General features: G+C 43.3%; 3 protein-coding genes across 5 annotated transcripts; 2 read left to right on the forward strand and 1 right to left on the reverse strand.

Annotated features, from left to right (window-relative positions):
* The first annotated feature begins 3,075 nt into the window (after window positions 1-3,075).
* On the forward strand, window positions 3,076-5,009 carry pgap4 (post-GPI attachment to proteins GalNAc transferase 4). Of its 3 annotated transcripts, none has more exons than XM_033037660.1 (2): window positions 3,076-4,301; window positions 4,367-5,009. In XM_033037660.1, exon 1 carries the CDS (start codon window positions 3,123-3,125, stop codon window positions 4,299-4,301), a length of 1,179 nt encoding a protein of 392 aa, XP_032893551.1. In that variant the 5' UTR covers window positions 3,076-3,122; the 3' UTR covers window positions 4,367-5,009. The 3 variants fall into 3 exon arrangements, 2 of the variants coding, with proteins under 2 accessions (XP_032893551.1, XP_032893550.1); XR_004414820.1 differs by having other exon boundaries at window positions 3,077-4,355; window positions 4,427-5,009; XM_033037659.1 differs by having other exon boundaries at window positions 3,077-4,325; window positions 4,385-5,009.
* A 13,896-nt stretch (window positions 5,010-18,905) lies between these two features.
* Window positions 18,906-64,580, forward strand: cdhr3 (cadherin related family member 3). The gene is made up of 19 exons (XM_033038373.1): window positions 18,906-18,972; window positions 20,051-20,247; window positions 25,968-26,133; window positions 29,327-29,421; window positions 31,961-32,058; window positions 33,103-33,207; window positions 34,739-34,887; window positions 36,699-36,888; window positions 39,388-39,553; window positions 40,648-40,750; window positions 42,318-42,416; window positions 54,254-54,492; window positions 56,890-57,061; window positions 57,932-58,179; window positions 60,462-60,640; window positions 60,901-60,914; window positions 61,015-61,049; window positions 63,315-63,363; window positions 64,147-64,580. Exons 1-19 carry the CDS (start codon window positions 18,906-18,908, stop codon window positions 64,458-64,460), a joined length of 2,685 nt encoding a protein of 894 aa, XP_032894264.1. The 3' UTR covers window positions 64,461-64,580.
* A 14,172-nt stretch (window positions 64,581-78,752) lies between these two features.
* On the reverse strand, window positions 78,753-111,664 carry sypl1 (synaptophysin like 1). Its single transcript, XM_033037661.1, has 5 exons — window positions 111,399-111,664; window positions 96,375-96,496; window positions 95,629-95,824; window positions 84,864-85,052; window positions 78,753-80,437 (listed from the first exon to the last, which is right to left on the reverse strand). Exons 1-5 carry the CDS (start codon window positions 111,465-111,467, stop codon window positions 80,306-80,308), a joined length of 708 nt encoding a protein of 235 aa, XP_032893552.1. The 5' UTR covers window positions 111,468-111,664; the 3' UTR covers window positions 78,753-80,305.
* Window positions 111,665-119,276: the final 7,612 nt, after the last annotated feature.

Genomic DNA, 119,276 nt, shown 5'->3' on the forward strand with positions numbered 1-119,276 from the left:
GGTGCGGGTCTCCGAGATCGTTCAGAGCTCGACTGGGATTGGTCCGGAACGCGGGGTCCGGATGTCGTTGGGGGGGGGGATCCCGAGGGAATCCCCGTACGTTGCGGCGACTCGATACATTGGCGGAGTTCCAAAGGAGCTGAGCCCGGGACTGGTCTCTCCCCAACCCTCTCTCTCCCCTCATTCCCCCTACCCCAGCATCTACCCGCCCCTCTCTCTCCCTCCCGGCCCCCCTCCTCCCCAACCTGCCTCTTCCTTCTCTCTCCACCACCACCCCCCCCCCCCCCCTCCTCTCCCAACCTCGCTGCCAACACCCCTCTCTCGCCGCCGCCTCCCTCCTCCCTCACCAAAGGTAGACAAAAAGCTAGAGTAATTCGGAGGGCCAGGCAGTCTCTCTGGAGTAAAGGAATAGGTGATATTTCGGAGCGAGACCCTTCCTCAGACTTCAGTTTCTTCCGATATGAAGGGAAGTCAGGCGAATGTTGGATGTACACGGGAAGGGGTATTAAAGCGTGCGGCGGTGGCGGGGGCGGCGAATGGGATGAGACAGGGTGGGGGTACTAAAGCGTGCGGACAATGAGGTCTTCATTTATTATTGCCACGTGCACCGACATACACGAAAAGCTTTGTTTGCGAGCTCCTACATCAAAACACTTCAGCACAAAAGTGATTGCAGCGTTAGAGCGCCACAGTTGACAGGGAATGTAGATTTAAAAAGTGCAGCGTGATGAATCGGGATTATCCCCTCGTTTATAAGAGCCCCGAAGATAGACACAACAAAAGCTGGAGGAACTCAGCGGGACAGGCAGCATCTCTGGAGAGAATGAATGGGTGACGTTTCGGGTCGAGACCCTTCTTCTTCAGCGTTTGGTTGGCTGATGACAGTGGAAAGGAGTTGTTACTGAATCTGGTAGTAAATGCTGTCAAACATTTGTACCTGCACAGTGGCGCAGCATTGGAGCTACTTGTGGAGTTTGTACATTTACCCTGTGACCACATAGGTTTCCTCTGGGTGCTCTTGTTTATCTGTTCCGATTACCTTTTGTAATTTGCTTCAAGTGTGTAGTGAGTGGGTGCAACAGCGGGATAACAGAACCAGTCTGAATGGGTGATCGAGGGTCGGCGTGGACTCGACGGGCCGAATGGCCTGTTTATGTGCTGCATATCTAAACTAAACTAATCCGAGTAGAATTAGTGTGTCGGAAAGAACTGCAGATGCTGCTTTAAATCGAAGATAGACACAAAATGCTGGAGTAACAGGCAGCATCTCTGCAGAGAAGGAATGGGTGACGAAACGTCACCCATTCCTTCTCTCCAGAGATGCTGCCTGTCCCGCTGAGTTACTCCAGCATTTCGTGTCCATCTGAGTAGAATTAGGATGGCTGTGGTTTTAAAGAGTATGGGGAAAGTGGGACTGTACCGAGGTATTAAACGGTACGAGAGTATGGGCAGAAGGGATCTGGGAATGAAAGGGGGGGGGGGGGGGGGTGCAGGGAAGGATTAGTCAGGATGGGGTATTATAGTGGAATTCTCTGACACAGAAGACAGTGGAGGCCAATTCACTGGATGCTTTCAAGCGAGAGTTAGATTTGGCTTTTAGGGCTAAAGGAATTAAGGGATATGAGAAAAAAAACAGGAAAGGGGTACTGGTTTTAGATGATCAGCCATGATCCTATTGAATAGCGATGCTGGCTCGAAGGGCCGAATAACCTACTCCTGCAACTATTTTCCCGTTTCTTTCTATGTTTCTGTTAAAGGAGAGGGGGTGGGGGTGGGAGAGAGTTGGATAAGACAAGGTTCAATTCATTTTAATTTATTGTCACGTGTACAGAGGTGAATATATTATTGTGTGTGGGGTAGGGTTTGTATCAAGGGTTGTAGAATCACTTGTACCTTTCTTGCCCCACAGATACCTCTTAAATTGGTTTCGAGGAGTAATTCTCTCTCCACACCAATTCACCGGCACCCAGTGGTCACTTACAGACGTGTAGGGTGGTATCTGGCCACTCGGGGCAATCCCAGCTACATCCCATCAGAGGAGCGGACGAGACACGTTGGGTGGGACTGCCAGCGACACGGGTGCTCCCGGGTTTCCCCGGGTTATCCCACCACCGCCTCTCTCTCTCGCGCTACTCACCTTGTGTGCACTACCTTGTGTGGCCGACCTGCTGTTCGCGAGCCCTGGTCATCCCCGCTGATCAGCGAGACGATTATTTATCATCATTCTGGTCACCCTAAGGCTCGCTGTAATCTCCCTCACCAGAGTATGTCAATATCCTTGTTTCGCCACTCATTGTACCTTTCACAGGGTGTTGTTTAAGGTGGGCGTTGGGTGTCAGGGTGTTTTTTTGTGAGACACGGTGTCGGGGCGGGGAAGGAAGGGGGGTTGGGATGGTGAGAGTGGTGGAGAGGGAGTGGGGAGGCAAGAGAAGGATCGTGGGTTGGAGCGTGTGAGTTTGGGGTGAGGGTGCGAGGAGGTGGGGAGTGGGTAGGCAGAGGAGGAGAGAGTGCGGCGAGGACTTGCGGGGGGGGGGGAGGTGGAGGGTGAGTAGCGGGGAGAGAGTGTGGTAAGGGTGGGGGGACAGTGAGATAAGGAGGGGGAGAGAGGTAAGGTGGGGGAGAGTGAGAAGAGAGGGAGGGGGGGTGAAGGGGAGAGTGAGGAGAGGAGAGTGAGGGGAGGGGGAGTGAGGAGAGCGGAGGGGAGGGGGAGTGAGGAGAGCGGAGGGGAGGGGGAGTGAGGAGAGCGGAGCGGAGGGGGAGTGAGGAGAGGGGAGGGTGAAGAGAGGAGAGGGGAGGGGGTAGTGAGGAGGTGGAGAGTAAAGAGAGGAGAGGGGGTAGGGTGAGGAGAGGAGAGGGGTGGGTGAAGAGAGGAGAGCGGACGGGGGGTGGGAGTGAGGAGAGGAGAGGGGGAGGGTGAAGAGAGGAGAGGGGAGTAGTGAGGAGGTGGAGAGAGTAAAGAGGAGAGGGGAGGGTGAAGAGAGGAGAGGTGAAGAGAGCGGAGGGGAGTGGGGAGAGTGAGGAAAGGGGGGAGGGGAGGGGGAGAGTGAGGAGAGGGGAGGGGGTGGGTGAGGAGAGGAGAGGGGAAGGGCGGAGAGAGGAGAGGGGAAGGGAAGGGCGGAGAGATGACAGGCCTGATGTTCCTGCTCCGCCGAGCTCTGCGGCCGCCCTGGATGCAGCTGCTGCTGCTGTACGTGCTGGTGCTGGCGGTGCTGCTGCCGCTGATCGGACAAGGCAAGCGGCACTCGTACTACTTCCGCGCCTCGGCCCACCTGGCCGGGCAGACGGAGCAGGCCCTGGCCGACAGCCTGGAGCGGGCCGAGGAAGCCGAGAGCTACTTCCGTGAGGCTGCGGATGGAGGGGAGGAGGGCGAGGACGGGGAGAAGCCGCACATGGCGGTGGTGATAGTCACCACGGTGCGGTCTCAGGGAGCCGAGTACCGCTACTACCTACAGGTAGCCGCCGCCCTGCACCGCCTGCTCCGCCGCTGCCCCTGGTGCCGGCACTACCGCCTGATGGGCTGCAACGTCCACCCGCGGCCGGCCGAGCACTGGCAGGCGGAGGGGGCGGCGTCCAGGCTGGTGCCCGTGGTCCGGCGCTTCGCAGACGGCGGGGCCGGGCAGCCGCAGCCGGAGTCGGAGCCCTTCGAGAAGGAGAAGGCGGACTACCTCTTCTGCCTGTCCCGCGGCCTGGCCCTGCAACCCCGCTACGTGTTGGTGCTGGAGGACGATGCCTTGCCTTCCCCCGACCTCTTCCCCGTGTTGCGGGACGTGTTGGAGCGGCGCCTGGCCGCCCGCGACCCGCTCTACGTCAAGCTCTACCACCCGGAGAGGCTGCAGGGTTTCCTCCATCCCGAGCCGGCCCGGATCGTGGAGTGGGCCGGTCTAGGAGCGCTGGGAGGCGGTCTGCTCTTCTACCTGCACCGCCGGCTGACGGGCGGCTGGGCCTCCTCCTTGTCGTCGCCCCGGGCTTTCTGCGCCCTGGCCGCTCTGTGCATGTTGGCGGCCGAGGGCTACGGCCGGGTCTACCTGCTGGAGGCTCGCCGGGCCAGCCCGCAACTCTACGCCATGTCGCCCGCGTCTCACTGCTGTACTCCCGCCATGGCCTTCACTGCCCGCGGCGCCGCCAGGGCCCTGCGTTACCTCCGCGCCCGCCGCTGCCGCCCCGGCTTCGCCAAGGACTCGGCGCTGTACGAGGCGCTGAGGGACGAGGGGGACACGGCGTACGTGGTGGAGCCCAACCTGGTCTCACACATCGGCCTCTACTCCACGCTGCGGGGGGTGATCGGGCAGCCCAGTCTGTAGGCGGGGGACTCGCCCCGGCCCCGGGTGTATGTGGCGGGGGCAGGGGAGAGGGAGATACCCTGTAGGCGGGGGACTCGCCCCGACCCCGGCCCCGGGTGTATGTGGCGGGGGCAGGGGAGAGGGAGATACCCCTGTGCCTGACTTTAGGAGTGTGTGATGGGGCAGGAACCAGGGGAATTGACTCTGTCTGATGCCGGGAGTGTGTGATTGGGGGGGGGGGAGAGAGATTCTCGTTATTCCCGGCCATGTGTTCGTGTGTGTGTGTGTGTGACGTTACATGGAAGAGGGGGCTTCGCTTTGTTTCTGACCCCAGGAGGGCGCGATGGGGCAGAGGGAGATTTCCCCCTGTGCCACCCCGGGAGTGTGTGGCGGGCACGGGGTAGAGAGAGATTCGTTCTGTGAGTGACCCTGGGAATACTTGGCCGGACGGTGTCGAGGGAGCGACCCTCCGTGTCTGACCCCCGGGAGTTTGCGACTAGCAGGAGCTTCGCCCTGTGCCTGGCCTTTGAGTGAGAAAGCTGCAATTTAAATGTTAATATAACATTACATAAATCAAAGATGGATTTATTTGCGAACTTGAACGTGAAACACTGTCACTGCCTTAACTTAGGAGAACATGTAGTAGTACTGTTAAATGCCTTAATTTATAAGAATACTTAATTATGTATAAATAACTGCCTTTATTAAAAGACACGCCTGAAACCTGAACCAACTTGTTATTCTCGGCTGAGTCCGCGACTAATACCCAGCCGACCCAAAACTGACTCTAAAGTCTGTGTGTGTGAGTGAGTGGGTGAGAGAGAGAGGGCGCCAGAGGGTGTATGTGTGTGTGTGTAAGAGAGAGAGAGGTGGGAGGGATATGTTGGAACGGGGCAGAGGAATGTATGAGAGAGGGTGAGATCGGGTGCGTGGGAATGAGGGTGATGAGAATGAGGCACGGGGAACCTGCACAAGAGAGGGAGAAGCTTACATGAGAGTAAGGAGGGGTGTGTGGGAGAGAGAGAGTGTATATGACTGAGGGGAGAAAGGGGGTGTGTGGGAGGGGACAGAGGGGGAGGGACGGTGCAAGAAGGAACTGCAGATGCTGGTTTAAACCGAAGATATATAGACACAAAATGCTGGAGTAACTCAGCGGGTCAGGCAGCATCTCTGGAGAGAAGGAGTGGGTGATGTTTCGGGTCGAGACCCTTCTTGAGGGTGTGTGTGAGGGGGGGGGGGGGGGCGGGGACGAGTTAACGTTGAGAACAGAGGGGGGGGGGGGGGTTATGTGATCTAGAGTAGGAGAGGGGTAGGAAATAACTGCAGATGCTGGTTTCAACCGAAGGTAGACTGTGTTGGAGTAACTCAGCGGAACAGGCAGCATCCCTGGAGAGAAGGAGTGGGTGACGTTTCGGGTCTGAAGAAGGGTCTCTCCAGAGATGCTGTCTGTCCCGCTGAGTTACTCCAGAATTTTGTGTCTACCGCAGGAGGGGGGGGGGGGGGGGGGGGATGCGTGTGAGAGGGTGGATGTGTGGGGAGAGGGTCCCTCTCTCATCCCTCGCACACACGGCAAGGAGAGAGGGGACCATTTTTTTTTAAATCCACAGATTCCCGACGATACTAATTTAACAGATGGCATTTACTGTCCAATGTTTTGGAGTTTTGTATTATATCTGAGGGAGGACAGTGACCCGTGAGCAGGAAAGGGTGAATTCCAAGAGAGAAATTGTACCATCATGATTGCACATCAGAGAAAGGTACATGCATAAAATGAAGAAGGGTCTCGACCTGAAACGTTACCCATTCCTTCTCTTCATAGAAACATAGAAAATAGGTGCAGGAGTAGGCCATTCGGCCCTTCGAGCCTGCACCGCGATTCAATATGATCATGGCTGATCATCCAACTCAGTATCCTGTACCTGCCTTCTCTCCATACCCCCTGATCCCCCTAGCCACAAGGGCCACATCTAACTCCCTCTTAAATATAGCCAATGAACTGGCCTCAACTACCTTCTGCGGGAGAGAATTCCAGAGATTCACCACTCTCTGTGTGAAAAAAGTTTTCCTCATCTCGGTCCTAAAAGATTTCCCCTTTATCCTTAAACTGTGACCCCTTGTTCTGGACTTCCCCAACATCGGGAACAATCTTCCTGCATCTAGCCTGTCCAACCCCTTAAGAATTTTGTAAGTTTCTATAAGATCCCCCCTCAATCTTCTAAATTCTAGCGAGTACAAACCGAGTCTATTCAGTCTTTCTTCATATGAAAGTCCTGACATCCCAGGAATCAGTCTGGTGAACCTTCTCTGTACTCCCTCTATGGCAAGAATGTCTTTCCTCAGATTAGGAGACCAAAACTGAATGCAATACTCCAGGTGTGGTCTCACCAAGACCCTATACAACTGCAGTAGAACCTCCCTGCTCCTATACTCAAATCCTTTTGCTATGAATGCTAACATACCATTCGCCTTCTTCACTGCCTGCTGCACCTGCATGCCTACTTTTAATGACTGGTGTACCATGACACCCAGGTCTCGTTGAATCTCCCCCTTTCCCAATCGGCCACCATTCAGATAATAATCTACTTTCCTGTTTTTGCCACCAAAGTGGATAACCTCACATGTATCCACATTATACTGCATCTGCCATGCATTTGCCCACTCACCCAGCCTATCCAAGTCACCTTGCAGCCTCCTAGCATCCTCCTCACAGCTAACACTGCCCCCCAGCTTCGTGTCATCCGCAAACTTGGAGATGTTGCATTCAATTCCCTTGTCCAAATCATTAATATATATCGTAAATAGCTGGGGTCCCAGAACTGAGCCTTGCGGTACCCCACTAGTCACTGCCTGCCATTGTGAAAAGGACCCGTTTACTCCTACTCTTTGCTTCCTGTCTGCCAGCCAGTTCTCTATCCACATCAATACTGAACCCACAATACCGTGTGCTTTAAGTTTGTATACTAATCTCTTATGTGGGACCTTGTCGAAAGCCTTCTGAAAGTCCAGATATAACACATCCACTGGTTCGCCCTTATCCACTCTACTAGTTACATCCTCGAAAAATTCTATAAGATTCGTCAGACATGATTTACCCTTCATAAATCCATGCTGACTTTGTCCAATGATTTCACCACTTTCCAAATGTGCTGCTATCCCATCTTTAATAACTGATTCTAGCAGTTTTCCCACTACCGACGTTAGACTAACTGGTCTGTAATTCCCCGTTTTCTCTCCCTCCCTTTTTAAAAAGTGGTGTTACATTAGCTACCCTCCAATCCTCAGGAACTACTCCAGAATCTAAAGAGTTTTGAAAAATTATCACTAATGCATCCACTATTTCTGGGGTTACTTCCTTAAGTACTCTGGGATGCAGCCTATCTGGCCCTGGGGATTTATCGGCCTTTAATCCATTCAATTTACTTAACACCACTTCTCGGCTAACCTGGATTTCACTCAGTTCCTCCATCTCATTTGACCCCCGGTCCCCTGCTATTTCCGGCAGATTATTTATGTCTTCCTTAGTGAAGACAGAACCAAAGTAGTTATTCAATTGGTCTGCCATGTTCTTGTTCCCCATGATCAATTCACCCGTTTCTGACTGCAAGGGACCTACATTTGTTTTAACTAATCTTTTTCTCTTCACATATCTATAAAAACTTTTGCAGTCAGTTTTTATGTTCCCTGCCAGTTTTCTTTCATAATCTATTTTCCCTTTCCTAATTAAGCCCTTTGTCCTCCTCTGCTGGTGTCTGAATTTCTCCCAGTCCTCTGGTAGGCTGCTTTTTCTGGCTAATTTGTACGCTTCATCTTTTGTTTTGATACTATCCCTGATTTCCCTTGTTATCCACAGATGCACTACCTTCCCTGATTTTTTTTTTGCCAAACTGGGATGAACAATTGTAGTTCATCCATGCAGTCTTTAAATGCCTTCCATTGCATATCCACCATCAACCCATTAAGAATCAATCGCCAGTCTATAATGGCCAATTCACGTCTCATACCCTCAAAGTTACCTTTCTTTAAGTTCAGGACCCTTGTTTCTGAATTAACGATGTCACTCTCCATCCTAATGAAGAACTCAACCATATTATGGTCACTCTTGCCCAAGGGGCCACGCACAACAAGACTGCTAACTAACCCTTCCTCATTACTCAATACCCAGTCTAGAATAGCCTGCTCTCTCGTTGGTTCCTCTACATGTTGGTTTAGAAAACTATCCCGCATACATTCCAAGAAATCCTCTTCCTCAGCACCCTTGCCAATTTGATTCACCCAATCTATATGTAGATTGAAGTCACCCATTATAACTGTTTTACCTTTGTTGCACGCATTTCTAATTTCCTGTTTGATGCCATCCCCAACTCCACTACTACTGTTAGGTGGCCTGTACACAACTCCCACTAGCGTTTTCTGACCCTTAGTGTTTCGCAGCTCTACCCATATCGATTCCACATCCTCCAAGCTAATGTCCTTCCTTTCTATTGCGTTAATCTGCTCTCTAACCAGCAACGCTACCCCACCTCCTTTCCCTTTCTGTCTATCCCTCCTGAATATTGAATATCCCTGGATGTTCAGCTCCCAGCCTTGGTCACCCTGGAGCCATGTCTCCGTGATCCCAACTATATCATAGTCATTAATAGCTATCTGCACATTCAACTCATCCACCTTATTACGAATGCTCCTTGCATTGAGACACAAAGCCTTCAGGCTTGTTTTTACAACACTCCTACCCCTTATACTATTATGCTGAAAAGTGGCCCTTTTTGATTTTTGCCCTGGATTTGCCGGCCTGCCACTTTTACTTTTCGCCTTGCTACCTATTGCTTCTACCCTCATTTTGCACCCCTCTGTCTCTACGCTCACACATTTAAGAAACCCGTTCCCTTTAACTCCATCCTCCACTATCCCATTCGACACCCCACCCCCCTTATTCAGTTTAAAACCACCCGTGTAGCAGTGGCAAACCTGCCTGCCAGAATGCTGGTCCCACACCTGTTAAGATGCAATCCGTCCCTTTTGTACAGTTCCCCCTTACCCCAAAACAGATCCCAGTGATCTAAGAATCCCTGCCCTGTGCACCAGTTCCTCAGCCACACGTTCAGGTCCCGTATCTCCCTGTTCCTGCTCTCGCCAGCACGAGGAACTGGAAGCAAACCGGAGATAACAACCCTGGAGGTCCTGCTTTTCAGCATTTTTCCGAGCTCTCTAAAGTCACGCTGCAGAATATTCATCCCCTTCTTTCCGACATCGTTTGTGCCGACATGCACTACCACTTCCGGATGTTCACCTTCGCCCTTGAGGATTTTCTGCACTCTGTCCGTGACATCCTGGATCCTGGCACCAGGAAGGCAGCACACCATCCTCGCATCCCGTCTGTTGCCGCAGAAACCCCTGTCCGTACCTCTCACAATGGAGTCTCCCACTACAATGGCGTTGCCTGCCTTAGGCCTTTTTGGTTTTGGCTCAACAGCCCTATTCGCATCGCAAGCCAGTCCGCCGCCCAGTGTAAACACTGAGTCAGAGATGCTGCCTGTCCCGCTGAGTTACTCCAGCATTTTGTGTCTATCTTTGATTTAAACCAACATCTGCAGCTCTTTCCAATGCATAAAATGACTATCGTTTCTACAACTGATTGGTGAGAACCGAAAATCTGCTTGTGACCTCAACATTTTGAAACCTCACCATATTGGACAGGGCATGGAGATTTTCAGAGCAGGAAAAAAACAAGTTCCTATTCAACGATGCAACTAAGCGCAACAATGTCTCCCAATCTGTCATTGTTAAATACTGTATCAGCTTTAGAGAAACGACAAAAATGTTTAAATGTAAAAATGAATCTTCAAATCATTTTGCACTTTTTAGCCACTCTTTCATTACTGGATCCTAACGATGAACATTGTTGAACGGGGATGAAGAACATGCGTAAAAAGACACAAAGTGCTGGAGTAATTCAGCGGGTCAGGCAGTTTCTCTGGAGAACATGGATAGGGGACGTTTCGGGTCGGGAACATTCTTCAGTGAAGAAGGTTCGCGACCCAAATGTCGCTTATCCACAGATGCTGCCTGACCCGCTGAGTTATCCCGGAACTTTGTGCATTGCTCTGTAAACCATCATGTGCGGTTCCTTGTGTCCACATGAACATACATAACATCAGAAGATAATTCATTCCATGCTAAATCCGATCACAAGATAAATAACACATTTAAAATTTTAATTATTAGGTAAATCCCACTACCAGTATCTGCGTTTAATTCTGCATGAGAACCCTTTCAGCATTATCAATTAATCATTGTCCTCTCCATTATAACAGATCAGTAATTGTACTTTATATATAAAAGAAATAAATAATTTGATCGAGACTATTTAACATTTGATACGTTTGTAAGACAAATACTTTCCACCTATTTATTTCTACAACCTGATTATCGCTGGCAAAACCACCATTGTGTAGGAAGGAACTGCAGATGCTGGTTTAAACCGAACATGGACACAAAAAAGCTCGAGTAACTCAGCGGGACGGACAGCATCTCTGGAGAGAAGGAATGGGTGATGTTTCGGGTCGAGACCCGTTTCGGGCACCTCACTACTGCTACCTGGAGAGAAGGAATTGTAGTGGCCATTTGGCCTGTTTTGCATGCCATTGATGATGGCATGTGCCTTTAAATTTTAGACTGCCCGTTATATTGTGGGTGGGATTTATGATGTGTTTTGGGGCGTGTTTGGAGCTTAGATGCTTGGGCAGAAGTTTAGTTTTTGATTAGTTTGGAGAGATGGGGAAGGTTAACTCTTCTACCATTAGATTAGATTAGATTTACTTTATTAATCCCCTTATTCAGGGGAAATTCAGATGTCCTTGCAGCACACTAATAAAAATACAACATAGCATTCAAGAAGTTCAACACCAAAACACAAAAACATCCCCCCACAGTGGTTCCCACTGTGGGGGAAGGCACAAAGTCCAGTCCCCATCCTCTTGTCCACCCAGAGTCGGGCCTATTGAGGTCTCCACAGTCGCCGCCACGGCGCCCGATGTTCTCGCCGGGTGATGGTGCTCTGGCGTCGGGAGAACCCTCAGCGGCTTGGGGTGCCAGGAACGGCCGCCTTCTTAACCGGAGACCGCGGCTTCCAAGCCAACAGACCGCGTTTGACGGAGCTCCACACACTGGCGATCTCGGCGAGAGATCCCAGGCTCCGGGATGTAAAGTTCAGCGCTGCAGCTTGCCGCTCCACAGAACCGCGGCTCCACAATGTTTTCATCGGCGGTCCCAGCATACTGGAGTTCCAGCGCGGCGACCCAGGAAAGGCATCGCCCGCTCCGCAATAGCGCTCCAGCGCTGCGCCACCGCCAAAGCCGAGGTTCTGGCCAGGTCCCCTCAGGAAACGTCGCTCCAGGACCCGCTGGTAGGCCGCGAGGACAGGTCGAAGGTGCTGCTCGGAGGAAGGCAGCCTCTCCGACCAGGTAGGGACTTGAAAAAGCAGTTTCCCCCTTCCCCCCCACCACCCCCCACACATAAAAAGATTAGACCCCCCAACTACACACTTTAACGTACTAAAAATAATAAAAAAGAAGTGAAAAAAACGGACAGCTGCAGGACAGGCAGCCGTACAGGACAGCGCCTCCTCCATGCGGGCCATGCGGGCCATATGCCAGATCTTGACAGTGTTACGGAGACCCAAGGAGTTTTCTAATGTCTAAAGTAATAAGCTGGAGTTCGAAGAAGATTGTGGTAACGAGTCGGAATAAGTTTGGATTTATTTTACCACTTTCTATCAACAATAAAGCATTTATTCAACAAAAGACTGTGTTTTGAAGCCATATCTGATAAGAAGCTCTGAAGGTCTCTGTGAGTGAGCTTGCATGCGTTTAGAAGACACCCTCTTCAACCATTCTCATCCAAATAGCGGCTAGGGTGCTAATTACCTGAAAGATATGAAAATCTGCCGCTACAGGTATTCCTGACCAGATCTGATTGAATAGCATGCAAAACAAAGCTGTTCACATTACCTCAGTACATGTAACAATAATATACCTAACCCTAAACCTGAAGAAAGATCCACAACATTAGAAAGGTGTAACATGTTTAGGGACAGCACGGTGGTGCAGCAGGTAGAGTTGCTGCCTAATGCCCCTGTCCCACTTAGGAAACCTGAATGGAAACCTCTGGAGACTTTGCGCCCCACCCAAGGTTTCCGTGCGGTTCCCGGAGGTTGCAGGTGGTTGCCGGAGGTAGCAGGTAGGGAGACGGACAAAAACCTCCGGGAACCGCTCGGAAACCTTGGGTGGGGCGCAAAGTCTCCAGAGGTTTCCGTTCAGGTTTCCTAAGTGGGACAGGGGCATTAAGTAACGAGTCTGAAGAAGTTTGGATGTATTTTACCGCTTTCTATCAACAATAAAGAATTTATTCATCAAAAGACTGTGTTCTGAAGCCATATCTGAGAAGAAGCTCTGAAGGTCTCTGTGAGTGAGCTTGCATGCGTTGAGAAGACACCCCCTTCAACCATTCTCATCCAAATAGCGGCTAGGGTGCTAATTACCTGAAAGATATGAAAATCTGCCGCTACAGGAATTCCTGACCTGATCTGATTGAATAGCATGCAAAACAAAGCTGTTCACACCCAGCGCCAGAGACCCCGGGTTCGCTCCCGCCTACGGGTGCTGTCTGTGCAGAACATGTACGTTCTCCCCGTTTCCGCGCGAGTTTTCTCCAGGTGCTCTTGGTTTCCTCCCACATTGGGTTTGTAGGTTAATTGGCCTCTGTAAAATTACTCCCAGTGTGTCGAGCAGAGTCAGTGGGCTGAAGGGCCTGTTTCCACGCTGTATCTCTAAACTAAACTAAACCCTGGCGAGGAAAGGAAGATGTGAAATGTGGCTGCAGGTGTTCAGAAGAATGAGAGTGTAAGACTTGGCAGGATATCTTGATTCAGCTGCCATGCTGGTCATTAAAAATGAATTCCACTGAGCTGTAGCTGCAGCTTAACTTGTCGCTGTAGCTTACCTTCCGATACAGAAAATATCTGGGTCGTAATGTTACCTCAAGGCCAGAAATTATTTTCCATCAGGCAGATCTCAGTAATAGCTGGCAGGTCTGGGAAATCAAATCAAATTCCAGAGGGATTGCTAAAAGCTGAGCAGAATATAGAGTCATCATGGAGACATCGGGGACATAGAAAAGTATTGTACCCCCTTCGAATGTACAGCTCTCCATTCAATAGACAATAGACAATAGGTGCAGGAGTAGGTCATTCAGCCCTTCGAGCCAGCACTGCCATTCAATGTGATCATGGCTGATCATCCCCAATCAGTACCCCGTTCCTGCCTTCTCCCCATATCCCCTGACTCCGCTATCTTTAAGAGCCCTATCAAGTTCTCTCTTGAAAGTATCCAGAGAACCGGCCTCCACCGCCCTCTGAGGCAGAGAATTCCACAGACTCACAACTCTCTGTGAGAAAAAGTGTTTCCTCGTCTCCGTTCTAAATGGCTTACCCCTTATTCTTAAACTGTGGCCCCTGGTTCTGGACTACCCCAACATCTGGAACATGTTTCCTGTCCAAACCTTAACAATCTTATATGTTTCAACATTCACTTTGCAACAGTCCCGAGAAGTCTGAAGAAGGGTCCTGACCTGAAACCCCAGCCATCCTTTTTTCTGCATTGTATCTGCTGCCATCTCCACCCCCTGATCTGACCCTTCCCGCGATGCTGGTGGAAGCAGATCGTGCTTCCTGATTAGTGCCAGGACCTGCCAGGGTTAGAACCTTAGGCAATGATATGGGAAGGAACTGCAGATGCTGGTTTACACCGAACATAGACACAAAATGCTGGAGTAACTCAGCGGGACAGGCAGCATCTCTGGATAGAAGGAATGGGTGACGTTTCGGGTCTGAAGAAGGGTCTCGACCCGAAGCGTCACCCATTCCTTCTCTCCAGTGATGCTGCCAGTCCCGCTGAGTTACTCCGGCATTGTGTGTCAAACTTCAGTGATACGGTTGTCATTTGTGTTCCCCGCCGAATGTCTCTGGAACTCAGCGCAACAGTGTAGGAGCAGCTCCATCGCTGTCCAGGGGCACAGCGGTACAGTTGCTGCCTCGCAGCGCCAGAGACACAGGTTCGATCCTGACTACAGGTGCTGCCAATGTGGAGTTTGTACATTCTCCCTAATACCGCGTGGGCTTTCTCGGTGTGCTCCGGTTTCCTCTCACATCCCAAAGACGTGCAGGTTTGTAGGTTAGTTGGATCCTGTGAAGTGTAAATTGCCCGTAGAGTGTAGGATAGAACTAGTGAAAGGGTGGTTGCTGGTCGACACGAATTCGGTGGGCCGAAAAATCTGTTTCCACGCTGTATCGCTTAACTAAACTTAACAAGGAGATCATGTGTCTCCACTGTCCAGTCAGCTAGTAACACGAGAAGTTGGTAAATTATGGCCATCATCATTGTAACTTTCACGACCCAGGGTTCTGAGAATGTACTAAAGAGCAAAACTGATTTTAATCCTCTCCTATTTTTTTTATTACCATTGAAATGAATATAGTGAGTTTTACAAGCTGCCAACTCACTACCCTTCAGATACCCGCTTGTTCAAGAATGATGTCTATATTCCTGATTGGGCTCACCAAACATTAGCACAGCACATAGAAACCTTGCCGTTTAAAGATCAAAGAATAAAGGATTGCAATCAATCTTTCAGATACGTCCATAGACAATGCACACAGGTCGCTGACTCTAACTGGAACTTTACGTGGCACAGTGACTATGAAGCCAAAACGTGCAGGGACAGGTCTGTGGTCGTTGCTGAACTAGTATTTACACAACACTGCCCTATTACATTATTCATTGAATGAGTATATTGTGTTCATTGCATGAAAGATAAAATAGCTTGATATGTATTGTGGATGTGTAGGTGATTTTGAATAGAGGCAGATAGAGATATAGTGTTTGACAAAATGACAAAGTCAATTTATAAAAATGTGTGTGTGTGTGTGTATATATATTTTTTTTCACGTTACATAGAAAATAGGTGCAGGAGGAGGCCATTCGGCCCTTCGAGCCAGCACCGCCATTCATTGTGATCATGGCTGATCGTCCTCAATCAATAACCCGTGCCTGCCTTCTCCCCATATCCCTTGACTCCACTAGACCCTAGAGCTCTATCTAACTCTCTCTTAAATCCATCCAGTGACTTGGCCTCCACTGCCCTCTGTGGCACGGGATTCCATAAATTCACAAGTCTCTGGGTAAAAAAGATTTTTCTCACCTCGGTCTTAAATGACCTCCACTTTATTCTAAGACTGTGGGCCCATTTCTCTCCCTCCATATGTATATATATATATATATATATATATAACCTGTACTAATCAAGAATCTATCTCTGCCTTATAAATATCCACCAACTTAGCCTCTACAGCCTTCTGTGGCAAAGTCTGACCCTCCTCCTCTGATGTGAGGAAACACGTTCAGAAATCATTGTTGAATGATCCAACACAAATTTGGCATTAGGTATTAGTCTGAAGAAGGGTCTCATCCTGAAAAGTCACCCATTCCTGTTCTCCGGAGATGCTGTCTGACCCGTTGAGTTACTCCAGCTTTTTGTGCCTATCTTCGGTTTAAACTGGCATCAGGAGTTCCTTCCTACACATATTAGGTTAATGTCCCTTGTTCATGACATTCTTGGCAGAGGAAATATAGTTTGTGTTCCTACATTGTCAACTCCCTTAATTACCTTACGCATGAATTAGACGGTTCATTCATCTTTTATATTCAGATAAGTTTAAATAGAATGTGCTAATTATATTGTACCTGTAAGCACAATATTAATCCAGTGAATGTGACCTGCATCCACTCCAATGCCAATACAGTTTACATTGTTCTCCTTAGAAAATTAATTGTATACCCCTGTCCAGCTTTGAATGCAATGGTCAAGATAGGTTTAATTAATTTTGCATTCTACACCTCACCCCCAAGACTAACATTCAATTAGCGTTTAAAATTATGTTTTGGATCTGACTATTAGCTTATAAAGATCCACAAATCTTCATGCTCACCTACAGCTTCTCACTGTTTCAGAAATATAACATATTCCATATTTCTTTACCTAAATATTCCTCTGCTAAGTCAGATTTGGATGACTGGATATTTATTATACTATTTTCTTGACGCCTCAATATTTCATAAAATACCAATGAAGCAGATGCTTGGTACATACCATTTGTCATGGCCGTGGGTTGTATTCAAGAAGGAACTGCAGATGCTGGAGAATCGAAGGTAGACAAAATTGCTGGAGAAACTCAGTGGATGCGGCAGCATCTATGGAACGAAGGAAATAGGCAATGTTTCGGGCCGAAACCCTTCTTCAGACGCGAAACCCTTCTTCAGAACCTTGGGTTGTATGTTGCTGCATGGACTGCTGGCATATTTGGCATACCATCTCTAAACTAAACTTAAACATATCCCCCTCTCATAATTTTGTAAACCTCAACCAGATTCACCCACGCCTTCTTATCTCTGAGAAAAATTAACTCAGCCTACCTAGTCTCACCTCATATCTGAAATGATAAACTAATCTAAACTACAGTAATGTGCTGAAGTAACACAGCGGGACAGGCAGCATCTCTGGACAGAAGGAATGGGTGACGTTTCGCGTCGAGACCCTTCTTCAGACTGAGCGGGATGCTGCCTGTCCTGCTGAGTTACTCCAGCATTTTGTGTCTATCTTCGATGGAAACCAGCATCTGCAGTTCATTCTCGTTGCTTACTAATGTTGACACTAGTAAGTGAGCTATGCTGGTGATAGCGTAAAAGAATATTGGTAGAGCTCTTTGGTTTAGAGAAGCTGGCAGAGAGAACCAATTTAGATTCAATCAGGAACGATTCTTGTGAAATTCATTCCCCTCTCTCTCTCTCTCTCTCTGAGCTTCTATATGGAGACAACTGGAGGAGGAATCATACTGAAGATCTGATTGCATTTGGTGTTGAGATCCTAACCACATTGCCAAAATCACCATCATGATCTATGAATGTGAGAAAATATACTAGCAGTACTAAACGCAGTGGAAAAATGCAGAAAACAGTGGTAGAATACAGAGCACCAAATATGCAGTGGAAATTTACACAAATTCAACTTATTCAGGGCCGTATCTGAACTATCAGCAGGGAGTCGTTTGTTTCTCAGCACATGGCCTTTGGGTGTAGCCTGCTATCATTGCAATAACAAGATGCAGCTTGTAACTCCCTCCTTGTGATTGAGGCAGTGCAGCGTAGGTTCACAAGATTGATCCCTGGGATGACGGGACTGTCATATGAGGAAAGATTGAAAAGACTAGGCTTGTATTCACTGGAGTTTAGAAGGATGAGGGGGATCTTATAGAAACATATAAAATTATAAAAGAACTGGACAAGCTAGATGCAGGAAAAATTGTTCCCAATGGCGAGTCGAGAACCAGGAGCCACAATCTTAGAATAAAGAGGAAGTCATTTAAGACTGAGGTGTGAACAAAACTTTTTCACCCAGAGAGTTGTGAATTTGTGGAATTCCCTGCCTCAGAGGGCAGTGGAGGCCAAGTCACTGGATGGATTTAAGAGAGAGTTAGATGGAGCTCTAGGGGCTGGTGGAATCATGGGATATGGGGAGAAGGCAGGCACGGGTTATTGATTGGGGACGATCAGCCATGATCACAATGAATGGCGGTGCTGGCTCAAAGGGCCGAATGGCCTCCTCCTGCACCTATTTTCTATGTTTCTATGTAACTGCAGCGGATTAGGGCAAAAACATTTCACGTTAGTACGTGATATTCCTGGATAATGATGAGACAACTGAAGGGGGGGGGGCGAATTGTGAACATTTATATGCTTGGATTTTGTATTAAATATCACTTACTCTGGGTAACACTTTGGACTCCTTGGGAGTTAGAGGCTGTGGACCAGAGTGAGTCCCCTGGGGTGAGAATTGAATAAACTTGTTGGGTCAAGACCGATGTATTCGTTTTGGTATATTTACTAAACCAGATCGAGGGTAAAAGAATCCAGTTTGTCAAATGCTCCAGGTTCTATTCTTCATAAGTTCATATGTTGTTCACATGTGATAGGAACAGAATTAGGCCATTCAGCCCATCGTCTTCCCCGCCATTCAATAAATGGCTGATCTATCCCTTCCTCTCAACCCCATTCTCCTGCCTTGTCCCCATAACCCCAGCCACATTGTGAAACACACAGCAGACGGACAATGAAGTGTACAGCTTCTAAAATATTTTGTTTATCCAGTAATACTTTGCAGGGAGTGACTTTATGATAACCACCTATACCTTAGCTATGCAGTTATTCTATTTTGTTGAATGTAATCTCGAATGTGCAATATTTAAAGAGCGGGTTTAGTAACAATGGATGAATAATGTGTGATTGACGAGGTGAAGCTAACACAAAGAACTTGAGAAGTGGCCAGAGTCAATGGGAACTGACTCCCTGATGACGTGATGTGTTTCGCTAGGCTTGCCCGTTAGTTAATCTAGACCAAGTAAACTGGCCAAGGCGCCAACACAGCCCAGAGACAACTGGGCTTACTTAAGTCAGGAGCTACAGAGCAACTTTCTCCGACACAAGGCAGACGAGGTCGAGAGATCTGAGGACATTAACAATGGTCACAGTTGCAGATTCCCTTAAATTATTCCTCATTGTTAACTGCTACACGGGAGAAATACCAGGTATGTTCCTTACTGAGCTCCACAAATGCTTATTTGAACTGCCTAAATATCTTGCCCAAAAGTTTACTTCCCCATTCATTCACCAAATGTTAAATATATTATCAAATTGGAATCATATTCAATAATACTATATCTCTCTTCAGACAATTACTATGCTTTGCTTTCAAAATGTTGTAGAAACTGTCTTTGCTTTACAGACACTTGTACAAAGTTAGAAGATTATTGATAAGTTAAAAAGGCACGAATATAAATATAATTTAAAGATGTAAAGACTGCTTCATGCATTAATTATTACTAATTGGAGTGCACTCACACTTAAATAGTTATATCATGCTATTAATGTCACTAAATGTAATGACAGGGTAGTATGTAAAATCATTATGTGCTGACTGCACTTTCGAACAACTGAACAAGGCTGTACCTCATTTTTCGCTTGGGCAGCTTACGAGCCACCGGTACCAATATTGATTTCTCTAACTTCAAGTAACCCGTGCAACCCTCTCTCTCCGTCCCTCCCCACCCAAGTTGTTGTACTAGCTTCAAAATCGTCTTGTTCAGTCTCATTGTATGTAACTCATCTAGGCCACAGCTACCAATGGCCTGTCTCCTTTATCATCGTTACTTATTTGCATTTCCTATCCTGCTGAGTTATTCCAGCATTTTGTGTCTACCTTCTTTCATTCACATGTTCTATATCTCTCTGTATCACCATCTGTATCTCTTGTTTCCCTTTCCCCTGACTCTCAGTCTGAAGAAGGGTCTCGACTCGAAACGTCACCTATTCCTTTCCTAGTGGGTGCCCCGGCTTCCTCCCACATCCCAAGGTTTATGGGTTAATTGGCCTCTGTAAATTGCCTCTAGTGTGTAGAGAGGAACTGCAGATGCTGGTTTAAACCGAAGATAGACACAAAAAGCTGAAGTAACTCAACGGGTCAGGTAGCATCTCTGGAGAAAAAGGATAGGTGGCTTTTCAGATTGGAACCCTTCTTCAGACTAAATTACAAATAATTTAGATTAATTTTAGTGGTACTTGGCCCACCTTTCAAAATAACAACGTATTTTTCTCATTTTCTGTGAGGTGTCCGTGGATTTATCAAAATACTACATCTACCTGCGACTGTAAAAATCAAAGAAGATACTCCTGCAGGAACTACTATCTTTAACTTTTCTGTGAATTCAACAATCGATGGGGTAGGACTGACTGCTAAAATAGCCAATAGCAATCCAGTCGACAACTTCTTTGCTGTTTCCGTGGTGGTTGGTCTGCGCTTGGCGGTAAGAACGTTTTTTAAAAAAAGCACCTTTACAAAAGTAAATAGCACATATTAAGTTTAGGGACACAGTACAGAAACGGGCCGTTTGGCCCACCGAGTCCGTGCTAACCAGCGATTCCCACACACTTATGCCATCCTACACACACACACAAGGGACAATTTACAATTTTACCGAAGCCAATTAATGTACAAACCTTGTACGTCTTGGAGTGTGGGAGGAAACCGGAGCACCCGGGGAAACCCCATGCAGGTGATGGGGAGAAGGTACAAACTCCGTACAGACAGCACCCATAGTCAGGATCAAATCCGGGTCTCTGGCGCTGTAAGGCAGCAATTCTACCGCTGTGCCACCGTGTCACCCATGTGTATTGATAGTGAGGTGTAAAACAAGTTTAAAAAAATAATCTTCCTGAAACTGTAGTGCTTCCCCGAATAAAATGGCTGGCTAGTTCTTGAGCCATTGTTTGTTACTATGGAGCAAGGGAAGTGAGTACAATTTGTCCAGTGCTCAGGCATTGAGAAGGAGCAACTATCAGACTGTGGGCAAAACGCCAGCAAATGGTGTTTAATCGTGACAAGTGCTCGGTTATATATGAGGGTGATTTTACACTGTTTACCTGCACTTGACATTAAGTAGAACTGAGAGCAAAACGATTTGGAAGGAACTCAATCCCTCTCCCTGACAACTATCAGGCCGTGATCTTCACCAGTCACAACACTGGTTACGGTGTTCATTCCAAAGGTGACGTTCAGCCCACATAGTCATGCTATACTAAGAAACCCTACTCCACCTCCTTAATATTGACTTCCTCTCCTCAGCACGTCTGCTGTTGACATCCTATCAATGGTACAATGGTACTTTATTTGTCAGATGTACTGAGGTGCAATAAAATTCATTTTTGTATGCAGTTCACTACAAGAATCACTCTACAGCTATCTTACCTTGAGACTCGGCGATCGTTTTGCACTGCAGGCCAGCACCCTCATTTTACCCTCTATGAACGTGAGGTTATTCAAAACACTGCTACCCATGTCCCAGCTTGCATCCAGTCAGATTCACCAGTTACTGGTTGCGGACTATTAGTTTACTTTCGACTTTTGAAATACAGTACGGAAACAGGCCCTTCGGCCCACCGAGTCCGCGCTAACCAGCAATCCCCGTACACAAACACTATCCCTCACACTCATCAGGTCATAAGTGATAGGAGCAGAATTAGGCCATTCAGCCCATTCAATCATGGCTGATCTATCTCTCCCTCCTAACCCCATTCTCCTGTCTTCCCCCTATAACCCCTGACACTCGTGCTAATCAAGAATCTATCTATCTCTGTCTTAAAAATATCTAATAAGTTGGTCTCCACAGCCTTCTAGGAATAGGTGACATTTCGGGTCGAAATCCTTCTTCAGACTGAGTCAGGGAGAGGGAAACTAGAGGTATGAAAAGTTTGAAAACTTTTCTCATGAAAAGTATGATTTGTTGGTGTCAAGTTGGGAAAAGGGGAAGTACAACGGGATCTGGGGGTCCTTGTACATCAGTCTATGAAAGTAAGCATGCAGGTACAGCAGGCAGTGAAGAAAGCGAATGGCATGTTGGCCTTTATAACAAGAGGAATCGAATATAGGAGCAAAGAGGTCCTTCTGCAGTTGTACAGGGCCCGAGTGAGACCACTCCTGGAGTATTGCGTGCAGTTTTGGTCCCCTAATTTGAGGAAGGACATTCATGCTATTGAGGGAGTGCAGCGTAGGTTTACAAGGTTAATTCCCGAGATGGCAGGACTGTCATATGCTGAGAGAATGGAGCAGCTGGGCTTGTACACTCTGGAGTTTAGAAGGATGAGAGGAGTTCTCATTGAAACATATCAGATTGTTAAGGGCTTGGACACACTAGAGGCAGGAAACATGTTCCCGATGTTGGGGTAGTCTAGAACCAGGGGCCACAGTTTAAGAATAAGGAGTAAGCCATTTAGAACGGAGACGAGGAAACACTTTTTCTCAGAGAGTGGTGAGTCTGTGGAATTCTCTGCCTCAGAGGGCGGTGGAGGCAGGTTCTCTGAATGCTTTCAAGAGAGAGCTGTATAGGGCTCTTAAAAATAACGGAGTCAGGGGATATGGGGAGAAGGCAGGAACGTGGTACTGACTGTGGATGATCAGCCATGATCACATTGAATGGCGGTGCGGGCTCGAAGGGCCAAATGGCCTACTCCTGCACCTATTGTCTATTGTATATTGTTCTGAACCCTTTCATACCTCTCGTTTCTATCTCCCCTGACTCTCAGTCTGAAGAAGGGGTTCGACCTGAAACATCACCTATTCCTTTTTCTCCAGAGATGTCGCCTGACCCATTGAGTTATTCCAACTTTTTGTGTCTCTCTTCCCTGTAAACTATAATTGTGACCGAGGTTCTGGCCGTTTACCTTCCGAGCTTTCTCTGTCACTCAGTGCCACATTGTGTTTCCCAAAGGCCTGCTGACTCCTTTGGAATGTTTTGCCATATTAAAAGCTCAATGCAAATGCAAATCGACATTATTATGAATAATTCAGTAAGATTTCAGCGCCATAACTGAGAAGTCACTGACAAATACGTTTTTTATTTGGTTGTATTAAGAAAAATCATTATAAAGGTTTGATATTTAAAACATGGGTCTGAATTTTCCAGATAAATTCAGAAGTTGTGCAGTTTACCGCCAGTATTTCAATGTCCGTAAGAGATAGGAGCAGAATTCATCGAGCCCATTGAGTCTGCTCCGCCATGGCTGATCTATTTCTCCCTCTCAACCCCATGCTCCTGCCTTCTTCCCATAACCTTTGACACCCTTACTAAACTAGAACCTGTCAATCTCCGCCTTAAAATGATCTATTGACTTGACCTCCACTGCTGTCTGTAGCAATGAAATTCCACAGATTCACCAGCCTCTGACTAAAGAAATTCCTCCTCATCTCCATTCTAAATGTATGTCCTTTTATTCTGAGGCTGTGTTCTCTGGTCCTAGACTCTCCCACTACTGGAAATATCCTCTCCACACCCACTCAATCCAGGCCTTTCATTATTTCAATTATTCAACACCAGAAAAACCAAGGAACTGATTGTGGACTTCGGAAGGGGTAGGATGGGGACCTACAGTCCCGTTTATATCAACGGGTCGATGGTGGAAAGGGATAAGAACTTCAAATTCCTGGGCGTGCATATTTCCGAAGATCTCTCCTGGTCCCAGAACACTGATGCAATCATAAAGAAAGCACATCAGTGCCTCTACTTCCTGAGAAGATTAAGGAGAGTCGGTATGTCAAGGAGGACTCTCTCGAACCTCTAAAGGTGCACAGTAGAGAGCATGCTGACCGGTTGCATCGTGGCTTGGTACGGCAACCTGACCATCCAGGAGCGGAAAAGGCTGCAAAAAGTTGTAAACACTGCCCAGTCCATCATTGGCTCTGACCTCCCTACCATCGTGGGGATCTATTGCAGTCACTGCCTCAAAATCGCTGCCAGCATCATCAAGGACCCACACCATCCTGACCACTCACTCATCTCTCCGCTGCCATCAGGTAGAGGGTACAGGAGCCTGAAATCTGCAACATCCAGGTTCAGGAATAGCCACTTCCCCACAGCCATCAGGCTATTAAACTCAACTTCAAACAAACTCTGAACTATAACAGCCTATTGCACTTTATCTGTTTATTTATGTGTGTGTATATATATACCTGTATATATATATTCTATGGTATATGGACACACTGATCTGATCTGTATTTATGCCTACAATATTCTGTTGTGCTGCAGCAAGCAAGAATTTCATTGTCCTATCGGGGACACATGACAATAAACTCTCTTGACTCTTGACTTGACTCTTTGTTAGGTTTAAATGCGATCCCCCTCATCCTTCTATAAACTCCAGCGAGTCGAGACCCAGAACCTCCAAACACCCCTCAAATGTTAACCCAATTCTCCAAAGGACCATTCTCCTTTCCTCACACCTAACAGGAAATCCCACTGGGAAATTATCTCACCGAATAATTTGTTCATAAGTTATAGGAGCAGAATTAGGCCATTCGGCCCATTATTTCAACAGTGTAGTGTAGGGGAAAGAAAAGTTTGAAGTAATTTTCCTTTCCATAAATTAATTGATAAATATTTAGTAGCTTTAGGGATTCTAATGTTTAAATATTTTTGAAATGTTTCAAAATAATAAGCTTAATTCTAATTATTTATTATAATATTTGTATAATATTACTCTAAAAAAATAAATTAAATATGCCCAAATCTGCTGTCAAAATCATTAAACAGCTTGAATATTTGTGAATGCTGTTATAACGAATATTATCTTATATTAAATTAGTAAAATGGATGATTTTATAATAAACCAATACTTTTTATAATTTAATGTTAGACCTTGCAGGCATTCACAAACATTCAGGCTGCTAAACAGAGGCACTAGATAATGGAATCTTGAGCAAGACACAAAGGGCTGGAGTAACTCTGCGGGGCAGGCAGCATCTGTGGAGGCAATGGACAGGTGACTTTCCAGGTCGACACCCTTTTTCTTCAAAGGGACCCTGAACCTCAAAAAGCATGCCATCGCTTGTACATCCTCAGGAGAGGGAAGACATTTGGTTGGTCTTCAACGGCTTTTGCAAACTTCTACATGTGCACCAATGAAAGCAGACCGTCGGGTTGTATCACTGCTTGGTTTGGGAAAAGCCGCATGACATTTGGGAAAAGCCCAAGACCGCGAGAAATTGTAGAAAATTGAGGATGTAATCCAGTCCATCACACCGACCAGAACCCCATATTAACTCCATCTACGCTTCACGCTGCCTCAGGAAAGCAGCCAACATAATCAAGACCTTACCCACCCCAGTCAATTCTTCTTCTCCCTGCCCCCTGTTCCCATCGGGCAGAAGATACAGGAGCTTGAAAGAATGCACCACCAGGCTCGAGAACAGCTGCATCCCCTCTGTTGTCTGATTTCTGAATGGTCCTTCCATAATCCAGGATATAGTGCCGATTCTCCAACCTACCCCATAGGAATTTTCTCTGGAACTTGCACTACAATGCTGAGAAACTATATTTTGCACTCTGTATCTCTCTCTTTGCTCTACCTTTTGTACTTCTGTTTAGCTTGATTATGTTCATGTCTAGCATTATCTGATTTGATTGGAAAGCATGCAAACAAAAGCTTTACACTGTACCTCAGTACACGTGACAATGAGAAACCTAATCATACATGAAAACGGTGAAGTCAGACTGAAGAAGGGTCTTGACCCAAAATGTCATCTATTCATGTTCTCCAGAGATGCTGCCTGACTTGTTGAGTTACTCCAGCACTGTGTATTAACCAGCATCTGCAGGTCTTTGTTTCTGCATACCTGTATTTCTCAGGGTTGTGAATTTGTGGAATTCATTGCCACAGATGGCTGTGGAGGCCAAGTTAATGGATATTTTTACAGTGGAGATTGAGTGATTCTTGATTAGTTAGGTTGTCAGGGGTTATGGGGAGAAGGCTTGAGAATGGGTTTGAGAGGGAAAGATAGATCATCCATGATTGAATGGTGAAGTAGACTTGATGTCCTAATTCTGCTCCTAGAACCTATGAACATGGAAAATGGCCTTGAAATAATAGATGAACGACATTCACAGGGTAAACTCTGTAAAAGTTCATTTAATGCCACTCACTCTGAATGAGTTACACGTGATGGGAAAAAATACCTTGCCTCTTTTTTCAGGTGACAGTCGTACAAGACCCAGGATTGGACTATGAAACTCAATCTAATTACGTCTTATTGATCTACGTTGAAGATGACAAGGGCAACACAGACTTTCAAACACTTACAGTTTTACTGGATGATGTCAATGAGCCCCCAAGATTCCTTGATAATCTGGCAAACGGAGGTAGGTTGAACAAAGTGCGTAAAGAGCGTATCGCGAGTTCACAGGTGGCATCAAAGTTTCACCCGCTTTAACAAGCACGTTTTTAGAATGCAGCATGAAAGATCTAAGGGAATATTTTGAGTTGCAAAAATTGAACAGGATGCATTTATATAGCACCTTAAACTAACCCCAGGACATCCCAAAGTGTTTCAGAGCTGAAGAGGTTATGCCAGTGCTGTAATGTTGGAAAATGTGGTGGCCAATTTGCATGTGACCAACTCCGCATACCAGCGATCAGCGCTGTGATAAATATTGACCAGGGCCCCCAGAGGAACTTTCACTACCATTTTGGATAGCTGACTAGTTAGTAAGTAAGTAAGTAAGTAAGTAAGTAAGTAAGTAAGTAAGTAAGTAAGTAAGTAAGTAAGTAAGTAAGTAAGTAAGTAAGTAAGTTTATTGGCCAAGTATTCACATACAAGGAATTTGCCTTGGTGCTCCGCCCACAAGTAACAACATGACAAACAGTGACAGTTACGAATGACTCAGAAAACACTAAACATTAATAATAATAAAACATTAATGATAAAAACACCATTGATCAAGCATGTGAACCAACAAAATACCAGATCAAAGGGAGACTACAGATTTTTGGCTGTTGAATAGAGCAACTACTCGTGGATAAAAACTGTTTTCATGTCTGGCTGTGGCAGCTTTGACAGTCCGGAGTCGCCTTCCAGAGGGAAGTGATTCAAAGAGTTTGTGGCCAGGGTGAAAAGAGTCAGAGATCTGCACTTCCTTCCTACAGAAAGACCCCAATTGAACCTTGCCTTACCCCTTTATGCTGGCCGTCTCCCCTCTACCCTGCGAGTCCTGAATCAGGGTCCTGACCCGTAACATCCACTATCCCCCTAGATACCGCATGACCCGCTGAATTCCTCCAGCTGCCGTGTGCAATCAGTCGGTGGAAAGCATCCTGCAAGGATTCTGGCTTCACATTGAAGAATTTACTTGTATGCGTGTTTTGTTGGAGTTACAACTTAAATTCAATGGAACAGGACTTGCAGAGGCCAATGTTTGTTTGTACCACACTTTATTTCCAAGGTATCTCACTCTCCTCCCCAGTTCTAATCTGGTTTTCCATCTAAATTGGTTCCTATGCTGGTCTTTCAATTGTGCAGGCAATCAGTGGATATTTTTAAGGCAGAGATGGACAAGTTCTTGATTAGAACAGGTGGCAAGGGTTATGGGGAGAACGCAGGAAAATGGGATTAGGAGGCTGTGATCAGCCATGATTGAATGGCGGAGTAGACTCGAAGGGCCGAATGGCCTAATTCTACTCCTATAACTTGTGAATTTGTGAACATGTTTGACAGATGTGAAGATTTGTTTAGTTTAGTTAATTATTGTCACATGTACGAAGGTACAGTGAAAACCTTTTGCGTGCTATCCAGTCAAAGAAAAGACTATACATACACAATTAAGCCGTCCGTCGTGTATGGATAAATAATAACGGGTATAATATTTCAAAGGTTCAAAGGTATTTTATTGTCACGTGTACCATTTAAGGTACAGTGAAACTCGATTTACCATACAGTCATACCAGAAAAAAGCAACAAGACACACAACTACATAAAAGTTAACATAAACATCCACCACAGCGGATTCCCCACATTCCTCACTGTGATGGAAGGCAATAAAGTCTAATCTTCTTCAGTCTTTAGTGCAAGACATAACAATGAAGTCTGATTAAAAATAGGTCAAAGGTTTCCAATGGGGGAGATGAGAGATCAGGACCACACTCTGGTAGATGAGAATCTGTTTCTGTTGCCTGATAACAGCTGGGATGAAACTGCCCCTGAATCTGGAGGTGAGCGTTTTCAAACTTCTGTCCCTCCTGCCTGATGGGAGAGGGGAGAAGAGGGAGAGCAACGATACAACCGACAATGACATCTAAGTAACAGCTATTGACTGCCCTCTTGCAACATTACATCCACCCTGCCAACATGCATGACTTGCACAAAATATTTCTGATAACAGAGATATCTGAGAACAGATTTTAATAGGTTCATGAAGGAAAATATTCATCCCATCTGGAGCACACCTCTATTCAACCTGCGTTCCAGAGGCGATTACCAGGAACGGCAATACGCAAGTCACTGTGTTCCTGACTTTGATGCTTGCTAAAAATAGCGTTGAAATCAGGAATGCAACGGAGCTCAAATGCCAACAGATGTGACCTTCTGCGGGACTCAGTTCTGATTCCAGGGGGTAACTTAAATGTTCTGAGAAAAAGTCTTTGAATCGATCTGAACTGAAAATGGCAGATAAATGTTTTTTTTAAAATATCAAGTGTTTTTGAAATGTTTTAGTTAATATAGTCATGGTCACTTTAATTTAATTAATATTAATGTTTATAATTAATCTATATTAATTTAAGAAGTTTCAAATAATAGTCATTTAAAAAAAAAAGCTTAAATGGCTTATAGGTCAGTACTTGCTCAGTGGTATGAATATTGATTTCTCTAACCAAGTAACCCCGGCATTCCCTCTCTCTCTATCCCTCCCCCACCCAAGTTGCACCAGCTTCTCCTTTTCACCCAACAAACATCTAACAATGGCCTGCTTCCTTTATCATCGTTACTTTTTTTGCATATCTTTCATTCATTGTTCTTTATCTCTCCACATCATCTTCTATGTTTCCCTTTCTCGTGAATTCAGTCTGAAGAAGGGTCTCGACCCAAAACGTCACCCATTCCTTTTCTCCAGAGATGCTGCCTGTCCCGCTGAGTTATGGGCCTGTCCCACTTTCACGACCTAATTCACGACCTGTCGAGTTTGCCCTTGACTCATACTCGCAGCATGGTCGTCATGAGATGGTAGGAGGTCGTAGGTAGGTCGCAGCAGGCCTTGATGCTAGTCGTAGGTACTCGTGGCATCAAGTAGGTCGGGGCGTTTTTCTAGCCTGATGAAAAATGTCCACGAGTAAAAAAGGTTGTGAATTAGGCCTTCTCCCCATAACCCTTTACTCCAGCTTTTTGTGTCTAGCCACAGTAGTGAAGCTTGGAGCTGAATTTACCCCTGTGGCCCAGCAAAAAGTTACATCAGCGGTTGAGGCCCCTTAGGGAGTGCTGGGGAAAGCAAGACGCAGGTGAATCAAGCGCTACCTGGCCTGAAGGCAAATCAGCACGTTCATTTAACCTGTGTTACCTTGCAGTCGTATACGTTGACTTCCTGGAGAATTTAGCCGTCGGTGCCTTGATCTATGAAGTTAAAGCGACTGATCCCGACAAAGGTGACGACGTTCTCTCAGTAAGTCCTTTCCGAAATAGGCAGATGCAAATTCCAAATGCAGAAACTTGCTTTCTCTCCCCCTGTCTTTTTATTTTACACAGACTTTGAAGGTGACACGTTGGAATGTAGATTAATTACCAGCACAGAAAGGATCATTTAGGGCAGCAAGGTGGTGCAGCTGTAGCGCTGCTCTCTTACAGTTTCAGAGACCCAGGTTCAATTCTGACTCCAGGTGCTGTCTGCGCGGAATTTGCACATTTACACTGACCACGTAGGTTTCCTCTAGTGCTCTGGTTTCCTCCCACACAGACGTACAGCTTCAGTAAAAATTGTAAATTGTTCAGAGTGTGTAGGATAGTGCTAATGTAATGGGAAGATCGCTGTTCAGCGTGGACTAAGTGGACCGAATGGCCTGTTTCCCCATAGAATCTCTAAAGTCTAAAGCCAGTAAATCTGCCACCATTTTCAGCTCAGAACATTGTAACCCATTGTAACCCTTCCCACTCTCCACACTGCCACATTACTGGGTGGTGAATCTGTGGGATTCTTTGCCACAGAAGGCTGTGGATATATTTAAGGCAGAGATCGATAGATTCTTCATTAGTGCGGGTGTCTGAGTTTATGGGGAGAAGGCAGGAGAATGGGATTAGATGGGAGAGATAGATCAGCCATGATTGAATGGCGGAGTAGACATGATGGGCCGAATGGCCTAATTCTGTTCCTATCACTTATGATCTTATGATTATCAGTGAATTACACTATTTATATGCATGCATAACTTCTACGTGCAGAAACTGGATGGAATAGTTTCCAATCCTTTGCAAACTGAATCCCCATTTCAATGTGCCAAGGCCAGCCACAAAGTGACTCATAGTAACTCATCGGAGTCTAATACAATACAATACAATACAATTTATTGTCATTTGAGCCTCAGTGAGGCTCTAACGAAATTCTGTTTCCACAGCCATACAAACAAAGACAATTCCTAGACATACACACAATTTAGTTCACACAAACATCCATCACAGTGAACCCACTGTGATGGAAGGCAAAGTCTTTTCTCTCCCCTGTTCTCCATGTCTCTCCCGATGTCGAAGCCCCAGGCGGGCGATGATAAGTCCCACGGCCATTTTAGGCCGTGCCGGGCGATTTACGGCCCTGCTCCCGGTCTAAAAGTCTCGAAGTTGGAGCCCCCGGCGGGCGCTGGAATGTCCCACGGCCATGAAGCCGTGCCGGGCGATGTATGACCCCGCTCCAGGTCGTTCCAACCCCGCGACACGGGCTGGAGAAGTCGCGTTGCGGGAGCTCCGGGAAGCGGTCTCTCTCTCCCCCCGGACCCGCGAGCTCCCGATGTCCCAGTCCACCGGACCTGCGGCTGCGTTGCTGGAGCCTCCGAGCCCCAGGAGTCGAGTCACAGCAGCGAGTCACCACCGCTCCCCACGCACCGACGCCGGCCAGCCCCACGATGGTGAGTAATCCGCAGCTCCGCAGTCTCCGCAGTCTCCCGAGCCCCCGGGTCGTTCAGGTTGGAGGCCGCTCCACGGTGCTAGGCCCCAACGACAACGGAGACCCGACAGGGAAAAGGTCGGGTCTCCCAGACAGGGAAGAGATTTTAAACGGTTTCCCCCTGCTCCCCCCCCCCCCCCCCCCCCCCCGCCCCCCACATATACACATTTAAAACCAGTGTTAAAAAACACCAAACACTACATTTAACTAGACAAAAAATTAAAAAAAGACAGACAGGCTGTAGGGGCCGCTGCAACGGGTGAGTCGCGCCGCCAAAGCAGCATGGATCCAGGGCGTGCCCTGTACTGGGTCAAACGGACACACATATTAATTGCACAATGTAGTCCCAGCTTCTGTTTTCCAGAGCTATGGACTTTAGTGGCCTCTCCTCACCCTCCAATTTTATATTTTTGCAAAACTTATGAAATGGCTTGTGTTCAATCCATGAAATAACTGAATGTAAAAAACAAAATGCTGGATTAACTCAACGGGCCAGGCAGCATGACCCACTGGGTTACTCCAGCACTTAGAAACATAGAAACATAGAAAATAGGTGCAGGAGTAGGCCATTCGGCCCTTCGAGCCTGCACCGCCATTCAATATGATCATGGCTGATCATCCAACTCAGTATCCTGTACCTGCCTTCTCTCCATACCCCCTGATCCCTCTAGCCACAAGGGCCACATCTAACTCCCTCTTAAATATAGCCAATGAACTGGCCTCAACTACCTTTGAGGCCACAACTACCTGTGGCAAAGAATTCCACAGATTCACCACTCTCTGTGGAAAAAATGATTTTCTCCTCTCGGTCCTAAAAAACTTCCCGCTTATCCTTAAACTGTGACCCCTAGTTCTGGACTTCCCCAACATCGGGAATAATCTTCCTGCATCTAGCCTGTCCAACCCCTTAAAAATGTTGGAAGTTTCTATAAGATCCCCCCTCAATCTTCCAAATTCTAGCGAGTACACTTTGTGCTTCACCCCTCCCTGTTAACCAGCGTCTGCAGTTCCTTGTGCCTCCATATAAATATATGTTTTGGTTTCGTTTCAGTATTCAGTCAACTCCTCGCTGGTTATCATTAATCCTAGTGGGAAAAATGGGGCAATTCTCGCGGCAAAATCATTTGATTATGAGAAAGATTTGCACAGGTAAACGTTCCTTCTCTTTCCCGTTTTGTGTTTTGCGTTAATTCAGTTGTATTGGACAGGCTAGATGCAGGAAAAATGTTCCCGATGTTGGGGGAGTTCAGAGCCAGGGGTCACAGTTTAAGAATAAGGGGTAGGCCATTTAGGACTAAGATGAGGAAAAAACATTTTCACCCAGAGAGTTGTGAATCTGTGGAATTCTCTGCCACAGAAGGCAGTGGAGGCCAATTCGCTGGATGTATCCAAGAGAGAGTTAGATTTAGCTCTTAGGGCTAACGGAATCAAGGGATATGGGGAGAAAGCAGGAACGGGGTATTGATTTTGGATGAACAGCCATGATCATATTGAATGGTGGTGCTGGCTCGTAGGGTCGAATGGCCTACTCCTGCACCTATTTTCTATGTTTCTACACAGAAATAATCCCAGAATAAATGCCAGATGAACTTCCCAGTCACGTGTAGGGTGGACACCTTGTCTGCCTCTATCCGCTTCTTCCTGCAGAGCTGCCTGGCTGAAACTAGCAGGGCTCTGTAAGACTTTGCTTATCACATCATAGCATTCATATTTCATTATTTCATTGAGGACGACACAGTGGCACAGTGGCCTTACAGCGCCAGAGACCACTGTTCGATCCTGACTATGGGTGCTGTCTGTACGAAGTTTGTACCTTCTCCCTGTGACCGCGTGGGTTGTCTCCGGGTGCTCCTGTTTCCTCCCACACTCCGAAGACGGACAGGTTTATAAGTTAATAAGTGGCTTCAGTAACATCGTAAATTGTCCCTAGTGTGTGGGACAGCGCTAGTGTACAGGTGATTGGGGGTCGGCATGGACTCGGTGGGCCGAAGGGCCTGTTTTCATGCTGTATCTCTAAAGTCTAAAGGCTTCCATAACTAAGCTTTTTGTCATCTTGCCTTCAGTGCTTTATCAAAACCTGTTTGATGACCCACTTGTGAAACTCCAGGGATGCTTTGCTATGTTAGAGGCACAACGTAACTCCAGGTTTGCTGTGTTGTTGACTATCAGCGTTGTTGCTCTGTATTGTTACAGCTTCAGTGTGATCGTGACAGTGAAGGATGTTCTGGGTCATAGCATCACAGGGATTATTGTGGTCAATTTAATTAACGCAAACGACAACTGGCCAGTTTTCAAACAGTGAGTACTCAATTCTTTTTCCTTTAATTTACTGATTGCTAATATTTAACCAAAGCCCATGTCTGAGCAAATAGAGTCATACAGTGTGGAAACAGGCTCTTCTGCCCAACTTGCCCACACCGGTCAACATGTCCCAGCTACACTAGTCCCACCTGCCTGCGTTTGGTCCATATCCCTCTAAACCCGTCCAATCCATGTACCTGTCTAATTGTTTCTTAAACATTGCCATAGTCCCTGCCTCAACTACCTCCTCCGGCAGCTCGTTCCATGCACCCACTGCCCTTTGTGTAAAAATGTTACCCCTCAGGTTCCTATTAAATCTTTCCCCCCTCACCTTAAACCAACGTCTTCAGGTTCTTGATTCCCCTACTCTGGGTAAGAGACTCTGTTATGGGAAAAGAAACTGTGAAACCAAAAGATCAAACGATAAATAATGAAACAAGGTCAGTGTTCACAGTTCATTGTATGTTTAAAAATGAACAATACTAACTAACTCTGAAGGATGAGTTCTACTTAAAACATTCACCTTATTTCTAACGGTGTTATTTAGTGAATGCATCAAATTTTCCCAGTTGCTGTTTTTTATTTTATTTTCCATTATTCAAAAGTGATTATCTTAAGATGTAGGCTGTGCAGGTGTGCTTAGCGTTTAATGCTCATTTATAATCATCCAGAAGCTGTAGTAGCTTATCTTCTTGAATATGTTTTGATATGACCAAGTGGCTGACTATACTGAGGAGAATTAAGTCAGCCACACTGCTGTGACCAACCATGCTTCACCAAAGTCAGACTCGAATCAGTCTTAAAACGTGATTCGACCTGATATGTCACCTGTCCATTCCCTCCACAGATACTGCCTGACCCGCTGTGTTCCTCCAGCACTTTGTGTTTTCCTTCCCGAAAGGATGTTATTGAATCACGTTACATTTTATACCAGCCTGACAACGAGATAGCCGCGTTTCCTTTCCAATAAAAAAAAATACATTTCAGCGACGTGTTTGAAATCATCAGTTTGCCATGATGGGATTTGATCTCCATATCTCATATCGAACCTGGCTTTTATGTTTTGCACATGGAAACACTGCAGATTATGTGTATGAGCTAATGTTTTTATTTTGTGGATAGACACAAGGTGCTGGAGTAACTCAGTGGGTCAGGCAGCATCTCTGGAGAAAAAGAATGGGTGGCGTTTCGGGTCAGGACCCTTCTTCGGATTCCGACCCAAGACATCACCCATCCTTTATGTCCAGAGATGCTGCCTGACCCGCTGAGCACTTTGTGTCTATCTTTGGAATAAACCAGCATTTGAAGTTCCTTTTTATTACATTATACCAGATTAATCTAGATAGGTTTTAGTTTTAGTCTAAATGAGTTACTTTATTATTGTCACGTGGAATTGTAAAGTAGCCAAGACCTTCCTACATACAATATTTTTATTGTGATTTGGATACATCGATACAACGTCAGCTAATAAGTGCATTGGTTTTATGGGCTTGTGTATGCCAGTTGTTCTGTATTTCTGTTGCTCCAGAAATGAAACAAGATTTAATATTTTGGAAGAAATGCAACCAAATTCAGTAATTGGAAAGGTCACTGCCTACGATCTAGATGACGATAAAACATCCAGCCGCTTGATTTATTTTATGAGCTCTCCAAACCAATATTTCACCATTAACTCAGGTACGGAAATGTCCATGCTGCATCTTGCAATTAATCAATGTGAATCACAGAAAATGTAGCACACAAGAGGAATCATTCTGCATCAGTGTCAGAGCAACGCAACCTAAGCTCACCTCCCAGCCCCCCTCTGCATTTCTTTGAGGACGAGAGTTCTAAAGACTTACTTCATAAATTACCAGTGAGATTTGCTATCTTTATATTACATTGAAGAATCTATAATGATGACATCAAAGTGCATCAAATCAGTTTAGAGATACAGTGTGGAAACAGGCCCTTCGGCCCATCGAGTCACCGCTGACCAGCGATCTGCGTTACACAAGTACACACACTAGGGACAATTTACAACTTTTACCAAAGTCAATTAAGCTACAAACGTGTACGTCTTTGGAGTGAGGGAGGAAACCGAGCCACCTGGAGAAACCTATGCGGTCACGGGGAGAGTGTACAAACTTGTACATACAGCACCCCAAGTCAGGATGGAACATGCGTCTATGGTGCTGTAAGGCAGCAACTCTACCACTGTGCCACTCATAGATTAACACATAGATTTTAACAATCCTTTACCATGCAGGTTTTGTGTGACTCAGAAATGGCTGTCAACTTCAAAAGCAAAGTAGCAGAGTATAAGAAAACTTGAATAATTCCTCACTCATTTGGAGGTCATTAATTGACAGAACTGCTTCCAAAGAGGTCACATCATTCCAAGTGCAGCATCAAGACAATAGCTTAGCCCAAAAAATGAATCATGGTCAAAGCGCAACGAATATTCAGCAAAGAAAGAGGCCAATTGCAACACCTTTTCTTTAACAGTGCTGGGTTTATACTCTACAGAACATTTCATTTGTCTCATCTCAATCTTTGAGCGTATCTTTCTATCCTTTTTCATCTGCCTAGTTTCCTATTATTTGAGAACATCACAGCTCTGAGCGGCACGGTGGCGCAGAGGTAGGGTTGCTGCTTTACAGCGCCAGAGACCCAGGTTCGATCCTGACTACGGGTGCTTGTCTGTATGGAGTTTGTACATTCTCCCCGTGACCACGTGGGTTTTTTCCCGAGATCTTCGGTTTCCTCCCACACTCCAAAGACGTACAAGTTTGTAGGTTAATTGGCTTGGTATAAAATGTATAAATGTAAAAATAGGGTTGTGTAAATGTGCGGGGATCGCTGGGCGGTGCGGACCCAGTGGGTCGGAGGGCCTGTTTCCGCTCTGTATTTCTAAACTAAACTAAACCAAATCTCAAGCATTTCCACTGTGACATTTCTAACTACAGTCTGAGCGCACTAGACATTATATTATGCCCCAGGTGGTTTTATTGCAATCTATGACATTTTGCATTAGATTCCCCACATTCATCCTCTCTAATTCATTTCACATTTGAAAGATCACAATCCAATAACGTTTAAATCCTTTCCCTAAAGAGAATACTCCCAACCTGTTTAAACTTAGTTAAATGCTTCGCATTTCAGATTCCATCCTCAGATTGCTTTTCTTAAATTAAGTCCATTCATTCTCTTTATTCACCAAATGAAAGACATTTCTCCCTTTCATTTCCACTTTCTTAAATGGATCGATGCCTCGCTGGAATAAGGTCTCATTGGGAAAAGAAAGTCTTCATTGTCCTTTGAAATTGTGGGATTGGCCCTGGGATGAGGGAGAAGGGAACACACTCCACAAAGAATCCTTTCCCTTTCCTGCTACTGCAATGCTTTATGTTTCTTATTCCTTTTTTCAATGGTCCACTCCCAAAAATAGTTACAATTTATAAAGCAAGATGTTACTTTAAGTGTGGTTTGGTGCTTTTCTATTGCAGTTACAGGTGAGCTGATTGTATCAGCAATAATTGACCGTGATAATGGACCTTTCAGAGATGTTCCAATCCAAGAGTTTGAGGTTGGTGCCAAAGACCATCCTTCCCAAGGGCATGTAGCTTTGATGACCATCATAGTCAACATAAGAGATGTTAACGACAACCAACCCTTCTGTTTCCCACTTACTTACAGGTACCTTGCGCATTCATTCTTCTTAGCTTGAGTTTTAGTTTTCGAGATACAGCGTGGAAACGCACCCTTCAGCCCCCCCAAGTCCACGCAGACCAATGATCACCCAAACACTGCAGATGCTGGTTTACACTGAAGATAGACACAAAATGCTGGAATAACTCACTGGGTCAGGCAACATCTCTGGAGAAAAGGAACAGCATTTTGTGTCTATTACCCGTACACTAGTTCTATCCTGCACTCTCGGGACAATTTTACAGAAGCCAATTAATTTACAAACCTGCACGTCTTTGGGACGAGGGAGGAAGCTGGGGCACCTGGAGAAAACCCACACGGTCACAGGGAGAACGTACAAACTCTGTACAGACAGCAACCCGTAGTCAGGATCAAACTTGGGTGTCGGGCGCAGTAATGCTCCTGTCCCACTTAGGAAACCTGAACGGAAACCTCTGGAGTGGACTTTGCACCCCACTCAAGGTTTCCGTGCGGTTCCCGGAGGTTCCAGGTGGTTGCCGGAGGTTGCAGGTAGTGGAAGCAGGTAGGGAGACTGACAAAAACCTCCGGCAACCTCCGGGAACCATACGGAAACCTTGGAGACTTTGCACCCCACTCAAGGTTTCCGTGCGGTTCCCGGAGGTTCCAGGTGGTTGCCGGAGGTTGCAGGTAGTGGAAGCAGGTAGGGAGACTGACAAAAACCTCCGGCAACCTCCGGGAACCATACGGAAACCTTGGGTGGGGCGCAAAGTCTCCAGAGGTTTCCGTTCAGGTTTCCTGAGTGGGACAGGGGCATTAGGTAGCAACTCTACCAATGCGCCACTGTGCCACTCCTTGTTACTGCAAGCACTGGAAAAGTTCCACAAGATAAAAATCGATTTCATTACATGATAGGAGCTGGTCATTAATAGGGAAGACTTGCTCTGTGTGCTGCGTGTGGAAAACAAGAGTGAATTTTTAGCTGAAGCATCTTTTGCGATAAGCGTCCATCTTTTTTTCCACTGAGGTTATTGAATGGAATGAGCAGATGGAGCAAGGCACAACAGAATTGTGTTGAAAGCCAGTCTGCCAGGCATAGTATGCGTGACACACACACACAAATATTGAAGGCCACACAAGTCAGCCTGTAACTCCCAGCAATGCAGTCACTTTATATATTATTGCTACTGCATTGCTCTGGTCACCTGCAGGCCCACTGTGCATTCCCAATAGTGAAGAGGTAGAATATGACGGAAAGGAAAATGACACACAGTGTATATGGAATGAGGTGCCAGAGGAGGTCGTTGAGGAAGGGACAAAAACAGACATTTAAAAGACATTTGGACAGGTACATGGTTTAGAGGGATATGGGCCAAACGTGGGCAGGTGGGACTGACAGAGATGGGACATGTTGGTCAGCATGGAGCAGAAAGGATTTAAACAGGTGTGCCATATTCCATTCCCAGACTGCATGTGGTACACCTGTATAAACCAATCTGCCCCTTTAAATCTAGGGTAAAGAAAAATTGTAAATGATGAATCTTTCAGTTAAAACAAAAAATGTGGGAAATGCAAAGTAAATCTTCCAGCACTGTGTCTATTTTGGTAAACCAGCATCAGCAGTTTCTTGTGTCTACATTGTGTGTACAGTCTTGTATAATATAATCTTGTACAGTGTAATCGTGCAGAGTCTTTTCGCTGACTGGATAGGACTTGATAACAAGCTTTTCACTGTACCTGTGACAATAATAAACAAAACTAAATATTGGTACAGGTAGTTCCGTCCCCAAGACATCTTTCACCCAAGTTTTCAATTGATTGCTTTAGATTAACCTACCCTTGTGAGCCTGAAATTCATCATGCAATGGGAAATCCCACAGACCTTGTTCACCACACCTCAGTAATTTCTGCCCATAATTCTCTTATTACCGACTGCAGAATATAGTTTCAGTGACAACTATTATATTCCTGAAATAGCTCATCAAAGTGAGCAATACCCAGGTTGAACTTAAATCATGGAAAGTCATAGGGATGGTAGCACTAGTTTAGTTTAGTTTAGTTTTGTTTTGTTTATTGTCACATGTACCGAGGTACAGCGAAAAACCTTTTTGTTGCGTGCTATCTAGGCAACAGAAAAAGTTTAATTTAGTTTATGTGTTTGTCAACACGTAGATAGCTTATTGTTGAATATAAAGTTAGTTATTGTCCAATGGCATAAGTATGTATATGTAGCTTGGCATTGGGTTTGGTTTTCTTGGTTGAACGCCTCTCTTGGTGTTATAAGGGTCTCGACCCGAAACGTTGCCTATTTTCTTCGCTCCATAGATGCTGCCTCACCCGCTGAGTTTCTCCAGCATTTTTGTCTGCCTGGTGTTATAACACGTACTTTGTGTTTTAACCATAATTCAACATAGTTTTGTTTAGTTTCATTTATTGTCACGTGCACTGAGGTACAGTGGAAAGCTTATTTGTTGCGTGTCAGCAGAAAGACTACATGATTACAATCAAGCCACTTTGAACCTTGTTTAGTATTCAGGTACCAGAAACTACTGAAAAGGATACAACAATCGTAACTATATCCTGCAAAGATAATGACGTTGATCTTGCAAACAGGCAGTTCACAACTTCGCTTCAACCTGGTCTTGGGACTGGCGGGAAATTTGCTTTGAATGGGAAGAACAGCACTACGATTGTGGTAAGTGAGTTTCCCTTTACAGTGTGTCCACTGGATAAAAATCAGGTCAACCTCCCTCTCTGGAGGAAACGCGTTTAAATGAAAAACGAATATTCTGGACACAGGAAAAGCACTTCCATTTTTTTGAAGCAATCTTGCAGCTTGTCGGAAGGTTCACAGCTGAAGGCATCTCCCTGTGTGGTGCTGACACGGTCCAGAGGAAAGATCTTTGTCCAAGAGAGTTCACAGGATCAAGGGTGGCTCAGGAATAAGGTCTTCTTCTTTCGTTTGAGGCAGCAGAAGTCTGCAGCAGGGTGATGCCATCCGGTACGACATCCGTAGGTGCCCGCTCTAAAGAGGGCGCATGCTCCGGGTTGGCGACAAGCTGCGGCGCTGCTGCTGTCTCTGTTTGTTGTCGTTCGCCTGACTGAGGTCAGTTGACAGGGATCACCATGGGGAGGTCGACAACATGAGCCCCAGGAATGATAGTGTAGTGGCGGCCTCATAACTCGGGCAACCCAGGTTCCATCCTGACCTCAGCTTGGAGACATCTGAAGAAGGGTTTAGTTCAGTTAAGTTTAGAGATGCAGCACTGAAACAGGCCCTTTGGCCCACCGTCCGCACCTGTCTGCAAATGTCACCTACAAACCTGTATGTCTTTGGAGTGTGGGAGGAATCTGAAGATCTCGGAGAAAACCCATGCAGGTCACAGGGAGAACATATAAACTCCATACAGACAGCAGCCGTAGTCTGGATCCAACTCGGTCCTCTGGCGCTGTAAGGCAGTGGCTCTTCTGCTGCACCACTGTCTCAACACGTAACGTTCTTTTTGCCAAAGATGCTGCCTGACCCACTGAGTTACTCCAGCATATTGTGTTTACCTTCCATATAATTTGGTGTTTAAATTAATCACCATTAACTGCTTCCACTGCCTACCTAAGGACTACAACTCAGTGAAATATTAAGGAAGATGTTAAGTCCTCATTTAGGCCCTCATTTTGGATTCATATATGCACATGAATTTTAGGCACAATTCCGAGCGCACTTTTATTTAATTGTTAAAATATTTCACGGCTCCCCATTACAACCACTGCTCTCCAATCTTGCTTTGGAAGGTTACTGGGGACCTGGACTTTGAAGCTGTTACCAATCTTGAAGATGACAATGTTTACATGATGTTGGTAGTTGTCACAGACATTGCCCCACCTCATTACCAAGGTAAGAGACTAACTCAGGAGATCACAACATTTAAAAAACATTTGGACTAGTACAAAGGTTTGGAGGAATATGGGCCAAATGCAAGCAGATGGAACTAGTGTGGATGGGGCTTGTTGGTCGGTGTGTGGGCAATTTGGGCTAAAGGGCCTGTTTCCACCTTGTATGACTATGATTAGTCTGGGTGTCAGGGGTTCTGGGGAGAAGGCAGGAGAATGGGGTTAGGAGCGAGAGATAGATCAGCCATGATGAATGGCGGAGTAGACTTGATGGGCCGAATGGCCTAATTCTGCTCCTAACACATGACCTTATGACCTATGACTATCAGAACAATTATTCCATTTTAGATTATTTACACGGAGGGTGGTGGGTGGAAGCAGATATGATAGTGACGTTTATGAAACTTTTTGATAGGGCACATTGATATGGAGGGAATGGAAGGGTATGAATCATGTGCAGGGAGATGAGAATAATTTATCTTCTGGGCCAAGGACCTGGTCTTGTGCTGTAGTGTTCTATGTTATATGGTCTATGAATTCAAAAGGCCGGTTTCTTAGACATCTTTAAATATGGGCACTTAACCTCCAAGTTTAGGCAGGATATTCCCTGGTTAGTTTATTGATTTTCAGATACTCTCTGTATATATATTCAATCTCTTCTGCAATCATTCATAATTTTTCATGGAGGTTTATATTTATTTATGCCGAGGGCCTAGAGACATTGGGATCATTCTCAGTAGAAAAGACTGATAGAAGGTTTCATTGAATTGCTTAACATTTTGAGGGGCTTTAATATAAAGAGGGTAAAATGGGTTCAAAGGTTCAGAAAGTTCAAAGGTCTTTTATTGTCACGTGTACCAATTAAGGTATAATAATAAATAATAATAATTTTATTTATAGAGCACTTTAAAAACAATCATAGTTGCAACAAAGTGCTGTACATCACTAATCATTGACAAAAAAGTTAATACACACCAATAATAACAATTAAAAGATGGAGTAAGTAAAGATATTCAAAATATAGAAATATTAAAAACACTAAAAACAGGAGCAAAGTCTTATGCATGGTCAAAAGCCAGGGAGCTATAAATGTGTTTTAACACTGGCTTTGAAGATGGACAGTGAGGGGGCCTGTCTGACGTGCAACGGCAGAGCGTTCCAGAGTGCCGGAGCAGCAACAGAGAAGGCTCTATCCCCTCTGAGCTTCCGCTTAGACCTCGGTACCTCCAGGAGCAGCTGATCAGCTGACCTGAGGGACCGGGCAGGAGCGTATGGGTGGAGCAGCTCAGAGAGGTAAGGCGGGGCGAGCCCATTCAGAGATTTAAAAACAAATAACAGTATAGTGATGTTCAAATCGGTTCTACTGAATGAAGTCGATATAGCCAACATGGGGTACACTATTCCAAAGCGACAACGATTTTGAGTATGATTAGTGCTGAAAAGTCCGCGAAGAAGTTTAATGTTCAATTGCATCTTCACATCGTGCACTGACAAGTCATAGGTTGAATGCAAAATGTTGCTTAAGAAATTTCTAACACAAATGTTCTAAAGATGTGACTTTTCTCACCCAGATACAGTGACCATCTACATCACAGTCACACCAGTAAACGAGTTTCCTCCAACCTTTGGCCAGGCATCGTATACTTTCAACATTTCCGAATTCAGTGGAAGTAAGTAAAAACATAGAGAAACCACGCATAAAAATGTTCAATTCTTCCGATTCTGTCAGGTGAAGGTGCAGGTGAAGATACTAAATGTCTGAGGATAAAAACTGGCATTAGATAAAAGCAGAATAGAAGGACAAACCAAATTTGAGAAAGGAGCACAAAATAGTCCCGACACAAAATGTCACCAATCCATGTTCTCCAGAGATGCTGCCAGACCTGGTGAGTTACTCCAGCACTTTGTGTCCTTTTGTATAAACCGGCATTTGCAGTTCCTTGTTTCCACAAAATAATCTTCCCTAAGCCCCTTGTTATTTTACTGGTGTTAAGACATTTCATTCTTATGCTATGAATGCCATGGCTGGCCGTTATTATCCTGGCCTTGATGTTGGTATAGAGCTGCCTTCTTGGCTGTGAGAGTTTGTTTCTTAGAACTGTGATCCAGCAATGCAGGAGGGTTGACGTTCTGAGCCCAGGTCAAGATGGTGATACTGTAGATAAGTTCAAGTCTAAGAGATGGGTTGCTTTGTGCATTGCCTCTTCTAGATGATGGGCAGGGGCTGGAGAAATAGCAGTGGTAGATCACACCTTGTAGATGATGCACTCTGTAGCTCCACCAGTCAATGTTGAAGGAAGTGAAGATAGACGCGAAGTAGAAACAAAGCATTGTAGATGCTGGTTCGTACCAAAGATAGACACAAAGTGCTGGAGTAACCCAGCGGGTCAGGCAACAGCTCTGGAGAAAAAGGACGGGTGACGTTTCGGGTTGGGATCCTTCTTCACACTGAAAGTATGGGGTGGGAGGGGGGAGGTGAGAGGTGAGAGAAGACCAGGATCAATCAAGGTCAGCGACAAATGACCTCAGGCAGGGCCGTGCCTGGTTGGCTCGGGAAAGTGTGAGGGAGTAAAACAATATGGAGAACTGTGGAACTGGTAAAACAACTAGGAAGGAGTGAGGGGGAGGATGAAAATGATCCTTAATATGCAGAAGCATTCAAAATATTGATAGCAAAAAATATTTCATAAAATACAAATGAACATTTTATATACATTGAACATTTAATGTAAGGTTAAATAATTTAAAATGTAACACATCGGAAATTTTATAACGTCCTATTCAAGTGAACTATTCAAGTCTATTCAGAGGCAAATCCAACTCACTGACCCTTTTCTGAGCTGGTTCCTCAGTGTAAAAGTATTGACATCCACAAGTGCATATTCCACAGCTGTACTCTGTGCAGAGGTCAACAGTAATGAATAGTGAAGGATTCACCAGCAGTAATCTGTCTGCAAGTTTGGGAATTAAATGTCTTGGAAATGCAATGCGTGGAAGGTGTAACTTGGTGCCACTTACCCAGTTGCCTACAAAATTAGAATTAAAGGAAGGTACACAAAAATGCTGGAGAAATTCAGCGGGTGCAGCAGCATCTATGGAGCGAAGGAAATAGTCAACGTTTTGTGCCGAAACCCTTCTTCAGACTGAATTAAAGGACGTTCTTTGAGGAAGGAGATGAGGAGAAATTTCTTTAGTCAGAGGGTGGTGAATCTGTGGAATTCTTTGGCATAGAAGGCTGTGGAGGCCAAGTCAGTGGATATTTTATTTATTTATTTTTTTATTTTTTTATTAGAAGTACAGTAAATTACAGTAATACACATCACATATATCTTATTACATTTGTTGTACCACTTCGTTTTTCGAGCTTTAAAAAAGGTAGAAATAAAAGAAGTAAGGAAAGTGAGCAAGAATCTTGAAGGTGCAGGAAAGTGTTGGGAGAAGAAAGCCTCTTAGGGAAGAAGTTAGAGAAGGAAGTAAAGAAAGGAAATAAGACCCTAGAAAGAAAAGAAAAAAAGGAAAAACAATCGCTCTATTGTAACACAAAACTCCGCAAAAAAGGATATACTAACCGTGTTTTAAAATTTTTTTATTTTGTACTCCCCGTTACCAGATCCTGGTACCATTTATATTTTAAATTACTATTGCACCTTATGCTTGTAATAGTTCCGTAAATGCAGACCACGTCTTTTGGAAGTGGTCTGCTTTGCCTGCTAGGAGGAGTCTCATCTCTTCCAAGTGTAGTGTTTCGAACATGTTTGAAATCCACATTTTTATTGTTGGTATTGGAGCATTTTTCCAAAATTTGAGTATAAGTTTTTTCCTATTATTAGCCCGTAATTAAGTAAGTTCTTTTGAAACACATTTAATTCGGGGTTACCTTCCGATATTCCAAAAATGATCCATTCTGCTTTTGGTACAAGTTTTATTTTAAATAATTTTGTGAAGATTTCAAATATTTCGTTCCAGAATTTTTGAATTTTTATACAAAAAACAAAAGAGTGCGCTATGGTAGCTTCTTGTGACTGACATTTATCACAAATGGGTGAGACATTGGGGAAAAGTTTAGTTATTTTAGTTTTTGAATAATATAGTCTATGTAATGTTTTATATTGAATTAGAGTATGTCGTACGTTGATCGAGCATTTATGCACATATAGTAAGTGTTTATCCCAGCTCTCTTTTGAAATTTTTATAGCTAGTTCTTGTTCACAGTCTCTTCTAATACCATCGGTTGTAGGTATTTCTATATTTAAAATAATGTTGTATAAGTATGATACTAGATTTGCTAATTCAGCCTTTGTCTTCATGGCTTCATCCAATAAGTCTGGGGACATGTTATGATAGTCTTTTGTGTATTTTTTCAGATAGTCACGGATTTGAAGATATTTAAAATATTGATTATTTTTCAAATTATACTTCAGTTGTAATTGTTGAAATGATAATAATTTTCCTAATTCATACAAGTCTCCGAGCGTTTTGATTCCCATTCTTTCCCATTGTGTAAATGATTTATCTATAATTGAGGGTTTAAACGATGGGTTATTGACTATTGGCATTAAAAGAGATAGATTTCTTAATTTTAGATTCTGTTTTATTTGTTTCCAAGTTCTAATTGTGCTATGTATCATTGGATTTTAATTATAATTTTTGTTATTCAGATTCATTGGTGAGAGGAGAGTCGCTCCTGTATTACACGGAGAGCAGTCCTCTCTCTCCATTACAATCCAGTCCACCTGCTGGGCAGAGTTGTCCAGCAGGTGAATCATATTTTTAATATTTACTGCCCAATTATAGTACATAAAGTTAGGGAGCGCTAGACCACCCATCTCTTTTGGTTTACTAAGGTGTGCTCTTTGTATTCTGTGGGATTTATAATCCCATATAAAATTTGTAATGTCTGAGTCTAATTTTTTGAAAAACTTTTTTGGAAGATATATTGGAATTGATTGAAATAAATATAGGATTTGTGGTAAAAAGATCATTTTTATAGCATTTATTCGACCTATTAAAGACATCGGGAGCGTTTTCCAGAATTTGATTAGATTATTTAGTTTCTTAAGTAAGGGGCTATAATTTCTAGTGATGTCAATTCCTAAATATTTAAATTTTTCTGTGGCTATTTTAAAGGGGAATTTCAAGAGATGTGTTGAGTCTTTCGGTTATATCAACATAATTTCACTTTTGTTCCAGTTTATTCTGTATCCTGAGAAAGATCCAAAGTCCTCAATTAGATTTAATATGTTTGGTATACTGATTTGGGGTTTTGTGATATACAGTAATACATCGTCTGCATATAAGGATATTTTGTTATTTGAATATTTTGTATTATAACCGTAAATATCCGGGTGTGTTCTAATTTCTTCAGCTAAAGGTTCAATTACCAGAGCGAATAACAGCGATGATAATGAACATCCTTGTCTATTGCCCCTTGTTAATTGGAATTTCGTAGATAGTATATTATTAGTTAATATTCTAGCCGTGGGTTTGTTATATAATAATTTTATCCATGCAATGAAGTTCTCTCCCATTTGAAATTTTTGCAATACTTTAATCATATAATCCCATTCTACTTGATCAAGCGCTTTTTCTGCGTCCAATGAAATGATAGATAACTCTTGTTCTTGAGGTTTGTGAGAGTGCATTATGTTAAGCAGACGTCTCAGGTTATTAAATGAATGTCTCTTAGGTATAAATCCCGTTTGATCCTCATTTATTAATTTACTAACATATTGACTTAGTCTTCTAGCTAGTGTTTTCGCTAATATTTTTTGATCCGTATTTAACAAAGCAATACGGATATATGAGCCTGGTTCTTCTATATCTTTATCTTTTTTAAGTATTAATGTGATCGTTGATTCTGCTAGTGTTTCAGGTAAGATTAGTTCTTTAAAAGCGTATGTATACATTTTCTGTAGAGGTGGTGTAACTATGTCGTAAAAACATATATAAAATTCATTACTGAATCCGTCTGGTCCTGGTGTTTTTCAATTCTTAAGTGTGTTTATTGTGTCTTCTATTTCCTTAGATGTAATTTGTGCTCCCAGTTCCTCTTGTTCCTTCAATTCTAGTTTTGGAAGGTTACAATTGTCCAAAAATTCTGAAACTTTATTATTGTCTGTTAGCGTTTTCGATGTGTATAAATTCTTGTAAAATTAAACAAATCTTTTATTGATATCATTAGGTAGTGTTAATAATTCCCCTCTATCTGATTTAATCTTTAAAATTGCATGATCTTTTTCCCGTTTTTTCAGTTGGCGTGCCAAAAGTTTATGGGGTTTATCCCCAAATTCGAAATGTTCTTGTTTTGTAATTTGGAATAATCTTATAATCTTCTCTGATAATAATTTATTTAGCTTAAATTTCAGTATTAAAATTTTATTATGTTTATCCATAGTTGGGTCTTTAGCATTATCTATATCTAGTTGTCTGATTTGTTCTTCTAATTGTCTTTGTTTATTCTTATTCTTTTTGTTTTGAAAAGCTTGATACGAGATAATGACTCCTCTAATAAATGCTTTGAAGGATTCCCATAATAAAGTGGGCAATATATCTGGTGTATCGTTGTTTCAAAAAATAGGTCCATTTGTTTTTTTAGATATATACTCCCTTGTGGGTCTTTCAGAATTTGCGAGTTAAACCTCCAGAACGATTTGTTTGTAGACATTCCTTCTAATTTTAAAACTAAAGTTAGCGGGGAGTGATCTGAAATCGTATTGGTGTGATATTTAGGGTTCATAGTATAAGGGATTAGTTTTGTATCAACTAGGAAGTAGTCTATACGTGAGTATGTTTTGTGTACCATTGAATAAAACGAGTATTCCCTTCCAGTCGGATTCGCGATCCTCCAGACGTCTGCTATATTTGTATTTTTTATATATGTATTTAAGAGTTCACTAGTTTTAGATTTCATATTACCTCTTTGTTTTTGCATCGATTTATCTAAGTACGGATCTAAAACACAGTTGAAGTCTCCTCCAATTATAACATTTTGGTAGTTAAATTCTGCGATTGTATTCAGGATTTTATTAAAAAATTGAGGATTATCAAAATTGGGCGCATATATGTTTACCAAAGTGATTTGCGTAGCATGGATCTCTCCTGTAACTATAAGATATCTCCCTTCCTTATCTGATATAATGTTCTTTGATTTGAATGGTATTCCTTTGCGAATAATAATTGCGGTGCCTCTGTATTTCGAAGTATATGAGGAGTGAAATGTTTGGCCTATCCAATTCGCCCTCAATCTCATCTGATCTTGATGTTTAAGGTGCGTTTCTTGTAGAAAAGTAATGTCCGTGTTATATGATTTCAACTGAGCTAGTATTTTGCCCCTTTTAATTGGTTCATTAATACCCCTTATATTCCAGCTACACAGTGTGATTTCTCCCATTTTCTTTTGTTTATCATCTTGCATTTTCTCGGATTTTAATACCCTTATTTATTACGGTGCATCCATACCTCAGGACTCTGGATATTTGGGGGGCGTTTATATTATTAACTTCCTTGGAAGATCCCTTTTGCGATTTTCCTTGAAAAAAAAACACATAGTAGTGACACATTGCGATAAAAAAAAAAATTGAACAAGTAAAATTACAGTGTCTGAAGTATTCCTGTGGGATTCGACATCTATTCGACTTCCGAAGTTGATGTTGTACAATTAGCTCCGCTCCTTTTATTACTCTAAACCTAGGAAGACGGTGCCATTTCAAAATCAATTATATTTCACCCAATTACACTATATATATATATATATATATATATATATATATATATTTCATTCAGACTTATCAGATCTGTGTTCAGCTACCGTGAAATTTATTTATCTAACACTTTCATCAACTTAAGTTATACCTTTAGTAATAGTAAGCTGTTAGCTGTAAAGGTTAACCAGAAACAGGCTCCTGGAATTATGCCAGGTGCCTGAGTCTCCTCCCTTCTCCACACGAACTACATAACACTTAACCTTTCAGTATTATCTACTTTAATTCTAAAATTTGTTATCTCTATATATGCGCTAGTCAGTCTTATTAGCACATTATTACATTTTGCCCATTATATAGTTCAGGTTAGTTTCCATTTATATTTCTATATTAGTATTGTTAATTATTGTTAATTCTCTATATTTTGTAAAGCTGTTTTAAGATCTTAAACCGCCATTTGTCCTTGTAGTGTTTTCCACATTCGGCTCTGCTGTTCATCTCTGCGTTGCTTATCAGTCTTTCCTTCATTTTGAACAAAGAATGCCCTTGAGTTGAATTCCAAAGCATCCAAAGGAGATAAGGTGTCTAGACCAGCGCACATGGAAATGCTCTTCCATTTTAAACTTTTAGAGAATGGTGTTTCTTCCCTTATCTTCAGGTGTTCTCTGTGAAGTAATAAAAGGAAAGAAATTGTCCATATCGTCCCGCTGCCTTGATTAATCTTCTGTTTCTGCCACAATCTCTTGGGCAGATTTATAAGATGCGTCCGAATTAGTGAAAGTTTTCTCTTTTCCCTTGAAAGTAATGCGCATCCTGGCCGGATAAAAAACGCCACATCTGACATCTTTAACTCCATGGAGAATCTGTCTTGTCTGTGAGAATTTTCTTCTCTTTTGCACGATCTCATTGGGATAATCCCGGAGGAGTTTGGTAGAGTCATTTCCAAAGGTCATCTTCACTCCGAATTTGATTTTTTTCATCAGCTCTTCAAGTGCTGAAATGTCCCGAAGTTTGACTATGATCTGTCGTGGGTGGGCTGGATCTGCTTGTGATCTTGGCTTAAATCTAGGTATTCAATGTGCCACTTCAATTTCCGGTTCCACAGGTAAATTGAGTACATGTTTGATTAAGTTGGCAGTGAACTCACGGGCGTTGTTCCCGACTGCCCCTTCTGTTACTCCCAGTATTCGTAAATGTTGGCGTCGTGAGCGAGCTTCGAGATCAAGACATTTATCTGAGACTTTCGCCAGTTGACTCTTGAGGCTGTCTAGTTCTAGCTTCATTCCCTGCATATCTTCAGCCATTTGATCAACAATTGTTTCCATGTCTTTCATTTCAGTTACATGTGAAGAAACAATTACATGCACAGCCTCAAACTTCTTCTTAGATTCTTCTTCCCCTTTATTAATTCTCCCCATTAGCTCTTCATGCACATCCTCAATTTGTTTTTGTATAATGCCAATGCAGTCAATAACTTTTTGATTACCAGCATTGATGTTCGACATATTTTCCATCAATTTAACATTAATATTTTCCATCATTTTTGAGTTTCCAGCCTCAATATCCTTTCTCAGTTCTCTTACCGAGTTCTTTATCTCCTCCATTTCATTTTTCTCCTTAGTAGCCATCTCAGTCTTGGCCCTTGTAGCCATTCCAGAATCCACTTCAAAGGTCTGTTCTTCAGTTTTCTGTGTTTTCAGCAGTTTTGAGATTGTTCTCTGAGGGCTCTGAGCTGGAGAGTTTTTTCATTTAAAATCCTTTATCCTCCGTTTTAAATCACAGCACTTACTGATGACATCATCAGCGCGACGTCCCGGGGCTCCGGTGAGTTTTTGAATTGGTCCCGACCTCCAGACCCGATTTTAACGCGAAAAATCGTGATTTTACAGCAGCTGAGCTAAAAGCTGCGACTGCTAGTCCAGCATGGCACCACCGGAAATGGATATTTTCAAGGCAGAGATAGACAGATTCTTGATTAGTAAGGGTGTCAGAGGTTATGGGGAGAAGGCAGGAGAATGGGGTTAGGAGGGAGCGATAGATCAGCCATGATTGAGTGGCAGAGTAGACTTGATGGGCCGAATGGCCTAATTCTACTCCTATTCCTTAGGACCACATGACTTTATAAAACAGCCAGTAAACCAGGGAGGTAATCTACAAACTAACGTGTGTTCTCCAGAGTTAAAACATTATTTGTAATTTGTTCTCATATTTAACCTCTTCTAAGTCTTGTAGCTCTCCAGCAGTCACTACTATTTTTCAGTGTGTAGGAAGGAACTGCAGATGCTGGTTTAAACTGAAGACAAGCACAAAAAGCTGGAATAACTCAGTGGGACAGGCAGCATCTCTGGAGAAAAGGAATGTGACGTTTCGGGTCGAGACCGTTCTTCAGTTTTTTCAGTTCCGTTCTACACATTTGCGTGTTGTTTCTTTCTGCACTTTTTTCCACCGTTTCTTTCTATACATTTTGTCTGCCGTATACCAGCATCCGCAGTTCCTTTCTACACATTATTTTTCAGTGCTTTTATAATGGAGGAATGGGGGCCTAGAACTATGTATGAATTTCTGAGTGCTATGCCATTTTTATTTTTATATTCCTGTCCATAAATTGTGGAAACACAGTTGTCCTCAGAATTCAAGCATGAAATTCCTGGCATCTTGGATGTACCCGGAGCGATGGCATTAGTTGTGCAAAGCTCTTCTGGAATATTAGTAGGTGACATTGGATCACTCCAGGCAGTCGTACCAGGCCCATGTCATGGATATCACTTTGCTTTGCACTCCTGATTAATGGGTGTCGGGGGAAGGGTGGGGCGGCACTCACATACCTCTCAAGAGAAACGGACTTCATAACTAAAGAATAGCCTGCAATACTTCTCTTCCCACTATTGTACCATTAACTCAATGCCCCGTAGCCTCCTGTTTGGCATTGTGTCAAATGCTACTTTTTAATGTTCCTTTGAAGAGTCAAAAGTCAAGAGTGTTTTATTGTCAAATGTCCCAAAACGGAATAATGAAATTCATTACTTGATCCAGCACAACAGATGTGTAAACACAGTACTCTGCATAAACCCGTAGTAAACAACAAAAAAAATTTGTTTATATATAAATGCTGGAGTAACTCAGCGGAACAGGCAACATTTCAGGAGAGAAGGAATGGGTGACATTTTGGGTCGAGACCCTTCTTCAGACTGAATGGATATATCTACCTATCTACCACATTGTTTTCTCGAAATATACATATAGATAAAAAAGTGGTTGGTAGATGGATAGATGGATAGATGGATAGATAGATAGATAGATAGATAGATAGATAGATAGATAGATAGATAGATAGATAGATAGATAGATAGATAGATAGATAGATAGATAGATAGATAGATAGATAGATAGATAGATAGATAGATAGATAGATAGATAGATAGATTGATTGATTGATCTCCCTTGGGACATTTTATCTTATTATTTGGAAAAAAAATATCTGGAGCAGAGGATGGGTGGGTGTTAACTGATAGATGTATATCAAATTATGAGAGATATAGATATGCTAGACAATCAGAACCTTTTTTCAAGGGTTGAAATATACAAGACCAGAGAGACACAGCTTTAAGGTGAGGGGGGGAAGTTTAAAGGAGATGTGCGGGATAATTTTTTTTACACAGAAAGTGGTGGGTGTCTGGAGTGAGCTACCAGGGATGATGATAGACGCAGATTCAATTCAATTCAATTCAATTCAATTCAACTTTAATGTCATTGCACAAATACTGAGTATGGGTACAACGAAATGCAGTTTTGCGTCAGTCCGTAGTAGTAGTGCACATAGAAATTTAAAAAAAAGAAGATACAGAATAATCAGAAATACAGAATAATTAAACAATGGGGACGGAGGGACCGGAGAAATCTATCGGCGGGACTCCGAGTTCAGCAATGTGATGGTATAATTGTAGAAGCTGTTCCTCATCCTACTGGTACGAGACCTGAGGCTCCTGTACCGCCTCCCTGATGGGAGGAGGGCAAACAGTCCATGGTTGGGGTGGGAGGGGTCTTTAATGATCTTCCCAGCCCGTCTCAGACACCGTTTTCGGTGGAGGGCATCCATGGCAGGGAGCGGGGCACCGATGATGTGCTGCGCGGTTTTCACCACCCGTTGTAGTGCCTTCCTGTCCGCAACAGTGCAACTGCTGTACCATACCGTGAAGCAGGTGGTCAGGATGCTCTCGATGGTACAGCGGTAGAAGTTGGTCAGGATCTGGGGGGACAGGTGGGCTTTCTTGAGCCTCCTCAGGAAGTAAAGGCGCTGCTGTGCCTTTTTGATCAGCTTGGAGGTGTTGAGGGACCAGGACAAATCCTCCGAGATATGTACCCCGAGGAATTTGTAGCTGGAGACGCGCTCCACCTCAGTCCCGTTTATATGTGGGTGGGGTAAGGGGGAAACCGTTTTGGCCGCCTCTTCCATGGAGAGGCGATTTTTTCAGGTCGCCTCCCCCGTGGCCTAACAGCAAGGATCGGCGCGGACTTTCCCGGAGACGCGCCCGGAGCTTCAGCGGCGGGCGCAGCGTGGATTCTCGGCGCGGAGTGGGTGAGACCTCGCTGGAGGGGAGCGTTCCGTTACGCTGGCCCGCGGCAGCCGGCAGCCTGAAGCCGCGGTCTGCAGAACTCCAGCTGGTGCGGCATCTACAGCCCGGGATCCCTCGTGGAGGACCCGGGGGGAAGAAGAAGCTTCCACCGTCGGCCCGCGGCCAACTTCTACCGCGGGTGCAGCATGGACTTACCATCTCCCCTGGAGGGGAGCTTCGACCGCCGGCCCTGCAGACTGCGGTGCTTCCGGCTGCGGCACGGCAGGTACTTTAAAACTTTGACCGCCGGCCTGCGGCCTTCACCAGCCTGAAGCCGCGGTCTCTGGTTGGGAAGAGCCGATCCTGGACTCACCTTGACTTTGACTTTGTCCCTTACCATCTGGACGCCCGCAGCAACGGCTGTGGAGGGTGGTGGTCCCGACCACGGGGGGAAATGGAAAATGGAGGAGGACTGGCCAAGCTCTGTGCCTTCCACCACAGTGATGAATGCTGTGGTGGATGTTTGTGTAAATTTTTTATTGTGGTTGTGTTCTTTATTATTGTATCGCTGCTGGCAACCCAAATACCACCGACCTTGGTTGTGTGGCAATTAAATTATATCAATCAATCAATCAATCAATGGATGGGGGTATGACTGCCTCCTCTGACCTTCCTGAAGTCGACAATAATTTCCTTCGTCTTCTTGGAGTTGAGGACGAGGTTATTGTTGGCACACCAGGTTGTCAGGTGCTGGACCTCCTCTCTGTAGGCTGACTCATCGTTGTCACTGATCAGTCCTACCACCGTGGTGTCGTCAGCAAACTTAATGATGGCGTTGGATCCGTACTTAGTAGTGGCGTTTAAGAGGTTTTTAGACAGACACATGGATATGGATAAAATATGGATATGGATCACGTGCGGGCAGAGGAGATTAATTTAACCTGGCAACATATTCGGCATAGACATTGTGGGGCAAAGGGCCTGTACTATTGTACTATTGTACTATGTGTTGTACTATGTGTTGTACTATGTGTTGTACTATGTGTTGTACTATGTGTTGTACTATGTGTTGTACTATGTGTTGTACTATGTGTTGTACTATTCTATGTTCGATATGTTCCCACAAACATACAATTAAAACAAAACACCTAGTAATAAGTTATCTACTGTTAACAAGTACAGTTAACAGTATTTATCTGGTTAAATACTGGATAGATAAATTATTATCTAGTAACTGACTCTCCCCTTTTCCAGCAGGGACAATAGTTGGACAAGTGTTTGCAGATGACAAAGATTTTCCACGGCTGAAACTCATTTACTCGCTTGTCGGAGGGGGAAGCACACTGGGCTACAATCAGATGTTTTGGATCAATCCAACATCAGGGGATTTGCATCTTGTGGCTCGACCTAACTATGAGGCAACTGCTCAGTATTTGCTGACGGTGCAGGCTGTTGATACAGATCCCAAGGATCAAAAAGCTGCTACAACCACTGTAAGTGCTTTCTGACGCTAAAGGTTAGTCATGTTCATTGGTCACAGGAGCAGAATTAGGCCATTCGGCCCATCGAGTCTGCTCCGCCATTCAATCATGGCTGATCTCTCTTTCCCTCTCAATCCCATTCTCCTACCTTCTCCCCATAACCTTTGACGCCCTTACTAATCAAGAATCTGTCCACCTCCGCTTTAAAAATACCCAATTATTTGTCCTCCACAGGCATCTGTGGCAATTAATTCCACAGGTTCACCACCCTCTGGCTAAAGAAATTCCTCTTCATCTCTTTTGTAAAGGAATGTCATTTTATTCTGCTGTGCCATCTGGTTCTAGACTCTCTCAATAGTGGAAACATCCTCTCCATGTTCACTCTATGAAGGCCTTTCATTGTATGGTGAGTTTCTATAAGATCCACCCCCCCCTCATAGTTCTAAACTCCAGCGAGTATAGGCCCAGTGCCATCAAACACTGTCATATGTTGTCCCAATTATTCCTGACATCATTCTCATACTCTAGATCCTCTAGATTCTCTCCAATGCCAGCACATCCCTCTCGCATTTGGCGGCCAAAACTGCTCACAATACTCCAGAGCCTGAAGAAACATCACTTATTCCTTCTCTCCAGTGATGCTGCCTGATCTGCTGAGTTACTCCAGCTTTTTGTGTGTATCTTCACAATACTCCAAATACTGTATGGTCTAACCAGTGCCTTATAAAGCCTCAGCGTTACATCCCTGCTTTTACATTCCAATCCACTCGAAAATGAATGCTAACATTGCCTCTGCCATCTAAATGTTGAAATGATTATCAAATGGATATTGTACTCAACCACTTTGATTGAACCAGAAGGCTCGAATGTTAAACATGCTTAACAAAATAATTCAGTTTCAAAAATAAATTAAGTTTCTACCCAGTAGACTGAGTTGGCTTCGAAAATTGAAAGGCTAAATAATTCACTTGTTGACACTGACTGACTCGGTGGAGGTAATAATTAAAGAAGTTTAATGTAACAGGGGAATTTGCTTGGCATATTTACAACAGCCATTCTTGACTCGTGGCCAGACAGCTGAAATGGTGCAGGACCAAAATAGGGCACTTAGCTAAAACATCCCCCACAAACTCGACTCCAATTAATCTTGAGAAGAATGACATTGGCAAGTCATTTTTCACCTCTCCCTGATCTTTCCGCATTTTTTAAAAATAAATATAATTTGCCACTTTTCCCTCACTACTGTGCTTTGCTCAATTTTATTTTTGTGGGAGAAAAATATTCCCATACAATAACGGATGCGTTTAAAATATATTTCTTCAGCTTGAAAGCTCTTTGGAACATCGTGACATTGTTCAAGGACTATTAAATGCAAGTCCCTTCATTTTTGCATAATTGCCTGAATAAACTTAATTATATTAAGTTTAGATATAAACTTAATAAAACCTAACTGAAAAACCCCATGCAATAGGTTCACTCAGAGTTACTACACGACTTAGCAAGCTGCACTAGGTCTGTTGTATCAAAAATCACAACACATTATGACCATGTTGACTGCAGCAGTTCAAGACGCTCCATGTCACCCCCATCTCAAGGGCGTTTAGCAACGAGCAATAAATGCCAGACATGCCAGTGATGCAAATATTCTGTAATTGTACAGGTATTTTAAAAAGTCCAAGCCAAGGCACGCCGGCAAGTGACGCCCCACTGTCCGAAATGTTAACATCTCTGTGAAAAAATTCTCAACCAACATTCAAGTTAACTTAATGACAGGAGGGTAAAATTATCCCATTGTGCAAACTGCTACCAGTGTGTCGCAAGGTTTATCAAGAACCAGCGGACACAAGTTTAAGGTGAGAGGGGAAAGATTTAATAGGAAACTGAGGGGTGACTTTTTAAACAGAGAATTTGGAGGGTACATGGAATGAGCTGCCGGAGTTGAGGTAAATATGACAACAACATTTAAAAGACATTTGGACTGGTACATCGATAGGTAAGGTTTAGAGGGATATGGGCCGAACACGGGAGGTGGGACTAGTGTAGATGGGGCATCTTGGTTGGCGTCGGCATGGAAAAGCAGGAAGGAGGCCATTTCCCCCTCCTTCCCCTTCCTGGGTCTTGAGATCCTAGCTGATTGGTGCCTGTCACCCTGCCTGTTTAGTAGCAGAGCCTCTTTCCATTAGTGGAAGGACGAGAGAGAGAGAGAGAGAGAGAGAGGGAGAGAGAGAGAGAGATGTGAAGAGGATTCTGAGCCTCAGTAAACCCAGAAGCCCTTGGAACCCTGGCAATTTCCTTCAATTATCTAAACTTCTGACCACATCCTGCTCAGTGTATAAGGAATGTGAATTACATTGTTGAACTGGGTAATCCACCGAGCTGTCTCAGTAATCAGAGATTGGTGTGTTCTAGGTCACAGTGAATATTCTACCAACCAACGACGAACCGCCCGACTGTCAGCCAAAATATTACTCTCTGGCAATTCTTGGCGACACGCCCGTGGGAACGAACGTTCAAGGCTTCCAGTTATCCTGCACAGACCTTGACTCGCCCCCTCAGTCTTTCCGTTACTTCATAACTTCAGGTACATCAACAAACAGCCTGATGTTGATCCTGTTTCATTGCCATGATTTGGACACCCATCTTCACCATGTTGTTTCTTGCTTAAATAAATCCTTGTTATTTTCTTTGAAGTTCGACACAAAATGCTGGAGTAACTCAGCGGGACAGGCAGCATCTCTGGAGAGAAGGAATGGGTGACGGAACGTCACCCATTCCTTCTCTCCAGAGATACTGCCTGTCCCGCTGAGTTACTCCAGCATTTTGTGTCTATCTTCGATTTAAAGCAGCATCTGCATTTCGGGTCGAGACCCTTCGTCAGACTAGTCAGGGGAAAGGGAAACGAGAGATATGGAACAAATGAATGAAAGATATCTTAAAAAGTAACAATGATAAAGGAGACAGGCCATTGTTAGCTGTAGGTAGGTGAGAACACAAGCTGGGTGAGGGAGGGATGGAGGTAGAGGGAATGCAGGGGTTACTTGAAGTTAGAGCAATCAATATTCATACAACTGGGCTGTAAGTTTCCCAAGCGAAATATGAGATGCTGTTCCTCCAATTTGCATTCAGCCTCACTCTGACAATGGAGGAGGCCCAGGACAGAAAGGTCAGGGTGGGAATGGGAAGGGGAACTAAAGTGTTTAGCTACAGGAACGTCACCCGTTCGTTCTCTCCAGAGATGCTGCCTGTCCTGCTGAGTTACTCCAGGATTTTGTGTCTATCCTTGGTTTAAACCAGCATCTGCAGTTTCTTCCTACACTTTCCATATTACAAAGCTACCATTTAAAACAATGTGTTAAATGACCTTGAGATGCACAAACTCCTATAGCAATATCATACAGTAACTATTATTTGACTGTGAATTGCAATGACAAGGTAACTTTTTTTGTACCAGGTAACATCAACAACCAGTTTAGACTATCTCCGAACGTTGGATCCAACATCACCAAGCTAATACTTGCTCTTCCATTTGATTATACACACGGTGTTGATAAAGTCACTGAATATAATCTCGTCGTTCAAATAACTGATGACAACCTTTTTGCTGGAAGTGCAGACCGCAAAGTCGTGCAGACGGGAAGTGTAATGATCAATGTCAGAATTATTATACCGACACCCAGTACTCCAGAAACAACCACCACCGTAAGTCGATCTGAGTGGGCTGAACTAACTTTTGAGTCGCATCATGTTTTGTTGGCTTTAGTTGTGAATCACGTTCCTACTATTTATCCCCTCCCTTACTCGTCATCACCTTCCCCACAGCCACCAATGGACCATTGTGGGCTCCACCTTTCCTTGATCATCGTTGCCGGCTTTGATCTTTCTTTTTACATATCTTTCATTCATTTGTTCTACGTATCTTTTCATATCCCCCGGTTCCCTCTCCCCTGACGCTCAGTCTGAACAAGGATCTTGACCTGAAACGTCACCTCCTATTCCTTTTCTCCGGAGATGCTGCCTGACCCGCTGAGTTACTCCAGGTCTTGTCTATCGTCTGAATTCAAATGCTTCAACTAAGAGCAAGAACTGAGGTCAAGATAAGCCAGTCTTCAAAATTCAGCATATTTTATTACTTGCACCATGCATCTGTTTTAATTATGGTTAAAGTTAATTTTCAAGCACTTACCCCCAAAGATTTGAATCCAACCAGTTGAAGAAAACATCCACTAAGTTTATAAATGTTGTTCATAATTTTATAAGTTATAGGAGCAGAATTAGGCCATTCGGCCCATCAACTCTACTCTGCCATTCAATCATGGCTGATCTATCTCTCCCTCTCAACCCCAATCTCCTGCCTTCTCCCCATGACCCGACACCCGTACTAATCAAGAATCTATCAACCTCCGCCTTAAAAACACCCATTGACTTGGCCTCCGCAGCATTCTGAGGCAATGAATTCCACAGATTCACCACCCTCTGACTAAGGCAATTCCTCCTCATCTCCTTTCTAAAGGTACGTCCTTTTGTTGTGAGGCTATGGTTTCTGGTCCTAGACTCTCCCACGAGTGGAAAAATCCTCTCCACATCCACTCTATCCAGACCTTTCACTATTTGATGTTGTATTTACAAATTAACATACAATGTGTGATCTTTTATTTTATGACTGGAAATGAAAAAGTAAAATACATAGCTGACCGATCCTAACACTCTAAAACCATCTGAAAGTTAAAACCTTCAACATAATAATCGTGTTCATTCTTTCAAATTGATGCAGTCAATGTTACAAGTAAATTATAACTTTCCCTGTTATTAAGATGCTATTTGGGAATCTTTAGTGCTATCCGGTGACCAGCATTTATTTTGGGCAGCACAGTGGCGCAGCTGGTAGAGCCGCTGCCACACAGCGCCGGAGACAAGGGTTCAATCCCGACCTCGGGTGCTGTCTGTGTGGTGCTTGCATGTTCAGCCTGTGGGTTTCCTCCGGGTGCTCTGGTTTCCTCCCATATCCCAAAGATATGTAATTTGGTGGGTAATAGGCCTCTGTGAACCGCCGCTAATGTGTAGCGAGTTGATGAGAAAGTGTGATAACATTGAACTATTGTGAACAGTGGTTGAAGGTCGGTGTGGACTCAGTGGGCCGAAGGGTCTGTTTTCAACCTGTGTTTCTAAACTAATCTACATTCATGTTGGACTTGAAAGATCCAGAAGACTTTGGCAAGTTATTTGAAAGGCCTGGATAGAGTGGATGTGGAGGGGATGTCTCCACTAGTGGGAGAGTCTAGGACCAAGGGTCATAGCCTCAGAATTAAAAGACGTTCCTTGAGGAAGGAGATGAGGAGGAATTTCTTTAGTCAGAGGGTGGTGAATCTGTGGAATTCATTGCCACAGAAGGCTGTGGAGGCCAAGTCAATGGATATTTTAAAGGCAGAGATAGATTCTTGATTAGCATGGGTGTCAGGGATTATGGGGAGAAGGCAGGAGAATGGGGTTAGGAGGGAAAGATAGGTCAGCCATGATTGAATGGCGGAGCAGACGATGGGCCGAATGGCGTAATTCTGCTCCTATCGTGTGAACTCATAAATTTAATAACTTATTTATTTCTGTCATTTAAGTCAAGTCAAGTCAAGTTTATTTGTCACGTACACATACAAGATGTGCAGTGAAATGAAAGTGCCAATGCCTGCGGATTGTGCAAAAACAACAACAGAACAGAATAGAACAGAATCAGTATTTACATATTAGAAAAAAACAGCAATTTTAAAAAGACACAACACAACAGTAAATTAGCCCCTGGTGAGATAAGAGTTTACAGTCCTGATGGCCTGTGGGAAGAAACTCCGTCTCATCCTCTCTGTTTTCACAGCATGACAGCGGAGGCGTTTGCCTGACCGTAGCAGCTGGAACAGTCCGTTGCTGGGGTGGTAGAGGTCCCCCATAATGTTGCTGGCTCTGAATTTTCTAGTTTCTGTTCCATTTGTTCACAGCCAAATATAACCTACATCAGACTATCTCAAAACACCTACGATGCAGATGCTTGGTACATACCGTTTGTCATCACCTTGGGTTGTATCTTGCTGCTTGGACTGCTGACATATTTGGCCTACCATTTGGTTCAGTATGTCCGCTCCTTACCGAAGTCATCAAAGATCATGAAAAAGCCTCTGTAAGTTCCATTTATCATTCTGTTCATTCCAATCACGCAAGTACCTATCAGTGCATTCTTTCATTATTAGTTAAAAAACTTATTATGTGAATGTCATTTATTTATTTAACTTTGGGTTTAACTTCCTCTGGCAGTAACCTGGTTAAACAGTTGCTGAATTATAGCACCACTTATGAAGGCTGAATGCATGGGGAAAAAGAAGCATGCCATTAATTAATTTTAGGAGTTAATTTTAATCTTCTTTTCCCTTCTTGTTCCAGGGTGGATGAACAAGGTGGGTCCTTAAGCGTTTTCAATCTTTTTCAATTTTAATAGAACTAATAGTTTTCTCTCAATACAATGGCGCGATTGACCATATCCTTTGTTCAATGTAGAATCCAAGATGAAGAATCAGCACAGTGTGATTGTGGTAAGTATTTTTTATTTGAAGAGTTTGGCAAGTGGATGGTCAAAAATTGCCGCTTTGAATTTTCTTTTACAGCCATTTTTCTGCGAGGGACTTGCCTACTTTACAATTCCACATGACAATAATAAACCAGACTAAACCAGACTAAAACCAAAGCCTATCTGGATTAAACTGGTATAATGTAATAAAAAGAAACGGCGGATGCTGGTTTATATATCAAAGAAAGACACAAAATGCAAGAGTAACTCAATGGGTCAGGCAGTCTAAAGAGGGGAGACACAAAATGCTGGAGTAACTCAGCGGGACAGGCAGCATCTCTGGAGAGAAGGAATGGGTGACGTTTCGGATCGAGACCCTTCTTCAGACGTCTTGACCTGAAACGTCACCTATCCATTTTCACCAGAGATGCTACCTGATCCGCTGAGTTACTCCAGCAATTTGTATCTATCATTAAAACAGCAGCCAATTTGTGAATGGCAGGGGCCTACAAACAACAATGATAGATACTTTACTTTTTACTATTGTTTGAACTTGTTGAAGAATAGACATTTGGAAAGGCCTACTTTTAAACATGGTTGCTTCATTGCCAGAGTATCTGCCAATGGAGGAATCATGTTACAAATAGAAGGTAGACACAAAATAGAAGATAGTAACTTAGCGGGACAGGCAGCATCTCTGGAGAAAAAGGAATATATGTTGTTTTGGGTCAAGACCCTTCTTTAGACGTGAAACGTCATCTATCCATTAAACCATAATTCTCCAGAGATGCCACCTGATCCGCTGAGTTACTCCAACAATTTGTGTTTATCTTTAAAACAGCAGACAATTTGTGACTGGCAGGTGTCTACGAACTACAATGACTAGATACTTTATTTTTACTATTTTAATTCAATGATAAATATTACATATGAGAAGAGAGAGAGAGCCTTGCTCTCACTTGAATAATACAGGGGATTCTCTTAAGTTCACAAGAGCATGGAAATAAGGTCATAAGGAATAGGAGTAGAATTAAGCCATTCGGCCCATCAAGTCTACTCTGTCATTCAATGACTGACCTACCCCTCCCTCCTAACCCCATTCTCCTGCCTTCTCCCCATAACCACTGACATCTGTACTAATCAAGAATCTATCTATCTCTGCCTTAAAAATAGGAAGCCTTCTAGTAGAGTCGGGCTGACCTGAGTCCAGGCACCAGCTCTCGTACACTTCCTCATACTTACCCCATACTTACCCCTGGACCTTGACCCCACAGACGGGCACCAAGCCATTATCTCCCAGACCATCTCTGATGTTATCACTTCCGGCTGTCTGCCCTCCACAGTGAAGTTTCGGGTCAAAAAGCCCTTCTTCAAACTGAGTCTGGGAAAAGGGAAACTAGAGGTATGAAAAGTTTGAAAACTTTTCACATGAAAAGTATGATTTATTCCAAACCTTTTCATACCTCTAGTTTCTCTCTCCCCTGACTCTCAGTCTGAAGCAGGGGTTCGACCTGAAACATCACCTGTTCCTTTTCTCCAGAGATACCACCTGAACCGTTGAGTTACTCCAACATTTTGTGTCTATCTTTGGTATAAACCAACATCTGCAGTTCCTTCCTAAACATGTTAAAATAGAGCTTTTAAAATGTTTAGCACATCTATGCATATTTATGAATTAAATGATTAATTAGAATTATACATTTGAACATTGCCCATAGCCCTTGCTGCGAATATACTTCCTAAAATGTATCTACGGAAAATATAATTTCCCATAATTTGAATCTAAAGGTCATTTTCATGACCTCCATGTTTCTGCACGATCTGTATCATCACTCAGTCACAAGCTGAGACACAAGAGATCAACAAACAAAGTATGAAACAGAGTTATACAGCATGGTAACAGGCCCTTCAGCCCAACTTACCCGCGCCAACCAACCCGCCCCATCAACACTAGTCCCACCTGCCTGCGCTAGGCCCATGTCTAAATCTATCCTATCCATGTACATATCCAAATATTTTTAAAATGTTGATATAGTACCTGTCTCGACTACCTCCTCCATCAGCTCGATCCATATATCTACCTTCCTTAGTGTGAAAAAGTTGCCGCTCAGGTTTCTATGAAATCTTTCCCTTCCTCACCTTAAACCCGTGTCCTCTGTTTCTTGATTCCCCTACTCTGGGTAAAAGACTGTGAATTTCTCCTATCTATTCCTCTCATGATCTATACACCTCTATAAGATCACCCCTCATCGCCCCAGAGCCCTGTGACTCTGAATATTCTGCATTTCAGGAAATGATCAAGCGCAATGCAATCTTTAATGGAGAAGCAGTTGATCCAGGTAATAAAACACCTTTAATGCCTCTTCAATGGTTACAAAGGTAAGCGGCCGTTGTATTTGAGCGGGGCCGTGTGTTTTGTGAATCACGCAGGAAAGTGGCCAAAGTTCAGATCAGCTACAATCTTCAAGTCAGCCGTGATCTTCAGCAGGCTGGAGGGACCAAATGACCACTCGTGATCCTCTCTCTTCCATTCAACGACTGGATTATCCCATTTTAAACTTATCCCTGACCTCCAAAGCTGTACGGCTTCGGGAATTTTTTTGCTGAAAAATAATGGAAAATCCTGCAGGAAAAAATAACTTTGTAATCACGAGGTTTAAAACTTTTAGTTTGGTTTTAATATAGTTCAGTTTAGTTTGAGATACAGCGTGGAAACAGGCCCTTTGGACCACCAAGTCCACACCAACCACCGATCACCCTTACACTAGTTCTACCACACACACTACCAACCGCCACGTCTTTGGGGTGTGGGAGGAAACCCGAGCACCCGGAAAAAAACCCACGCGGTCACGGGGGAGAACGTACAAACTCCGTACAGACAGCACCCGTAGTCAGGATCGAACCTGGGTCTCTGGCGATGTAAAGCCACAACTCTACCGCTGCGCCACTGCGCCCCTTCCCCGCTATTCTATTGACATGACTGTTTTTTGTAACTGCAATTTTCTTTAAAGCCGAGGCTTCTTATCATATTATTGTAACAGCTGCCAGTACAACCTCAAAATTAGCGAATTCACGACCTCTTAGAAATCTGCTGCTGCTTAATGTTCACCTCAATGTTTCAGTCACAGGTAACGTGTATCAATATAACACAAACTCTGGTGCCAGACGTTGGAAGGATACAAAGCTGCCAATGCAGAATTACGGGAATGCTGGAGATGAAACCCTTATTGTTAAGTCCAACGTCATCAAGACCAACGAGACGACTTATACACCACAGGGCAACGTGAAGGAGGGGCATGAAGGCAAGAATACGCTGCCGAACATGCCGAGTGACCAACCTTCTGCCAAACCCCCTCCTAAACTCGGGAAACAGGTCAAAGTTGCACCACAAATACCAGCACCATCTCAAACTCAAAATTCTTTGGCTCATATTTAGGTTCAATGAGTTTAGAGTTTTGAGTTTAGAGATACAGAGTGGAGAAAGGCCTTTCGGCCCACCGAGTCCGGGCCGACCAACGATTCCCACACACTAACGTTATCCCACACAATTTACTATTTTACTTCGTACAGACAGCACCCGTAGTCAGGTTCGAACCCGGATCTCTGGCGCTGTTAGGCAGCAACTCTGGCGCTGAGCCACTGTCTTCAAATAAAGAACATTCTATTGACATCTCTACCTCCTGGCAATTGCTAATGCAAAGGCAACTCAGAGGGAACCACAGAAAGTAGAAATTCTTTCAAAAAATCAGCTGGAAACATTTTCAGTATTTGTTTCATTTGGGCTCGGAATTGAGCAAGTAGAGCAATTGTCTTCCAAATTTTACAAGTGGGGAAGCTGTGAGTTTTGTTTTTAATAGGGCAGTTTCCTAGCATGTGATCAGATTGACTGAGAGCGCCCAGTCAGAATTTTCAATAGATAGGACTTCATCAGAAAATTCACTTCAAAACGTGTGCAAAGCAATTTTTAAGCGGCAGTTTTGCCCGTGAAACAAGCTTAAATAGGTCCAACACCGTGGACATTAACCTATAGAGTAAAGAATGCTCATTTATAAACCATTATGTGGTCAATTATAGGATTTTTTTTCTTACATTTTTCCTGATAATAAAAACACACACACACAAAAAATATATATATAAACTGTTATTTTAGGGAAAACCACTGAGGGGTGCAGGAGTGCCAGATATTTAAATAGGCAGCACAGAACATCGCCTTTGATCCAATTTGTATTTGTCCTCACTCTGACAATGGAGGAGGCCCAGGCCAGAAAGGACATAATGGGAATCACCTGAGCTCAGCCGCCTTGGCTTCTATCGTCTCCCGGTTGCCAAACACTTTAACTCCCCCTCTCATTCCCACACTGACCTTTCTGCCCTGGGCCTCCTCCACTGTCAGAATGAGGCCAAAATCAATTTGGAGGGACATCACATTGTATTTTGCTTGGGCAGCTCACAACTCAACGGTATGATTATTGATTTCTCTAACTTCAAGTAACCCCTGCATCTCTCCTCTTTCCGTCCCTCCCCAACCCTAGTCATCGTACTAGTTTCACTGTTGTCCTGCTGAGTTTTACTGTTTGTATCACTCGTTATTACCTTTCCCACAGCCAACAATGGACCATTGTGGGCTCCACCTTTCCTTGATCATTGTTGCTTTATGCATATCTTACATTCATTTGTTCTACCTTTTATATCTCTCGTTTCCCTCTGCCCTGACTCTGTCTGAAGAAGGGCCCCGAGCCAAAATGTCACCTGTTCCTTTTCTCCAGAACTGCTGCCTGACCCATTGAGTTACTCCAGCATTTTATGTCGACCTCTTTCTTGTTGTTATCTTGTGCATCAGCTTCAATTTAATTTGGAAATTACTGCATTTTGTAACCTGTCACCTGGTGACGTACATGCGGTTTAGAATGTGCTTCACACTGTGCTCATCTGCTTCAGTACTAAGTTGTCATTACATTGGAAAGGGTGCAGAGGAGATTAACAAGGATGTTACCTGGACTTGTGGGTTTGGGTTATAAGGAATGTGTAGGAAGGAACTGCAGATACTGGTTTAAACTGAAGATAGACACAAAGTGCTGGAGTAACTCAGAAGAAGAGAGGGAATGGGTGACGTTTCGGGTCGAGACCCTTCTTCACAGTCTGAAGAAGGGCCTCGACCCAAAACGTCACCCAATTCCTTCTCTCCAGAGATGCTGCCTGTCCCGCTGAGTTACTCCAGCTTTTTGTGTCTATTTTGAGTCATGAGCTTTGATTTTCAGACATTTGGTTGGATAAGCTTTGACTTTCAGACATTTGGGCAGGTATTTGGACAGGCAGGGCTTAGAGAGATATGGGCCAAATGCAGGTAAATGGGACTAGCCTAGAATGACAACATGGTCCAACTGGACAAGTTCGACCAAAAGGGCCCGTTTCATGCTCTATGACTCTATGACGTGGGCTGCCTTCTGTGGGTGTCTGCTGTGATTATTTCCCTTTGACAGGATAGCTCGCAAAAAAAGCTTTTCACTGTACTTTGGTTCACATGACAATAAACTAAACTAAACTAAACATGGCTGCCATGAATCTGAGTTAATGTTTCTCTTTAGACTGAGAGATCATAATTATTGCTCTTGTGTCCTGAACTTAGTGCATCCTATTGCCATTCATTTTGCCCCAGACTGGCAGCTTTATGCTGACTGATTCCAATCAACATGGTGACCACTGCTCCTAACAGACTCACATTTCACTCCCATGTTGCTCGTGTATCTTGGGTTTGCGCTGTTTTTCCTACACGCTTGTACATTTATACCCACGTCCTGTGCCAGCTGAAAACCTTTGGTATTTCCCGCAGCCGATTTCAAAGATGTAACCGAAGGTAGACACAAAAAGCTGGAGTAACTCAGTGAGTCAGACAGCATCTCTGGAGAAAAGGAATAGGTCATGTTTTGGGTCGAGACCCTTCTTCAGACTGTAACTATCTTTGTGCCTGTCCTAATGTTGGGATCTTGTGTGAACAATCAGTTAGATGGGGTGCGGCCCCTGTTAGTTTACACACTAAACTTATCTCACAGCATGTGACCCAGGAGAGCTTGAAGTTTCAATGCCGTGATAAATTCTTCAGAATAATTACGTAAACATTGATCATTTCTCCTGATGTTCAAGAAGGAACTGCAGATGCTGGAAAATCGAAGGTACACAAAAATGCTGGAGAAACTCAGCGGGTGCAGCAGCATCTATGGAGCGAAGGAAATAGGTAACGTTTCGGGCCGAAACCCTTCTTCAGCTTTTGTAATTTCTCCTGATGTTAGGCTTACATTTTCAAGGCCTTGAACTTAGCACAATCTTCAACAACTCTGGTCGATTTTTTTGTTTTCTGCTGCGTGGGTCCAACTCACTGCTCTTGACTGTTCCTTCAGCCAGTCTTAAATAAATATCTGGCTCTCTTTGGTCGATAACTCATAACAATTTTTATATTATGGAGACACAAGGAAGTACAGATGTTGGAATGATCAGCAAAACACGATGTGATGGAGGAACTTACTGGGTCAGGTAACATCTGCAGAGAAACTGGATAGGCGAAGTTTTGGGTCAGCACCCTTCTTCAGACTGATCAAAAACTCATTTATCCATTCCCTCCACAATGTTGCTTGGCCCACTGAGGTACTCCGGCACTTTGTGTTTTGTTTAGTTTTAATATTATATAATTGTAAGTTGTAATGATCCCAACAAAAAAATTGTTGATATGACTGTACTGAAAATTAATATGAATTTCAGCTGCATATCTGCATTGTCATTCTTGCCACTGTTTTAGTTGTATGAACCACAATTCTGTCGAAGCAAAATGTTTCCATGAACATGCTCTTATCAGCAGTACACGAGAGTGAAGTATTTCTCAATAACATCTTGGATTTATAAACAACATCTCATTCTTTGAGCTGACGACTTCTAACAACTGAACAATTAATCGCACTCTAACAGAGTAACACTTTGTCTACTCTACTGCGAAATCTCCTCGTGGTATGCCTACTTTGAAGAAGTTCTACTCCTCCTTCGCTCCATAGATGCTGCTGCACCCGCTGAGTTTCTCCAGCATCAGCATTTTTGTGTACCTTCGATTTTCCAGCATCTGCAGTTCCTTCTTAAACAATTAATCGCATTCTTCTGCTCTTTACTTTACCCTGCTCTTTAGAGTAATTGAGTCCACAGGCCCTTCGGCCCAACTCGTCCATAGTGATCAAGATGCCTCATCTAGGCCAGTCCCATTTACCTGCGTTCGGCCCATATCTCTCCAAACCTTTCCTCTCCATGTACCTATCCAAGTCTTTCCTTCTTGCATGCTTACCAATTACTTACAGATATTTACAAGCTTCTTACACCTTTACAAGGAATGGAATCCAGAACAGAACAATTCACCGCATTGAGTAATCCCTCCACTTTTTTTTCTTTTATCAAATAAATATTACTTAAAGATACAATACCATTCCTTTTATCAACGCACGTGCTCCCACTAACATAGATTTCTATGTGCACAAATGCCGATCATATGGACTTTATAATGAAAATACCAAATGATTAAACTGCATTGGTTTTGTATAATCGGTTCTCATCTATACTTTAATTGGTTTTACCCAAAAGCAGCAAGTAATCCAGACTCTGAGTGCAAGGTTATTGAACTGTGACCAGTAACGAAAGATACAGCTATAGACTGGAGATGTATCTAGCCTTGTACGCCAGCCATCGCAAAAGACTAAATTGAAGTGATCGGGAGATTGAAAGATACAGCATGGAAACAGGGCCTCCTGTACCCCACTCCAAGCATCGATCACTCATTCACGCTAGTTCTATGTTGTCCCACTTTCACATCTACCTACACACTAGGCCCAATTTACAGAGGCACATTAACCCACAAAGCTGCACATCTTTGGGATGTGGGTGGAAAGCAGAGCACACGGAGAAAATCCATATGGTTGCAGGGAGAACGTGTAAACTCCACACAAACAGCACCCAACGCCAGGTTCGATCCCGGGTCTCTGGCACTGGAAGGCAGCAGTTCTGTGTCGCTGAGGAATTACTTGTTTCAGAAAGAGTCTGTAATTACTCCCGTCATGTTGCTGGTAATGCCACCCCAGACTGGATGCCAATATTGTACCTGTTCCAAAGCCATACATCACCACGATTTATGGATTATTGAGGCAGGCATATGCCTGGGCTATCAGAAGAAGGAAAGATCGAAGCAAAATGCTGGAGTAACTCAGCGGGACAGGCAGCATCAGCATGATAGATGGAATGGGTGACGTTGCGGGTCGAGACCCTTCTTCAGACTGAGAGTCAGGGGAGAGGGAGACCAGTGATATGGAAGGGTAAGGTGTGAAAATGACAAATCAAAGCAGACGATGATCAAGGAAACGTAGAATGGTTCATTGTTAGCTGAGGGGAAGGTGACAAGAAGGAAAGAATGGGAATGACAGACTGCAGACCTGTGGAGGAAATAGGACAATTTTCATAGCATTATGTACTGTATTTCAAGTGGAGACTGAGAAAACTAATGGAGATATCCAGATTATAATTACGGGATATAGATTTGCCAAAACCATCTTGAGTAAACTCAACAAGGCTTCGCTGTTCATCTGCTGAAGTCCTGCCTCCCCGTTCTCTGCCCCTACCTCACTAACCTCTTCAACTCCTCATTGTCCCAAGGAATTGTCCCCTCCGCTTTCAAAACTGCTGCTGTCACACCTATCTTAAAGAAACCTGGTCTTGATCCCTCCTCTCTCATTAACTACCGCCCAATCTCAAACCTCCCCTTTCTTTCAAAAACCCTGGAGCGTATCGTTGCGTCGCAACTTCATTCCCACCTCCTTGCGTATAACCTATTTGAACCCCTCCAATCTAGCTTTCCCGTGTCCCTCCATAGCACAGAAACTGTTCTCCTCAAAGTCCTCAACGACCTCCTCACCTCTGCTGACACTGGTTCCCTCAACATCCTCATCCTCCTCGACCTGAGTGCAGCCTTCGATACAGTGAACCATAACATCCTGCTTACCAGACTTGGGGACCTTGGCATTGAAGGTTCTGCACTCAGCTGGCTCTGTTCCTACCTTTCCAACAGATCCCACTTCATCTCTCTCCATAACCACACCTCTGCTACAGCCACAGTCACTCAAGGCGTTCCCCAAGGCTCCGTACTCGGCCCCCTCCTCTTCATCATCTACATCCTCCCCCTTGGTCAGATACTCCGCCACTTCAACCTGGACTTCCACTGTTACGCCGATGACACCCAGATCTACCTCGGCACCAAATCCCCCCACAACCCCCCCCCCCTCTCCCATATCAACTCCTGTTTGTCAGCTATAAAAACCTGGATGCAACATAACTTCCTCAAACTCAACAGCGATAAAACCTCACCTACAAAGCCCTCCACCATCTGGCCTCCTCTCCCCCTACCAACCCTCATGGTCCCTCAGATCCACATCAGCCGGTCTCCTCTCCATCCACAAGTCCAACCTCCGCAGTTTTGGGGACAGAGCCTTCTCCAGGGCAGCTCCCAGGCTCTGGAACTCCCTCCCCCAACTGATCCGCAATTCCGTGTCCCTCACCATCTTCCAGTCCCGCCTCAAGACCCATCTCTTCACCTCTGCCTGTCCTTAGCCCCACGTCCCCCTCCCTTTTCATCTGTGCTTGAATTGCCTCATATTGTGTTTTGAATTGAATTCTGTCTTTAATTTGTGTACTAGTCATGTCTCTACTATTTATTTCATTCCGCTTACATGTTTTTCCTCTACTTGCTAAATTTTTGTAAGGTGTCCTTGAGACTCTTGAAAGGCGCCAATAAATAAAATTTATTATTATTATTATTATCACCTTGTAGAATTCTCATTTCAGAGATAGTGACTATTTTCCCTTCCACAGATGTTACCTGACCTGCTGTGTTTTTTCAGCATTTGTTGTTTCTGTTTTAATGCCAAGTAATGCCTCAGCACTTCTACAACAAAGGCTATTGTGTTTGTGCAGGTAGATTTTGACCTTGACTGCACAGCTGTCGATGATATACTGTTGAAAGGCAAATAGGCTTTACAAAACATTGCTAGAAAAGCAAGATAAAACCTACAGACAGCGTCATAACGCTGACAATCAGGGTGCAGACATAGGAGACTGCAGGTGCTGGAATATTGAGCAAAGAAACTGCTGGAGGGACTTATCGGGTCAGGCAGCATTTAGACTTTCGAGATAGTGCAGAAGCAGGCCCTTCGGCCCACCAAGTCCGTGCCCACCAGCGATCACCCCATACACTATCCTGCACACTAGGGACAATTTACAAATTTAACAAAGCTAATTAACCTACAAGTCTTTGGTGTGCGGGAGGAAACAGGAGCACCCAGAGAAAACCTATGTGGTCACAGGGAGAGCGTGCAAACACCATACAGACAGCACCCGTGGTCAGGATGAAACTCAGTCTCTGGTGCTGTAAGACAGCAACATTGCCGCTGGGCCACTGTGCCACCCTAATTTGTGGCACTTTGTGTCCATTTGTGGAGGAAAATGGACAAAATGATGCAAGAGTGCTTCTCCTAAAGACCAATAGCCGCTTAATTGTAAGCATTAGTACATTTTAATTATTACTAATACTGTAATCTTACGTTATAAGCAGTAGATTTTAATTTCCTTTCTGGTGTTTTAATGTTAGATGGAAGGTTTGCATACTATCCTGACAACGTGTTAGTCTGTACGGAGTTTGTACGTTCTCCCCGTGACCTACGTGGGTTTTCTCCGTGATCTTCAGTTTCCTCCCACACTCCAAAGACGTACAGGTTTGGAGGTCAATTGGCTTGGCATAAATGTAAAATTATTTTCCGTGGATTGTCTCCTTGTGTGGACCCGAGATCCTGAGAGCGATGCCGTCTGGAGCTATGCTCCTGGTGTGGCCACCCATGGCGGTAAGGTCGAGGGTGAGGTCTCTAGCAAAGAGCAATCCAACCAAGACCTCAACAGTGGAGTCAGCGGAGGACGATGGCTGACCTTAGTGGAGCGACACAACGGCTGGGAAGGCGGTTGAAGGCTGTAGCAGAAAAGAGTCTCCGGTCGTCTTGGACCCCATGCCACTGGATCCTGACCCAGATCTGTCTGTGCACCAGTCTCCCCACGTTAAACAAAGTCACGCACAGGCGTCCTCCATAAAGGGAATAGCACCCATGGTCAGCCATGACCGAAGTGGGCCTAAGAAGAAGAAATGTAAAATTGCCCCTAGTGTATGTAGTGTTAATGTGCGGGGATGGCTGGTCGGTGGGGACGTGTTTGGCTGAAGAGCCTGTCTCTGAGCTGTGTCTCTAAACTAAACAGCAGTGGGTCTTACAATAATTTTATTTATCGAGGACATGGATAGATGGGGGCTCGGTCAGACCACTCCTTCCCAGTTGATGTTCCACATTTATGGCAATGGAAAAAGATGATCACCCTAGCCAGCCAGGCTATCTTCTAAATTAGCTAGTTAACAATGGGAAACCTATTTTCTCTCTCAAGATATTTTAGTTTGAGTTTTAGAGTTACAGAGTGGAAACATGCCTTTGGAACCATCGTGTCCACGCTGATCATCGATCACCCGTACGCTAGTTCTGTTCTCCTGCACACTAGGGGATATTTACAGCAGGGGGTCAACCTACAAACAAGCACATCTTTGGAGTGTGGGAGGAAACCGGAGCACACAGAGAAAACCCAGGCAGTCACAGGGAGAATGTACAAACTCTACACAGACAGCACCCATAGTTAGGATCTAACCCACGCCTCTGGTGCTGTGAGGCAACAGCTCTACCACTGCGTCCCCCTCACTGGTAGTAGGGGGAGATGACTTTGCAAGTGAAGGCAACAATAGACAGCTTTGGGGCTTTACTGCATGGCAGTGTAGTAAAAAGGCCAGGAAATCTATAATGATCAAAGAGTTAATTGCGAGAGAAGAGATCTCAAACCAGACTCCAGAATAGTGTGTGCCTCCCTGGTTCTGGAGGTTTTGGTATATTTTTGTCACAGGTACTGAGGTACAATGAAAAGCGAAGTATCCTATTCAGATTAGATATACCACACATATAGATAAAGTTCAACTGCAATTACCTAGAGTCCTAGTGAAACCATATCTGGAAGATTGTATTCACTCTCCCGTTAGGGAAACATGTATTCTCCATCACCGATGTGCAAAAATCCGTTGATTTTTGGGATGCATGTATTGTGCCACAAGGACAGATTAAGCAGGCCTATACTTGTTTGGTCTTATAAACATATACAATTCTTAAAGGATTGGACAGGCTATTTGCAGGAAAATGTTTCCCATGTTGGGGGAGTCCAGAACCAGGGGTCCCGGTTTAAGAATAAGGGATAGGCCATTTTGGACCGAGATGAGGAGAAAATTTTGTCACCAAGAGTTGTAAATCTGTGGAATTCTCTGCCACAGAAGTCAGTGGAGGCCAACTCTCTGGATGGTTTCAAGAGAGAATTAGATTTAGCTCTTTGGGCTAAAGGAATCAAGGGATATGGGGGAAATGTAGGAATGGGCACTGATTTTGGATGATCAGCCATAATCATATTGAATGGCAGTGCTGGCTCAAAGGGCCGAATGGCCTACGCCTGCACCAATTTTCTATGTTTCTAAGAATGGGATATGTTCTAATTGAAACTGGAGCAATGTTTCTGCAGGTGATGATGTCTAATACCACGAGTCAGTCTCATAAATAAGAGGTCAGCCACTGAGGATGGAGATGAGATGGAATGTCTTCACCTGGAGGGTTGTGATTCTTTTGAATTTACTTTAATCTTTACTTTAGGATACAGCATGGAAACCGACCCTTTAGCCCACCAAGTGCACGACGACCAGCATACACTAGCACTATCCTACACACTAAGGACTATTTATAATTTTTACTAAAGCCAATTAACCTACAAACCTGCACGTCTTTGGTGTGTTTGAGGAAACTGGAGCACCCAGAGAAAACCCACGCAGTCACAGGGAGATCATGCAAACTCCATACAGACAGTACCCGTAGTCAGGGTTGAACCGGGGTCTCTGGTGCAACTGCTCTACCACCTTACAGTTTGTTTTTATGCTACACTGCTGAAGTATCTTAGGAATGCTGAGCAGGTTATGCAGGCCCAGCCAGCCAGTGAGTGTATTCAAGGAAAAAGTGGATAGATTTTGGGGTATTTCGAGAATAGTAGTTCGAGGTTAGCTGGAGGAAAGTTGTGCGAAGGTAAAAGATTGTTGAATAGCATGAGAGGCTGATTGATTTTTTTTCTCCGTCATGTTTCAGTCATGCAATTAGCTATGACAGTACACAAAATTCATGGACAGATGCTGGAAGGATAGGCTGCCAGAACAGCTTAATGGAATTCTGAAACACCTTAACTTCCGCCCAGCAATAAAACTACAAATGTCAGGAATATACAATGCAAAGATCAAAGACATTTAGATAATAAGAATGTAATCCAGGCAGAATGTGAGGCTGGTCACGATTCGATAGAGCTATATTTATCCCGGGAGGGAAATTGATCCGCCAACGGTCATAAAAACACAAAATATATGAAACATTAAATTAAAGTGACGAGTGGAAAGGATTGGGGATGTGCAGATTGAGGGGGGGATGTCCAGTCTTAATCAGGCAGGGTGACCAGGTATAAATCGTGGAACCAGTAATGTTAACATCGGCCAAAAGCCTCTCAAATCCCATAATCAAAATGATTTAATGTAACCATGCCATTAACAGTTAATATAAATATGCCCCATGATTGACAAAACTATTTTTCCTCACTGGATTGTTGACAACAGAAAAGGGTGTTCAATTTTCCATAGACCCTAGCTTGTAAAAACCTCTCAAGAAGCTTCAAAACATCTCAAAGTGAGAAGAAAATTCAGATTGTAATTAATGCAGGGATCACAGTGATTCTTGGGAACAGCCTCCCCTTATTATGCATAGACATTTCACTGTTCAATTAAACCAAGTATTTTGCTGAATCAAGACCTAGGACAAACTTCCAGTGACTCTCTGACACTTCTGCGGTCTGGCACAAACTCAAACTGTAAGGTAGACCATACTCTGTTGTTTGAAATAATATGGCATCTAACACCAATGCAACAGTGGTAGAGCTAATAGGACTTGATGTTTCAATCCCTGTAATAAGTCGGCACTTGCTATTTGCACTGGGATTGGAGTGGTGAAAGGTAGGGTAGGTACGTCATTGGGGTCATCAGGTGGGCACCCTCCTTCTTTGACGTTTCATTGATAAGTCCACAACATCTCCAGAGGGCTCAACGGTGATACCTGGCGTCCCAGTTACACCCCCCTCAATTCCATACCCTCCTGTCTTCATCTTGCAGCCCAATTGTTATCTCTCCTGTTGATCCAAATCCAATTGCTGCTTTTTTCTGCTTCATTGTCACAGTTACGACTCTACAGATGTTAGTTTACAAAAAAAGGACACAGTGCTGGAGTAACTCAGTGGGTCAGGCAGCACTCTAATGTTTCACACCCAATGACATAAAAAAAATGGCCACGAGCACTGGCTACACTGAAGGTCATTGACCAAAGTCCTGGCAATTACTTAAGATTTGTGCTCCTGAACTAGGAAAGTTATTTCAGTACATAATAAAGATGGTTGCCTTCTAGACTTGTTTGCTCAGGTTGGCCAGAACCCAACTAAAAGAAATCAAGGCTCATGGAGCAGCAGAAATCCTTTTAAATGTGTATCACGACGTAGATGTCAGATAGTCAAGAGGAGCACTAGAAATAATATAATTTGTCACAATAATGTATAGAAGATATGACAAATATTACAAATTACTTATTATATTCCAAAATGGTCTTTGCGCTCCACGTTGCTCTAACACGTAATTGCATATATGACTTGCATTCACATGTAGTTCGAACATAATTTACTCCAGTGATTGTTTAAGGAGCTCATCCCATGTGTAAATGCAATCATACTTGTTCAGTTCCTTTGAGCCACATTTAAACATGGCTTGCCCTTCAGCAATCCCCTCACATTAACACTAGATCCTCACTACGGCCAACTTACAATTTTACCGAAGCTATACAAACCTGTACATCGTTGCAGTGTGGGAGGAAACCGGAGATCCCGTGCTCTTTAACTTGAAATTACTTTGAATATGACGCACACAGGCAGGCGTTGAGGAATGTTCCCATGTGTACCACTGTCAGCATCTGCAAGCTGCCAAATTTTGTGCAACTTTGCAATGCAAAAGAATCACACCTGTGATAATTCAATCAATGTAACCAACCACGCCTTTGATTGAACCACCTTCATAATTTTGCTTGCTTCAAAACATTAAGCTGTTCAATGTCAAAGTGTTTGATGGCAGATCATTCATGCATGATAAAAGGAATTGATGAGGAATGTCATACACATTGGCATTTTGAAAAGTAGGTGAATGGGTTTTAATCAACTAAAGAGTCTGGCGTTTATCGCTTTAACATGTTGCTGGGGGCAGAACCAGGAGAGCCAACAACATCCTTGATACTGTGTGTTGGTTTGTAAATCCTCATTGACAACTATACCGAGGGGGTTTGAGAAATCTATTTTGTGTCATTTGGTTAGTGTTTCAGGATTGCCCCGAGCTCCTTTGGTTCTTCTCATCAAAATGGGGGAAATGTTTTAGTGAATTTATGGATCATTTTGATTTGCCACGAGTTTAAAAACACACTCCCTAAAAACTGACGACATGAACAAAGGCAAGGAACAGCGCAAAGGAGAAGTGCACTAGCAGCAATTTCTGACCTCTCTGTATCCTTCCAGGGTATATACCCAAACAGCCTCATGATCTAGGTCTGCAAGTTGTAGGTACATAGTCCATCAGTAATTTTCTTATGATCTGGGACAGTGCACAAGAGGATGTGCTCAAACATTATTCCAATTTGCCTTCAGCAGCTAGAATGCAAGGAGTTCATTAGATAAACATTGCATGCAGCAAGAACCACTCATTCTGCATCCCTGTTGACAGCCTTGGAGCAGTAGAGGTCCAATCCTGCACAGGAGGCCATTTGATCCACCCCAATTGTGTAAGGTCAATTCCACCGCCATGCAATGCCACTAAAAATATTAGACCAGATCCAGGCCAATGTGGTTTGACTCTTGGAAAAAGTCTTGCAAGTGTTAAGTTAAAAGACTTTCTTAAATCGTGACTTGGCAACATGGTTTCTGAGGAAGCCCTGGCAGACTTTGCAGGCTGTAAAATTAAAGCTTAATTGCATAAACAGAACTTGGAATAAAATGGTTATGGAATGATCTCTCATGGGCTCAAAATTTACACCAGTGCCTCACTAGATTTAAATAGCACTTATTAGACATCGACTTGTATTTGAAGAATAAAATTCAACAATTTGAAGCCTCTAAATCTCAGGACAGATTAAACACAGCACTATGGTTACATGTGTCTTACATAAAGCTTATTAATGTACCTCTGTGCATGGGATAATAAACTAAGCGGTAAAACTGTAAACATTCTTAAAATGTATAGATTTTTATTCTTAAAGGAAATGGCTTTTGAATCAATTTGCTAGCCAATTTGCAGATGCTCTGAATTCAGCAATTGTTTGCCTCTGCTGCACTCTTTCAGAACAGCAGCACCTAATCTAAACAATGCAAAAGACTATAATTCATTTTATCCGTTAAGAGTTTATTTTAGAGAGTCAGCCTGGAAACAGGCCCTTCGGCCCACCGAGTCTGCGCCGACCAGTGATCCCCCCAAACACTAGCACCAGCCTACACAATAGAGACAACTTACAATTTAACCAAAGCCAAATAACCTACAACCATGTACGTCTTTGAAGTGTGGGTGGAAACCGGAGCACCCGGAGAAAACCCACACGGTCACAGGGAGAATGTCCAAACTCTGTACAGACAGTACCCGTAGCCAGGATCGAACCCGGGTCTCTGGCGCTGTCAAGCAGCAACTCTACCACTGCGCCACTGTACTGCCCCTTCAACTTTCACACATTGCACCACCTCCCCGCAACAAAAGCTTTTCACTGTACCTCTGTGTATGTGACAATAAACCAAACTGAAACAGAAACCCCCTTGTTCCATTAAAATAAAGCTTAGAATGTAACAGGAAAATAAAACATTTAAACAGCCGTGCATCAAAAATTAAATTTACATTGAGATATTGTGTTGGTATACGATCACATGCCTTGCCTAGAGATAACAGCAACAAAGACAATCATCTGTTGCACGACATTGAATTGATTGTGCCATTTTTCTGCCCACGATACCCTTTAGAAATGGTCAACATGTTGTAAATTGGCTCATGAGACACTTAAAAATCTGCCAAGTTTTGTTACAAATAACAGACCACAGTAACAATGGAAAGTATTTGTTCGGAGATCTAAAAGAACAATGAGCATTTGTTTCTGTTTCTCAGTGCCATTTTATACATGCTGAGAATTTGCCACCCGATCATCCTCCATACAGGCACTGGTACGCGTTGACTTTAGTTGACCTTTGTGTTCGAAAAAAAGTGCTCACTTCTGATAATTAACAAAAGATTTACAGGCTTGTGCAGTGTAAAATAACAAACTCGTGTGTGTGCGTTAAAACCAGAAGCCGCTTAAAAGATGCGCGAGAACCCAAAATATATTTTCATATGGTCCACCACATTCAAAGTTCCAGCGATTCAACATTTAAAAAACCCCACAAAAAATGATTTCCACAAGTGTGGGGATGATTAAAAATAATACAAAAAAGTACAAATAACAATTGTACAACTCACTTTAATAAAAGTTAAAAAAAAAAAAAAATGATACAATTAAGTTTGACTGTGTGCTATTAACCAGTTTGCTTCAGCAACATATTAAAAAAAAAACACAAAAGGGTCTTTGTCACCAGAACCTCTTATTTATTTTTCAAAAATTCTTAAATAGTGACTTTTTTTTAAATACGGCAGACGATTTCAAGAGGGTCAAAATGTTTACCAAGGATTGGCAAAAGACCTGGTGCAGCTTTGAGTGGTATTGCATGATTCAGCAGTGCCAAATAAATCTACAATAAAGATTGTTCTAAGGATTTCATTTCAAAGTGCAAGCCAGTATCTGCTGACGATAGCTCAGCAAATGCGTGGAATTTTTGTTACATTGACAAACAGATGAAAGGGATCTGCGGCAAGTCAGTGTTTTAATCTCTTTTTCACGATGCTCCTTCCTCCACACGCTCCTAGCTAGGCAGTGGATTAACACACAAAAGCATAGTTCCAAATATAAAAAATACAGAAGCAATGTATGTAAGAAATAAAAAAAAGCTGAAATACATTTGGTATTCTGCTGGCAATTCTTTGTCAATGATAGCACCAGTCAGAAGCAAAAGCATTTTAAGATTGTGAGATGATAAGCAAGCTGGGCTGTGGATGCATACATATTTTCAAGTTGAACTAAACCTTCATTTTGCCATTTACACTGAATGTGAGCAATAAGGACAATTACATTTGCCATTTTCCTCAATTAGAAAATATTTTACCGACCTAGGGTAGAACTAAGTGAAATTTGAAAATGTGACGTTTATCATGAAGCAAAGAAAGTGATGACTCAGCACCTGTGAAAATACCCCAAAGCATCAATTCAATTTAATTTCTGTAGAAAACAGAACAAAATGAGACATCTGGAGAAATGTGGTAAAAATTCTCTTCAATACAATGTTTTAAATTTTGCTGCAGAGCACAGCCCATTAAAGAGAAATACTCTTGTATGCAAAAACATTTACTTTCAGTACAATGTGGATTGTATGCATTCAATTGTTCACTACTGATCAAATTGTACATCATAATCAGAAATGGGGGGGCTTTGAATATCCCATAATGGCTTGATACATACAATTTTTCTTTCAAACTTGCCATCACATTGAGATAGGAGAACCGTACATTTGGCAACTATTCACCTAGTGTTCCTTTCATGCATACATGATAAAATACTCTGCAGGGAACAGCAACGCGAAGAAAATAGCTCCACATTAGCCCCATTCTGAAAGGGCTGCACAGTATTATGTACTTGCAGTGTAATGAGATCACAAATGGTTTTGTTAACAATATCTCCAAACATCCTTTCATTGGAAACTTTTAACACTTAAATTTATCTACACACATTCTTTTTCACTTCTCTCCCTCGCCCAAACCCCGGAAAGGCACATGATACAGCAGCACAAACAGCAAATACAACAGGTATAATAGAATTTCCCAAATGGTTTCTGCAGTGTTATAAGCAATACGAAGTGTATCGTAGAGGTTGTAAACACCTGCCTCAACAATCTTTCAAATGCTGCCTATGGAATTTGTGCTGGTGGAGCCACATTTCCTGGATCCTGCTGTTGCTCTGGTTCAGCATGCCAGTTAGTTTCTTTGTACACAAACCAGGCATTTCCACACCATAGAATCAGATTGAGGAAACCAAACACCTGAAAGAAGAGATACAACACAAATGGTGATCAATGTATGAAATGATGCAGCAGAAGCCATCACTTTAATATAAACTGTAAGGCTGCTTAAAAGTATTTTTTAAAGAGGATGTTGCACAGACCACCATGAGATTCCTGGCAAGAACAAGTCGGAATCTTGATTATATGGGCTTCTGAGGTAAAGGGAAATTCATGAGACTATGTTGTTGGCAGATCTTGGTGCTCAACAAACAAAATAATAATGATAATAATAATAAATTTTATTTGTGGGCACCTTTCAAAAGTCTCAAGGACACCTTACAGAATTTAACAAGAGTAAAAAACATATAATCGGAGTAAAATAAATAATAAAGACATCACCAATACACAAATTAAAGACAGAATTCGATCCAAAGACATAAAAATCAAAAACACAATGTGAAGAGAGAGCAGCGGCAGCTAAACCGCGCCAGCGTACACTCTCCCTTCCGACAGGAGTCTGGTGTACCCACAACACTGAAAAACATTATTTCCCAGCCTGTTTGAGGACTTAATCTTGAATCGAGCACAGCCCATTAAATAGAAAGAAAACATTTGCTTTCATAGAAACACAGAAGATAGGTGCAGGAGTAGGCCATTCAGCCCTTTGAGCCTGCACCGCCATTCAATATGATCATGGCTGATCATCCAACTCAGTATCCTGTACCTGCCTTCTCTCCATACCCCCTGATCCCTTTAGCCACAAGGGCCACATCTAACTCCCTCTTAAATATAGCCAGTGAACTGGCCTCAACTACCTTCTGTGGCAGAGAATTCCAGAGATTCACCTCTCTGTGTGAAAAATATTTTTCTCATCTCGGTCCTAAAAGATTTCCCCCTCATCCTTAAACTGTGACCCCTTTCAATACAATGTGAATTGTATGCATTCAGTTCTTCACTATTCATCAAATGGTACATCATAATCAGCATGGCAGTTTTCTCTATTCCATAATGGCTTGATCATACAATGTTTCTTTCAAACTTGCCAACAAGTGAGGCTAGTTTCCTCCTTGCAACAGGAAGCACTGGCTAGAAACTGCTGAACCAGACCATGAACTACTGATCCCAAGTACTACTGACCCTCCCCTGACGCCAAGCCTGCAGAGAGAGGTGATGGTGCCGAGGTAGGAGGCAAAAGGACACTGGTTGGCAACTTCCTGCTCGCAGGTTCGTGTAAATAAAGGGTTCAGTCATCAAGGAGAAACTGAAGAGTCCTTTTCAGGCCCAATATTAAAAGTGAATTCGCAATAGCATTGATTGGCATTAACTCTTCCTCAGTATGTGCCAACCAGTGCATGTTGGTATGGGATACAAGTAATGCCAGCTGCAACCAGCATACATGTATTTTTCTACTTTCTGCTTAAGTTCTTTCCCGTTTCCTTTCTATTTTTCAAAGGCCTTGATGATTGTAGTTTCCTAAATCATATATGTGCTTCCTTATTAGGACATTGTGCCCTGCACACGCAAGTCATTAATATGAATTAGAAAAGCAGGGTCCAAGCTCTCAATGTTGGAGATCTTCTGTACCCATCCCTCCAGTGCAAAGATAAACCTTTCACTACTCTCCACTCACTTGCGATATTGATGGCTATTCAGTGAACTATGGCTTTATTTTCCCCATCCTTATTCCTCATGGCGATGCACCAAGATTGGAGCTGAAATATCTCCACCCAAACAGCCTCCTATTGTTCAATCACAGCTCCGCATGCCAAGCTTCGACTCCAATTTACTTATTCTCTTGCCACTGAAATTGGCCCTCCCTCAACTGAATATTCTTGCCCTTCCAGTGACCTTTATCTTTTTCCAAAGCAGTTCTAAACCGTATGATGGTGTGATCATTGCTTACGAGATGATTCCCTTCACTTGATGTGGCTCGTTTTCTAGAAGCACGTCCAATTTATTTTGCTTTCATAGTCTGGACCAGTCTAAATTTTTGTCTTTGAATTTTTTTTACAGCTTTTCTCTTTTCAGCACTACCTTCAGTCCCCATTCCTCTGCCAAATCAGTTTATATTTCATCTCACGGCACAAGCAAACTCTCAGGTCACCGGCCCTAGCCACGATGTGGTGCAAACTGCCTAGTATACACAGGTCTGCATTCACCAGAACTGGTGAAGCACGAACGCAAAACCTAAACGCCTAAACCATCACTTCAACTGGACATTTATTTGCACTGTCCTTCCATTTACATACTTGCTGCTGTGATATGCTGGGAATAATCCTAAAATTACCACCTTCCAAGTCCTGCACTTGAATCTCGTCCCTAACATTTCAAATACTGCCAGCAGGGCCTCATACACTTTTCCACCTAGGTTATTGATATTAACATGAATCATCTTTTCTGGCTGCTCGCCCTACCCCTCTAGAGTTTTCTGCAGCTGCTTAGCGATATCCTTAATCCTAGTATTACTACATTCAATATAATTTTACTTAGAACAATACAGCACAAGAACAGGCCCCTTTGGCACACAGTGTCTGTGCCAAACATGATGCCAAATTAAACTAATTACCTCCAATACCCTCTAATCTAGGCAGCATTGTGGTAAACCTCTTCTGAACCCTCTCCATAGCCTCCACCCCCTTCCTATAGAAGGACAACTAAATCCACACACAATGTTCTAAATGCGGCCTAACCAAAGTTTTCTGAGGCTGCAACATGACTTTGTGACTCATGTATTCAAAGGCAAGCACACCATACACCACCTTTAACACTCTATCCACCTGTGTTGCTATTTTCAGAGAGCTGTGGAGATGAGAAAAACATTTTTCACACAGAGAGGGGTGAATCTCTGGAACTCTCTGCCACAGAGGGTAGTTGAGGCCAGTTCATTGGCTATATTTAAGAGGGAGTTAGATGTGGCCCTTGTGGCTAAAGGGATCAGGGGGTATGGAGAGAAGGCAGGTACGGGATAATGAGTTGGATGATCAGCCATGATCAGATTGAATGGCGGTGCAGGCTCGAAGGGCCGAATGGCCTACTCCTGCACCTATTTTCTATGTATCTATGAATCCCAAGATCCCCTTGTACATCAATGCTGTAAAGGAATTTGCCATTAACTGCATACTTTCCACTTACATTCGATCTGCCAAAGTACAACACCTCGCACTCGCTCAGATTAAACCCCATCTGCCATTGCCTTGCCCATATCTGTAACAGATCTGTATCCTTTCACCTCCACCCCACACACTCCAGCTCCTCAGCCTCACATGGTACTCTTAATGTCCCATTCCTCCTACACCATTGTACTAAATGTGTTGGTTCCGCAATGCTTCCAGAAACTGAAGCAAGCATTGTGGTGGAAACCACACTTCATTTGGTCTCCAAACGATGACATGCATGATGAGTTGATGGCACCCAATGAAGGCAACAGAAAGAACAGAATGTCACAGTCCAGCAGGCACTCAACATCTGTTAGATCTAAAAGGATTTGAAAATGGTGTCTTTGAAGTTTTCATGAAGGAATGTCATGTCTGGGAACTTTTTATATACATAACTCAAACATCACCTTGTGACTCTTGTATAATGTGTAAAGGGAGATAATTCAAAAAATAATTTGGTGATTTTCAACAATTTCTCTCGGGGGGCAATAACCTTATAGAACATAGAACAGTATAGCTCAGCAGCCCATAATATCTGTGCTGGACATGCCTAGCTAAATTGATCCCACCTGCCTGATCGATATCCCTCTATTCCTTGCACTTCCATGTGCCTATCTAAAAGCTTCTCAAACACCACTATTGTATCTGCCTCCACCATCACCCTTGGCAATGCGTTCTGGACCCCGACGATGTGTTAAAAAAAACAAAAAAGCCCCAACTTGTCCTGTACATCTCCATGAAACTTTACCCCTTTCACCTCATAGACGCATCACCGGTTCCTCACTCCCCTCCATTGAGTCTGTCCAAAGCAAGCGTTGTCTGCGAAGGTCGCTCAGCATCGCCAAGGACTGCTCTCACCCCAACCATAGACTGTTTACCCTCTTACCATCCGGGAGGCGCTACAGGTCTCTCCGTTGCCGGACCAGCAGGTCCAGGAACAGCTTCTTCCCTGCGGCTGTCACACTACTCAATAATGTACCTCGGTGACTGCCAATCACCCTCACCCAACCCCCCCCCCCCCCGGACACTCCTCCCACCAGGAAAACACTATGACTGTATGCATGTAAATAGATGTATTTATTGCTCATATTCTATGTCGCTCTTCCAGGGAGATGCTAACTGCATTTTGTTGTCTCTGTACTGTACACTGACAATGACAATTAAAGTTGAATCTGAATCTGAGATATGACGTCTAATGTTGGACGCTTCACAAGGACATTTAATGAGCGGGAATCCAACAAAGTAACATGGGGGGTAAACAATGATGGAAAGTGAGAGAATTTTTTTAAATGTCATGTGCGCGTACGTACCACAGACACGTTCAAACTTCCCATGCCAGACACGCCTGCAGAAGCACACACCGCTAGATTTTTGCAGAGGCTAATGCTGTCCTTGATGGTATCTGGATTGGTAGCATATTTGAGATCAGTGAGGCCTTTACCCCAAGCAGAGGAGCTGACCAACCACAAGAAGGCAAAAATCACTGTCACAATGAAGTCCTGAAATAGAATTAAAATAAAGAAATAAATGTGTGGGTTTAAAACGTTCAGGAAAAAAAATAATTCATCAGTTTATCCATGGCTTGCTACATTGGAGTCCAACACAACGATTACATGACAGAAAACGTTGGAAAAACACAACTGGTCAGGTCTGATCCAAGGAAATGAACTGGAAACATTTCTGTTTCTGTTCTCAGAAGACATCTGACCTGATCAGTATTTTCAAAATCTTTCTTACTTCAGACTTCCAGCATCCACTGCAAGTTGCTTTTGTTTTATGGTACACAATTCCCATCGTAATTAAAAGCAAGGTTTTGGTAATAAAAATACTAATAAAAGGAATTGGTTGAATACATGCTTGTTGGTTTAGCAGCTCAATTCCTGATTACAGCAGGGTAATTCATCAGGGGAGAGAGAGAGAGGGGGAGAGAGAGAGAGAGAGAGAGAGAGAGAGAGGGAGAGAGAGAGAGAGAGAGAGATAAACTACATCACTCTGAGGGATTAGAAAGCAGAGCTCCCATACAAGGAATTCTTGAGGAGCGTGGCAGAGACGTATATAAATGGAGGCTAAACAAGAATATAATGAAGGAACAGACGGTTATTCTGACACAATACGATCATGAACAACACAGGTTATTCGGTCATCTTCCAAGCCAGCTCATAACAGACTTTAGATGAATCCCACTCTCGTCACCATAGTCTACAGACTATGACTTTTTAAAAGCCACATGGGTTTTCGCTTCCACCACCCATTCAATGAAATGAATTCTATGCCTGTTCATTGATATTTCCTCCACCCAAGAACTTTCTTCTTCGTTGTCAACCACATGTGGGCATCCAACGCTGGCTCTTACATTTAGATCCAAGTCACTTACATATCTACAACTTGAAATCATTTTGTGGTCAACTTCCTTCCAATCCTTCTACCAATTAGCTTACGTCCATGCTCCTGAGAACTGAACTCTTTTCCAGGGGAAAGAGATCTTCATAACTTTACACAAGTAAATCTGCCTCCTTTGTTCCTAAGTTAAAAAAAACTCGCTGGCCTGGGCATGCTGGACATATTATAATTGTTCAGTGTTTAAGAAGAGGGGTTTCGGCCCGAGTGAAGTGCCTGAGCGTTAAGAAGTGTCTGAAGAAGGGTTTCAGCCCGAAACGTTGCCTATTTCCTTCGCTCCACAGATGCTGCTGCACCCGCTGAGTTTCTCCAGCACTTTTGTCTACCTGATAATTGTTCAGCTCTTGCAAAGTATTTATAAAATCTCACTTGTACCCTAACTGGTGCCATTACATCTTTACTGCAGTGTGATCATCAAAACCCTGCACATTACACTGACCTCATGTTCTCTACAGTCCCTGCTCTTGTATTCTCCATGCCCAATTAAGATAAATGATTAATTGGACATGGTGGAGAATTATTGTCTAATTAAGGCATTATGCTCTACCTTCTAGGCCATTTTATCTGCTAACTTTAGGGATGTGTGGACGTATACCAACATCCCCATAACTTTTAAAGTATCTTATAATTTATTGTGCATTCCTAATCCCTCCTCAAATGTATTATTTCTACTGGATGAATTCCCTTCACATTGTTGTGATCACCTAACCTGTGCATTGAAATCTTCCTGCAGACAAACACTTTCCTCTTCACTGTCAGTTATGCTACCAAGGATGATATCTAACAGTGGTCCCTACATTTCGATCCGTCACTTCCATATGCCTTGGAAAGCAAAAGGCAATCACAAGAAACTATGTGAGGATTGAGTGGAGCCAGCTGTGCTGAAAATTGTGAAAGAATAAAGATTTTGAGTACATCTGATACAGGTCACCTAAATGTGAAAAAGTAAGTAAATGGTAATCACAGATTAAAGCTAGCTTCAATATTTGCTTTATCACAATAAGCACAAACACAGTTTACACAGATCTGTCGAACAGTTTAATTTAAATCAACCACACAGGACTTCCCTTGGTTGAAGAATAATTCATTGCTCAGGGGAGATTTGAAGAAATCAGGAACAGAAGAAAAAATAAATGCATCATCCTTCTCTCATGATGAGCCACATGATGGGTGTTAAGTTGGTAGGCAACAAATCCTTCCCAAAATGTTTAATATAATGAATCACATTGCAAGCTTTATGAATATTTCATAATTTACTTTGTCTTGTTTCATGTATACACAATATTACCTAGTTCAAATTAAAGTCAACAGTATAGGGGAGGGTAAAACTACCGTGCCAGACTGGTCAGCATGGGAATGGGAAGTAAAATTGGTTAGCAACCGGGAGTCTAACAGGCCTTGGCAGACAGAGTAAGTGTTCAGTGAGACAGTCGCCCGGTCTATGCTTGGTCTCATCGATCTAAAGGAGGCCACGTTGAAGGGCGGCACGGTGGTACAGAGGTGGAGTTGCTGCCTTACAGCGCCAGAGACCCGGGTTCGATCCCAACTACGATCTTCGGTTTCCTCCCACACCGCAAAGATGTACAAGTGTGTGGGTAAATTGGCTTGGATTTAAGTGTAAATTGTCCCTAGGATTGATGGTCTGTGTGGACTCGGTGGGCCAAATGGCCTGTTTCCGCACTTCTAAACTAATCAGGAGCACCAAAGGCAATAGATGCGGTTAGAGGCGGTACATGTGAACCTCTGTCCCGTTGGGCTGCTGGGACCTCCACCCCAGTGTACACACAGTTCATCCACCATCTCCCACACCCCTAGTCACCCCTGCTCCTTTCCCCACTGATCGCCCATCCCAGATTTAGCAATTGCTGGCATTGCCTGTAAGTTTCATCAATAAAGATGGCGTGTAGACAAATTCAGATGATTCATGCAGTGTCACTTTTAGGCAGAACTTTCTAAGCAATGATGCACATTAGCCATGGCAGCGATCTCTCTCTGGAGCAAAGAAAACAACTGAAACAAGAGGAACATTACTCCAAATGGAGGAAGTCAAACAAAGAGAACATGCTGAAGGAATGCATTCAAACAAAATGTCCTGGACACTGTTCAATTGGAGATGGAAGATGGTTAAATTAATGACATTAGCATGACACAATGAGGCATAGGAGGCATAAATAAAAATTTAAAATCTCAAAAAATATTTGTAATACATAACACTTGGTAAATAATTGAAGATATAAAGCAAATACAAGAAGGGAAAGCTCCAGCAGTCCGGGAATGTGGGAGGTTTGTGCAAGCGGTTAGACAAGCAGGGAGCAGACAAGCTGTGCCCCACCCCGACATTACAACTGGGCCACCAGCACATCCCCCATCGATTCATACACGATCACAGCTTAGCATCTTCTTCATGGACACCAAATCAAAGTGAAAATGCAGCCTTGGTGACCTAACATTTAAAATATACATTTATGAAGTGAATGTAATGTAGGGGTGGTGTAGTGGCGCAGAGGTACAGCTGCTGCCTCACAGCATCAGGGACCCAGGTTCAATCCTAACTGCTCGTGCTGTCTGTGCGGAATTTGTACCTCCTCCCTGTGACCGCATGGGGTTTTTTCCGGGTGCTCCGGTTTCCTCCCACGTTCCAAAGACGTACAGGCTTGCAGATTAATTGGTTTCTGTAAATTGCCCCTGGTGTATCGGGTGTGAAAGTGGGATAATGCAGAACTAGTGTGGGGAAGATCGATGGTCGGCATGGATTCAGTGGGCCAAAGGGCCTGTTTCCATGCTGTATCTCTAAACTACTTTAATAACAAGCAGAGGTTGATGAAAAGGTTGAGATTTCTCATCCAGAATTATGTCATTTCACCCAGCAAAGTTTTACTCGAGTCATATCTACTCTAGTAAATACAGATTAAATAAATTGAATACAATAGTGTTCAATGATACAATAGAATACAATAGAGTTCTTATAGAAACTTGCAAAATTCTTAAGGGGTTGGACAGGCTAGATGCAGGAAGATTGTTCCCGATGTTGGGGAAGTCCAGAACAAGGGGTCACAGTTTAAGGATAAGGGGGAAATCTTTTAGGACCAAGATGAGGAAAACATTTTTCACACAGAGAGTGGTGAATCTCTGGAATGCTCTGCCACAGAAGGCAGTTGAGGCCAGTTCATTGGCTATATTTAAGAGGGAGTTAGATGTGGCCCTTGTGGCTAAAGGGATCAGGGGGCATGGAGAGAAGGCAGGTACAGGATACTGAGTTGGATGATCAGCCATGATCATATTGAATGGCGGTGCAGGCTCGAAGAGCCGAATGGCCTACTCCTGCACCTATTTTCAATGTGTCTATGATCACTTTGTGCACTGTGATAAAATGGTAGGAGGGCTGTCTGATGACTTTTCTCATTAGTGCTTTAATAAATCGTTAAATTGCAGCCCTTCCCAGGGTTTTTATTTGAAAGCCTGAGGACAGAACTTTGAAGTCGAGTAACAATCATGAGAATCAATTCAAGCACATGGTTTACAACCACGAGAGCCATCTGATACTAACACACCATTTGCACAATGTTTACAGCTTACTCTAAATGATTATGGCAGTTATTTTCTTTAAAATGCAAATTATTTTCAAGCTTTCAGAATGTTACATATAGGAACAAATAATTCAGGAAAAAAATGGCAATCAACACTTCTGCTATTTAAAGATTTTAACACGATAAATCCTATTATTGCAACGGATAACACAAAAGGACTTTGTATATCATGAAATGCCAGGTAACTTACCATAAAACAAATTCATCCTTTGTAAGTGTACAGCAGGAAATAAAATCACAAATTATTTTAAAGGTTAAAAACCTCCCAATTTTAACTCGATTTGAGTTTGTCAATTTTTCAAGAACATAGAGCTTAAATATAGATATTTTTAAAAAGCAGTGAAAATACTTACCACTAACATATCTCAACATGCAATATTCAATGTATCAAGCATGAAAGCATTCATAGAATTATAAGGAATTAAAACTCCCTTATTGTATCACTATGATTCTGAAAAATCTATTAAAGCTGCATTGAAGTCACTTGCAAGCAATATGCACTTCAGCACACCCGCCCCATCTTGCAGATTCTAGTTTAAATACTTCTATTTGAAAACATAATGAGAGTCAACCATGATGTCAAGTGAAAAGTAACAAGTGAGAAGAATTTCAAAAAGAAGTGCAAAGCAAGAATTTCATTGTCCTATCTGGGACACATGACAATAAACTCTCTTGACATGACTGTATTGTTTATATCGCAGTGCATCAAGCCCATACTTAACCTCTAATTGTATTAAATCGATGAACAAAGAGCAGGGCAAAAAATTGCAACAATAAGAGTAACAGATATCAAAGATTAAAATTTGCTTCTCGAGAACTGTACAATATACAGAACAAATGTTATCAATGCACTATATGTTAAATCACCATAATTCTAGTTGCACAATTAAATCATGGCAATTCTTACTTTATATTTAACTATATACATGCAGTTTGTGAGTTTTAGCTATTTACAGTGCCCTCCATAATGTTTGGGGCAAAGACCCATAATTTATTTGTTTGTCTCCGTACTCCACCATTTGAGATCTATAATAGAAAAAAATCACATGTGGTTAAAGTGCACATTGTCAGATTTTAATAAAGGCCATTTTTACACATTTTGCTTTCACCATGTAGGAATCACAGCAATATTTATACATAGCCCCCCCCCAATTTCAGGGCACCATAATGTTTGGGACACAGCATGTCATGTAGATGGAAGTATTCATGTTTAGTATTTCGTTGCATATCCTTTGCATGCAATGACTGCTTGAAGTCTGTGATTCACGGACATCACCAGTTGCTGGGTGTCTTCTCTGGTGATGCTCTACCAGTCCTGTATTTCAGCCATCTTTAGCTTATGCTTGTTTTAGGGGCTAGTCCCCTTCAGTTTTATCTTCAGCATATAAAGGGCATGCTCAATTGGGTTCAGATCAGGCGATTAACCTGGCCACTCAGGAATTTACCATTTTTCAGCTTTGAAAAACTCCTTTGTTCCTTTAGCAGTACGTTTGGGATCATTGTTTTGCTGTAGAATGAACCGCCAGCCAACGAGTTTTGAGGCATTTGTTTGAACTTGAGCAGATAGGATGTGTCTATAGACTTCAGAATTCATTGTGCTATTACCATCAGCAGTTGTATCACTAATGAAGATAAATGTGAGCCAGTACCTTCAGCAGTCATTCATGTCCAGGCCATAACACCTCCACCACCGTATTTCACAGATGAGGTGGTATGCTTAGGATCTTGGGCAGTTCCTTCTCTCCTCCATACTTTGCTCTTGCCATCACTCTGATATAAGTTAATCTTCGTCTCATCTGTCCACAAGACCTTTTTCCATAAATGTGGTTGCTCTTTTAAGTGCTTCTTGGCAAACTGTAACCTGGCCATCCTATTTTTACGGCTAACCAGTGGTTTGTATCTTGCAGTGTAGCCTCTGTATTTCTCTTCATGAAGTCTTCTGCGGACAGTGGTCATTGACAAACACCTGACTCCTGAAGAGTGTTTCTGATCCATCGGACAGGTGTTTGGTGATTTTTCTTTATTATAGAGAGAATTCTTCTGTCATCAGCTGTGAAGGTCTTCCTTGGCCTGCCAGTCCCTTTGCAATTAGTAAGCTCAACAGTGCTCTCTTTCTTCTTAATGATGTTCCAAACAGTAGATTTTGGTAAGCCTAAGGTTTGGCTGATGTCTCGCACAGTTTTATTCTTGTTTCTCAGTCTCATAATGGCTTCGTTGACTTTCATTGGTACAACTTTGGTCCTCATGTTGATAAACAGCAATAAAAGTTTCCAATGGTGATGAAACTACTGGAGGAAAGACTAGGTGCTGAGAGCTCTCTTATACCTGCATGAAGGTGGCAATTAAACACACCTGAGCAATTACAAACACCTGTGAAGCCATGTGTCCTAAACATTATGGTGCCTTGAAATGGGGGGGACTGTGTATATTCTGTAATTTCTACATGGTGACACCAAAATGCATAAAATTGGCCTTTAATAAAATCTGACAACGTGCGCTTTAACCACATGTGATTTTTTTCTATTACAAATCTCAAATTGTGGAGCACAGAAGCAAATAAATAAATGGGCCGTTGTCCCAAACATTATGGAGGGCACTGCAATCCGCAAGAAATTTACAATAGGATTATTTTACTATTTTAAATTTAGCAAGTAAAATGCTAAATTAACAGAAAAGTTTATTTGAAAAGCACATTAAAAATCAAGACCATTTCATACTTGATACAATGGAAGTGGATAAAAACATTTCAGTATATATTGACAAGAACTTGGTACCAAAAAACTATTTAACTTGCTTTAAGACACTGATAGTTTACGATCTCAAACCTTTTTGCATCCAATGAAACACCCTTAAATGTCCAGTTGCTGTTGCAACGTAGGAAACAAGCAGTCGAGACATTTCAAACAAGGCTGCACTCAGCATGAGATAATCTAAGCCTTTTCTAACACTTAAAGCCATATTAATTGAGCAACAAATATTATTCCTAGTACCAGGTGGGCAGTTGAAACTCACCTCTTCTTCCTTAATCTGCACTTGCTTGAAGTTTATGAAGCAATACTAATGACTGGTGGCATGTTATCACACTTTGCTATTAATGGCAATGCAACTTGACATTAACCAGCCAAGTATCACATTTCATGTCACCATAGACTATGAATAATCAGAAAACATTTACAAGCTGCTTTTAATAGAAGGTCCACCTCCTCCTGCCCCTGTCATGTTTCAGTGGCTGTTCATTAACCCCTGACATATGTGTCAGGCTTACATAGAAACATAGAAATTAGGTGCAGGAGTAGGCCATTCGGCCCTTCGAGCCTGCACCGCCATTCAATATGATCATGGCTGATCATCCAACTCAGTATCCCGTACCTGCCTTCTCTCCATACCCTCTGATCCCCTTAGCCACAAGGGCCACATCTAACTCCCTCTTAAATATAGCCAATGAACTGGCCTCGACTACCCTCTGTGGCAGAGAGTTCCAGAGATTCACCACTCTCTGTGTGAAAAAAGTTCTTCTCATCTCGGTTTTAAAGGATTTCCCCCTTATCCTTAAGCTGTGACCCCTTGTCCTGGACATCCCCAACATCGGGAGCAATCTTCCTGCATCTAGCCTGTCCAACCCCTTAAGAATTTTATAAGTTTCTATAAGATCCCCTCTCAATCTCCTAAATTCTAGAGAGTATAAACCAAGTCTATCCAGTCTTTCTTCATAAGACAGTCCTGACATCCCAGGAATCAGTCTGGTGAACCTTTTCTGCACTCCTTCTATGGCAATAATGTCCTTCCTCAGATTTGGAGACCAAAACTGTACGCAATACTCCAGGTGTGGTCTCACCAAGACCCTGTACAACTGCAGTAGAACTGCAGTAGAACCTCCCTGCTCCTATACTCAAATCCTTTTGCTATGAAAGCTAACATACCATTCGCTTTCTTCACTGCCTGCTGCACCTGCATGCCTACTTTCAATGACTGGTGTACCATGACACCCAGGTCTCGCTGCATCTCCCCTTTTCCTAGTCGGCCACCATTTAGATAATAGTCTGCTTTCCTGTTTTGAAATATTTGAAATAATTTAATTGCCACACAACCAAGGTCGGTGGTATTTGGGTTGCCAGCAGCGGTACAATAATAAAGAACACACCACAATAAAAATTTTACACAAACATCCACCACAGCATTCTTCACTGTGGTGGAAGGCACAGAGCTTGGCCAGTCCGCCTCCATTTTGGACATTATACTGCATCTGCCAAACATTTGCCCACTCACCCAGCCTATCCAAGTCACCTTGCAGTCTCCTAGCATCCTCCTCACAGCTAACACTGCCCCCCAGCTTAGTGTCATCCGCAAACTTGGAGATATTGCCTTCAATTCCCTCATCCAGATCATTAATATATATTGTAAATAGCTGGGGTCCCAGCACTGAGCCTTGCGGTACCCCACTAGTCACTGCCTGCCATTGTGAAAAGGACCCGTTTACTCATACTCTTTGCTTCCTGTTTGCCAGCCAGTTCTCTATCCACATCAATACTGAACCCCCAATGCCGTGTGCTTTAAGTTTGTATACTAATCTCTTATGTGGGACCTTGTCGAAAGCCTTCTGGAAGTCCAGATACACCACATCCACTGGTTCTCCCCTATCCACGCTACTAGTTGGACCAATGATAACATAATTAAAAAGAATAGGGTAGGAAGTTCCTCAAGCCTGCTCAATATCATCGCTCCTGATCCATGACAATAATTTTCCTATCCAGTTTCTCTCATCCACTCCCATCTTTAATATATTCAGTGCCTGAGCAAGCACATTTAGGGAATGTTACCAGGGCTCGAAATTAACGGCTGTCTGGGTGCCAATGGCCATCTAAAGTCCCGCCGGGCAACCTAAAAGCTGTGCCAATTTGCCCGGCTTGGTAAGCACCCGGGACATCTGCCGTTCAACTCTGAGCGGACCCCCCTATCTCTCTCTCTCTGTCACTCTCTGTCTCCGCCCACCATCTGCCATCCGTTTCCGGGCGGCCTGGTCTCCACTCTCCAGCCGCTCCTCATCCGCCGGCACAGCCGGCCGCCTTGCACATGCGCACTGCCACCACATCATCGGCCGCCCTGCACATGTGCACTGCCACGGCAACTGGTTGCCACCGGGCACTTTCTCTCTCCCTTTGCATCGTGGGAGATCTGGCCGCCATTGCTGTCCAGTCGCCGCCTCACCGCGACCGCTAAAAACCAACGCAGGATCACTCCCTGGAGCTGGAGTAACTCTAGCTTCATGGTTTCCAGTTCCTACAAAAATATTCCAAATGGAATTTAAATTGGAGGTGTTGGAGGGTCCACCACCAAACTCCAAACAATAACAGCCTATTGCACTTTATCTGTTTATTTATTGTCTATATATATGGTCTATGGTATATAGACACACTGAACTTGACTCTCTTGACTCTTGACTTGGACTTAAGCCAAAAAAAGGGTTCTTGGGGAAAAAAGAGCTACCTTAAATTTAGTTGCATCTGGTTGGGTAACTATGGTAGGGCCATAAAGGCACATTGCAGCCCTCGCCTCCATACCATTCGTCCCCCGAATCATCACCCATCTCCTTGCAAGGCCCTCCATGTTGGCTCCAAGTACATCGATTGCTTTTGTTCATAGCACCTACCACCCGACTCAGCACTTTTAGTGAAACGTGCACCTTTTCTCCTACTTTTTTCTGCATTGCAACAGTCACTAGGCTCTCTACCATTTCCTGTGCAAGTCCTGTCTTGGTTTTACATATTAAACCGTAACTCCTAACATTTGTCAAGACTTGGATATTCTTGTTCACTGTCTTCTAACACAAATTTTGGTGTCATGTCCAAATTTACTACAAAGTTAACACTTATCAATTCTCTTTGTGTGTGAAAAGAATCGGATTTCCTTAATCGGTCCTTCCCTATCCAAAAGCTATGTCTAAGAGTCCTATCCAACAACTTTCCCACCACTGACGTCAAACTCACTGAATGGGTGAAACACATTTAGTCTGTGTCCCTGGATACCAATTATTAAAAATGTAATCATATTACAATGTTTTTCAAATTTCAAGGAAATATTCTGAGATACTCACAATTATTGGACCACGTTTGCCATCACGATACACATGGAGGTACCCAACATACATAACAAGGGCGGCAATACAATAGAGGAAGGCCAAGATTCCGATGGCAACAAAAAACTCAGCCGAGGATGAAAAATCTCCAACTAGATGGGTGATAACAGAACTATTGCATGTCTTCAATTGTATAAAGGGAATAGAATTCAACCTGGAAAATAACAGGTCAATGATTACTTTCATATGGACGTTACCACAGCTATCGACTACTTTCATACAAAACATTATTGTCAATAATATTTATCCGAGCAGTCACTCTCCAACTTCTAGAGCAGTAAACAAGAGTTTACTGAATCACTTAGTTGCCCATTCATTGAACAGCAGTTCTGTAACATGGCGTCACATAGGGACAATACTTCATTTAGTCCCCAGCCCATATTAACTGCCATGCAAGACCATTTGTCACTAAATGAGTGACAATGGAAGATATTGCGATGGGAAAGGTTTGAGGAATTTTCATTAGTATTCAAAGACTGTAAAGACGCAAACTTGGTAAAAAAATCCTGAAACCTTAGATTTAACGTCATGGTGCAGAAGGGTAGCTAAGCATTGGTTATTAATATTCGGAACTACGTGAAATTAATTGAATTTGGAGTGAAAAAATAATTGTTCTGTGGAGGTACAAACTCACACAATAAAATAGAGGAAATGGAATGTGCCTTGACATTGGTGATAACATCACAAACAGTAAAACTACTAACCTGAATGGATATTGGAACTTTGAGTGAAATTCGTGAACGCTACTGTCATTGTTGCAGGTCACCTTCAATGCAGTTTGGCCAGAATATCCGCTGCATGTTGCAAATGCAAAGATTGCAAATATCTGAAAGCACAAAGATCACGTGAAAGGAAAATCTATATGAGAACTGGCAAAAGATGTCCAGCCCTTTAATCACAAGTCCGTTAGTATGAAGATAAGACCAGTTCTGCACCACCATTCACTCTGAACAAATCAGATCATTTATAATTATACAGCTGATAATCCAGGATCAACATCAAGGGCCATTCTCTGTTCTCCCCTCTTCATACAGAGAGAAAATACAAACGCTTGAAGGGACATATCACTAGATTTAAGAAAAAAATGTCCTATTGGCATCAGACTTCTTAAAAGACTACTTGTATTTCAAGGATGAATTCCTGATCATCCAATTACTTCATTGAGTCCCTTATACTTTTGTTTTAAATGCAATTTCTTTGCAGCTGTAACACTATATTCTGCATTACATTTATTTTTATCTCTTCGATATTTTGACTTACATAGTATATATGTATGGTGTATATATACATACGTGTAGGAAAGAACTGTAGATGCTGGTTTAAATCGAAGGTAGACACAAAGTGCTGGAGTAACTCAGCGGGGCAGGCAGCATCCCATTCGGATTGAGACCCTTCTTCAGACTGATGTTATAGGAGTGGGCAGGACAGAGATAGAATGTAGTCAGAGATAGTAAGACTGATGGGTGAACTAGGAAGGGGGAGGGGATGGAGAGAGAGGGAAAGCAAGAGCAATTTGAAGTTAGAGGTGTCAATGTTCATATACCATGATATATGGTGTATATGGTATGATTTCCCCAGAGAGCATGCAAAACAAAGTTGTATCTCGTGGTGCATGTGACAATAATAAACAATAATTAACCCAGAACAACAGGCGATCCCTTGATATAGGGAAAGCCTTGAAAAATAGTGCTGGGGATACATTTTCAGCTGAGTGCATATTGTTTTATTGAATAGCCTGGACAAGGTTCCATTAACCTCTGCTGAAAATGATGTATTGGATCTAATTAACAAAGATTTCAACAATAAACAAAATTCAACCTCTGCTGAGAGATAATCAGGTAAAAACAGCAGTAAACCTAGTGTTAGTACCATCAATTATAATGCCAGGGCCACCTATGGTCAATTGGGTGGCAGTCAAGCCAAGTGGGAAGGGTTGGGTTCATGGTCCTATCTGGAGGCATGCGCACAAAGATCCAGCAAGACCCTGTATTGAAGTACTGGGGGAGTGTCCTTGCCAATGTTTATCTCGTAATCACTACAGACTTCAGTTTTGCACTGTTAATATGTGGTTACCTCGTATTAATGATTATTAATTTATTATATTATGGATTATTGTATATTTATCTGTGTGTTAAGGGACCTGCAAAGCTACAACAAGTAAGAATTTAATTGATCCGTTGCCAAAATATATGACAATTAAACACTCTTGACTCTCTGACAAACTCTGCTCGACATTATATCGCAGTGCATAAGAAGTCATTATTGTAGTACCGTAAGGCTGCAAAGGGCCTTAATGGAATTATATTAAAAAACATGAAAGGATCCAAGTATTTAAGCATCTAAGCATATTTCAAACCTTTGTAAAACTAATGACTAGAAGCTTGTTTTACCAAATATAGTCAGAGACATAAGCGATTACAGCATTTTGACATGCTTGGCTTCTATTCACTTCAACTCTGAGCGTCAATCGGAATTGAGCTGTACTCCAATGCAAGGATTAGAAACACAGAATCATGCAGCACAGACACAAGCCCTTTCGACCCACCTCGCCCAGCTGCACTACACAGATAGTGAGAGAACGACAAGTGTCGGGTGTTCAGTTGGTCACCAGTGCCTTCTTTGGAAAAAAATTGCCAACGGTTAACATGTAGGTACAGGGAGCAAACGGTTGACCTTTCTTGTAAGAGGATTTGTGTGTAAGCGGAAAGATAACTAACTGCACTTACATAGGGCTAAGGTGATAGAGCACCTGGAATACAGCGTACTGAGGAGAGAAGTTGGGGAGTCAAGTTGCATTTGGCATATTATATTCAGTTTTGGGCACCATGTTATAAGGAAGATGGAAAGGGTTCGGAGAAGATTTACGAGGATGTTGCCAAGACTCATTTAGACAGCTACATGAACCGGATAGGTTTAGAGGGAACACAAAATGCTGGAGTAACTCAGCGGGACAGGCAGCATCTCTGGAGAGAAGGAATGGGAGACGTATCGGGTCGAGACCCTTCATCAGACTGATCAGCCTGTCCCTCTGAGTGACTCCAGCATTTTTGTGTCTTCCTTCAATTTAAACCAGCATCTGCAATTTTTTCCTATACATCCTATAGGTTTAGTGGGATATGGGCCAAACGCAGGCAGGTTGGACGTGCAGATGGGACATATTGGTATATGTGGGCAAGTTATGCCGATGGGCCTGTTTCTACACTGTATGACCCTATATGAAACCTTCCAACCTAAAGGAGGATATATATGTGATAGAGGGAACCCAGTGATACTCAACACGTTGTGCTGTTGATCCCACGAGGAAGGACTAAACGATGAGCCTAAACTTTCTTAGAGTTTAGGAGAATGAATGGTGATCTCATTGAAACATACAAAATTATTTTGTGGCTTAACGTACTCCATTCACAGATGTTTCACCCAGGTTGGAATGGCCTGAGGCAGGGGCTCACTCTTAAAATAAGAGATCAGCCAATCAAGATTGTGAAATTTCACTACTCAGAGAGAAACAATTTTTGGAATGCCCCAAACAGGAGGACTATGAAGGTGCAGTTGCTGAGATTATTCAAGAAAGAGACTGACAGAACTTTGGATTTTAATGGAATCAAGATATGGGGTTGGTGCATTAAAGTAGTCAGGTGAACGAGGCAACAGGTCAGACAATTTCTGACCGAATGGTATGGCATCCATGAAGGTCAAATATCCTTCACCTGGCCCCGTCCCCATATATTATGATGAAATACGACAAACCTACATGAGAAAATCAAAATGATGACTTGTTTTGACATTAGAATAGTTCTTTTTCACAGGGGACATGCCACATCATTTATATATGTAGTACAATGAATTTTCCCCCCACCCCCCAAGTCCATAATAGGGACATCAGTTCAGCACATACAAGGATAAAGCGTGTGTGATGTGCCCAGCACAATTTCACTCCATCTATTATTATCCTGCTATTCTCTCCCAAGAATCTTGGAATGACAAGATACAGTAAACCCTTGTTTTAACAGACCTCTTTATAACGGATTTCAGTTGTAGCGGACGGATCTGCCCCTGGCTTGACTGTGGCGGTCGAATCTCCAAGACTAATTTTGATTATGTGAGGGAAAGGGACAACTAATTATCTCCCCCCTCCTCCCCCTAACAGACTGGGATTTTACTTTTCCAAAGAGAACAATAGGGTCTCAACCCGAAACGTCACTCATTCTTTCTCTTCAGAGATGCTGCCTCCCGACCCGCTGAGCTCCAGCATTTTGTATCTATAATAGGATCGAGAACTCAGTTATAGTGCATTAACTATCTACAATCTGGAGAAGGAATGTCAATTTCATGTAAACTTCAGGAAGCCTCTAAATTTAACTCCAAAACGATGTTGTGTGATTTCATTGTCCAAGGGCGGTAATATTTTCACAGAAGGATGCAGAGTTGCCACTTCAGCATAACTTGATCATTGTCAGAGGAAGAGCTAATTAGGACTTGTTTCGCAGTGACCAACTAAGAGTGTCGGCAAAAGAATATTATTTTAAAAGGGTTCAGAGGTCAGTTTCTTGTCACATGTACCAATTAAGGTACAGTGCAACTAGAAATACCATTAATTAAAATCACTCAAATTAAAATTAAACCATCCAAGCATTAATCTTAAACACCATTACTGATTTCATCACATCTGGCTGACTGCCTTCCACAGCCTCCAACCTTATAGTTTCCCAGCTCCGCACAGCCCGGTTTTACCTTTGCCCCAAAATCCACAAACCAAACTGCCCTGGCAGACCCATCGTCCTTGTCCCACGGAAATGATTTCCACTTACCTTGACTCCATCCTATCCCCCCCCCCCCCCGGTCCAATCTTCCCTGACCTACGTCCAAGATACCTCACCGGGGACCGCCTTGAGGGAGGTGGATGAACAATGGAGGACCTTCCGTGGTGGGGAACCTGGGGTGTGGGAGGGTGAGCACAAAGGGGGCTCTGGAGCGGGGGTATTTTGTAACTCTATAAGCGCCCTCTATGTGGCGACTATTTGCAAGCAAAGAATTTGACTGTGACTTATCACCTGTGACAAAGCATTAATTATGCATTTCAATCTTTTAGGTTGATGCATTAGATCTGAGAACATCAGGTGACATTTTGCTTATGGAAAGAGTTTTCACAAATCGGCATTGACCAAACATCTGCATTTTCTCCCTTCATTCTATGCGCTTGGATTAATTCAGATCGTCAATATTTTTAATACCATCCTATAATATTACCATTAGAGATTAGAATTAATCTCACAGATTATTGCTGACTATTTAACATATCAGTCAGTACCTGAGGAGCAGGAAATAACGTTAACACTTCAGGTGCACGCCCTTTCATCAGAACTATTTATCTTATGTACCATTGTAAACGTGTTTGTATAACTTAACAGGAACACTACTTTCCACAGTCCTGTATTGTGAATAAAAACAATTAAAAAGTAAAATTAATTACACACCCATGTCAATACACCTGCCTTGCAAGAACTCAATCACATTTGCACAAAACGGCAAAAAAGGAGACTGTACAGAGGACCCACTCTACAGGAGGCGTCTTCCCCAGAGTGCCACCCGTGTCGCCACGTAATTTGCCCACGCGTCAAAAGATGGGAGTCAAAACAATATAACATACAAATACCATGTCTGTAAATATTCAATGTGTATCGCATTTTTCAGTAGTGATCTGTGAATTCTGATACACAGATGCATACAGCACTGGAAACAGGCCCTTTAACCAGACTCATCTTTGCCAAGGTAGAAACAAAATGCTGGAGTAACTCAGCGGGACAGGCAGCATCTCTGGAGAGAAGGAATGGGTGACGTTTTGGGTCGAGACCTTTCTTCAGAGTTGCCCTCATCCCTGCCAACCAAGATGCCTATCTAAAGCTGTCCCATTTGCCTGTATTTTGGCCCATATCCCTCTAAACCATTCATTGTCATCTATCTGTCCAAATGTCTTCAGTGTTGCTATTATACCCGCCTCAACTGCTTCCATATAACCATATAACAATTACAGCACGGAAACAGGCCATCTCGGCCCTTCTAGACTGTGCCGAACACTTATTCTCCCCTAGCCCCACCCACCTGCACTCAGACCATATCCCTCCATTCCTTTCCCGTCCATATACCTATCCAATTTATTTTTAAATGATAAAATCGAACCTGCCTCCATCACTTTCACGGGAAGCTCATTCCACACAGCTACCACTCTCTGAGTAAAGAAGTTCCCCCTCATGTAACCCCTAAACGTCTGTCCCTTAATTCTCAAATCATGTCCTCTTATTTGAAAGGTCCCTACTCTCAATGGAAAAAGCTTACCCACTGGCAACTCGTTCCACAATCCCATTATTCTCTGTACAAAGAAGTTGCCACTCAGGTTCCCATCTACGGGCGGCAGTGGCACAGCTGGTAAAATTGCTGCCAGAGACTCGTGTTCAATTCTGACCTAGGGTGCTGCCTGTGTGAAGTTTGTATGTGTGGTCGGAATGATCTTGTTGGCCTCGGGCCTGTTTCCACGTCTAAAACCAAAAATAAATAAATCCTTCCCTTCACAGCTAAACCAATGCTCTCTAGTTTTTGATTCCTCAACACTAGGAAAAAGACTGCATGCATTCACCCTATCCATCCTCAGTCTCCAAGGAATAAAGTCCTGGTCTGCACAACCACTTCCTATAACTTAGGCTCTTGGGACCTGGCAACATCCTTGCAAATGGTTTCTATGCTCTTTGCAAGCTTAATGGAATCTTTCTAATAGGATGACGACCAAAGCTGAATACTCCACGTGTGGTCTCACAAACATCTTGTACAATTATAATGTAACGTCCCAACTTCCATACTCAATGGCCTGACTGATGAAAGCCAGCTTGCCAAAAGTCTTCTTCACCACACTATCCACCCGTGACAACACTTTCAGGGAACGATGTACTTGTACTCCTTGATCCCTCTGCTCGGCAACACTCCCCGTCACCCAACCAAACACTGTGAAGTCCGTACCTGGTGTGACCTCACAAAATGCAAACATCTCACACTTATCTGAATGAAACCTCCATTAGCCATTTCTTGGCCCACTTGTCCAGCTGATCAATGTCCTGCTGTAATTCTTGATAACCACCTTCAATGTCCACTATACCATGTATTGTAATGTCATCTGCAAGCTCACTTATTATGCCTTATACATCACACAAATCATTTTTTTAAATAGATGACAAATAGAAACCATGTACAAATCCTAATGGTCTTGCTGAAGACAAATTTCCATTACTCAAACTAGTGTGAAGCAGGGGTCATCTGTTATTTTAAGTTGAGATGCTGTAATCATAACAATAGCTAGCAGCATAACAATTTTAGATTGAGCAGCTGCAAGGTTAGAAGCGCCAATATCTTCACAGGTTGTTGTAAATTAATTTCACGTGATTGCCCATCAAACCTATCTGTTAGATTAAAAGACTCCCTATTCGTTGCGGGACACGAAGAGCACCAGAAATCTCCCTCTGCTAAAGTGTGTGGGAAGGAACTGCAGGTGCTAGAGTAACTCAGGCGGCATCTCTGGAGAGAAGGAATGGGCGACGTTTTGGTTTGAGACCCTTCTTCAGACTGAGAGTCATGGAAGAGTGAGGCATGGAGATATGGAAGGGTAAGGTGTGAAAACACAGAACAAAGGGGACGGTGGATCATGGAAGAAAGATTCTAAGCGGAGTAAGAGGCAACCTTGGCTGATAAGGGAAGTTAGGGACCGTATAAAACTAAAATAAAAGGTGTATAACAAAGCAAAGAGTAGCGGGAAGCCAGATGATTGGGAAAGTTTCAAAGGACATCAGAAGGTAACAAAAAGGGTAATACGGGGTGAAAAGATGAAGTACAAGGGGAAGCTGGCCAAGAATATAAAGAAGGATAGTAAAAGCTTTTTTAGGTATGTTAAGAGAAAAATATTAGTAAAGACAAATGTGGGTCCCTTGAAGGCAGAAACAAGGAAGACAGAAACAATCTCCCAGATGTGCTAGAGGACAGAGGATCTCGGAAGACAGAGGAACTGAAAGAAATTTGTATTAGGCGAGAAATAGTATTGGGTAGAATGATGGGACTGAAGGCTGATAAATCCCCAGTGCCTGATGGTCTGCATCCCAGGCTACTCAAGGAGGTGGCTCTAGAAATCGTTGATGCATTGGTGATCATTTTCCAATGTTCTATAGATTCAGGATCAGTTCCTGTGGATTGGAGGGTAGCTAATGTTATCCCATTCATCAAGAAAGGAGCAAGAGGGTAAACAGGGAATTATAGACCAGTTAGCCTGATGTCAGTGATGGATAAGATGCTGGAGTCAATTATTAAATAAGTAATAACGATAGCAGTAAAAGGAGTGGTCCAAGTTAGCATGGATTTATGATGGGGAAATCCTGCTTGACTAATCTTGGAATTTTTTTGAGGATGTGGCAAGTAAAATGGATGAAGGAGAGCCAGCAGATGTAGTGTATCTGGACATTCAGAAAGCCTTTGATAAGGTCCCACAGGAGATTAGTGGGCAAAATTAGAGCACATGGTACCGGGGATAGGGTATTGACATGGATAGAGAATTGGTTGACAGACAGGAAACAAAGAGTAAGAATAACCGGGTCCCTGTCAGAATGGCAGGCAGTGGCGAGTGGAGTGCCGCAAGGCTCGGTGCTGGGGCCCGCAACTATTTACAATATATATCAATGATTCGGATGATGGAATAAAAAGTAGTACTAACAAATTTGCAGATGACACAAAGCTGGGTGGCAGAGTGAACTGCAAAGAGGATGCTAGGAGGTTGCAGGGTGACTTGGATAGGTTGAGTGAGTGGGCTGATGCATGGCAGATGCAGTATAATGTAGATAAATGTGAGGTTATCCACTTTGGCGGCAAGAACAAGGAGGCAGATTATTATCTCAATGGTGTCAGATTAGGAAAAGAAGACCTGGGTGTCCTTGTACACCAGTCACTGAAAGTAAACATGCAGGTACAGCAGGCAGTGAAGAAAGCTAAAATTGGCCTTCATAACAAGAGGATTTGAGTGGAGTAAAGAGGTCCTTCTGCAATTGTACAGGTCCCTGGTGAGACCACATCTGGAGTATTATGTGCAGTTTTGGTCTCCTAATTTGAGGAAGGACATCCTTGCTATTAAGGGGGTGCAGCGTAGGTTCACGAGGTTAATCCCCGGGATGGCGGGACTGTCATATGGGGAAAGATTGGAAAGACTGGGCTTGTATTCACTAGAATTTAGGATGAGGGGGGATCTGATAGAAACATATAAAATCATAAAAAGAACTGGACACACTAGATGCAGGAAAAATGTTTCCAATGTTTGGGGAGTTCAGAACCAGGTGCCAAAGTCTGAGAATAAAGGGGAGGCCATTTAAAAATGAGATGAGATAAAACCCTTTCACCTAGAGAGTTGTGAATTTGTGGAATTCTCTGCCATGGAAGGCAGCGGAGGCCAATTCACTGGATGAATTTAAAAGAGAGTTCGATAGAGCTCTTGGGGCTAGCAGAATCAAGGGATATGGGGAGAAGGCACGTACGGGTTACTGATTGTAGATGATCAGCCATGATCACAATGAATGGCCGTGCTGGCTCGAAGGGATGAATGGCCTCCTCCTGCACCTATTTTCTAAATGTACCATTAACTAAATATGTATCATTCTACATTTCATTGATCTCATTCCCCTTTGATCTGCTTTCACACTTTACTCTTCCATTTCTCCATCGCCCTCTTCCCCCAATTCTCAAAACGTCACCTATTTCTTCTCTCCAAAGATGCTGCCCATCTTGCTGAGTTACTCCAGTGTTTTGTGCCTATCTTCCTTTTGATAAATTACAGCCTTTGCACGTTCTTTCCTATTCATCACCACTACCTCAAACACTAACCCATGATTAATGCACTATCTCTGTTTCACATTCAGCTTCCCTCCTGGTACAGCAACCACAGAGTAACTTGCCATAAATTAAATTGCAGTTCACTCCTATAAATGACACAGGAAGCGTGGAAGTGAACGGTTATAGATTGCACAAATACAATCTGCCATCTGTTCAGAGGCATCTGTTTAGATTCCACACAGAAAAGCAGAATACAGGTTGTCAGCTAATTACACAACCATTATTTAACCTTCCTAATGTGTGTTTCAATTGAACTTTTTTTTTAAATCTGCCCCATTTACAGTATAGTAAAGATCAAAGTAGACATCAAGTGCTGCCCATTTCACCACATTTGGGAGATAAAGCCGATGTGATTTTTTTTTTTTAAAGAATATGCTCAGGATAGCCAGAACAAAATTGATTAAAAGGAAATAAAAGCAGTTAAAGAAAAATTGTATATTTTTAGGAAATTAGAAATTTTAATAATTTAAGGTACTGGGCACTGAATTTATCTTTTCAGATAAAATATAGTAAGATGCTCTGATAACTTCATTCTGAATTAGTATCTAGTGGAATGTCAAAATTAACTAACTGCAAAGCCAAGCTCATTGCCACAGGATGAAGCTCAATTCCAAATTTGGTCGCACAGTAAGTAAGGGGTGTCAGTGGTTATGGGTGAAGGCAGGAGAATGGGGTTGAGAAGATAGATCAGCCATGATTGAATGGTGGAGTAGACGATGGATCGAATGGCGTACTTCTTCTCCCATCACTTATGAACTATGGTTTGTAATATATGGCATCAGAACTTGTGAGGTCAGATTCCAAATTCAGCCCATCCAGATGGAAAACAAAACTGGTCCCATTCTCAGGCCCAACCCAAAATGTCATCAATGCATGTTCTCCAGAGATGCTGCCCGACATGTTCAACTATCGCAACGCTGTGTGTCTCCCCCCCCCCACCCATTCTTTTCCATTCAGTTTTCCTCATCTGTGCAGTAAATGAAGATATAGAAATAGATACACGGTTGTTCCAAATCGAAACTGTCAAAATGTAATGGCATACAAATTGGCCATAAGTCGAGAGTCAGACGCATGGAAAAAAAAACATTCAGACACCAACCAAGGGTCAAAATGAAGGAAAGATGTTTGTGGTGACACCCACCAAGAACAATCATGTCTACTACCAGAAAGGTAACCCAATCATTTTGATTTTGGAGATTTTGCCAGAGTTAAGGAAATAAACTTGCATATATGGAATACCTTACACAACTTCAGAACGCAAAGTGCCGGAGAGTTAACGGAACACTTCTTTCAACAGTCACCATTGCTTGAAATGTGGCAATATACTTGCATGTGGCAAGCTCTTACAAACAGCAGCATGACGTAACATTATGTTTTGTATAACGTTCCAACTTGTATTCTGACTGTAACAGACCTAAGCGAGTGCACTGGCTTTCACTATCTAGAAAGCCTCCATAATAGATAGACACAAAATGCTGGAGTAACTCAGCGGGACAAGAACGTCGCTGGAGAGAAGGAATGGGTGGTTTTTCTTGTCGAGTCCCTTCTTCAGACTGTCTCGACCCGAAACGTCATCCATTCCTTGGACAAAAGGAAGTGCAGAGTTTTGACGGTGGACTGGGGGTTCAGATTTGCAAACTCTGGCCCATTACATTCATGCCTTTTCTTTTAAAAGACTTCAAAAATTCAAATATTCTCTCTTTCCCCCTCATTCACAGCAATCAGGAATGAAGCTTTCAATTCCCCCCACCCAACAATAAGAATCATGCATCTTCAACTTTCCAAAGAACTGAGTGAGAGATACATGCTGACTGCCCATGTAGAGAAATCATATTGGCCATCTTGCGGTGAAAACAACTATTTTTGCAGCATCTTTAACATAGCAACAAGAACAAAAACTCCACACCTGGTGTACTATGTAAAGCTCTGGTCTCCCTACCCAAAATTAGATAAATTTGCTTCAGAGATGTTGAACAGGTTGGGCCTCTTTTCTCTAGAGTTTAGAAGAGGTAAGATTGAAATATACAAAATGCTGAGATGAAATGGAGAGTGCTTCCACGACCACAGAATCTAGAACTGATGGTCAAAGGCTGAACACAGGAGTTAATCATTCAGAACCGACGAGGAGAAATTTCTGCACCTCGAAAATGGTGAAGCGTCAGAATTCCATACCCAGGAGGCGACTGAAGGCTTTGTCACTGCAGAAATCAATAGGTCTCTAAATAACAGGAGATCAAACGATACGAGTAACGCGTGTTAAGGTCAAAGATCAAACTTGATATTGTCGAAAGGTGCAGAATGGCATACTTAAAGCAAGGTAAGGTGCTAATACTGCAGATGAGCATACGCTGAGGGATGGAGATCCAAGACAAATAGCAAGAAACCTAATGGGAACATTGAGCAGAAATGAATCTAACTGTAGATTAAGACTGCATCCCTGAAACGATGATGAAACATTTAATAGTAATTTGAAAAGGATTGCTCGATATATCCATGAAAAGGAACAAAACAAAACTGCGGGATCTCGAGAGAAAAGTCCCAAAGAGCTGCGAGTTGAATTGAAAAACTCTTTTGGAAGATTGACCCAGACACAAGGAACTTAATGGCCTCACTTTGTGAAATCCAAAGTGCAGCAGGTTTGAGCATTCAAATATAAAAGATACGGAAACCATTACCTAATAGCTTGGACATTGTGAATTTTGTTTTTCACGTTCACTATTAATTTAAACTGTCAGCGATAGTTTCATGAGCTGAAATTAGTTAGATCAAGGAACAGTAAACTTTTTTTTTTTTTTTTTAAATGAAGAAAAAGAAAATCAAATTTCAGGCAGTTTTATTGAGAGCAACCATTAGGTGCAGTTGCATTATATAATTTAAAACATTAGGAAGTCATGTTGCAGCCGTACAAGACTTTGGCCATTTTTGGATGGTCGTGTGCACTTCTAGTCCCCACATTACAGAAAGGATGTGGAAGCTTTGGAAAGGTTCACCAGGATGTTGCCTGGATTAGATAGTATTAGCTATAGCGACAGGTTGGACAAACTGGGATTGAAAAAGCTAGAGTAACTCAGCGGGACAGGCAGCATCTCTGGAGAGAGGGAATGGGTGATGTTTCGGGTCAAGCCCCTTCTTCAGATAGTCTAGACCCAAAATGTCACCCATTCCTTCTCTCCAGAGATGCTGCCAGTCCCGCTGAGTTACCAAGGCATTTTGTGTCTATCTTTTGGTTTAAACCAGCATCTGCAGTTTCTTCCTACAAGTTGTCTTTTTCCCCCCAGGATGGAAATGTCAAATACTGGAGGATATAGATTTAAGGTGAAAGGAGGAAAGTTTAAAGGAGATTGGCAATACTTTTTTTTAAAAACAAATACACACAGGTAGGTGCCTGGAACACGTGGCCAAGGGAGGTGGTAGAAGCAGATATGATTGAACAGGCGGGGAAGGAAAGATATTCAGGCAGAAAGGAGGTAGTCTAAATTGTCATCATAGTCAGGAGATATTGTGGGCCAAAGAACCTGTCCCTGTCCTATACATTTTTTTTGTCACAACTTTTGGCTTGAAATTCAAGAACAGTTAAGTGGTTAATTCTGAAATAAATTAATGCACTACTTTGTATCCAGACAGTACCCCTTTCAGACTGCAATCAGAATTGACCAAAGTATTTTTCCGTACTGAACCTTATGATCCTTTCTCCATGCAATCGCAAACAGAAAAGGAATGAATGTTTCACGAAAGTATAAGCTTAAATTAAAAAAAATCTTGACTATGCCTATTGAATAGTCCTTGACTATTAAAACTTGTTGATTTAGTGCAGCGGTTTCAAACTGAAATTTCTTAACAGCAGGAAATAGCCCGATCAGTGGACTTCAAAACATGCAGTCACAGCTTTCACCATGCAGGACGTTTCAAATTTCACTCACGATGCAGCATATTCAGCACAAATGTCCTGCCTACTTACATTTTCAAACACATACACCACCAAAAGTGCTTTAAATTGCAAATTGTGTCAGCAATTTGTGACTTAGATGTGTCGAAGAATGCACAATGTGTCAGTACTTGGTGGCATAGAAATAAAAAAGTCTCTGTTGCAGCTACTCTCATCTGGAGCAGAATCGTGCCACACAATGATATCACCAAACAGTCCTCCTTTTCAGAACTAAAGCTCCACTTTTATTATGATTGGGTTAATGATTCTACCATCAAGATGGAAACTAGAGTAAACAAAGTAAATGCATTCAGTGAACTGTGGTGTATTAGTCTTAAATAGGTGGAAGCACAAGAAACTGCAGATGCTTGAATCGTGAGTTAAAAAAAAAAAAAGCCGGAAGAACTCAGTGGGTCAGGCAGCATCTGTGATGGGAATGGACAGGCGATGGATCAGGTCGGGACTCTTCTTCAGGCTGATGTTGCAAGGGGGATGGTGGAAATGGGAGGGGAAGGTGTTTTTTCCCCCAGTCACCTCGCCTTTCCCAGCTTTCTCCCATCCACTCTCCCCATCAGTCTGAAGAAGGGTCCCATGCAGAAAACTCATCTGTCCAATCCCGCCACTGATGCTGCCTGACCAGCTGAGTTCCTGCAACCTTTTGTTTGGTCTTTTTTGCCTAAATTAATGACCTTCTTGTGATGTGATGCAGCTGTCTCAACACTCAAATATCAAAGCAGCCACAGAATTAGCCAGGGCATGAATAATATTTTCATTGGGGATAGCTGATGGAAGCATATCAGAGGGAATTGCTGTTAAAAATAATAAAAATGTGATGCAAAAACTAAAAACGTTACAAAATTGTGTGGGGGTGGGGGTGGGGGTAGAGAATAAAGTGTTAACCAGTCTCCAGCAAAGACTGTGTATGAAAGAACTGCAGATGGTGGTTTACACCAAAGATAGACACGAAATGCTGGAGTAACTCAGCAGATCAGGCAGCATCTCTGGAGAAAAGGTGTGATGTTTTGGGTTGAGACCGACCATCAAACCTGAACAGTCTGAACAAGGGTCCCGACTGAAAACACCATCTATTCCTTTTCTCCAGAGATGCTGCCTGACCCGCTGAGTTACTCCAGCATTCTGTGTCTATCGCCAGTAAAGACTGTTCATCATTCAGATCACTGGGTAGTCTGAGGAAGGATCCCATCCCAAAACGTTGCCTATCCACGTCCTCCAGAGATGCTGTCTGACCACCTGAGTTACTCCAGCACTCTGTCTTTTTTTTTTGTAAACCAGCATCTCCAGTTCTGTCTGAGGAAGGGTTTCGACCCGAGGCGCCACCCATTCCTTCTCTCCAGAGATGCTGTCTGTCTCGCTGAGTTACTCCAGCATTTTGAGTCTATCTTCAGTGTAAACCAGCACATGCAGTTCCTCCTGCAACTACACATCTCCAGTTTCTTGTGCGTTCAATTTTGTTTTACCCTCTCACTTTCCTTGCAGACGGGCTGGACTATTGCATTGGTTTCCGTCTGTTTCAGGCAGCAGCGAGTGTTGTTTACACTGAAGGCTCCTTTTGTAAACTAGACAGGGCTGTCTGGGCGCTTCTTTAGGCGGGCGAGGGCTGCTTCCACTCTCCCCCTGTGCTGTGCAGAGGAGGGCGGCTCCTCCGGAAGCTGGCGCCCGGCCATGCGGCTGATCACAAGGCAGAGCCCAGCCCGACCCGGCCCAGCCCGGGCACAACCCCCTACTCGACCCCCGGGTCCCGGCGCTCCCCCGACCCAGGCCTACTGGGCCCAGAGGCGGCCGCCGCCACAACCGAGCTCCCCCGCCCGGGCTCGGCCTGGGCCCGGGCCCAGTGTGTCGAGGTCCCCGGTATCTCCCCACGTCGCCAACTCACCCACTCCAGCAGCTTGATGAAGCCGATCGGCTCCTTGAGCGGCCCGAAGTCCAGTTGCAGCCCGGCCATGGGTGCAGTGTGTGTGGAGGGAGAAGGAGGAGAAGGGGCTGAGGCGAGGCAAGGCGCTGCTCTCCTCCACCTGTGCGGCCGGCCTGGGCTTCCGCTGTGAGGCGGGGCTCGTCCTGGGCAAAGAGCTCCGCTCTAGTCTGTGATCTTTGGTCCTGGGAGTGGAGGCTCCTCCTTCCCCTTCCCTCCCTCAGCCCGGGTGGGGCGGGGGCTGCCGAGGCCGAGCAAGCGCAGTCTACAAAATAAACCCCCATCACTCCTGGACTCAGTGAAACAAATGCAGAGAGAGAGAGAGATCAAACTCAACGCACCATGCCGGGAAACTCCGGCGCTTTGCAACCATTAAACACCAAATGGCTTCATCAAGAAATAGAGGATAGACACAAAATAACTCAGCGGGACAGGCAAGGCAGCATCTCTGGAGAAAAGGAACGGGTGACGTTTCGGGTCGGGATCCTTCTTCAGACCGTCTTCATCAGAAACAGAGTCGTTTCCACCAAAGATCCTATAGCGCTATAAGATCTTTGGTTTCCACACCTTGCCCTTCCATATCTCTGTGTCACCACCAAACCCAAACCAATTAGGAGCAGACGAGGGCATTCGATCCAATTTGTGGTCCCAGCTACAAAGACAGACGTGTACAGCAATTCGTTCTTCCCCCGCACAATTAAAGCATGGAATAATCTCCACCCAACTATAGTTACCCAACCAGATGCGACTAAATTTAAAGTAGCTCTTTCTTCCCAATAACCCTTTCTGCCTTAAGCTCTCCCTTCACCACCTCCAGTTTAAATTCCATTTGGAATATTTTGGAGGACCAAGAAACCAAGAACCCTGACTATCAGATTGATGAAGGGTCTCGACCCTAAATGTCACCCATTCCTTCTCTCCAGAGATGATGCCTGGATACTCCAGCATTTTTGTGTATTACACTCTCTTGCTGCACTGTAGTGGATGTCAAAAGATTGTTACATTGTCATGTGCATCGGGACTGCAACAATGCCATTCTTACTTGCTGCAGCTTTATAGGAACATCAAAAATGGTGAAGAGTCCTGGACCTGAAACATAAGCTGGTTCTCTTTCCATATATGTTGCTCGACCTGAGTGTTTCAAGCATTTTGTTTATACTCAGATAGGTTCATAAGATAATTTCTACCTTTAACACTCTGGTCTCGCATAGCATTTTCTCTCTCAACCAGGTGATCCGTCTTTTTAAGTGCAATCAGCCTTCTCAAGTTCAAGGCAGACACGTTTGAATAGACATGGCAAACAACTGTTTAAACCATACCTTACCAGGTATGAATGCACATCGTAAAGCAACTGCCAAGTCAGTCGGAACAGTTCAGTAAAGTTTAAGGTGAACATTCTCCAATAATTGGTATAAAAACTTGAAGGACAGGCAACATATTTCCAAATCAGGATGAGGTGTGAGTTGGAAGGGTGTTGGCCCTGTACCTACTTCCCTTGTTGTGCCAGGTGAGAGAGGTCTGAGCCGTATCAGGAGGCGAGTCTTTACCATAGGATATCCAGCTTTGGACCTGTTCTTGCATGTGAATGGTACAGTTGAACGTTTGGTTAGTGATGATCCGAGGGCAGTGATGGCAATAGAGTGGGCAATGACAGTGCCTTTGGATGTGAAAAGCAGGTGCTAGGCTCTCCTCAAAGTCCTCAACGACCTCCTCACCTCTGCTGACACTGGTTCCCTCAACATCCTCATCCTCCTCGACCTGAGCGCAGCCTTTGATACAGTGAACCATAACATCCTGCTCACCAGACTCAAAGGCCTCGGCATTGAAGGCTCTGCACTCAGCTGGCTCCGTTCCTACCTTTCCAACAGATCCCACTTCATCTCTCTCCACAACCACACCTCTGCTACAGCCGCAGTCACTCAAGGCGTTCCCCAAGGCTCCGTACTCGGCCCCCTCCTCTTCATCATCTACATCCTCCCCCTTGGTCAGATACTCCGCCACTTCAATCTGGACTTCCACTGTTACGCTGATGACACCCAGATTTACCTTGGCACCAAATCCCCCCACAACCCCCCCACCCCCCCCTCTCCCATATCAACTCCTGTTTGTCAGCTATAAAAACCTGGATGCAACATAATTTCCTCAAACTCAACAGCGATAAGACAGAATTCCTCCTCATAGGCTCCAAAGCCACACTCAGCAAAATCAATAACCCTACTCTCACCATCGACGGCACCACTGTCTCCCCATCTCCCCAGGCCGCAACCTTGGCGTGATCTTTGATTCCACCCTCTCCCTTGAGCCTCACATCCGCCATGTCATTAAAACCTCCTTCTTTCATCTCCGCAACATCGCCAAACTCAGACCCTCTCTCACACCGCCTGCTGCTGAAAGACTCATCCATGCCTTCATCTCCTCCCGACTGGACTATTGCAACTCACTTCTCCTTGGCATCAGCTCCACCTACATCAACCGACTCCAACTGGTCCAGAACGCAGCCGCCCGACTCATCACCCACACCAAATCCTGGCATCACATCACTCCAGTCCTCAAAAAACTTCACTGGCTTCCCATCTCCCACCGGATCACCTACAAAATCCTGGTCCTCACCTACAAAGCCCTCCACCATCTGGCCCCCCCATATCTCACTGACCTCCTCTCCCCCTACCGACCCTCACGGTCCCTCAGATCCACATCAGCAGGTCTCCTCTCCATCCACAAGTCCAACCTCCGCAGTTTTGGGGACAGAGCCTTCTCCAGGGCAGCTCCCAGGCTCTGGAACTCCCTCCCCCAACTGATCCGCAATTCCGTGTCCCTCACCATCTTCCAGTCCCGCCTCAAGACCCATCTCTTCACCTCTGCCTACCCTTAGCCCCACGTCCCCATCCCTTTTCATCTGTGCATTAATTGCCTCATACTGTGTTTTGTATTGAATTCTGTCTTTACTTTGTGTACTAGTCATGTCTCTACTATTTATTTCATTCCCCTTACATGTTTTTCCTCTACATGCTCAATTTTTGTAAGGTGTCCTTGAGACTCTTGAAAGGCGCCCATAAATAAAATTTATTATTATTATTATAGGCTCACTTGCTGGAGATGGTCATTATCTGAAACTTCTGTGGTGAGATTGTGACTTGCCATTTATTAGCGTATGCCTGAACTTTGTCTGGGACTCACAGCATGCAGGTGTGGGCTGCTTCATTTTCTGAGGAGTTGTAAATGGAATTGAACATAGTGCAGATTAGATGTATTCTGCTTTTTCAAACAGTTCATACATAGGCAATTATTGGCATTATCAGGTTGAAGCCAGTATTGTTACTATTTTAGAACAGTTTGACAATAGGGACAGCTAGTGCTGAAGCACAGGTTAATCTGAAGAAGGGCCCCGACCAGGAACATCACATATCCATGTCTCCCAGAGATGCAGCTTGACCTCCGAGTTCTTCCAGCACTTTGTTTTTTTTGTAAACCAGCATCTGCAGTTCCTTGTCCATTTTGATTGATTTCCCAATTCAGAGCTCCCTACTAAGTTTGTACTGACCACAGATCCAGATGTAATTTAATTTTCTCACTCTTGGTAAAAATAATTTACCAATGCATGGTCACGATATGTTATGACTGTATGGTAACGACGTTTCGTTCAAATTTTCTTTTTTTGAATGACAAATAAATTAAATTTGATAGTCATCTATTCAGAGCCACCTAGCATTTTTCATTCTTTTCCAGTGGTTTATTTTTTTAGAAGAATTCATCAAACAATTCACAAAATGGATATCACTCTAAGAGGCAAACAAAGAATTAAGTTACAGCGAGAGATCACAAAATTGGTAGGGGTGAGCTCAGCTTCTGTATCCAGAATTGTCATGTAAGGGTCTGAAATCAGATAGCTATTGCCCAAGAGGACGGGCTGGTAAGGAAGACAACTCCAAGGGATGAGGCCTTGCAGATTTGGGAAAGGATCGGAGAAAGACAAGCAATGCCCTAAGGAAAGATTTGGAGGCAGGAGTTTCAATAAGCTTGGACTATGCAATAAAACCTCATTGAAATTATTGCTATATCCAGAACGCCTGTGGGGGATATAAAACTGCTGCAAAGAAGAAACAACGATACGTGGGCCTTAAAATATTAAGGTTGGACATCTGGGGACTGGAGAAAGATGTTATTCAGAGACGAAAGCCATTTAGTTGTTCATGGCCAACGTGTTCAGAGATTAGTCAGAGAGCCGAAGAGAAACATCAAACATCCTGAACATACTATGTTCTGGGGTTATTCCAGGTACTCTGGTGTTGGTCCACTGCTCCCAGTTGATGGAATAATGAGATTGCCACGACATATCGATGTATTGCAGAGAAGAGTGGTGCTAGAGATTGCAAAGACGTTTCCAGATGGAGCTGGGATATTCCAGCAAGGCCTTGTACCATGCCACTCATAGATGACTACCTAATTTTTGCAGCAGAAGGAAATATGCATCTTGGACTGGCCTGGTAACTCACCTGACCTGAATCAGATTCAGAGTTATCAATGAGAAAGGATTGCAACACCAGAGTGAACCTTTGGTAATTCAGCGGTGATATTAAGGTGCAAAATCCTCAAACAATCAGAATCTATACTAAATCGTGTCAAAGACTTGATAAAGAACTGTGGTGGACATAAAATGTATTTAAGACATACTGTAATGGTGCAATGATAGTGAATAAAAGGTATCCCTGTGCCAGATATATTGACTTGCTAGATATAACTATACGTTTGATTCAATTAATTTGCAAAAGGATGCATTTTGTAAACAGGCACCAACTTAAAATTTTAGATTTTTGACTCGTAAAGGGAATTATCAAGAGAAAGCTCTTCAGCAACTTCTTTGTTAATCTTTTGCTTTCATGAGAAAGTAAAGCAGCATTTCCAAAATGACATTCGTTCCAAAAAGTGTGCCTTTTGCAACTATCAAACTTGGTTGGCAACTTTATAAAGAATTTAGTACACAGGTATTCCAAATTGTTTCAATCGTGTACACTGAAGCAAGCATTGCAGTTGTTTTCCCACTGAACTGGCATGTCCCTTTTTTGAGGATATCTAATAATTGAATGAACTATTTTATTGAGGAAGTGAAATAGTAGTCTCAAATACGACTGCCATTTGAGATTAATGGAAACAACCAGTGGACACAAGAGACAATAAATGCTGGAATCCTGAGCTAGTCAAAGCAAACTTTGAGGAACGCATCTGTGGCGGGAAATAGACAAGACTATGTTTTGGGTCCCTACACTTCATTGTGGTCCCAATGTGTGAAGGGGGGGGGGGGGGGGTCCAGCCTGCAAGATTGTCTGTCAGTTTTCTTTCACAGATGCTGCCTGACCTGCTGAGTTTCACCAGCAGTTTAAAAAAAAAAATATATATATAGCTTCCAGTTACAAATTTTTGTAGTTGAGGGGAAGAAAAAAAAATTGTTTCAAGGAAGTCAATTTTAAATGTAAAAATTCAAGTAACAATGGCAAAAGATAGAATGCCACACTGCAGGAGTTTGTTTTGTTGTGCCCTGCACTGCAGTGATTGAGACATCCAAATTATCCCTCTCCGTGTTTCAACAGAGCAAAATTTCTAAATATATATTCAAAAACATTGTTGAAATTATTTACTGAATCTCCTCCAACAATCATTTCAGGCATTGTATTGCAAATCACATTTTTGATTTAATAATATACTCGGCTCAAGTGGTTTCATTGTCACCATAGTCAGTTAAATGTTTTCTGCTTTTAGAGGCACGTATGACTCCAATAAATACTTAATTTGGCACTAACTTAAAAGTTTAAAGCTATGTAATTTTTTTTGCTAATTTTGCCTAGTCTTCATAAAGATGCTTTTTGGTAAAACAAATAATTTGCCAGTTTAAATCTGTTCATTTTTTCTAAAGCCTGGTCTGGACTCTGATCATCAAACCAATTAAATTCTACTGAATATATCTTCAGTCCTGGACTTACCTGGACTTGTACCTTGTCCTTTTACCATCTGGACGCCCGCAGCAACGGCTGCGGAGGGTTGAGGTCCCGACCACGGGGGAAAATGGAGGAGGGCTGGCCAAATTGTGTGCCTTCCACCACAGTGATGAATGCTGTGGTGGATATTTATGTTAAATTTTTATTGTGTTTTTGTGTGTGTTCTTTATCATTGTACCGCTGCTGACATATTCATTTCACTTGCACTTTATGTGCAATGTGACAAATAAACCGTATTGTATTGTATTGTTTATCAAATCATAAAGTGGATTGTTTGTAATCAAGAACCTTTTTATCAGCAGACATTCAGGCAACAGATGCTATATGACCCTTTGTGAAATACTCAGAATGTCAGGTATCATCTTTGGAATGAGAAATGGCATAAATATTTCAGATTGAAGGCAGGTCATCAGAGCCAGGAAGGGGTGGGAGATTACAACCTTCACATGGTCAGCCCTGTTTCGACGAATGCAGTCAACCTGGTGTGCACAATCAAATAGAACAAGTTGTCCTACAACTTTAGGCTGTGCACGCCATACACACGAAGAAGAACCAGGAAAAGACAGGAAAACTAGTTTTAGGTTCCAGAACAAGAATAGAACAAAGTGGCGATTTCGATAGGGCAAGATTGGGTTTACTATGGGGACATGCTGGAGATGACGATGCAATTGCCGATTTAATAATGTTAGTTAGAGAGAAGGAATATATAAATATTTATTAAAAGCTTAAGGGCAATTTGGAAAAAAAAGACAAAAGTTGTGAAAATCAAAGTTGAGGAAAATGTTCAGAAAGTCAGTGCAGAGAAATGCATTGTGCCCATATCATATGTGGATGACTGACAGCATAACTTGGCAGTTTGGATATAAACTAAGAAAGTTGCCTGAAGTCGCAGAATTGAATCTAGCAGGCTGCAATGTGCCCTGGGGGAAGAGAGGTGCAGTTTCTAAAGCATATCGTGTAACAATGCAGGAGGCTACAAACATCTGTTGGAGTGGGGTGGAGAATTAAAGTGACAGGCCACTGCAAACATTAAGGGCACCCTCTGTACTATACTCAGTGACCCGATTTGTATTAGTTTAGTTTAGAGATGCAGGTTAGAAACAGGCCCTTCAGCCCACCGAGACCGTGCTGACCAACAACCACCCATACACTAGCTCTATCCTACACACTCGGGACAATTTACAAAAGCCAACCTACAAACTTGCATGTCTTTGGAAAGTGGGGGGGGGGGGGGGGGGGGGGGAGGGGGAAGGGGGAGAAACCAGAGCACTTGGAGAAAACCAAGAGTGGTCACAGGGAGATATACAAACTCCCTACAGACAGTTCCCATAGTCAGGTTCAAACCCAGGTCCCTGGTGCTGTAAGACACTACTCTACCACTGCGCCACTATCCAGCAGTATAGACCACATTATCAGCATCTAATGCAGTCCTCTAGATCAGTGTTACTTAAAACTATTTCAGGTGTCATTCACCCTTGAGTATCACAAAATTCATTCATCGACTACATTTTCTTATGTTTTTTTTGGTAATTTTCGTTTTATTCTCCCTTGCGTATAATTTTATATATAATTAATTTTGTCACATGAGCAAAAAACATAAATTAACTAATTTAAGCGTTTATTTTATTCAACTTTTGGAACATCCTAAAAATATGTAAAGAAAACTAAGAGTGAAAAAAAGTTTAATTACCACTGGAGTTGGAAAATCATTCTGTTAGAATGATAAAAACCATTCCAACGTCTAAACACTGGGCTTCAGCCCCATCCTACCCTTTCGGGATTTGATTACTGCAGTTTTTTTCTTGGAAAACTAGCTCAAAAAAAACCATGGAGTGTGTGATTTAATATATTA

Source organism: Amblyraja radiata, chromosome 19 (genome assembly GCF_010909765.2).
Source record: "Amblyraja radiata isolate CabotCenter1 chromosome 19, sAmbRad1.1.pri, whole genome shotgun sequence".
Taxonomy (NCBI): Eukaryota; Metazoa; Chordata; class Chondrichthyes; order Rajiformes; family Rajidae; genus Amblyraja; species Amblyraja radiata.

Excerpts from the sequence above, each read along its gene's own strand:
- pgap4 (XM_033037660.1), top strand. The coding sequence starts at position 3,123 with ATGACAGGCCTGATGTTCCTGCTCCGCCGAGCTCTGCGGCCGCCCTGG.
- cdhr3 (XM_033038373.1), top strand. The coding sequence starts at position 18,906 with ATGGTCACAGTTGCAGATTCCCTTAAATTATTCCTCATTGTTAACTGC. Across the intron at positions 33,208-34,738 it reads AACTGGCCAGTTTTCAAACA|AAATGAAACAAGATTTAATA; the intron begins GTGAGTACTCAA and ends CTGTTGCTCCAG. Across the intron at positions 61,050-63,314 it reads ATCAGCACAGTGTGATTGTG|GAAATGATCAAGCGCAATGC; the intron begins GTAAGTATTTTT and ends TCTGCATTTCAG.
- sypl1 (XM_033037661.1), bottom strand. The coding sequence starts at position 111,467 with ATGGCCGGGCTGCAACTGGACTTCGGGCCGCTCAAGGAGCCGATCGGC. Across the intron at positions 85,053-95,628 it reads GCAAACGTGGTCCAATAATT|GACTTCATTGTGACAGTGAT; the intron begins GTGAGTATCTCA and ends ATTCTATTTCAG. Across the intron at positions 80,438-84,863 it reads GAAGTTTGAACGTGTCTGTG|GTGTTTGGTTTCCTCAATCT; the intron begins GTACGTACGCGC and ends CTCTTCTTTCAG.